Here is a 120,521-nt window from a genome sequence, read left to right on the forward strand (position 1 = left end):
TTCTGTCCCCAGAAAAGAAGCCCGTGACGTCCTGCCCCGGGGGTGAGCAGCCTTCCTACCTGGGCCTCGTGCCAATGCCTGGAAAGCCAGGCGCGTTCCACTCTGTCTTTTTTTTCCTTCTGACTTTTGCTGCCTTACCAGTGGGGCCCTACTGTGCAAGGGTAGAGAATGACAATGCCCTTCTTCTTCGGTTTGTGGCAATTATCTTTTTTTTATCCCCCCCCCCCCCCCCAAACACCCTGGACTTCCTGCCCGGCCTCTCAAGCCAGGACAGGGTGGCAGTTTCTGGTGATATCTCTCAGGCATCTTTGGGATGAACACCAGCCCAGCCCTCCTCTGCTTTCCCGTCCTGCCTCAGGCAGAGCCTGGAAGTGGGCTGACCATGGTTACCAGCATCTCAGCAGACAGAGTAACAGCCTGGAAACAGACATGGATATTGTCCATTTCACAAAGGCATCCAAAAGCTTTCTCCCTGGATTGCAAAACAACCCCCACTGACCAAACTCCCAAGTCACTGTTTTATTCAGCTGTCATTAAACCACCACATAAATACATAGAATAAATACAAAACTAGCAAGGATTACTTTTAAGCCTTTGGTATGGAGAGCTTTTCTCCTCTTCTTATTTCCCTCTTTCGCTGCGGTTCTAAGCCCCTTTCCTCAGGTTCACATGATGCCTTTGGACACCAGAGCAGTCCAGAAGTAAACCAGGTGCTGGGGGGTGGCGAGGTGGGCCTTGAATCCATCAGTGGGCAGGCTAGGTCCTTGCAGCCTCTTGCGGGGAGGGCATTCCAGACCCTGGGGGGTGTCTCCCCCCTTCCCCGGGGGGACTCACACATATTCCTTCAGCCTGATGATGCTGGTGCAGTATCACCTGGTGCAGTAAACTGGTGCACGTGGGTCTTGAATCCATCAGTGGGCAGGCTAGGTCCTCGCAGCCTCTAGTGCGGTGGGGAGGGGGGGCGCTCCAGATGACGGTGGGTGGGGAGACAGGCCCCCCCCCAGGGCGGGATTCACACACAGTCCTTCAGCCTGATGCCTTTGGACAGGAAAGCAGTCCAGAAGTAAACCTGGTGCACGTGGGCCTTGAATCCATCGGTGGGCAGGCTCGGTCCTCGCAGCCTCTCGGGGGTTGCGGGGCGCGCTCCGGGCGACGGAGGGTGGGGTTCAGGGGGAGGACAGGCCACCCCCAACCCCCAGCTGGGGGGACTCACACATAGTCGTTCAGCCTATACCCGCTGTGCGAGGCCGAGATGGCCGAGGGGGCCCGATTGTCCTTGTAGGCGTCGGGGGGCCGGTAGGCAGGCGCGGGGGCCCCGGCGCGGTTCGCGGCGGCCCGAGGCGGGGCCCGGGTGGGCGCCTCCTCCTGGCAGGCCAGGCAGAGTAGCGTGCCGCCGATGAGCGACAGGGCCGAGGCGATGAAGCCGAGGTAGAGGGCCTGCCCGATCTCGAACTTCATGCCGCTGGGCAGCAGCGGGTTGTAGAAGTTCTGCACCACGTCGTGGGTGGTCCAGGAGACGGCCACCAGGCAGAGCAGGCCGGCCAGCAGGAAGAGCGCGCCGCCCAGCGCGGCGCACGCCGTCTTGGCCGGGGTGCCCTTGGCGCAGCGCGTGCACTGCATGCCCACCACGGCGCTGGCGCACGCGGCACCCGACAGCAGGCAGGACACCACCATGAGCGCGCGCGCCGCCTGCAGGTCGCGGGGCAGCGCCAGCAGCGAGCGGTAGATCTGGCACTGGTAGATGCCCGTGCTGTGCCACACGCACTCCATCCACAGCCCCTTCAGGTAGGACACGGCCGTCAGGATGTTGGTGCCCACGTGCGCCGTGCGGCGCCAGTGCGGCAGGACGGTGGTGATGAGCGTGCCCGCCAGGCCCAGGAAGCAGAGGAGGAAGCCCAGGAGCTGCACCGCGGTGTTGGCCATGGCCTCGCCGGCGGCTGCCCGCTCGCTCGGGCTCCGGCTGCAGTCCTAATGAAGCCGGGAGGCGGGGCGGGGAGACAGGAAACGGGTTAAAGATTATCTCCAGGCATGCCATTTCTGCCCCCGAAGGCCAGATTTCCATAGGCCGTTGGTACCACGATTAACATATTTAAAAAAACAAATAGCTTCTGAGACTTGATTGGGTGCAAGAAGAGCTGCTTCGTCTAAGCTTCCCTGGAAGGCCAGAGCGAGAAGGAGCGAGGGTCCTCTGGCCGGCCTGCGCTTTCCAAGGACCCCAGGGCCCCTACTTGTCTCAATGCTTACGAACTGCACGTGGGAAGTTCTGTCTTATGTCTACCCTCAGACTAGGCTGCTGCAGACTCACACTTTGTTCTGTTTGATCAGTGATCCACTAAGGTTGTTAGGGATACCCTGGGGGCTCAGAGGGTAAAGAAACTGCCCGCAGTGCAGGAGACGTGGGTTCGATCCCTGGGTCAGGAAGATCCCCTGGAGGAGGGCATGGCCACCCACTCCAGTGTTCCTGTTTGCAGCATGCCATGAACAGAGGAGCCTGGTGGGCTACAGTCCACGGGGTCACAAAGAGTCAGACATGACTGAGCGACACTCACGTACTTATTCGAGGTTGCTAAATCAACAAGTGGATGGATCATTGTTACCAAATGGACTCGTAAGCCTGTGCTGCCTATGACTTAGAAAATAGCTTAGACTGCCTGTTAGGATGAAACATTTTTTCTGAAAGTGGGAGGCTTCCCTGTGTGCTTGGGAAGGGAAGGGGTTAGCACTCTGGGCGGGTCAGATGCTGCCTTCCAGAATCCCAAGCATGACCTTAGAGATCATCCCCTGACGCCAGGGGACAGGAACAACCAAGGCATCAGCTTCTTAGCTGCTGCAGCCAAGACCATAAACCAATGACCTTCCGCTCCAGGCAGGGTGCCTCTCCTGACACCACTCTGAAGAGGGGTAGGCTTGTTACAGACAGAGGCTGCAACCTGGCTTTCAGATGCGGGGTGGGGGCATGCAGAGCCATTTCATCTTCACTCGGAAATCAATTTTCATTAAATTAATTCCTTGTCTTGCCAAATGCTCAATCCCTTAGTTTCCTTCTGTTTTCACTTTAAGACCATTCCTAGAACTGCCTGTTAGAGGGTTTGCATCTGGGACACTTCTGCGTGTGTGCATGCATGCATGCTAAGTCGCTTCAGTCGTGTCTGACTCTTTGTGACCTCAGGGACTGTAGCCCACCAGGCTCCTCTGTCCATGGGATTCTCCAGGCAAGAAAACTGGAGTGGGTTGTTAAGCTCTTTTCCAGGGGACTGTCCCCACCCGGGGATTGAAATGGAGCCTCTATGTCTCCTGCATTGGCAGGTGGTTTTTTTTTTTTTTTTTTTTTTTTTACCACTAGTGTCACCTGGGAAGCCCCCAAAATGTGCTAACCACAGCAAAATCTCAAACCTTTCTTGGGGGCAAGGACCCAGCACGTGTGTAGTATGCAGTGGCAGGCATGTAGAGGATACTCAGGAAATACTGGGAGGGAAGAAGGAGAGAGAGGGGCCAGGGGAGGGAGAAGAGAGAGTGGAAGGGAGGAGGGAAGAAGGAAGGAAGGGAAGGAGAGCAAAACCACCCAAGTGGACACCCCAGCTCCTCTCTCCTGCCGGGAGCAGCGTCAGGACAAAAGAGAATCAGGAGTCCTGCACGCAGGGCCACCCCCACCCTCTGGGTGACTAGGGGCCTGTCTTTAAAAAGAGGGAGCTGCTGTGACAACCTCAAGGGCTGGGAGTGGGTCGGGGGGTGGGAGGGAGGTTCAAAAGGGAGGGGACATATGTATACCTGTTGCTGATTCACACTGATTATGGCAGAAACCAACACAACGTTGCAAAAGCAATTATCCTCCAATTAAAAATAAATAAAACAAATAAACCATTAAAAAAAAAAACCCCAGCAACGAGGGACTGGACTTCATGGCCCCAAAGTGTCTTCTGATTCTGAAGGGAGGAAAAGGGAAGGGTCTCAGCTGGTGTCAAGTCACTTCAGCAACCCAAACTGGTGAGAATTCAGAAGGCATCCCCCCTCCGCAACCATCTTCCTTCTTTCTCAGGGCAGTTTTCTGCAATTAAGTGCAGAAAGGAAGCAGGGAGCAAAAATGGGCTGACAGCAAGTCTCCCAGGGCCATTCCTCCTGCAAGCTGTCTTTGGGGTCCCCCAGGGCCTCTTGGCTTTAATCCTGGGTCTGTCGTAAAGAAATCCTCCCACTAAATCATGATTCAGGATTGGGTTAGTAACAGGTGATGCTTCCTCTGGGGACCTCGACGATAATCTTGCTGGATTTAAAAATCTATGCCTAGAGGTGGGAGGAACTGGGAGATGGGGCTGGACACATATACTCTATTTTTAGTATGTATAAAACAGAAAATAATGAGGACATACTGTATAACACAGGGAACTCTGCTTAATGCACTGTGCTGATCTAAATGGGAAGGAAATCCACAAAGAGAGGGGATATATGTATATGTAAAGCTGGTTCATTTTGCTGTCCAGTAGAAACTAACATAACATTGTAAAGACACTATACTCCAGTAAAAATTAATTTTAAAAAAGCTATGCCTACATGTCTTAGCATTGTTGGAAGTAATCTTAGGTCTGTCCTGGAGGGGTGGGGGTGCAGGAACAAGGCTGGGGGTTTTGCTGATGTTAAAAATGACTATTTGCAATAAATGCTGGAGAGGGTGTGGAGAGAAGGAAGCCCTCCTACACAGTCGATGGGATGTAAATCAGTACAGCCACTATGAAGATGTTCCTTAAAGAATTACAAATAGAGCTACCGTAAGACCTTGCAATCCCACTCCTGGGCATATATCCAGAGAAAAACATGATCCCAAAGGATACATGCAATGTTGATTGCAGTGCTTTTTACAATAGTCAAGACAGGAAAGTAGCCTAAATGTTCATGGACAGAGGAATGGATAGAAAAGATGTAGTGTATATAATGGAATATTAGTCAGCCGTTAAAAAGAATGAAATAATGCAGCTTGCAGCAACTTGGATGGACCTAGAGACTCATACTGAAAAAAGTCAGACAGAGGAGAAATATCATATGACAGCCCTTATATATAGAATCTAAAAAGGAATGATATAAATGAACTTTTTTCACAAAACAGAATCAGACTCACAGAATTAGAGAACAAATGCACGTTTCCAGAGGGAAGGATTGGGGGAAGGGATAGTTAGGGAGCTTTCTGATTGACATGTGCACATGTTGTACTGAAAATGGATAACCAACAAGGTCCTACACTGTAGCAGGGAGCTCTGCTCCGTGTTATATGGCAGCCGGGATGGGAGGGGAGTTTGGGGGAGCATGGATACATGTCTATGTACGGCTGAGTCCCTTCCTGTCTACCTGAAACTACCAGAACATTTGTCTGTTAATCAGCTACCCCCAAATACAAAAGAAAAAATTTTTTTAATAAAATGAAAATAAATGACTGCTTGCCCAGGACCCTCCTGTTCTTCACTCACGCCTTGAGCTGATCGACCACATCCATCTGGTTATGGGGCTGGCTTTCCTTCGGAATCCTTCTTCCCTCCATTCGGCAACTGCCCGCTCTGTGCAGGTGCTGGGCTTGCAGTGGTGGGATGGGGGGTGGGGGAGACCCCCCCAGTTCTGCTGCCCAGGGAAGCGTGGGGGCCAGCTGACCCGGGGGTCACTGCCAGGGAGGTGGCAGGGCCCGAAGAGGGGGCCGCTCTGATACGGGGGGGCCAGAGCCGATGAGCGGAACAGCAGCTGTTCTCTGCCCTGTTTTCCACTCGGGGGGCCTGGGTGAAGGAGCGAAAGTTCATTTTCTGGCCTGGCTAGAATTTTCCCTGGTTTACTTCCTCCCTTTTGAATTCAGCAAGACTGAAGTGAGCGTGAGCGTTAGCAGTGGTGTTATGAGGATGTCCTCGGTAGCTGACTCTCTCCGCCCCTGTCCGAAGACATCTTTCTACAGTGGTTAAGGTGGCCAGGGTCGGGGGACTTTCAGTGCTGAAATTGGGACAGTCCCAGGCAAACCCAGATGATCAATTCCTCTAGGGAGTCTGGAGGCTGGGGACTTCTCCAAATGACCTCAGAGATCCTCCCAGTAACCCCCAGAGGCCACCTCCAGCCTGGTGGCTGCACTGTCTGTCCCTGATCCCGAACCTTCTGAGGCTCCTCTGGGCTGTTGCTTGTCAAGGTCAATCACTCAGTATCCAGAGCTTAAAGAATGTGGCATGAAAGCTAAGCCTGCTGACCCCACTGGTCGAGGGAGGGGGACCGGGAGTTTATTGGACTTCTAAATATTTATGGAGAGCAAGGACTGCTAACTTTAGAAACCATTAGGTTGCTATATTTAAACTCCTGGAGCAGGAGTTGCTAATTTAAGAAGTGAGTGTTAATGAGCCCCCAACTCCCAGACCCCAGCTCTCCACCCACTTCCCCGGAGTTACCAGCAGCTGCTACTGGTCTTAGCTCATAATTCAACTTCCCAGCCCAGCCACTTTTCACTGTGGGGCCCCTGGATGGAAAAACAACCTCAAGTGAATGAATCTCCTTGGAAACCACTCATCTTGGAGCTTCAGAAGGGAGCTTGCCCGAGCATGGCCTCCCAGGCATGCGGGTGTGTAGAGAGGTCAGCTGGCCTGTAGTCGGCTTCACCCAGAGACTACCCTTTTCCTGCAGATGTGTGCGTGCTCACAGAGAGATGTGCGTTCGGGACAAATACGGTTCTAAAGATCAGGTTCTGAACAGCCCTTGACCAGCTGGATGGGTGGGGCTGCATGTAACAAGAGGACACCTTCCAGGAAGAAACACTGGGCCCTGGGTTGGGGTTCACAGCCCTCGAAGCACCCTCCTGGCCGAGCAGTGTGTGGCTTTAGTGACACATGTGAGCAGGATTTAGGGCCAAGCTTCCTAGCAGCTGCTTCTTGAAGTGCTGCGTTGGCAGGATGTCTCATGGAAGACATAAATGCCAGGTGTTGTTCAGTCACTAAGTCGTGTCGGACTCTTTGCCACCCCATGGACTGCAGCCCACCAGGCTTCCCTGTCCTTCACCATCTCCCAGAGCTTGCTCAAACTCATGTCCATGGAGTCGGTGATGCCATCCAACCATCTCATCCTCTGTCATCCCGTTCTCCTTCTCTCCATCTTTCCCAGCATCAGGGTCTTTTCCAATGAGTCAGCTCTTGGCATCAGGTGGCCAAAGGACTGGAGCTTCAGCTTCAGCATCAGTTTTTCCAGTGAATATTCAGGGTTGATCTCCTTTAGGATGGACTGGTTGGATCTCCTTGCAGTCCAACGGACTCTCAAGAGTCTTCTCCAACACCACAGTTCAAAAGCATCAGTTCTTTGGTGCTCAGCCTTCTTTATGGTCCAACTCTCACATCAAACCTGACTACTGGGAAAACCATGGTTTTGACAGGTCTATTGGAGAAAACTGGGTAATGGTGGACCTCTCATTGCTGGCCATGCGCAAACATACTTTTGGAATCTCCCAGAAAAGTCTCTTGCGTGGCATTTCCCAAGTTTATTTGACTGGAGACATCCTCCCCCCAATTTTGCCAAAGGACAGCTTAAAGTCAGATCACTTCGGCAAGTGAACTTAGAGGGTGGAAGTCTGTTGAAAGTTTAACGGAGCAATGATGACAGAGGGTTGATTTTTTAAAAGGATAATTTTGATGTTGGGAGAGTTGAGTGAGCACAAACAGGAGGGCCAGCAAGATGTGCTGATGTGCCCCCGGAGAGTCTCAGGGAAACCCAGGGCTGTAAACTGATGTAAAAGTCTGCAAAGGGCAGCTGTGAAATGCAGCAGAATGACTGTGGCCTCTTACACTGGATCTGGTTTTATGAGCACCGCATCTGAAAGGCGAGGGTTTTTTTTTTTTTTTTTCATATAAACTTTTATGTTGTCTCCTTCCTCTTGTCTGTGAGCTACATTTTTTTTTTTTAAAGGAAGGAATTAAAAAAAAAAAACAAAAACAACAAGACAGGCGGCCAGAGCACACGGTGGGTTTCCTCCCCGCCCGCCTGGACCCCAGCTGTGTCAACTTTGGTGCTGGCCTCTGAATTAGGTCATCTCAACAGCCCTGGCCAATGGGGGAGCTTCACCGGGACGAGGGATGTGTGGGTTGTTTGCCCGGCCCCTGATTCTGCTTCTTTACTGCCCCAGCTCCTTCGGCCCCTTTTGTGAAGAGCTCTGCGGCAGACACATGTATCCTTTGTCCTTTCCCCCCGCACTGCTGAACAGCATGTTAGTCCTGGAGCAGAGGCCATGCAGGTTATACCTGGGATGCCGGGGGCGAGGCAGGTATGTGCAAGGTTTTACACCCCAGAACCACTGGGGCCTTCCTGCCTTGGCGAAGAGCTGGGTGACTTGAGTTCTTGCACCTCATTTCAGCTTCTGACCGCCCTGCAGTCACAGCGGGTCCACAGCCAGTTGAGAACAGGCCACCCCCTAGAGGACTGCTCCACGGGCTCCTGACACGTGTCGGATCCCCTGAGACAGGTTGGACTTTGTTTCCTAGAGCTGTATCAGAAAAATGAAGAGCTGCCTTTCAAGCACAATGGTTGCTGGACTCTGAAAGAATGCTGAGTTGCCCCAGCTCTGATGTTCAGAATTAAAGAAGTCTGGTTCAACCAACTGCAGCGTTGGGAGGGGTAGATTGGGAGTTTGGGATCAACATGCATGCACTGCTATATTTAAAATGGGTTACCAACAAGATGATTGCTTCTTGGCAGGAGAGCGATGACAAACCTAGACAGTGTATTGAAAAGCAGAGACATTACTCTGCCGACAAAGGTCCGTATAGTCAAGACTATGGTCTTCTCAGGGGTCACGTAACAGTTGTGAAACCTGGACCACAAGGAAGGCAGAATGCCAAAGAATTGATGCCTCTGAACTGTGGTGCTGGAGAAGGCTCCTGAGAGTCCCTTGGACAGCAAGGAGATCAAGCCCGTCAATCTTAAGGGAGGTCAACCTTGAATATTCACTGGAAGGACTGATGCTGAAGCTAAAGCTCTGACAATCTGGTCATCTGATGCGAAGAGCCGACTCATTAGAAAACACCCTGATGCTGGGAAAGATCTCAGGCAGAAGGAAAAGAGGGCGTCAGAGGATGAGATGGCTGGACGGCAACACAGATATAATGGCAAACTCTGGGAGACGGTGAAGGATAGAGACGCCTGGCATGTTGCATTCCAGGGGGTCGCAAAGAGTCCGACAAGACTGGGTGGCTGAGCGACAACCAACAAGGACCTACTGTATGGCACAGGGAACTCTGCTCAATGCTCTGTAATGATAATCTAAGTGGGAAAAGAATCTGAAAAACTGACAGATACATGTATACGTATAACTGAGTCACTCTGCCATATACACCGGAAACTAACACAGTATTTAACAACAGCGACTCTGCACGCACGCTCAGCCCCTGAGTCACGTCCAGCTCTTTTGTGACCCCATGGACTGTAGCCCGCCAGGCTCCTCTGGACTTTTCCAGGCAAGAACACTGGAGCAGGTTGCCATTTCCTACTCCAGGGATCTTTCTGACCCAGAGATCGAAACTGTGTCTCTGGCATCTCCTGCCTTGGCAGGTGGGTTCTTTACCACTGAGTCAACTATACTGCATTATAAAATAAAATTATTTTAAAAAAACTGTAATATCCTTCCTGTCACCCCAATTAGACTTCATTATAGCTTAGATATTTCATAAATGCTAAACCTTGGGAAATAAAAACTCCAGGGAAATTTGGATTCATCTAAATGAGCTACATTAGCCAAACTACCCAACAGGAGAAAAGAAAAAAAAACTTTTATGCACTATCGGCATGAAATAATTCCAACCAGTAATTCTTAAATCACATGCTGGATGCTTGCTACTTCATAATGTGCAGAGGGAGGGGATCTCTTTCCTAGACACTTAGGTATTCTCCAAAGGTGCTATTTTAGTACATCTTTTTGTGCAAATATGTCAGAATCATGACAAAGTGATCAAGCCGTACCTTGGAAAAACCATTCATATTCATTTAGGATGGGCTGGACTGTGGGTTTTTTGGCTCTAAAAATGAAGTTTCCTTCATTAGTATTCCAAGCTTTCTGTAACTTTCCTTGGGTTATTTTTCAGACTGGCAGGCATCTGTATTTTAAGCTTATGAGGACTTTTATGCCATGTACACACTGCGTGGAAGAACTGGAGCCTTTCCATAAGAGGCAGAGACAGAAGAATTATATAATTAACTTCTGACTGCTCGGATGGTTGATATTATTCAGGAAAACCGATGTGAAATATCTTGCTCAAATCATATAGACATGACACTTTATAGATGAAAACTTCCCCTCTGTTTTGGATGAGTAAAGAAAAATCTATTTTTTCATAACAAGAGCTGGTTTTGGGGAAAATCCTGTGTTAATACGAATAAAAGTCATGGGATGTGGTTAAATGCTTGCAGCGGCCATTTTCAACTCAGCGAGGTTGAACAAACTATTGATTTAGTGAAATCTACAAGCTTAAGTTACCATGATCATAAAATCCTAAACCGTTTCCAGGAGGCATTATCTCTCTCATTTCAACTCACCAAATTTCATTAGAATCCATTAAAAATGTAGTAGATCAACATGTTTAAAATGATATGATTGAATTTCATTTAATAAAATACCCTGGTGCCTCTGCGTAGCTTCTTTTTTTCTTTTCCTGATAAGATAGTTGTATAGATCGGCTATGTTGTTTTCATTTTTCAGGGGACAGGTGACTAAAAAATCTGCCATACAAGAAAAATATTAGAAAAGCAAAAACAAAAAAACAAACTAATAGGTTATATGGTTATTTTCAGAAGTGTTAAATGATTAGATAGCTACTAGTGTGAGTGTTCTCTAGGAAAGCCTTGTGTAAGAGATGCAAAGGCTTGCACTGTGTTCCCCACAAAGGTATGTTGACGTCATAACCCCTGTGTATGTTTGCTCAGTCACTTCCGTCATGTCTGACTCGGTGACTGCAGGGACTGTAGCCCGCAGGGTTCCTCTGTCCATGGGATTCCCCAGGCAAGGATACTGGAGTGGGTCGCCATGCCCTCCTCCAGGGGATCTTCCTGTCCCAGGGATGGAGCTTGCATCTCCAGCATCTCCTGCATGGCAGGTGGGTTCTTAACCCACTGAGCCTCCTGGGAAGCCCCATAGCGCCTAACACCTCAGAATGTGACCTGGTTTGGAAATAGGGCCATTACAGATATAACTTTTAGTTGAGATGAGGACCTATGGAGTAGGGTTGATCTTTAAATCAGTAAGACTGGTGTCTTTATGAGAAGATGAAGAAACAGGGATGACACCATCCGAAGACAGAGGCAGAGATTGGAGTGATGCTGCTACAAGCCAAGGACAGCCCAGGATGACCAGCAGCTGTCAGAAAGGAGGAGAGAGGACTGGAACAGATCCTTCCTTGTGGCCTTCAGAAGGGGACAGCTGACTGCTTGATTTTTGGACTTCTGGCCTCTAGAACTATGAGAGAATACATCTGGATTGTTGTAAGCCACTTAGTTTGCAGTGCTTTGTTAAGGCAGCCCTAGGAAACCAATGTGGAGGATCACTGAATGGCAGCCTGGGGAATTACAGGAAAAAAAAAAGAAACTAACACCCACATCTGAATATGAGAAGTGAGTTTCCTTCCAGAGCAGACACTGAGCAGGGTCTAATGGCTTCACATCCCAAAGTGCAGAGGACAGAATCCAGGGAGAGAGAGAACACAGGGCAGGGGGAATTTGGAAGCCCTTCTGTGGTTGTAAAAACTCAAGAGCGAGTGCCAACTACAGTAAGGAACTCAAACGGCAGTCAGATGACTCAGCTTCTCCAGATTGGAAAAGTGCATGAATCCACTGATCCCACAAAGAGTTTGGGGAGCTCAGTGCTTCACTTTTGTGTAATTGGCTGGGCTGCATCCAGAGACATAGCAGACCTTTTCAGCCTGCATGTCTGGTTTTCTTAAGTCAACATGTCTTGGTTTCATAAACCATAAAAACCCAAGTTTGGAGTCCAGGCCAGATTCGGATAAGGCAACTCCTATATTGTCCAGGCTTTCTCTTGGAAATCCAGTAGATCTCAGAGGGACCTCCTTTTAGGACTTACATCAAAACCTCCATGAACAAGATAACTATCTAATGGATTTTGTAAACTTGAGAAAATGATTTATTTGAGCATTGAACGGGGATTCTATAGCAGTAACTAAAAACGTGGTGTTTAATGAAAACATTAAGACTGAGATTTACAAATGCTAAATTAAATACTGCTAAAAAAAAAGATGTTTAGGGCTTTCTTAGTGGCTCAGTGGTAAAGAATCTGCCTGCCAATGCAGGGACACAGGTTCAATCCCTGATCCAAGAAGATCCTCCATGTTGCTGAACAACTAAGCCCATGAGCCACAACTATTGAGCCTATGCTCTAGAGGCCCAGAGTTGCAGCTACTGAAGCCTCTGTGCACTAGAGACCCTACTCTGCAACGAGAGAAGCCACCGCAATGAGAAGCCTGAGCATCACAGCCAGACAGTAGCACCCACTCGGTGCAACTTGAGAAAAGACCCAGCACAGCCAAAAACAAATACGTTTTAAAGAATGATGTTTAATGCACATTCTCTGTAATGTGCACAGGTGCACAGAAGCTGGGAGTTGTTAATGATGAGGGTAAAAACAATCACAGTTCAGTGTTCATGATATTCCAGACATGGGCTACGTGCTTTCACTGGCCTTAACTTAATCTTTCAACAAATCTCCAATGTGTACAGACGGAGAAGATGAGGCTTAGCAAGGTTTAGTAACTTGTCCAAGGTCACACCTGGGCTGAATCAGGGTAACGCATAGGTGAGTCCTGCAATCACCCAGGTAAGAGATGCCAGCAGTGACAAAGGTGGGTGCCGAGAAGAGATATACTTGGAGGTGAGAGTGGCTCCAAGGTCGTGGGCAACAGGAAGGATGGAGCTGCTATTTATTGAAGGTGAAGACGGTGGGGGGTGGGAGGACCTGTGTTTGGAGGGTGAAGGGCAGACAAGGGGAGTCTGGTTTTAGACATGCTGGGTTGAGATGGCTGTCGCCACCTGGCGGGAGAGGGGGACACTATGGCTGGATGTCTAAGTGCAGCGTCCAGGGAGGGCACAAAAGTGGGGAAGTCCACTCGGAGCTCAACAGCAGAGAGCCAGGACCGAGGCACCCCCTAGCGGTCAAGTGGTTAGGACTTGGTGTTTTCGCTGGGGTGGCCTAGGGTCGATCCCTGGTCAAGGAACCAAGATCCTGTAAGCCTCATGGCGTGGGGGGAGAAAAGGCAGGATGGAAAGAAGCCATGAGACTGGGTCAGAGCCCCCAGGCAGTGAGTGTGGGCCAGGAAGCGCAGGTGCCCGATGACTGATCCCAGGAAGCCAACGGGGTGACGAGGAGGAGCCAGCCATGGACCACAGGGAGTCGGGGGAGGAAGCAGGCAACCCAGAGCGAGAATGGTGAGTGAGGAGAGTTTCAAGTCGGAGGGCGTGATCCACTGGGTCAAGTCATCAGATGAAACATGTCATCTGAGCACCGGAAATGATGGTTGGATTGAGCAGCATGAAGGACGTCGGACACCTTGACAAGCTCAGTTTCTGCCAAGTAATGGGTGTGGCTTCAGGATAAGCTAGAGAAGGGGCACAGGACATATCGAGCCAGAGAAATCTTTCCAAGATTTGGACTGTGATGTGAACCAGGAGACGAGGCAACCGTTGCAGGATGGGGGTTCTTAATCTAGGGTCGAGGGCCCATAGAATTCAGGGTATCAGTCAGCTTGGATGGGAAAAACAGTTGCATGGCTTATTTCACCAACTTCTCCTTGAAAAGCATGACCCCTTACAGTGATCTGACCAGGGCCTGTGACTTCATCACCAATGGGAAGCGTGGTTTCACCGGCAGTGCAGGTATCTGGGAAGACCACTTACCATCGTTGCTATTTCAAAACTATGGTAGTTATAAGACTCCTGCTAGGTCTGATAGAGAAGCATAAATTACCACGGACAAAATGATTTTAAAATACTTTGATAGGAACTTTCCTGATGGTCCAGTGGTTAAGAATCTGCTTGCCAGTGCAGGGGACACCATGGTTCGATCCCTGATCCAGGAATTAAGATCCCACATGCCAAAACCACCATATGACCCAGCAATCCCACTCCTAGGCATATACCCTGAGAAAACCAAAATTGAAAAAAGACACATGCACCCCAGTATTCACTGCAGCACTACTTACGATAGCTAGAACATGGAAGCAACCATCTGCCCGTTGACAGATGAATGGATAAATAAGCTGTGGTGCATATATATAATGGCATACTACTCAGCCATAAAAAGGAACACATCTGAGTCAGTTCTAAAGAGGTGGACGAACCTGAAGCCTGTTATACAGAGTGAAGTAAGTCAGAAAGAGAAATATAAATACCGCATACTGACGCATATATATGGAATCTAGAAAGATGGTACTGGTGAATCTATTTCCAGGGCAGCAGTGGAGAAACAGACATAGAGAACAGACCTGTGACACGGGGAGAGGGGAGGAGAGGATGAGCTGTATGGGGAGAGCGACATGGAAACTTACAATATCACGTGTAAAATAGACCGCCAACGGGAATTCGCTGCATGACTCAGGGAACCCATACATGACACAGGGGCTCTGTGACAATCAAGAAGGGTGGGATGGGGAGGGAGATGGGAGGGCGGTTTGGGAGGGAGGGGACGTGGGTGTACCTGTGGCTGATTCATGTTCATGGTTGACAGAAAACTGCAAAATTCTGTAAAGCAATTATCCTTCAAGTAAAAAAATAAGACATTCCCAATTAAAAAAAAAATTCCACATGCTGCCGGGCAACTGAGCTTACACACCACAACTACTGAAGCCTGCAGGCCCTAAAGCCTGCTAAAATCTGCAACAAAAGTTGCTAAAATCTGCAACAAAAGAAGCCAACTCAAGGAGAAGCCTACCTACCACAACTAAAGAAAAGCCTGGGGGAAAGCAACAAAGATCTGAAGTGAAGTGAAGTGAAGTGGCTCAGTCGTGTCCGAAGTCGCTCAGTTGTGTCTGACTCTGCGACCCCATGGACTGTAGCCTACTAGGCTCCTCGGTCTATGGGATTTTCTAGGCAAGAGTACTGGATTGGGTTGCCATTTTCTTCTCCAATTTTGCCATGAAGCTATACATAAAATAACGAAGATCTAGCACAGCCCCAAATAAATAAATAACAAATTTTTAAAAATTGATAACTGAATTTTGATATAAATGGCTTCCTTTACAATCCTGGGTATTGTTTTACACATCTAAAAGTATTATTCGGAGAAACACTGGCTTCACTTCATTGAATCCAAGGCAAAACAACCAGTCCAATAAACAACAACCACGTCAATAACAAAATAAATAAACACAAAACAGTTAAGCCTCTCTGCTGGTGGGATGTGTGGTCAAGAGAGGATGCTTGCTTGGTTGTTGATTTGAAGATGAGAGAACCCAGAGCATGTGTGCCTGCCTTCGGAAGTGACCCCGTAAGAAGCAGATATTGATAATGTTAAAGAGAGGTCCTTGAACAGAGGACATCAGGGACCCTGGCACACGTCTGGAGAGGCCGGCTCAGGCCGGAACGGGAGGGAGAATCAACACGGGGACCCTGGGGGATGTGGGCATGGGCGCTTGGTGATGTTCTCTGAGTGTCCCGGTTTTCTCAGGGGAAGAGGAAGCAAGGAGATGCACTGAGAAGAACAATGGTGGAGATGGTGTTTAAGGCTGGTGTAGGGGACAGGACGGAGGCACTGGTCACCTTGGAGAACGGGAGCTTGATGGACTAAGACAAAGTCAGCTGCAGATGCTCATGTGAAGCCAGGGCGCCTGAGGGTTCTGTGACCATCAGCCGCTGGCCAGCCTCCTCTGGAACAGTCAGTGGGACTACATGGGCGCGGAGTGGGGTAAAGGGCTGGGGATTCTTCTAGGAGAAATGATGAAGGGAGAGAGCAGAACGGAGACTGATGTTTACACAGGCGAGTGAATATAATGGTGGGCTGTGGATGGTGCTGCGGGGAGGGGAGGAAGGACAGGAAGGGATGAGCTGGAAGGACGGGAGGTCGGAGCTGGAGACTGAGACGCAAATCACAGTAACCTTGGTGGGCCACAGCGAGAGGTCGAAGAAGACTGCAGGGATGGGTGGGACCACCGGGGATGGTGGAAGCAAAGGCTGGGGAGGGGACGGGTTCAGGAACTGGTGGGCAGAATCAGCCGTGGATAGGGAACCACCATGAATGACTTAGAACAGTCTGCACGCTGGTGGTTTCAGCGTGGTTTGAGAAGCTGCATCTTCCCTGATTATGGACTTATTCTCTGCCTGTGAAGTTGAGAGAAAGAGACATAGGGCTAGAAAGAGGAACGGCATGCAAGTTGCATGCCTGTTAAGTACCCACTCGGGCACGGTCAAGTCAGTCTTCGCCCAGCTCTTCCTTCTGCCCTTTCAGCCACAGGAGTGCCGTGTGATAAACACCCTGTCCTGGAATTCATTCTTTCATTTTGGTTTTTTCCAAAGCCACCCTCTTTCCTTGTCCCCTGACATCTTCTCTGTAGGACACGGGTAACTGCCGGACAGTAGCTTTGTACTTTGGAAGACCGGCCGTGAGACCCAGAAGGGAGGGATTGTATACGAACCAAGCTGGAAATGCACACACTGCGTACTGCTCTGTGCGACCCCAGACAGCTCGACAAATAAATTGTGGGGCAGATCTCTGCTTCCTGGTGTGCGTGAGAGGTGGCCGGGCCTCCCCCAAGTAGGAGGTTGCTTAGGTTTCGCCCTGTTGCTCACCCAACTCTGAGTATTCCAGCCAAGGAAACTGAATTCAGTAGCTCTCCACTCTCCCAGTGGGTCAGCATCCCTTGGAGAGCTTTAAAAAGCCCCAGCCACTCCAGACAGCATGGTTCATCTACTCATTCACTGATTCATTCAGAAAATATGGAAACTTTTAACTTCCACCCTCTCTCCAGGTGCCTGGGATGTGTAGTCAGGTTTGAGAATCGCTGCCTTAACTCACATGACTTGTAAAGGTTCTATCAGGAGCTTTCAAAGAGTTCTTGCTATATTTAAAATCGATGACCAACAAGGGTATAATGTCTAGCACTGTCAATATTCTGTAATGAATGGGAAGAGAATTTGGAAATGAATGGATCCAAGTGTATGTATAACTGAATCACTGCCAAACTCTCAAAACTAACACAGCATTGTTAATCAATGATAAAGACAAACAACAATGAAAGAAATACAAAGTCAAATTTATCAGAATCCTCCCTCCACCCTTTCCCAAAAAAGAGCTTGAAATTGTTTAGCCAAGAGCCACAGTACCAATGTATATTCTGCTTGCAGGCTCTGCTGGCTGACTCGGGGCCTTCTCTGGGCAGCCCAAGATGGAGACAGTTGTGTTCATCTACCTACAAGCCTTCACCCTCACACCACCTCTGCCATCAGAACCACCTCTCCATCCACAAGTCCTACCTGCATTCGAGTCCCACGGCCATCCTTCACCCTGCACCTCCATCTACCCCCAAGCTGCCTCTTCGATGGCCAAGCATCTTAGAAAGAGGCAGTTTCCCTATTCACCTCTCCACCTTCTGGCTCCTGCCCTCTCAGTATCCCACCCTCCAAACTTGTTCTTACCACCTGGGTCCTTTTTCTGGGATTTCAGTCCTTCTCGGGCACTCAGCCCACCTGCGGTGTTAATAATATGAGCCAAGACATTACCCCCTGGGGCATTTATCTTTTATAGGGTGACCCTTGAAAACAAAACTCTTTCTGGCTCCAAAGACTGATACTTTCAGTGGCAAGAAATGATGGGGTCGATCCTGGAGGGAGGCCAGTGCTAATTTGAGGTATGTGTTTGTAAAACATTTGAGAAGTTTAGAATGAACTGGGCCGAGTCTGAGATTCCAGCTTGCAGAAGTCCACATGAGGAGCTTGCAGGTGAAACAGTGCAAAATGAAAATGAATCCCTTGTTCAGAAATGATTAGGAATTTCAAGATGGCAACTGCAGACCAACAAACCCAGCAAGTGCTCTCCCTAGCACCGGGTCCTGGGCACCATGGAGATGGCAGGCCCACGCCACCCGGGCTTTGAGACGTCCCTCCTTTAAACCAGAGTACATCTAGTTGGAACATTGAAAGGGACAAGAGACAATTTTGTAGTGTTTTGTGGAATGAAAAATATGGTTTCATGTGTTTGCTTTTTTTCTTCATTTAAGTGGAGCCCAGATGCCTCTGTAAATACTTGCCAAGGAGAGGCCTTTTGAAAACAAAGCTATTGCTGGTCCCCTGTGCCCAGGACAGGCCGCCGGTGGAAACAGAGCTGGCATTTTGAATCTCAGCTTTCATGTCTCTCTTGTTCCAGGGAAGCTGTAGGCGTGTGGGTGTGTGCACACGTCCAAGGTCAACGGTGAACCACTTGCCTCTTGGGCCCAGAGATCCTGCTCACAGCCTCCCTGCACCCTAGCAGGGGACCCCAGCCCCAGATGAGGAGTGGGAGTCCCATCTGCTCCCTTCTTGGCTTCAAGGACAATCTCGGGGCACCCTCCCAGCAGATAGCCCCCCTGGAAAATTTCTGCTCATGTTTGCTGCTGGCTGCCCAGCAGAGAGCCTATGGCCCTGGCACCCATTCATCCTGCAAGCAGTAAGGACTCCACCTCGAGTAGGGATTCTGAAGATCAGCCAGAAGGAGGAAGGTTTGAACTGAAAAGTGCCAAGAATCGCCCTTGGACTGGCTGGATTGATGGAATTAAAAAAACAAAAGACATCAGGAGAAGCCTTGAAAAGAGGCTTTTAGACTTCTTGTTCTCTGCGATGCAAGATATTCTCTGAGATAAGCGAGAAAATGATTTTTTAAAACTCCAAATCGATATATTCAATTTTCATGAGCTATAATTAAAAAAAAAAAAAAACAACTAACTGGAAAGCAGGAAATATTCAGGGTAACACTGTGTTCCTGTCTGGGAAATCCCGTGGACAGAGGAGCCTGGAGGGTTACAGTCCATGGGGGTCAAAAAAGAGTGGGACATGACGACTAAACAATAACAAGAACAAAGGAAGAAACTGTCTCTTTTCTTTTTACAAATTTCTCTGCAGATGCTTAAGTAGCATTGGTCCCATTATACAGATGGATAAGTAAAGCACGGTAAACTTTAGAGATTTGCAAAAGACTGAAGCTGAGGCCCCAACACTTTGGCCACCTGATGCAAAGAACTAACTCATTGGAAAAGACCCTGATGCTGGGAAAGATTGAGGGCAGGAGGAGAAAGGAGAGACAGAGGATGAGATGACTGGATGGGATCACGGACTCAATGGACATGAGTTTGAACAAACTGTGGGAGACAGCGAAGGACAGGAAAGCCTGGCGTGCTGCAGTCCGTGGGGTCACAAAGAGTAGGATACGACTTAGCGTCTGACAACAGCAGAGCAGATGGAGCCGATAAGAACAGAGGCTGGCATCTGGTCTAACTGATTTTGGATAAACGGCTGAGTCATACATGACTCACCTGGCTATCTACATCATAACAGCGGCTTCCCAGAGAAGATGCTAAGATAATGTATGTAAAAACCCATAAGCCCTGTGAGGAAGGACACCAGTACAGCTAAGTGTGTGCTGCCGAAGTTCTATCATCGTCACGGAAACATCCAGCAGGACTGCACTGACGCCAGCCCACTGGAGACCCGGGGCTGAGACGCTGGGGTAACTCCACGGTGGGGCTGTGCTCTGGTTTCCCAAGACTTTAAAACGAAACACAGTGATCAAGCGATTTGTGGCCCTGAAAATGGCAGGAATGAAATCTCCCAGTAGGAACCTGCCGCCAAAAGCCAGTGGGCTGAGGGCTTCCCAGGGTCCGGGACCTTCTCAGGACGCTAGTCCCAGATCCCGGTCTCCTTTGTCTGTGGCCACCACCGGGGTGGTGCAGATAGTAAAGAATGTGCCGGCAGTGCAGGAGACCCAGGTTCGACCCCTGGGTCGGGGAAGATCCCCTGGAGAAGGGAATGACAACCCACTCCAATATTCTTGCCTGGAGAATTCCATGGACAGAGGAGCCTGGTGGGCTCCGATCCATGGGGTCGCAAAGAGTCAGACAGGACTGAGCAACCAGTACTCTCTCTCTGAGTAGATGGTGGTCCTCCCTCCCATCCTGGCAGCTGCTGGGGATGTGGGGTTCAAGGCAGTCGAAGGATTAACTCACTGATCAGATTGCATGGATTTCCCCTCTCCGGTACCAAACCTGACCCTCATTAACCAGAGATCCAGCTCTTCCTCTTCCCTTCCCAGGCCCATGTCTGCATGCTGGGTGGGGGGTGGGGGGGAGGATATGTCTCCCGAGTCTGGAGGCCCTCGACGCCCCCACAGTACACGAGGGGCAGTGACAACAAGCGCTGTAAGCTGACACCGACAGATCCAGCCCTCCAGCCCCAGGCTCCGCCGGTGATGAAAGGGTTCTGCTGCCCAAACGCCCAGGAGCCAGACTCTGTCCATCCCTCCTGGCTCGGGAAAAGCCAGGCTGTCTCCACACCTGGGACAGGGTCCCCAGGGTGCCCCCCCCCAGGCCCAGGCACAATGGCCCTTCTGCAGGGGGTGACGTCTCCCGCCCGGAGTGCCTCCTGCCTGCACACAGACCCCAGATGGACCACTGCTGACCCCAAGCTCTCCCACCTCGTCTCCCAGCCCCACACTCACATACAGCGTCCTTGCAGTCCCAGCTGCCTTGCCGGGTCCCCAGCGGCTGTGGGAACTGGCCAGGCCCCAGGTGGCCTGACCCACGGACTCCACTGGACCCTGCCACCCTCCTGCCTCCCTCGGTCACCGACTGGCAGCTTCAAGGCCAGGACATCTGAGCAGCTGGCAGCTAGACAATTACTGTGTCCTTTGGGACAAGCCTACGTGGGCACACATGTCATTTGGTTGGACGGTTAACTGCCCTGTGCACGGAGGAGGCCTCTGGGCCAAGGCAGACTTTCAGGACCAACCAGAAATGCCATCTCTGCCCTTTCAAATAAATGCCCGATATATCAGGGCATCATCATCTCCTCCCTAAAACACTCTCTGGTGACTCTCTGGGGCTGGACAAAGCCTGGACCACCCTGCTGGGCGTCAAAGGTTATCCACAGTCCAGACTGACCCACCTGCCCGCTCTCTGCATCCTCACTTCTCTGCATCTTTATTCATCACCCCAAAGGGGACTGTGCAATTCCTGCCAATGACTGAGACCCGCATGGATACTGTCCTGCTGCCCTGACCACCCAGCCTGCTATAAGCCAATGACCTGGCCATTGCCTTGTTGCTTTGGACTTTTGTTCTGTTGAGCAACACGGAGTTTCTCAACCAGCGGGCTGCTGGGGGCTGCTGGGCACCTGTCAGTGAGTTTTGATCAACATGCAACTGATTCTTGCTTTGTTTTTTCTGGCTATATTTGCAGACATGGGTGGTTCAGGGATGTTGGTGGGGTGTGTGTGTGTTGTAGGCACAGGGCAGATAAAGGGATGGTTGGTGATGAGTTGGAGATGAGTGATCTCACCAAGAAATGACCTTTGAAGGGCGTTCAAGCATGACTGGAGAACCCAATGGGTTCAATATAATCAGTAACAGTCCCCAGATGGTTCTTCTGCAAGTTAGGACTGCAGGAGAGGTTGGCTGAGGGAACTGGGCTGTGCTGGGATTCAGAATGGGCTGAGAACCCCTCGTCACAACTAACTTGTCACACACATCTGTCCCTGCCTCATTAATATCATCATTGAAGTTCCAAGAGCAGTGATTAGGCTCCTGAGTTCTTTCCCCAGCGCTCATCAACCTGCCTGACTCTGGCTGGTGCTTAGGAAGAGACACGGTGAAGGAACTCAGGTGTGGGTGAATGGCCTGGGCATGGACCCGAGCCTGCCCTGTATCCCTGGCAACAGGACTGGGAAGGCAAGGATGGGAGCATCTTGTGTCTGGGGTCTGGAGCAGGGGTTCAGAAGTGTCTGTGAGTTATCACTGATGGAGGATTCACAACCCACATCCACATAGCTTGCTTTATTTATTTATTTTTGTCTCTTCTCCAGACATAACTGTCCCAAACAAGATCATCTTTAGTTCAGGGTCATTCATAAGCCCTGATCCTCTTCTATTAATATTTAGAGATAACTCACTATATTTTATACACTAAAAAATGCACCCATCTTATTTATAATATTATGCTGGGAACATCTTTGAAATTATTTTTGTAATTCTGCCTCTGGGATGATTCGGCTCTATGTGATACATTTCATTCACAACTACCTTTGATTTCTTGACTCTGTTGGTAGAATCTTGATGGTCGAATCTTAGGCAGTCCTGCAGAGAGAGACAGCCTCTAATTGTGATAAAATATCATGACGTTTTTGAGAACACTGCATTCAGTAATGAAAGAAGTGGACACAACGTTAATGTTTTGCAGACTTCTATAAAAACTTGATTTTCCTCTGGAACAAGTCAGTCCTATTCTGGGCTTAAGAGTGAAAGCTCCCAGGCCCGCAGCCCTGGTCTGTGGCTGCTGGTGGATAAAAGGGCCAGAGGGCAAAGTCAGAGGGACTCTCTGTGACTCAATCCAAGTGTAAGAGTATCGATCCTATTTTCATTTGTTGAATATTTCTTGAATTACAGCATGTGTGAGCTTGATGGGAAGACAGACACCGCTGCGTCATCCTCGGACTATGGGGGTCACCGGCACACACAGCCGCTGCACCAGTGACCATTAGGCAAGGAAGCCAGGCTTGGGAAAGCTTGATGGGGAAACAGTGGAAACAGTGGCTGACTTTATTTTGGGGTGGGGGCTCCAAAATCACTGCAGATGGTGACTGCAGCCATGAAACTGAAAGACACTTACTCCTTGGAAGGAAAATTATGACCAACCTAGACAGCATATTAAAAACCAGAGATATTACTTTGCCAACAAAGGTTTGTCTAGTCAAGGCTATGGTTTTTCCAGTGGTCATGTATGGATGTTAGAATTGGGCTATCAAGAAAACTGAGCGCCAAAGAACTGATGTTTTTGAACTGTGGTGTTGGAGAAGACTCTTGAGAGTCCCGTGGACTGCAAGGAGATCCCACCAGTCCATTCTAAAGGAAATCAGTCCTGAATATTCATTGGAAGGACTGATGTTGAAGCTGAAACTCCAATACTTTGTCCACCTGATGTGAAGAGCTGACTCATTTGAAAAGACCTTGATGCTGGGAAAGATTGAAGGTGGGAAGAGAAGGGGATGACAGAGGATGAGATGGTTGGATGGCATCACTGACTTGATGGACATAAGTTTGAGTAAGCTCCAGGAGTTGGTGATGGACAGGGAGGTCTGTTGTGCTGCAGTCCATGGGATCGTAAAGAGTGGGACACAACTAGCAACTGAACTGAACTGAACTAGGCGTGGGGCTCCAGCCCTCCTCTCCCACCCAGGATCCTCATCATCACTCCTCCTCACTGCCATCCAGATCTGCCCTTAGATTTTTTTAAACTCTAAGGTGTAAATGACTAATAGTGGTTTAACATATTGTCCCTCCCAGGAGGTATTTTTAAGTCTAATGGATAAAGATTTAGTAGTGAAATTTCAAGCACCAATCAGGGTGTACAGGAGGATTTGGGAAAGGAGAGTGGTGAGCACTTTTTTTTAACACCTCCAATCACTCCATTAGGGCTTCCCAGGTGGCATAGTGATAAAGAATCTGCTTGCTAATTCAGGAGATGCCAGAGACAGATGAGGGTTTGATCCCTGGCTCAGGAAGATCCCCTGGAGGAGGAAATGACAACTCACTCCAGTATTCCTGCCTGGAGAATCCCATGGACAGAGGAGCCTGGCACAGGCTACAGTCCATGGGGTCTCAAAGAGTCAGACACGACTGAGCACACACGTATAGGCAGTCATTCCATTGAGTTAGGGCAACCTCTGTCCTTATGGATATGATAGAAACCAGTAGATATTTTGGATTAAATGGATGGATGATGGATGAATGGATGGACAGATAGATGACGGATGGGTAGTTAAGTGATAAATGTTGTTGTTGTTTAGCTGCTAAGTCTTGTCTGACTCCTTGTGATCCTGTGAACTGTATTCTGCCGGACTCCTCTGTCCACAGGATTTCCCAGATAAGAGTACTGGAGAAGGGGGCCATTTCCTTCTCCAGGGGATCTTCCTGACCCAGGGATGGAACCCGTGTCTCCTGCAGTGGCAGGCAGATTCTTTACCACTGAGCCATCAGGGAAGTCCATAGGTAGGTGAATAGATAATCTTTATTCTATCTAGACTGGTCGTTGAAGCTTGATTTATTTTATGATTCCTCATATATCCAGGCTAGGGACTAACATACATTAGGAAGTTGGTAGAAGTTGGTAGAATAAATGGATAAGTAAAAAGAATGTTATGACTTTCAGTTACTATAATACTTTGGGTCCCCTTTGAGTGGACTCAGCTATCTTGCTGGGATAGAGGCCACTGTAAAATTTGACCTTGGTCAATTCATTGGCAGTAAATCCTGCCAGACGCACAACACTTCCATGAAATCCTTTCTGAGTGGTTTCATGTTAACTTTGCAGAACTCTGACTTTCCTGGTATTAATAATAACAATGATACTGAACTCATTGTGGGCTACTTATTATTTTAAGCACATCACATATATTCAATAATTTTATCCTAAAAACAGCCTGATGCTTCAGGTATAGTATTAGCCCTTCCCCTAATTTTATGGGGATGGGGAAATGGAGGCTCTGAGAAGTTAAATAACCTGTTCAAGGTCACATTTGAATGCAGGCAGATTGACCTCAGCATCTGAGCTCATATAGCCACATAGTCAGCACTGGGTATCCATGGGTTTGGCATTCACAGATTCAATCAACCATGAGTCAAAAAATATGCGAAAAAAATTTTCTAATATAGATCAATGGAACAAAATAGAAAGCCCAGAGATAAATCCATATACCTACGAACACCTTATCTTTGACAAAGGAGGCAAGGAATATACAATGGAAAAAAGACAACCTCTTTAACAAGTGGTGCTGGGAAAACTGGTCAACCACTTGTAAAAGAATGAAACCAGAACACTTTCTAAAACCATACACAAAAATAAACTAAAAATGGGTTAAAGATCTAAATGTAAGACCAGAAACTATAAAACTCCTAGAGGAGAACATAGGCAAAACACTCTCCGACATAAATCACAGCAAGATCCTCTATGATACACCTCCCAGAATATTGGAAATAAAAGCAAAAATAAACAAATGGGACATAATTAAACTTAAAAGCTTTTGCAACAACAAAGGAAACTATAAGCAAGGTGAAAAGACAGCCTTCAGAATGGGAGAAAATAATAGCAAATGAAGAAACAGACAAAGGATTAATCTCAAAAATATACAAGCAACTCCTGCAGCTCAATTCCAGAAAAAATAAATGACCCAATCAAAAAATGGGGCAAAGATCTAAACAGACATTTCTCCAAAGAAGACATACAGATGGCTAACAAACACATGAAAAGATGCTCAACATCACTCATTATCAGAGAAATGCAAATCAAAACCTCAATGAGGTACCATTACACACCAGTCAGAATGGCTGCTGTCCAACAGTCTACAAGCAATAAATGCTGGAGAGGGTGTGGAGAAAAGGGAACCCTCTTACACTGTTGGTGGGAATGCACACTAGTACAGCCACTATGGAGAACAGTGTGGAGATTCCTTAAAAAACTGGAAATAGAACTGCCATATAACCCAGCAATCCCACTGCTGGGCATACACACCGAGGAAACCAGATCTGAAAGAGACACGTGCACCCCAATGTTCATCGCAGCACTGTTTATAATAGCCAGGACATGGAAGCAACCTAGATGCCCAACAGCAGATGAATGGATAAGGAAGCTGTGGTACATATACACCATGGAATATTACTCAGCCATTAAAAAGAATTCATTTGAATCAGTTCTAATGAGATGGATGAAACTGGAGCCCATTATACAGAGTGAAGTAAGCCAGAAAGAGAAAGACCAATACAGTATACTAATGCATATATATGGAATTTAAAAAGATGGTAACAATAACTCTATATGCAAAACAGAAAAAGAGACACAGATGTACAGAACAGACTTTTAGACTCTGTGGGAGAAGGCAAGGGTGGGATGTTCTGAGAGAATAGCACTGAAACAAGTATACTATCAAGGGTGAAACAGATCACCAGCCCAGGTGGGATGCATGAGACAAGTGCTCAGGGCTGGTGCACTGGGAAGACCCAGAGGGATGGGATGGGGAGGGAGGCGGGAGAGGGGATCGGGATGGGGAACACATGTAAATCCACGGTTGATTCATGTCAATGTATGACAAAAACCACTACAATATTGTAAAGTAATTAGCCTCCAACTAATAAAAATAAATGGAAAAAAAATAAAAATAAAAAGGCATGGAGGGTTATGAAAAATAAAAATTAAAAAGAATTTTTTTTCTAGGAAGTTCCAAAATGCAAAACTTGAGTTTGCCACATGCTGTCAGCTACTTGTGTTGTTGGAAGAGGTATTTGTCATGACCAGTGGGTCCTCTCAGCAAAAGTCTGTTAGCCTTTGCCCTGCTTCATTTTGTACTCCAAGGCCAAATTTGCCTGTTACTCCAGGTATCTCTTGACTTCCTATTTTGCCTTCCAGTCCCTTATAATGAAAAGGACATTTTTTTTTTTTTTTTTTTTTGGTGTTTGTTCTAGAAGGTCTTGTAGGTCTTCATAGAACCGTTCAACTTCAGCTTTTTCTGCATTACTGGTTGGGGCATAGACTTGGATTACTGTGATATTGAATGGTTTGCCTTAGAAACAAACAGAGATCATTCTGTTATTTTTGAGATTGCACCCAAGAACTGCATTTCAGACTCTTTTGTTGATTGTAATGCCTACTCCATTTCTTCTAAGGGAGTCTTGCCCACAGTAGTAGATATAATGGTCATCTGAGTTAAATTCACCCATTCCAGTCCATTTTAGTTCACTGATTCCTAAAATGACAACATTCACTCTTCCCATCTCTTGTTTGACCACTTCCAATTGACCTTTATTCATGGACCTAACATTCCAGGTTCCTGTGTAATATTGCTCTTTACAGCATCGGACTTTGCTTCCATCACCAGTCACATCCACAGCTGGGTATTGTTTTTGCTTTGGCTCCATCTCTTCATTCTTTCTGGAGTTATTTCTCCATTGATCTCCAGTAGCATATCGGGCACCTACCGACCTGGGGAGTTCATCTTTCAGTGTCATACCATTTTACCTTTTCATACTGTTCATCGAATTCTCAAGGTAAGAATTCTGAAGTGGTTTGCCATTCCCTTCTCCAGTGGACCACATTTTGTCAGACCTCTCCACCATGACCCAGCCGTCTTGGGTGGCCCTAAATGGCATGGCTCATAGTTTCATTGAGTTAGACAAGGCTGTGGTCCATGTGATCAGTTTGATTAGTCTCCTGTGATTGTGGCTTTCATTCTGTCTGCCCTCTGATGGATAAGGATAAAAGGCTTATTGAAGCTTCCTGGTGGGACAGACTGACTGTGGGGGAAACTGGGTCTTGTCCTCATGGGCAGGGTCATGCTCAGTAAATCTTTAATCCAATTTTCTGTTGATGGGTGGGGCTATGTTCCCTCCCTGTCCTTTGACCTGAGGCCAAACTATGGTGGAGGTAATGAAGATAATGGTGACCTCTTTCAAAAGGTCCCATGCATGGATTGCCACCCTCAGTGCCCCCGACCCTGCAGCAGGCCACTGCCTACCCATGCCTCCACTGGAGACTCCTGGACATGGGCAAGTCTGGGTCAGTCTCTTGTGGGGTCACTGCTCCTTTCTCCTGGGTCCTGGTGTGCACAAGGTTTTGTTTGTGCCCTCCCAGAGTCTGTTTCCCCAGCCCTGTGTAAGTTCTGGCGGCTCTATGGTGGGGTTAATGGTGCCCTCCTCCAAGAGGGCTTATGCCATGCCCAGGTCTGCTGCACCCAGAGCCCCTGCCCCTGCGGTGTCCACTGCTGACCACACCTCCGCGGGAGACACCAACATTGAAAGGCAGGTCTGGCTCAGTCTCTGTGGAGTCTCCTGGTGTGCACAAGATCTTGTTTGAGCCCTCTGAGCATCTCTGGTGGGGATGGGGTTTGATTCTAAATGCGATTTCACCCCTGCTACTGTCTTGCTGGGGCTTCTCCTTTGCCCATGGATGTGGGGTAATCTTTGAAGTCAAAGATGGAGAAGCTCTATACAATGGATAAAAACAAGACTGGGAGCTGACTGTGGCTCAGATCATGAATTCCTTATTGCCAAATTCAGACTTAAATTGAAGAAAGTAGAGAAAACCATTAGACCATTCAGGTATGACCTAAATCAAATCCCTTATGATTATACAGTGGAAGTGACAAATAGATTCAAGGGATTAAATCTGATAGACAGAGTGCCTGAAGAACTATGGACAGAGGTTCATGACACTGTACAGGAGGCAGGAATCAAGACCATCCCCAAGAAAAAGAAGTGCAAAAAGGCAAAATGGTTGTCTGAGGAGGACTTACAAGTAGCTGAGAAAAGAAGACACTAAAGGCAAAGGAGAAAAGGAAAGATATATCCACTTGAATGCAGAGTTCCACAGAATAGCAAGGAGAGATAAGAATGCCTTCCTCAGTGATCAATGCAAAGCAACAGAGGAAAAGAGTAGAATGGGAAAGATTAGAGATCTCTTCAAGAAAATTAGAGATACCAAGGGAACATTTCATTGCAAAGATGGGTACAATAAAGGACAGAATGGTATGGACCTAACAGAAGCAGAAGATACTAAGAAGAGGTGGCAAGAATACACAGAACTATACAAAAAAGATCTTCATGACCCAGATAACCACGGTGGTATGATAACCCACCTAGAGCTAGACATCCTGGAATGTGAAGTCAAGTGGGCCTTAGGAAGCTCACTACAACCAAAGCCAGTGGAGGTGATGGAATTTCAGTTGAGCTATTTGAAATCCTAAAGATGATGCTGATAAAGTGCTGCACTCAATATGCCAGCAAATTTGGAACTCAGAAGTGGGCACAGGACTGGGAAAGGTCAGTTTTCATTCCAATGCCAAAGAATGTTCAAACTATTGCACAATTGCACTCATCTCATATGCTAGCAAAGTAATACTCAAAATTCTCCAAGCCATTTCAACAGTATGTGAACCGTGAATTTCCAGATGTGCAAGTTGGATTTAGAAAAGGCAGAGGAACCAGAGGTCAAATTGCCAACATCCGTTGGGTCATCGAAAAAACCAGAGAGTTCCAGAAAAACATATCTACTTCTGCTGTATTCACTATGCCAAAGCCTTTGATTGTGTGGATCACAACAAACTGTGGAAAATTCTTCAAGAGATGGGAATACCAGACCACCTGACCTGCTTCCTGAGAAATGTGTATGCAGGTCAAGAAGCAATAGTTGGGACTGGACATGGAACAATGGACTGGAACAATTTCCAAGTTGGGAAAGGAGTATGTCAAGGCTATATATTGTCACCCTGCTTATTTAACTTATACAAAGAGTACATCATGTGAAATGCTGGGCTGGATGAAGCACAAGATGGAATCAAGATTGCCAGGAGAAATATCAATAACCTCAGACATGCAGATGACACCACTCTTATGGCAGAAAGTGAAGAAGAACTAAAGAGCCTCTTGATGAAAGTGAAAGAGGAGAGTGAAAAAGTTGGCTTAAAACTCAACATTCAAAACACGAAGATCATGGCATCTGGTCCCATCACTTCATGGCAAATATACGGGGAAACAATGGAAACAGTGACAGACTTTAATTTCTTGGGCTCCAAAATCACTGCAGATGGTGACTGCAGCCATAAAATTAAAAGACACTTGCTCCTTGGAAGAAAAGTTACGACTAACCTAGATAGCATATTAAAAACCAGAGACATTACTTTGCCAACAAAGGTGCATCTAGACAAGGCTATGGTTTTTCCAGTGGTCATGTATGGATGTGAAAGTTGGGCTATTAAGAAAACTGAGTGCCGAAAAATTGATGCTTTTGAACTGTGGTGTTGGAGAAGACTCTTGAGAGTCCCTTGGACTGCAAGGATATCAAATAAGTCAGTCCTAAAGGAAATCAGTTCTGAATATTCATTGGAAGGACTGATGCTGAAGCTGAAACTCCAATACTTTGGCCACCTCATGCAAAGAGTTGACTCATTTGAAAAGACCCTGATACTGGGAAGGATTGAAGGCAGGCGGAGAAGGGGACACAGAGGATGAGATGGTTGGATGGCATCACCGACTTGATGGACATGAGTTTGAACAAACTTTGGGAGTGGTGATGGACAGGGAAGCCTGGAATGCTTCAGTCCATGGGGTTGCAAAGAGTTGGACACGACGGAGCGACTGAACTGTACTGACTGACCTGTCAGCTATTTATATTATATTAGGTATTATAAGGAACTTGAGATGCTTTAAAGTGTATGGGAGGATGTGCATAAGTTATATACGCAAATACTATGTTGTTTTATACAAAAGACTTGAGCATCCTCAGATTTGGGCTCGGGGGGAGGAGGTTGGAGCAGCTACCTGCAGATACTAAGAGACAAGGGTGTGGGTGACTTGTCCAAAGTTAGCTGGAAGCCGCAAGCTCTCCTCAAACCCCTGCTAGAGCCCGCTCAGCTGAGCATCACCAAGCCATCCGCACTGACAGGTGCATTTGTATTTGACTCAGCTCTGCCTCCATCTCTGCTGGGATCAGGTGGCTGTGGGTGGAGCTCAGTCCCTAGCCAGCTTTGCATCTCATAGACCATGGGCTGTACTGAGAGCACAGAGCCCTCGCTTTCTTTCAAACTATCAACCTGTTTGCGTAGGAACTGACCGGCTGGGCCTTGGGCTGTTCCTGACCCTCTGTCTGGGGTTGCAGGGGCTGTGTCCAGGGAGGTCCAGAGAGCAAAGCTCAAGGCAGCTCCCTCTTCTGAGGCCTTCTGAGGGGTCACACGGTGAAGGACAGGGGGATTCTTCTCTGCTTACAGGTAACTGGAGAGCACAGGTCAGTCTTGGAAAGGGAGTCCCCAGCTTTGGTTGAAAGAACCTGAGCTCACGGTTGGTGAGGATGCAGTTGGATGGGATGATGGATGGATGATGTCCAGTGCAGAGATCGCTGAAGGAGAGGTTTTGTCATCCCTTTGCGGAGAGGGCTGTGGCGGGTGCCCGCAGGCTAAGTGCTGGTTTGGGGGCTGGGACCTTTGGGATCCCAGCACTGATGATGCTGTTATCCAGGGCAGACCCATCTTGGCGGAACGGACTCCTTTCCTGCCTGCCGTTGGCTTAGCTGGGATGAGAAGCTAGGACCAGCCCAGGTGCATACCTGAGTGGACGACAGCATCAGCAACAGACATTTCAACATAATCCTGTGTTTGCTAATTGCTCTTTTGTGCTTCGGACACAGTAAGATTTAACCTTTTGGATGAAATAGATACCAGTAATTTTCCAGCTGAGAAGCCAGGGATCATCTGATCAGTGACAACAAAAAATTACATCTTAAACTATAAAAAGGTTGAAAGAAAGGAATGTGGGTTCTCAGCAGAAATCTGTACAAAAATCTGTATAATCAAAGCTATGGATTTCTTGGTAGTCCTGTACAGAAATGAGAGCTGGACCATGAAGAAGGCTGAGTGCTGAAGAATTGAGGCATTTGAACTGTGGTGCTGGAGAAGACTCTTGAGAGTCCCTTGAGATCAAACCAGTCAATCCTAAAGGAAATCAACCCTGAATATTCATTGAAAGGACTGATGTTGAAGTTCCAATACTTTGGCCACCTGATGAGAAGTGCCAACTCATTGAAATAGATCCTGATGCTGGGAAAGATTGAAGGCGGGAGGAAAAGGGGGTGACAGGAGATGAGATGGTTAGATAGCATCAAGGACTCAATGGGCATGAGTTTAAGCAAGCTCCGGGAGATAGTGAGGGACAAGGAAACCTGTCGTGCTGTGGTCTATGAGGTTGAAAAGGGTAGCACCCAACCTAACAACTGAACAACAACAGCAAATGTTTGCTATTCACAATAGCCAAGAGGTGGCTATTCACAATAACCCAGATGCTCATAGATGGGTAAATGGATAATCAAAGAGTGGGCTCTCCAAACAATGGAATGTTTCTTAGCGTTAAAAAGGAATGGAATTCTGATATATGCTACCACGTGGATGAACCATGAAGGCATTAGGCTAAGTGAAATAATCCAGTCACAAGAGGTCACTGTTGTATGATTCAGCTACCTTATAAGGTCCTAGTAGCACAGTCAGTAAAGAATCTACCTGCAATGCAGGAGGCCTGGGTTTGACCCCTGGGTTGGGAAGACCCCCCGAAGAAGGAAAGGGCAATGCACTCTAGTATTCTTGCCTGGAGAATTCCATGGACAGAGGAGCCTGGCGGGCTACAGTCCATAGGGTTGCCAGAGTTGGTCACAACTTAGCAACTAAACCACCACCAAAGCAGTCAGTCACGCTGGATTCAGCAGCGTCCCTCTTCTAGCTACTTCTGACAAACTAATGCCAAATCCAGATCCTGGCCACCTGGCAGGATGAACCACTCACTCTCAGGGGATTTTCTGCAGCAAATGCTTCCTTCCTCGTGGGCTCACCGTGGTTATGCCACTCTGCCTGAGTAGGCAGGCCTGGCATCGCATGGGGAGGCGGTGTGGAGTGGTGAAGCCGACTGCAGGCTTCTGCGGGCGGGTAGCATCAGGTGGCGCTGGAGAAGGCTGCGAGGCCATCCACCTGCCTATCCGGCCACCCTGGACTCCTCCTAATTGTACCCCTTGACTCACAATAAAGTCCCATGACGCCAGGTGTCTCACCTCGGGGGTGCCTCGCGCCTTGTCATTTACTAAGGGCTCTCGCACAGACTGTTACTGAGTCACGCAGACACCTCTGAGAGGCAGCTGCTATCATCGCCAGGCATCTTGTCCCGCCCTCACAGCCGATCAGAGAAAGAGCCAGGCTCCTGATCTAAGCCCGCAGTTCTCTCCTGCACAAGCTGCCAGCCCGGTGTTGCCAACCCTCCCTCTAGCTATTAGAAAAGCCACTGGTTATGAGCAGCTGGGCTCAAGGTGGCACTCTGCAAGCAAGCCCCAAGCCCACAGCCAAGATTTGCTGAATGAACAAGCGTGGGTCTCAACACAGTTTTGTGAAAAGTCTTTCCTCCACCCTGGAGGCTAGCTTACGTCCATTACAGCTAACAGATCAGGATGACTTGGAGAGGGTCTCACTTGAAACGTCTTCAAAATACCTTGGTTGCCATGAATTTACCCAGGCAGCACACGGATGAGAGTCAGAGGCTCCTGAGATGTGTTCAGATACTATCAGGGCCTTTTCAAAAGGGAGAGGAACCTGAATATTGACCCCGATCATCTGGGAAGATGCTTGTTCACACTGCCCTCCATCTCTGCTTCCTGCCCCATCCTCTCTTGTTTATACACATGCACACACAATGGACACACGGACACACACTGGCCTTCAAGGGCTTCCCCGGTGGCTCACATGGTAAAGAATCTGCCTGCAACGCGGGAGCCCTGGGTTCAATCCCTGGGTTGGGAAGATCCCCTGGAGAAGGGCATGGCAACCCACTGCAGTACTCTTGCCTGGAGAATCCCCATGGACAGAGGAGCCTGGTGGACTATAGTTCATGGGGTCGCAAAGAGGCGGACACGACTGAGCACAGCAGCGCGCACATTCATGCAAACACACAGACCCACACTTTTTCTTAAAGTCAATTTTGGCAGCAGCAAAGAAAAATATTTCCAATCCTCTGTAAATAAGGTTAAAAGGAGGACTTCCCTGGTGGCTCAGGGGTTAAAGAACAAATCCGCCTGCCAATGCAGGAGACACAGGTTCGATGTCTGGTCTGGGAAGATCCCACATGCCTCCGAGCAACTAAGCCCACGCACCACAATGACTGAACCTGTGCTCTTGAACCTGAGAGCCACAACTACTGAGCCCTTGAACCATAACTAATGAAGCCCGCACGTCTGCGTGCCCTAGAGCCCATGCTCCACCACAAGAGAAGCCACTGCAATGAGAAGCCCACTCAGTGCAAGGAAGAATAGCCCCCGCTCACGACAGCTAGAGAAAAGCCTACACAGCAACTAACACCCAGCACAGCCAAAAAGAAATACTTAAAATATCAAAAATAAGGTAAAAAGGAGAACAACTTTGAACCAGAGAAAGAGCTTCCTTCCATCAGGTGAAATGAGGAGGCTGAATGCCCTTCACCACTTTCAGTCCCAGACACTGGTCAATGGCCTCCCCAAGCCTTGATCCCAGCAAATTGACAGGGCCACATGGGGACCGCAGGGCACATTTCCAGTCTGTGAACCAGGGTCCCCCCTCACAGTCTCCTCTCTAAGGCTCACACTCTGAAACAAGTCACTTCCACTGCTCTCCATGGTGTTCCATGATCCAGAATCTCCCTTTGCAGCCAGAGGCCTCTCCTGTAAAGAGGATCACCAGAACCCAGGACCATGAGCTCAAAGCTTGCGAAGGCAGAACAGCGGAGAATGTACTGTTACAGAGAGACCACGAAAATAAAGAAAGGGAGCCCAAGGTCAACTTAAAATGAGGGTTTTTTTTTTTTCCATTTCTAAGTGCTTGGGGGATTTTTGATGTTGGTTTCATGGAAATTTATTTTTGCAGAGGAGACTGTGTTTGCTACAAGATCTCGCTGTGTTCATTTAGCCCAGTAATAAAAACCATCTGCCTGAAGTCCTTTTTGGAAAGAGAAGGAGTATAAACAAATAAGCAAATGGTTATAAAAGACCAGGGGGAGGAGGAGGGCTGTTTCAGAAGGAAGGGGAGGTGAACCCAAAGCAAGTGCGAAAGGCCAGTATTTTCACAGGAGCTCTGACTTCTGAAGGGACATGTCAGGCTGTTATGAAAACATATACTGGGTTCAAGTAAATATGGCATGTTTGGGAGGACGAGTGAGGAGGAGAAGGCACCACTCCCTTCCCAGGCTCTCATTCTGGGCTTGGGGTTTTATCACAGGAGTAAAAACGATATTACGGGGACTTCCCTGGTGATCCAGCGGTTGAGAATCTGCCTTGCAATGCAGGGGACACAGGTTTAATTCCTGGTTGGGGAACTAAGATCCCATCTGTTTGGGGACAAGTAAGTCTGAGCGCTGCAACTCGAGAAGCAAGCCCACAACAACTGCTGAGTCCATGCACCACAACTAGAGAGAAGCCTGCACACCACAGTGAAAGATCCTGCATGCCGCAACTAAAGATGTGACACAGCTAAATAAATATTTTTAAAAAGAACAATGTTAGGAAACATTAACCTAGAAGCCCCAAACTCACATCTACTGAGAACCTCAGGTAGTGGTGGTTTAGTCACTCAGTCTTGTCCAACTCTTTTGCGACCCCATGTACTGTAGCCCGCCAGGCTCCTCTGTCCATGGGGTTACCCAGGCAAGAATACTGGAGTGGGTTGCCATTTCCTTCTCCAGGGGATCTTCCCGACCCAGGGATCAAACCCTGGTCTCCTGCAAAGTTTTTACCAACTGAGCGATCAGGGAAGCCCTAAGAACCTCAGACGTGACCTTATTGGGAAACAGTCTTTGTAGATTTAATTAGTGAAGGTCACACTAGATTGGTAAGATGAGATTGGTCCTAAAGGAGATCAGTCCTGGGTGTTCATTGGAAGGACTGATGTTTAAGCTGAAACTCCAATACTTTGGCCACCTGATGTGAAGAGCTGACTCATTTGAAAAGACCCTGATGCTGGGAAAGATTTAGGGCAGGAGGAGAAGGGGACGACAGAGGATGGGATGCTTGGATGGCATCACCGACTCAATGGACATGGGTTTGGGTGAACTCCGGGAGTTGGTGATGGACAGGGAGGCCTGGTGTGCTGCGGTTCATGGGATCGCAAAGAGACAGACATGACTGAGTGACTGAACTGAACTGATACTAGATTGGAGTGAACCCTAAATCGAATGGCTGTTTTCCTCACAGGAAGAGAAGAGACACACAGAAGAGAAAACGATATGAAGGCGGAGTGGTTGGGATGATGCACCTACAAGCCAAGGGAAGCCAAAGGATGCCAGAAGCCGGCAGAGGCTGGAAGAGGCTGGATGGATTCTCCCCTACAGCCCTCAGAGCCTTCGGGGAGGACCGCCCTGCTGACATCTTGATTTTGGACTTCTGGCTTCTAGAACTGGGAAAGGATAACATTCTGTTGTTTTAAGCTTCCAAGTTTGTGATGAGTTATTATGGAAACTCAGGCAGCCCCCTTTCTGGCTGGGAGCTGCATAGGTTGGGACAGATGGGGCATATTAGGATCAAGAACGTGGCCAAAGGGCTTCCCAGGTGATTCAGTGGCAAAGAATCTGCCTGCCAAGCAAGAGACACGGGTCCGATCTCTGGGTTGGGAAGATCCTCTGGAAAAGGAAATAGCAACCCGCTCCTGTTTTCTTGCCTGGAGAATCCCCATGGACAGAGGAACCTGGCAGGCTACAGTCCATAGGGCCACAAAAGAGTCAAACACAACTTAGTGACTAAACAACAGCCACAACAATGTGGTCAAATTCTCGGCCCCTAAGTCAGGAGTATAGGTCCAGGAGTAGGGCAGAATGGACTTTGAAATAATATGTTGATCTAGATTTTTTTTTTCCTCCCGTTTTGGTTTGTTTTCCTCTCACTGGAAAAGAGAGAGAGACTCTTCTGGGCTCAAGGATTGAGAAGACAACCTCAGAGTGACCCCCAGGGTCACCTCCATGGACAGGTGGGGTCCCCTAAAAGTCCCAGCTGAGTTGGGAGATGGTGAGTAGAGAAGTCCTTCTGGCTTCCTGAGGAGGCAGAACATGGAGAAGTAGCAGGAAGGACTAGGTTTTGGCTTCCGACAGCTAATATAGGTTATGTCTCCAGCAAGACAGTGTTCTTGAAGGCCAAGTATTGGCAAGAGATAATTTTCAAAATTCCTTTAGGTCCTGTGTGTGCGCTCTTGTGTGCTCAATTGTGTCCGACTCTTGGAGGCCCCACGGACTGGAGCCCACGAGGCTCCTCTGTCCATAGGATTTCCCCAGGCAAGAATACTGGAGTGGGTTGCCATTTCTTTCTCCAGCAGATCTGCCCAACCCAGGGATCCAACCCATGTCTCCTGCATCTCCTGAACTGGCAGGAGGACTCTTTGCCACTAGTGCCACCTGGGAAGCCCCCTTTAGCTCATAGTCCCATATAAAGATTCAGACTCAGAGATTTGATTCCTAAGGTTCTTATAATCCAGATCACTCACGAGTTTCTGCCACGAGGGACAGGGGTGGATGAGGAGGGAAGCTGAGGAAGGGGAAGCCAGGGGTCACACGGGTTGCCCCAACTCACCACAAAATGAAGGTTCTGGGTGGGAGCCCAAGGAAGATGGGCTTTTCCTCTGCTCCCTGTTTGGAACCTTGGAGGGCGTGCCCCGATCCCAGTACAGAGGTACGTGGGTGCTGGGGAGCCCAGTGTGGTGGCAGGAAGATGCGGTAAACGTGCTGGACCAGGATTCCTGGGCTCCTTCAACTCCTCTGCAGCGTGGAAGGGACCCAGGGATTCTCTTGGGTGCCCCACATCAGTACAGCAGGTAACCAAGGGTCTGCTGGGAGCCAGTGGCTGTGAGGGACCCAGTTTGGCCAGGGATGAAGCAGAAATCCCACCAGACCTAGGGGATCTCCATGGTGACCTGGTCACACATGACAGCCCCCAAGCACAGACCTTCGGTCCCTAATCTTTAGCAGCGACATCAGGGGGAAGTCCAAAAGGCCGGCCAGCACAGCTGCATGGCAGAGGGGCCCATGCAGGGTCAGGACAAGACCAGGAGACTGTCATTTTCCCACAGGGACCATGAGTTTCTCTGTGCACCAGCTGCTGCCTTGGGTATGAGGGTGGGAAGGAGGGAATAGCACTGATGAGAGTTGAAATCTATCAGCAAATATTCCCTGAAGAAGCCTGTGTCCACTGAAGGTGATTGTTTCAACCAGAGATAGTATTAACGACAAATTACTCCCCTCTCATGCCCATGGGAGACAGTCTCGCGTGGAAGAGAACTATGGAAGGTTCACGGCCCCAGCACACCTGAATGGGGGAGGTGAGTCTGAGTTCTCACCACCTTGGCCTGGAAGGATAATGGTTATGACTGAACAGTGTCCCTCCAAAGATTGCTAAGTTGAAGTCCTAACTCCCAGCACCTCAGAACATGACTGTATTTGGAGATTGGGTCTTTAAAGAAGTGACCAGGGTTAAAAGAGGTCTTATCAGTGGGCCCCAATCCAAGATAACTGTCATCTTAGATACATTCAGAGAGAGGACACCCAGAGGGAAATCATGTGAAGACAGGAAGAGATTGGAGTGATGCTGTCATAAGCCAAAGGACGCTACAGATCATTGGCCATGACCAGAATCGAGAAGAGGCAGGGAGGGACTCTCCTCTAGAGCAGTGGTCCCCAACCTTTTTGGCACCAGGGACCGGTTTTATGGGGCTTCCAAGGTGGCTCAGATGGTAAAGAATAGACTTGCAATGCAGGAGACACGGGTTCAATCCCTGGGTCAGGAAGATACCCTGGAGAAGAGAATGGCTATCCACTCCAGTATTCTTGCCTGGAGAAGTCCATGGACAGAGGAGCCTGGTGGGCTACAGTCCATGGGGTCACAAAGAGTCAGACACGACTAAGCAACTAACACTTTCACTTTTCACCAGTTTCATGGAAGATAATTTTTCCACGGACCAGGGTAGGGGGATAGTTTCAGGGTGACTCAAGTGTGTTACATTTATTGTGCACTTTATTTCTATTATAAATTCTATATAATTACATCAGCATCACCTCAGATCATCAGGCATTAGATCCCAGAGGTTGAGGACCCCTGTCCTAGAGACTTCAGAGAGAGCATGCCCCTGCTGACCTCTTAATTCTGGACTTTCCAGCCTCCAAAACTATGGGACAATACGTTTCAGTTGTTTTAAATCACCTAATTTGTGGTGCTTTGTTACCATTGTCCTAGAAAGCTAAAATACACAACTTTATAGAAATCGAGCTTTCAGAAGGATTGCACTCAATCTAGGTAGAGTTAGAAATCTTCCCCCTGAGGGCAAATTAATTCAGATTTTGACCACGTGGTGACTTGGGGGCACAAGAGGTCACAGGGCACCTCCCTGAGCATGCCTCGCTCTCCCTTCCTGGTTTAAACCATCTGACCTGGAGCCTGAAAAACAAATGCCCCCCACCCGACTCCAGGCCATCAGGGCTCCCTCCCACCCCACCGAGAAGGAAGGAAAAGGGATGGCAGAGAACACAGATTTTCTTAGCTTTCCAACGTGCAGCAGCTCCGAGTCTGTTTTCTTTCCTCTTCCCTTCAAATTGGTATTTCACAGCTCCAATAACTCTTTATCTTTCAGCAAACTCAAGCAGGTCCAGAGCAAGCTGTGAAATTACCAAACTTCAAAAGTTTCACACAAATCATCTTAAAGGCCTGACCTAAGCTCAGGAAAGCCAGAAGGAGGCTGAGAAATCACTCCTTATTTCAGCACTGTGTCACTGAGACATTGTTCCACCTTGCAGGTCACACCTGTCACCTTAACCGGCCCCACCGGGGTCCCAACCACCTCGAGACACCTGCACGATCCACCCTCCAAAGGCTGAGTTACAAGCTGCGCTTCAGGTCTGCTGGCGGCAGCTTGGATGTTATTCCAGAGCAGCGATGACTGGGGCAGCCTCGCCAAGGCTTTGGTTTAATTTCCTTTGCTGCTGTCGGGGTAGTTTTGCAGGAATTGGGTGGAAGTGATGGTTCTTTGTGGCGGTCAATCTTAGTCTCAGCCACTGGTGGTGATGGTGGAAAGTGACATTGTTGACGGGAGAGGTAGGATGCCTTTGTGAGCTGGGAGAAGTGTGAGCAGAGAGAGAAGAGAGAAGGAAAAAAGTAAAATAATGATGGTGATGATGATGATGATGGTAGTGGTGATGGTGCCTTTTCTCCAGTGCTGGAGGGTTAAAATTTGACCTTTCCTTCTCCCTTTATTTTACATCTCTTGTCTGGATTTAGCTATTAAAGACCAATAGAACAACTGATGGGGAAAATACTGTCAGCAGCATTTAAAGTCCTGGGCTTAGGTCAGGACTTTCAGATGATTTGTGCTAAATCTTTGAAGTTTGGTCATTTCACAGCTCGCCCTGGGTCTCTTGGCAGCAGGTTCACTGAGCAAGAGAAGAGGTTTCCAGTCTTGAACTGGATGTTCAGGCGCTCAGTCCTGTCCAGCTCTGCGACTCCACGGACCGCAGCATGCCAGGCTTCCCTGTCCTCCACCATCTCCCAGAGTTCACTCAAGTCCATGTCCATCGAGTTGTTGAATTGGATACATGGCACTTATGTTCAACAGACACCTTGGGAGGATGTGTGATGACTGGGAGCTGTTTTTGGTGATGGAAATGTGAAAATGGATAAGACAGAGAGCAAAGCCTTCCTCCCAACTACCCAGGGAAAGGCGCACACACGGGAATCGGCTGTAAGTATCTGGCAGCCCCTGAAAGATGAGAGCGGCCCCCTAACAGGGTCTTTTAGCTCCATAAAGAGATGATAAAATGAGCCTGGGTCCTGCCCTGGGATCTAGTTGGCAGTGTCTGTCTGGGCAGCGTCAGTCCTGTGCAAACGCGGGCCTTGGGGGAGCTGAATTCCAACCAGGGCTCAGGCAGCTGAGCTGCGTCTCTGCTCCAGGAGGTCATTTTCCTCTACGTGGCTCAGCAGGGACACTTTTTTGCAAGCCAGCCACCCGGACAAAGGTGTGTTTTTGCAGTCCATCCTCCTGGATAAGGCACTTTTTTCCCCCACTTTGCATCATCTCTGGGCATGTAAGCCACCCTGATCTAACAGAAGAGCAGCCTTTGTGTGGCTGCTTGTAGGAAATTTTACAAACGGACGGCGCGAGAGATGACCCCGAGGATGGCAAGCCTCGAGAAGTAAGCGACATAACACACTGGTTTGGGGAGGCCCGTGAAGCCCTTAACTCAATGGGAACTCAGCCGTAGAGTTTTCGTGTGAATGGGGCCATTCTGCCTTCAGCCTTCTCCAATTCTGATTTTATAGGGGAAGTCCAGGACTATAATCTTGTGAGGAAAGGGGGGCCATTGTGTTTTCTCTTTGAAATGACGCAGTGCCTACATGGGAAAACAAGGCCCGGTCTTAATCATTTGGTACACACTTCATAACCAGAAAGAGCCTTTAATTTCTGGAGGTGGCTCAGAAATCTTGTCTAAGCATGTGGCCACGGTGATAACTGTTTAGAAGCCATGTGGAAGAGGGCAGCAGAAGATAACGCCGGAGTGCAGAGCGGGATGGCTGCTGTCTGCCCACTTCCTCCTCTGAAAACACAGCCCCTTGTCTTCCAGGGATGCTGAGGCAAGGAGAGGCAGTGACTCTGGGCTCCCCAGGGCTCCAGCCTGGTCTCAGCTGACCCTGGGCCATCGCCTGGCCATCCTTCACTCCCCAGAGACCTGTCTTCAGCTTCTTTTCTTCCCCAAAGCCCCTGTATTCGTTTCTCAGAGCTGCCTGACAAATAAGAACAAGCGGGCCGGCTGACAACAGAAATGCATCCGCTCACCATTCAGGAGGCTGGAAGTCCAAAATCAAGGTGTGGGTAGGGCTGGTCCCTTCCTGTGGGTTCTGAAGGAGAGTCTGTCTCCGTGCGTCTCTCTAGCTTCTGCTGGTGGCCTGCACTCCAGCCTCTGTGTCTTTTCTCCGCTGAGAAGGACACCAGTCAGAATGATGAAAAGTCCCTTTACTAAGTGTGACCTCATCTTAACGCAGCTGGTTATGTCTGCAGTGGCCCTCTTTCCAGATAAGGTCACATTCTGAGAGCCTAGGGAGTATATGAATTTGGGAGCAACGCATGTTCCACTGAATGGCCTTCCCTACTGTCTTCCTGAGCTCACCGTTCAACCCAGTGCACCTCCATCCTCCATGGACACTGAAATCCATGGAACTTGACCCCTGGGATCCCTCAGAGTTAACCCATAGGTGCTCCCAGCCTCACAGTCCACTGGCTCTCTGACCCTGCCTGTCCTAGCAGCTTTCCTTTCTGTTCCAGAAGAAGCCCTTCTTCTCATATTATGCTCTAAGAAATCCATTTGTCTTTTACCTGTTGGTTGCTGTTGTTCAGTTGCTAGATCGTGTCCAACTCTGTGATCCCCAGGGACTATAGCCCACCAGCCTCCTCTGTCCATGGGATTTTTCCAGGCAAGAATACTGGAGTGGTTTGTCATTTCCTTCTCCAAGGGGGAGCCTCTTTCTGATCCAGGGATCGAACCCAAGTCTCCTACATTGGCAGGTGGATTCTGAGACACCTGTTTAACCAAGTCTAAACTCCCACACCCGGATTTTGAAGCTGTCTCCTCACCTGCATCTCCCTACTGCCGATGTGGCTGCCAGTCACCCCATCTCCCAGGCCTCACCCTTCTCTAGCCCTCCCGACCCTGGTCAGGCTGCTCTCCTGTTTCTCCCCACTTCCTCCTGCCGCCGGCAGGGCCCATCCACCTCCTCCTCATACAGTTTCTGTCCCTCAGGTGATGGAGCCTCAGCCCAGGTTTGCTCCATTGAACGGGGTTCCCTGCTGCCTTCCTGAACTGTCTCAGCCCCTCCCATACCCTATGTTTCCGGTTCCGGGACCGATGCCGGAAGTCGCTCCTTCCCTGAACTGCTCATGGCCTCTCTAGTTTGATGGTGTTTCGGTGATGAGCCATCTCCCCAGCTAGACTTTGGGCTTTCTGAAGGCCAAGATCATGACCCATCTGTGCTTCAGTCCCCCGGCACGACCCAGGACCCCAGAAGGCTCTATCAGTTTTCACTTAGAACTTGCACGCATGGAGCCATTTTGCTTTATGAGCCTGGGTTGCCACGGAGAATTACTTCTTAGGGGTTGAGTCAGTTTGGGATGTTAACACAACAGGATGGGGGATTAGACTTTAATTGTTTTATGGGATGTGTTTAGAGTTTCTAAAGGTGGGCCTTAGGTCTGCCTGTTTCAGAGCCTGCAGGGTCGCTTGTTAAGAGGGAAATTCCAGGCCCCTGACCAAGACCTGCTGATTCAGAATTTTAGGAGGTGAGTCTGGGGAACTGAGCGCTGATGTCATTGCTGGCTCCTGTCCTGGTGATTCTTAGGCGTGGTAAAGTTGAGAGTCACGGATCCAGACACGTGGATGATACATACTGATTCTAGATGTTCTAGCAGAGCTGAAGATAAACAGGAGACTTATTACAGCTCACAGAGCCAGCTCGGCAAATCGAAAAGTGATTCATTGCTTCCTAGGTGACCTATTGCTTTCAAGAGCCAGGGTGTTCTCCTGAGGTCGAGTGACATTCTCACAAAATCAGGGGCCCAGGAGGAGACTCTGGAGGGTCTTCGGAGTGACCTATGGGCACTGCTGAGCCCAGCCGCAAACAGAGTGTACCTGTCTTCCCCTGCTGGTCCCCTTGCCCCCACCCCAGGCGGAGAATTAGAGCATGCTGTTCAGAGCTAATGTTTGCTTTGCTTTTGGAAACACCTCAGGGCAACTCAGGATAGGTTTTCAGAGTGGTGTTTGCCTTGGCTTGGCTGCAAAGTTCCCCCTTTCTAGTCTATTTATTGCAAGTTAGCACTCAGCCCCAGATCCAGGAATCAAACACTGGTTCTAACAGAAATCAGGGGGCAGACGAACGAAATGAAACATGGGGTGGGCTGGAGGGCGCGTCCCCATGCCGGCTTCTTGGCCTGGGGGTAACCTGAGGTCGGGGTGGGAGCCAGCCTTGCAGCCCCTGGCCTGGGCAGCCCCGTGAGGCCTCGGGGCCATGGGATAATAACGGCTGCCCACTGCCCAACGACAGGCTCTGAAGGAATTGTTTCCCAGGAGAGAGATGTGTTCCACTGTTAGCTCTGATTTTGTTTACATGTTTTCTTACCTTTCAAAAGATTCAATTAGCTTTCGACAGCAAATTGCGGGTCCTTCTTGATATTAGCTCTCAGGTTGCAAACAGAGGCCGCCTTACATTTGGATGATAATTGCCAGGGCTGTGCCAGTGAGTCCATTTACATCCGATCCTTTAATCCTCACAAAACTCCATGCAGAGGGTGTTATTAGATCCCACTTAATGATGAAAAAGCAAACTCAGAGAGGTTAAGTGAGTGACCCGAGGTGACCCAGCTGATACCGGGAAGGAGCAGCCCCAGGGATCACCCCATCTGAGTGACAGGGGGCTCGCCACTGGCGATGACCTACTCCCGCCGGAAATGTCTTTCCTTGCCTTAAAGAAGGAACAAAGGTGACACATACATACTGCTGTATATAAAATCAGTAACTAATAAGGACCTATTGCCTAGCACAGGGAACACTGCTCAACGCTCTGTAATAATCTATATGGGAAAATAATCTAAAAAAAGAGTGGGTATATAAATATGTACATGTGTAACTGATTCACTTTGCTGTACCTGAAACCAAACACAACTTCTTAAATCAACTATACTTCAATAAAGAGTTTTTTACAAGTGGAGGGACGAACAATGGTTTACTGAGGCCTGAAAGATTTCACCTAAGTTTAGCTCCTGTTTGCATTAAGTGTATCAGCCCATTTTATATTAGCAAAATGAAAACTGAGGAAAGGTATGGGTTTCACATGACATGCCTGCAGGGCATTAAAATACACTATTAAGGGGAACTTCTGGCCATATCACATTTCTATTTCACAAAAGTGAAAAGCATGATTGAGATTCACTAGTGTGCGTGGTAGAAAGTGAAAGTGAAGTTGCTCAGTCTTGTCCAACTCTTTGTGTCCCCATGAACTATACAGTCCATGGAATTCTCCAGGCCAGAATACTGGAGTGGGTAGCCTTTCCCTTCTCCAGGGGATCTTCCCAACCCAGGGATCAAACCCAGGTCTCCCGCATTGCAGGCAGATTCTTTACCAGCTGGGTCACAAGGGTAGAAAGAATTTAAAATCCAACTGGAACATAAGCAAGACTCTTGGGATGTGGCCGCCACCCTCTGATCCAGGGTGGGTTGCAATCAAAGGCGTGCTGGATGGAATCTGGGACAATAGGGGCTGGGTGAAACTAAACCAGAAGTTGTGGGCTTTAGGGAACAGATCCACACCTCCCAAATTTCCTACCTGAAGACCTCTTTCTCACTCTTCTGTTCCATAGTTTCTATGGCAGAGACATGGACACAGCTCTCCTGTCCCAAACCCACAAGGTCACTTTGATCATTGGAGACTTATCTTTCTTACCAGCAGCCAGTTCATGGACCCATGATTCTCCCTACATTCAAGGATAGGAAAAAAGAATACTGTGAATTAAAAATCCCCAGTTACTGATTGAATCTAAGGAAACCCAAAGAGGCTAAGATATTATTTAGACATGGATCTCAGTTCCCAGAGGCTGGATGAAGTGGGCTGGAAGGGGTTAATGGTATTATGCTGCTTGACTGTTGTGGAAAACATCATCTTTTGACTTACTGCCATGAGCTAAAAGCAGTTAAGAAGAAACCACCGTGAACAATAGTAATTGCTATTCTAATCTGTTATTCTAATATCTGCAAAAACTGAAGTTGGTGTTATTACCCTAGGTTTACATATTAGGGAACAAGAGATTTGATGAGTTTGGTAATTTGTACAAGATTATAAAGCAAGCAATTGGTAGGGTCCAGAAAAAATGGAAACAGTGACAGATTTTATTTTCCTGGGTTTCAAAATCACTGTTGATGGCGACTGCAGCTATGAAATTAAAAGACCCCTGCTTCCTGGAAGGAGAACTATGCCAAACCTAGACAACACATTAAGAAGCAGAGAGGTCACTTTGCCGATGAGGGTCCATATAATCAAAGCTATGATTTTTCCAGTAGCCATGTACAGATGTGAGAGCTGGACCATAAAGAGGTCTGAGCACCGAAGAATTGATGTTTTCGAATTGTGGTGCTGGAGAAGACTCTTGAGAGTCCCTTGGACAGCAAGGAGATCAAACCAGTCAATCCTAAAGGAAATCAATCCTGACTATTCATTGGAGGGACTGATGCTGAGGCTGAGGTTCCAATAGTTTGGCCACCTGAGGTGGCCTCATTGGAAAAGACCCTGATGCTGGGAAAGACTGAGGGCAAAATGAGAAGGGTGTGGCAGAGGATGAGATGGTTTAGATGGCATCACTGACTCAATGGACATGAATTTGAACAAACTCCAGGAGATGATGAAGGGCAGGGAAGCCTTATGTGCTACTGTCCATGGAGTTGCACAGAGCCAGACACAGCAACAGGGCCCAGAAATGAACTCGGTCCTTTCTTCTCTAAGCAGTCTCCCATGAAACACAGTTCTCATCTCGGCTGTGGCCTGATGGAGTATCACATTCTACTACTGCATCAGCCAGAAGGTCAAGAGCAGTTATGCCTTCCCGGTAGTATGCTTCAGAGTCGGTCCTGGAATTAGCAGAGTTCATTCTCAGTCAAGAAAAAGAGTATTCCAAGGAAATGATATCTTAAGATATTTTTTTCCTTAGTTGGTAGAAATTCCTTGAGAGGGTTATGGTGTATTAAAGATATATTACTGTGACGTCTTGTAAAAATTTTATAGCTACTGTTTTACACTTACTCAGCATTCCTGATCTCATTGTGGTATTCACTCCAAATAATACTGTGTTAGTCAGTGTGTAAGAATCAAATGCAAGTTGTACATTATTTAATGATATCCTAAATGATGATATCTCTAGGAATGAATTTTTCTTAAATATCATGGCTGTAGCATTGTCCATTATTGCTTTAAAATTCAAGTTTCTTGGCATTCATAATTATGATAGTTATAAGAAATGAGTTGTTTACTATTAAACAAAATACCTAATATTTCTCAACTATTAAAAAATGTATATAATCTCAAAAGCATCTGACTTAAGGAAGAAATTCTCAGCCCAGCCTGCACGTTAGAATTTAAAAGCTTTGGAAGCTTTTACAAGCTCCTATTGTGTGGGCTTCACCCTTAGAGCAGTTAGATAAGATCTCTGAGAAATGTTGTTTGGCTAGTTATAGTTTAGAGAGTTCTGCAGGTAATTCTAAATGCAGCCAGAATTAAGAACTACTGGGCCTAAGCAATAATGGATTTTTAAATTCATGGTATTAGGCCTGACTAATATCAGTGTGTTAATGTATCATAAAGGGGAAAGATCTGCATTATGCATTACAAGTAGGAGTTTTGAATATAATGTAATTAAAATATATGTAGTGAATACAATACATATAAAGTCAATAAATAACAGATATAAAATGGATGCTCAATAATATTACTGAGAAAATTACTGAATGATCATCCTACAAAGTTTCATATGAAAAATCATATTTTGACAAAACTTATAAATTGTTAAGGCAAAGTATCACTGAGAAAGAAAAAGAATTTAATTAAACTATGATGTGCCATATATTAGAAGCCACAACTCCGTTTCAAAAATGCTTAAAATGAGAAAAAAGATCTGAGTCTTAGAATTAATGAAATACAGTACAATGTTAAAAAATTATTGTCAATTTTATTGCATCTATGCCACCTGTTATACCACTAATGTCCACTAGATGCCACTGTGATCTGCTACTTCAGATTCCAAAACGAAATCTGAAAACCAATTTTCTCAGTATTTAAAATTTAAACAGTAAGCCACTTTTAAAGACAAAGGACTTTTAAATCTCATATTTTGAGATTGTTGCTCATACTTTTTTTCTCTTAAGATCCATCTTAAGTATCTCACAAAGTGTAAAATTATTTAAAAAGTGAATTGAAAAGTTCTAAAGACTTGATAGAAGTGATTATCACCTCCCTTTTCTCCACATCCTCAGATTTCACATTCTGTCTTGTCTGCAGTGTTATAGAGAAGGGGAAGTAATACTGATAGGAAAATGTCTGACGTAAATCAAATTAAAAGTAAAACATGAACCAAAGAATATGATGTCTTTTGGTTGGTAGACAGCAGATGATGGAATCTTGCACACATGAATTACTGCTTCCCACACAGGAAAAGCTGGGGGGAGGGGAGGGGACTAGGGTCAGTGGGAGAGCCCTGAGCTTAGACCCAAGTGTAATCTTAACCCTGGGGATTGGCCCGGGGCCTCCACGCTGAAAACTGGGATAATTTCTCTTATTGGATGAGAATCCGTCTTCCAGTAAAATGATAAGAGGACTTAGAAGCCCCAAGAAGCTTCTGGAGACCAACTTCAAGCAGTGTGACTCAAACTATTCCCCATCTCCAATAAGATGAGAGCAGAAATTGGGAGGAAGCATTTCAAAACACGTTTATAGTAAAATAGCAAAGTAATACTAGGTATGTTAAGCATAAGAAAAAAAAATCAGGTTTGTATTTTGTATGTCTTTATTTTTTATGTCACTCTTCTCATAATTCAATTTTTTTTTTTTTAGTATTTTGCAAAAGTATCAATCCATAACAGATTGGAAATTTAAAATAAAAAGAGTACAGTCGTCCTTCACCTCAGATAGCTTGGGAAGCACTCAGAAACCCACCCTAAGCTGCCAAGGGAAGAGATCCCAGAAGCATGACCTTATTAACCCCCTTAGTAATTTTCCAGTGGACAAGACAGGTAGTAAAGGGCTGAAGAACAGGGGCACTTGGATTGTGAAGGATAGGATGACCACAGAAGTGAAAAGAAATCCTAAAATAGCACATCTTGGCTGGGGGGGGGGGGGGGGCAGCCTCTGAGCCTGCAGTTGGCAGCTCACCCCAGAATCCATATCCATGTAGCTCTACAAAGGCTCAGAGACCCCCAAGTCATCACCCTGAGCTGGTCCCCTTGCCCAGTGAACACACAGCAATTGGCCCTGGGACTCAGGGACTGCAAGGAAAACACAAAACCACTCAGAATAGCCCAAACCTTATATATTTAGCTTCAGAAGAGAAGCATGGAGAGAAGTCCATAACTCAGTTGCTTTCTGGCTTAATCCAGCCCAAATCAGCTGGCTTTGATGGAAGGGAAACTTAATGCACTCTTAATGTCCATTTACAGATGACTGAATTGGCCATTTTGCTTCTCTAGAAACTGCCCTGTTGCATTATCATACTGTCAGTATCTTTTTTGGAAAGTAATTTGGTTATAATTATCAACATGTAAATTGTGACTACTCTTTAACCCAGCTGTAGAAATTCATCTTATAGTTAAACTCTTAAAGCAAGCAAAGACACGCAATACAATACCCAATACTCATTGACGCTTTGTCAGAGGGAAAAAAAGAAAAACTAGATAAAAGCCAAATGTCGTCAATAAGAGATTAGCTAACTGACAGCACCCATAAACCAAAGTAGGACACCCCCAGTGAAAGATTAAATGCTTCTCAAAGTTCTAATGTGCAAAGAGTTCCAAGACATGACTGTAAGCGAAGGAAGGAAGCTGAAATCCAGTGGGTCCAATATGATCCTATTTGTGTAGAAAACCAGCACATGCACCCTTGATCATGCAGAAAAGCCTCTCAAGCCTGTATCTGTCCACAGGGGTCACCTCTGGGAAGTGGAGCTAAGGGTGGAGACTTGCAAGAAGCATTTCACTTCTAACAGCATGCTCTTCTATGTGATTTTTTAAGTAAAAATAAGTATTAATGTGGAACAAAATGCCTACTGCAAAATAAAAAGAGCTATATGAAATGGCAGCAAACATCTCAGCCAAAGATATATGCATAAAGTAGTCACACCCTAAAGGTCAAGAGAAATTGACCTACATTTACAAAGAAGAAACCACAACTCCTAGATGGCGGTCACCCATGGCTGGTGAATATTTTTAGTGCTGGGCAATATAAAACCCAGAGGACCACGCAGCAGTGAGCCAAGGCTCTCAGGCATGATGGCCACCACCAGGTGACAAAATCCAGAGATAACCGCTTGATTACTTAATAACTGTGTGGAAATGGAAAGGGATTGGGGTCTTTAAAAAAATTCCTACAAAAACAAACAAACAAAAAATGATTGCGTGGTTCCACTTCACAGAGGAGTGTCTCAGCTACCAGCAATGTTGTTACTATTGCAGATGGGACACACACATTTCTTGTTAATTCCACTCCACATGATGCTGATTCATTCTGATAACCCTGGTCTCAGAAATAATTACCTTAAAGGTTACATGTATTTACTACACTCTCCCATGCCCCCCACCACAATCTGCACTCTCAGGATGAGAGCTGTGAGGGAAGCCCATGCCCCCTTCCGGGCCTTCGGCTCAGCAGACTGCTTGATACACGACTCCTGGCTAATGAGTCTTTTCAGAGCTTTTCCGAATTGAGTGTGTGCTGAAAAGCACACTGCTTATTCTGCTTTGGGCTTTCTTTCTACCACTTATTTCATGTTCCAGCCATAGTTTTGAGTAAAAGGTGTTCGGACTTGCCTCAAAGGACAAAAGACTAGTACGCTGGATGTCAGAAAGTCAGTTTGCAGGCAGCTCAAGTTGCCCTCATGGAAATGGTGGAGGAAGCAGAGGGTGAATGAAGGTCAGCAAGCCCCCGGGGACAGAAGTCCTCTGGAACTGTAATCAGCACCACAAGCAGCCCTGTGGGCCCAGAAGAAATGACCAAGGGCATGTGAGGGGCCTGTCGAAGCAGAAGCCAGAATTAAACTTCTAAAGGCCCAAAGAGCTATCCTTCCTGACTTCTGTGTGCATGCCCATGTCATGGCTTATCCCACATATGCTGGGGGGTCTGGGTTGCCAGGAGTGGGGGGCAAGGGGCAGGCAGACACAGAGCCACCTCTTACAGACACATCAGAGTACTCAGGCCTTCCCATATTCTTCGAAGGAAACTTCCTTTCCTTTCAGTCAGGGTGGGCTGGCCCTACAGCTGCAGCATCACTGAAAACAGTAGCAACACAGAGGGACAATAGTCGTCCAGATCTGCCTTTAGGGGAAATGGTGGGGTGCGAGAGGGAAGGATCGCATAAACAGGGCGTGGAATGAGGGTTCTGAGGAGCCTGAGCGGGACAGTGTCTTCTGAGATAGGTGGGTGCCCTTAACCGTGAGGCTTCTGTTTTGCCAACAGAGGGGGCAGGTGCTGCAAATTTGGGGCCAGAAATGAATTTCCTGGCAGTGGGGGGACAGGCTGAAGCTCCCTCCTGAAGACTTCTTCTCCAATAGGGCCCTTCCTTTATTTATTTAGAGGACTCAGCCTTTCCTCTAAGTAAATATTGAACAGATCTTTTCAAACCACCCAGTTAAACAGTGGCAAATTGTTATCTTGTCTCCTCCTGGCCCTGTGCACGGCTACTTTACTTCCTGTTTTAGGCCCTAACTTCGTTGGCGGAGCAGGCGGAGCCCCTGTTCTGTGGGTGAAGGCACTTCCGGTGTCGGCCATCTTGTGAGGCGGCTGTGCTCAGACCGGAAGTCCATGGGGCGAGAGGTCGGAGGTGTTCCTTTGTTTGGTCTTGTTAGACGTTTAGGGGTGGTGTTTGCCACTTCGAAGCAGGAGTGGGAATGGGGTGGATTTATTTAGATCCAGAAAAAGGGAGTCATGCTGAGCAGGCTGAGGTCCATTGAGGGTCTCCCATGAAAAAGATAGAATGGTCGGGGCCGAGTCGCTGTGGAGGGGAGGGTTGCCCTACCATGCAGGACTTTTCTCCATAGAACAACTTCAACGGTCCAGAGTTTCGTCTCTTGAGGAAAGCAGTAGTCGCTACCTCAGAGGTACTGCTTTTAGATTAACCCCTCAGAAACCAAAAATCTCTTTACAATGGCGTATACAACCTGTCCATCCCCAAAGAACATGAAGACACGGAGCCCTACTGTAGGCATACGGCATCTGGGTCACACGAGGGGTGTCCAGCCTTTGCTAGAGCCAACGGTCTGAACAAGCAAAGCCCAGGTGGGTTCAGGGCACAGTTGAATTCTTGGCCTCCTCATCCTCAAACATGGCGAACACAGCTCCAGGCTCAGACCCAGCAAACACTGAACTTCCCAGGACATTCTCCCACCGGTCAGACTGGAAATACCAGAAAAGCAAAAGTAGCTGCCCTCAGAGGTAGGGCTGGTATTTTCTTTCCTTTTGGCCAGTTTGGTTTTAACTAGAAACTGGAATACTAATTATAATGATACATGTTTACAGATTTTAACTAATTAATCCCTTGGAGTCCTCTTTTGGGGGGAAAGCATTCTACCCACCTCATACATCAGGAAAACAGAGCCATGTGGGCTGGCGGGGCTGGGTGGTCGCCTGTGTCAGTACAAGCGTGGAGGCCTGGACTTCAGCAGTTCTTGACTTCTTGGCCTGGGTCCAGATTGCTGGGCCTCGCAGCCCCTAGAAAGGTAACACATGAGAAATTGAAGCGGACCAGACCATAAACCATGAGGGGCAGTTGGCTCCAGTTAGGAGGGTGGGCCCAGTGGCCCTGCCTATGCCTGTTTCTCTTAGAAAGACAGGTTTGGAGAGGAGGAAAACCCATTTCTCCAGGACTGTTTTGCCCACCTTTAATTACCAGTTAAAACAAAACATTCTGTAGAGGAAAAACTCCCCTTGAAAGAAAACCCAAGTTGCTGTGAAGGTTTCATCTTTCCCTTACGAATCCCAGGGTCTGCAGTCATGTAATCCAGTGTTGGCCTGAAAAAAATATTTGACTAGAGAAACACCCACAAGGGTGTCAGGGACCCAAGTGCCTGGGCATAGGGGTGCAGCCTGCAGGGTGCCCCTCAGCCAAACCCCCCCAATCAGGCTCTGACCTACTTATTAGGAATCCTCTGAATCCCTTTTAACAAGGGGTATCTAGGTTTTCTCCTGATTCTGTCTTCTCTATCTGCCAGCAACATTTTTCTCAACAAATTAGGATGAGATAGGAGGTGTGGGCAAAGAGAAAAGGGTAGAAAGGTCTTCAGTGGCTATGGCTATTTCAAGGTAAGGGAAGTGATAGGAATACAGAGGGAAGCAGGGTGGGAACCTTTCTATGTCAACAACGGAAGACATATACAGGCATTCAGGTTGGCAAAGAAATCCAGGCTGGGTCCCCAGAGAAAATTGCTTTTTTAAAGAGTGAGCAGGCATGGTCAAGCACGATACTCTCAGTGTATCCAGGCAGATTACCAGCTCTGTTTGGAAGCAGAGCCTTGCTATCCCTCCAAACCCAAATAGGCATTTATTTAGTCTCAATCCCATATATTAACTTGTGTTATTGTCCAGTTTCATATGTGGATGCTGTCTTTCCCCAATTCAATTGTAGACTTCTTAGTGGTAGAGATCAGAGTTTTCATAATCAATAGTAATTAAAATGACTGATCCAAAAGTTTCCCCTTGTGTGTTATCAACTGAGGGACGTAAACTAATTTCAGTCTCATTTCCATTGCTTGATTTCCTTTCATTGTTCCAGATTTCCTGTTAAGGTCCAAATTTTGAGAGTGCTCCCCAATGCAAGAGCACATCTGGGAGACATGTGTTTCTCTTCTTTGCTTCTTCACAGTGGTAATTTTTCCGGCTACTACAGGAAGCTGGGCAGATTCAGAAGTACGGGAGCCCCACCAAAGTCTGAGATGATATTCATTGACGCTATCAGCATGTCTGAATGCCAACATCTGCTTCAAGAGTGATTGCTCAGAGAGGTTCATCCAGTCTCAAATTTGGTTGGTCTGTTTTGAGGTGATAGCCTCATATTGAAGTAATTTCTCCCCACCAAAGGGTCTAGAATAGGTTCAGTTGTAACCAATTTTATGTAGTTGTGACTGCCTCAAGAAACCTGGAAAAGGTTATTAAGAGTGTATGTCTAGGCATATGGATAACTGCTCCAGCCCAACTGTCTGTGAACACCATTAGTAGCCCTTGAAACAGTTCTCCAGGAAGTGCGGGCTGTTAATAACTCTGCCCCAGTGCTCCTATGTGAGCCAAATGTTGCAAGGAGCCCAAGTGCTCTGAATTGGCAACCTGCTGGGGAGACTACAACGAACCCAGGAAACATTGCCGAAGGAAAGTGGAAAACTATCAACTCTCCCTGGCCAGTAGATGGACTTGTCACCATCGATAGACAAAAAAGTGACAAGCCGATAGATTATAGAGCCGTGTCCCTTCTACTCACTCTGAAAAAGCCTCCACCTCAAACAGTCAGAAGTACTAAAACATCTCTTGTGTGGCAAGAGAAAGAATCTTCCCATCAGTAACTATTAGTTGGCTTTCACTTTGTAGGAAAATACTGTATCAAGTGCTTGGAGATAGAAAGGAAAATATGCCTTCAGGATGTTTACAGTCTAGCTAGGGGTATAAGACACAAGATTGAAAACCTAGTTAAAATGCAAAGCAGTGGAATATCCACTCTATGGGATAATATTCTCCCACTGAAGTGAATGCAGTAAATCTGTAAGTACTGAATGCTAAGTGGAAAATGGCCAGCAACTGAACAAAATACCATCTATGTAAAAATTAAAGCAAAGTGCCTAAGTATGTATGACCATCCATATGTATGCAAATGCATAAAGGAAACAGGAAGAGGACACACCAAAATAGAGACAGTTTCCTTCTCAGGAGGAAAGTGAGACTAGGGAAGGCTGTAAAGGACACTTTCCATATTTTTACTCAATGCACTTCTGTATTGAATAAATTATTCAGAACAAAAATAAATCTGTGTATTTCTTACATAAAAAAGGGGAAAAAGTGAAAAATACAAAGCAAGTTCATGATAGATAGGTGATTACACCAAAGGTAATCCACTGTGGTCCCATCCCTCTGCAGTGATTCCTTGGGCTTAATCATGTGATATAATCATGGCCAATGGGAGGCTGCTGGGTAAAGCTTCCTTGCTCTTAAAGGGAGGAATGAAGAAGAGAAAGCACATCTTCTCCTTTCTGGTGTATATCATAGTGTCCTGGATGAGAAGCCTGGTGGTGCAGCAGCCATTCTGTGCCTTGAGGAGCTACCCTGTGGACCAAGGTAACCTCTGAGAATGTGGCTAGAAAGATGGAAACACTGGGGTCTTTGAAGACCTCATGGAGCCACTGAATGAACATACCCCAGAGCTGCTCTACTTCTGGACCTCTGCTTAGTGAGAGGGCACACTGTTCTTTTTGTTGAGGTGGGATTATCTGTTACTTGCAGCCCAATGCATCCTCACTGACATAGCAGTCAGCAGGAACCCTGTCTGCTTATGAGGTCTCAAGCTCCTTGCGACCTGGGGCATCTTTGAGTCCTAGGACTATGGAATATTTTCCAGAATGGAGAACCGGTCAGGAGCCTGATGGCTGGAAGGAGAGAGGGAGGTTTGGGGAGGCAGGAAACTCCTCCCAAGACAGGGTCACTCATTCTTCTGGCATCCTGGCAGCAAATGGGGCTGCAGGCGTGGGGCAGGAGGTTATGAGACCAATGACCCCTCAGTCTGGCCCTTGGGCACTTGATCTAAGCCCCTAACAGAGGCAGAGGCTGCACTTGGGAGGTCAAAAGAGCCAGCATGACACTGGGCTATTTGGAGGGAATGTTTCCTTCCCTTGGAGTGCGAAGCTCCAGCTTCTACACATCAGTAGCCTCCTTAGGGCTGAAGCCAGTGTGTGCTGGCCAGCGCCGCGGGGAGCACAGCTTCAACCTTGCAGAGCTGAGCATGGGCTGCGGGGGCTGAGACCCGCAGAGTCCGGGCCGGGTGGCAATGGTTTGGAGGTGGCTCCCTGCTGCCTCGCAGTGGGGAAGAGGTGAGAAAGCCCTGGAGATGGCCCTCCACGGGGTCCCAGGATCCACCACGAATTTCCCCAGAAGTGGTGACGGTTTTGACTGGTTTGTAGAGAGGTCTAGCTGAATTAAACTCCGGTGATTCCCAACATGCTGTTGATTTAAAATGTTTTAAACTGGAGTTTAAACACTGCTGTGTGGGAGCTGAGTCTCGGAAGGCAGAGCAGGGAAATAAGTCTGATTTATTGTGGTTGCCTGTGTGCGTAGGAGGGCAAGAGACAGAAAGAGACACAGAGAGAGACAGAGAGGAAGATAAGAGACAGAGGGAGAGAGATAGAGACAAAGAGAGACAAAGACAGAGAAGCAAACAGAGAGACTTAGGGAGCGAGATCGGGAAGAGAGAGCGAGAGGGACCAAGTGATTTCTCGCTTAACCTGAGCCTGAAGAGGTGGGTGACTGGTTTTCACTTGAGCTGTGAACTCCAGCCTTCGCTTGGAGATCTGTTTCGTTTCCTGGTCTCACCTCCAAGCTTGAAATCAATCATCCCACTCAATTCTTGGGGTGAAGTCAAGGAGGGTTGACTCTTAAATCACAAACTCTGAAAGAGGGTCAAAAAAAGACAAACCCAGCATTGGCCTTTGAACTAATCTGTGGAACCTGAAGTGACGTGAAAGGGCTTCAGGGGCTGCACGTGTACAAGTCTCATTTAAACACTTCCCTGAGTCACGTGGGAAACAAACAAGACAAAAACAAAAGACAGGAAGCAAGTGTTGATGGGAATGTGGAGAAATTGGAACGCTTGGGCATGGCTGGTGGAAATGTAAAATAGTGTAGTCTCTGTGGAGAATAGTATGGAGATACCTCAAAAAAATTAAACACAAGACCTAACAATTCCACACTTGGACATATTAATATATCCCAAAGAATTGAAAGCACAGACTGAAACAGATACAAACAGCTATGTTTTGGGCAGCATTATTCACAATAGCCAAAAGGTGGAAATGAGCCAAGTGTCCACCGATAGATGAGTGGATAAACACAATGTGCTCTATCCATATAATGGAACGTTATTCGGGCTTAAAAAGGAATAAAGTTCTGATACACACAACCATATGGATGAACCTTGAAAACATAATACTAAGTGAAGTAAAGCCAGTCACAAAAGGACAAATACGATTCCATGTGTATAAGGTACCCAGAATTGTCAAATTCACAGAGATATAAAGTAGGGTCATGATTGCCAAGGGCTGGAGGGAGGGAGGAATAGGAGGCTAGTGTTTCGTGGGTGCAGAGTTTCTGTTTGGGATGATGAAAAAGTCTGGATATGGATAGTGGTGATGGTTACACAGTATGAATGTACTTAATGTCACTGAATTCCACACTTAAAAATGGTTAAAGTGCTAAGTTTTATGTTACATATGTTTTACCACAATTGAAAAAATATTTACAAAACTCTAACTGCTAAAAAAAAAACTATAATGGAAACGTCATAAACTTCCAGATAGTCAAATATACACGAATTGTGCAGACCTTAGAGAACACCTGTGTGTTAAATTGGGCTTCCTTTAAGCTCTCCTGGGAATCAAGCTTCTTCCAGCATTTCTCTGGGGGATTTGCATTTATTGCAAATGTGTCAGGGGCTACGATCTTTTACAAATTCAGACTTGCCTTTATCCAGTTACATAAAATTATGGGAGCATAGCTATGACCTGCTTGTCACAGCCATAGGAGCCCGTTGTATAAAAACACCTGTGACATGCCCAACCACGAGATTACATCTGTCATTTATTTGAAGCTTTTGACGCTTCTTGTCTAACTTTTATATTTATGAATAAGAATATAAACCACCATTAGATATCATCAGGGGTTCCGCTTTGAAACAGAAACTTCCCTCTCTCCTTTTTCAAGCATCTGGACAGTTTAATCAAAGAGCATCTTGACACAGCCATCTGGAATTCCCCCTTGATTTTTGTATCCATCAAAATATACAAATAGTATCTATTTGAACTCAAAAAATAAAATTTTACTAATAGCATACTACATTTGTTTCAAACACTGGGGTTTCTCTAAGATTCAAACTCCAAAAAGTTTCTCCTGATAAAAATGAAGTTTGAAAAGCACTGTTTTTGATCAATTTCTGTTTCATTCAATTCAATGGACATTTTTTGAAGTCTTCATTCAATTATTAGCTGAACACACTGAGTTCATGGGAGATAAAAGTGAGAGTTACATTCAGACAGCCTGCAAGCTAAGAATGGTTTTCACATTTTAAATGGTTGGGGAAAAGTCAAGATAAGAATAATATTTCATGACACATGAAAAGTTATATTCAAATCATGTCCATAAGTAAAATTTTATAGAAACATGGCCACATTCATATATATTGTTCATGACTGCTTTTGCTGTACGAGTGCAGAGTTGAGTAGTTCTGATGAAGACCATGTAGTCCCAAGGCCTAAAAGAGCTGCTATCTGGTCCTTTACAGAAAAAATTCACCAATTCCTGGATTAGACAACAGCTGTATCCACGTGAGGTCTGAACATCAAGAACTGAGAAGCCTGCCATTCATCTTGATGCTGCCAACATTTCTGCAACATTATTGCATCAGTTCAGTTCAGTTCAGTTGCTCAGTCGTGTCTGATTCTTTGTGACCCCATGAATCGCAGCACGCCAGGCCTCCCTGTCCATCACAAACTCCCGGAGTTTACTCAAACTCATGCCCATCGAGTCAGTGATGCCATCCAGCCATCTCATCCTCTGTCGTCCCCTTCTCCTCCTGCCCCCAATCCCTCCCAGCATCAGGATCTTTTCCAATGAGTCAACTCTTCGCATGAGGTGGCCAAAGTATTGGAGTTTCAGCTTCAGCATCAGTCCTTCCAATGAACACCCAGGACTTATCTCCTTCAGGATGGACTGGTTGGATCTCTTGCAGTCCAAGGGACTCTCAAGAGTCTTCTCCAACACCAAAGTTCAAAAGCATCTATTTTTCAGTGTTCAGCTTTCTTCACAGTTCAACTCTCACATCCATACATGACCACTGGAAAAACCATAGCCTTGACAAGATGGACCTTTGTTGGCAATGTCTCTGCTTTTTAATATGCTATCTAGGTTGGTCATAACTTTCCTTCCAAGGTTAAGCATCTTTTAATTTCATGGCTGCAGTCACCATCTGCAGTGATTTTGGAGCCCGAAAAAAAAGTCTGACACTGTTTCCACTGTCTCCCCATCTATTTCCCATGAGGTGATGGGACCAGATGCCATGATCTTAGTTTTCTGAATGTTGAGCTTTAAGCCAACTTTTCCACTCTCCCCTTTCACTTTCATCAAGAGGCTTTTTAGTTCCTCTTCACTTTCTGCCATAAGGGTGGTGTCATCTGCATGTCTGAGGTTATTGATATTTCTCCCGGCAATCTTGATTCCAGCTTGTGCTTCTTCTAGCCCAGCGTTTCTCATGATGTACTCTGCATATAAGTTAAATAAGCAGGGTGACAATATACAGCCTTGACGTACTCCTTTTCCTATTTGGAACCAGTCTGTTGTTCCATGTGCATAAGCCCATCTAAATCAGTGTCCTCCAGCCTGGACAGGAGACATCCTGAGGGGATGTTAGCAATGCGTGGGCACAACTTTGGTTGTTACCATTTGGGGACATCATGGGTGTGAGTGGACAGGGACTAGGGCTGCCAAACATCCCACAATGGCTGGAGCACCCCTGCACAGTGGAGAACTGTTCTGCTCCAAATATCAATGGCACAGCCATTGAGAAACAGTAAGCAGAGGGATGGAATGGGAGGGAGGTGGGAGGGGGGTTCAGGATGGGGAACACATGTAAATTCATGGCTGAATCATGTCAATGTATGGCAAAAACCACTACAATATTGTAAAGTAATTAGCCTCCAACTAACAAAAATAAATTAAAAAAAGAGAGAGAAACAGTAAGCAGATAATTATAGCGATGATTAACTTTATGTATTGACTTGATTGGGCCATGGAACCCAGAAAACTGGTCAAAGGTTCCTCACGATGTGTCTGTGGGGGTTGTATTTTGGATGAAATGAACATCGAAATCGGTGGACTTTGAGTAAAGCAGATTGCTCTGCATAGTGGGAGGGTGGGCCCAATCAGTGGAAGGACCAAGACTGCCCTCTCCGAGCAAGAAGGAAATTTTGCCAGCAGATGGCCTTTGGATTTGAACACCAAATCCTCCCTGAGTCTCCAGCCTTTGGCCTAGCCTTCAGATATGGGACTTGCCAAGCCTCCAATCATGTGAGCCAAGCAATTCCTTAAAATAAATCTCTCTCTGTTCATGTGTACACACACACACACACACACACACACACACACACACACACACACAGATGTACAACCTGTGGGTTCTGTTTCTGATGAATGCAATTACCCCAATTTTCCAGTTTTGGGTCTGAAAGTGGTATTCAGTCTATCTAGTCCTATGCCTTTCAAATTTCACCTCTTTCTCAAATTTCAAAATTTCAAAAAATTTTAACAATGGGATGAAATTGCCCTGAGCCTGCATGCACACCCTCCAGCATGACCTCATCTCAATCATATCTTCAAAGACCCTGTTGCCACACAAGGTCACAGGGATGAAGATGTGAGCATCTCTTGGAGAGGCAGGGACACAATTCAGCTCTCAACAGGAGACTCCACACGTCCTAACAATCCCCCAGAAGCCACAACGACCCCAAGTAAAACATCTCTTTCCAAGGTCTTTTCAGCCCACGTGGTGCCATCCCAGGAGGCCTCTTGTGGCACCCAGACAGGGAATGGAAAACAACGTGTGTGTTTTCCTTAGACGTTTGGCAGGAGGAAGCTGGTATGTCTCTCAGAATACTGCCCCATTTTTAGTTCTCTCCGTGGACAAGGCTCACAGCTTTGCAGAGTGACTCTCTCGGGATCGTGGACCGTCAGACGCTGTGACCTAGCAGCTGCTCACTTCAATTTCCAAGCTGCGCTGAGCCGAAGGCCCAAAATGGCAGTGGTTTGGGGGAAGGCCAGACTTTCTCAAAAAGCTGTCATTTCAAAAAGAAAGGAAAAAAAAAAATTCCACCATTTGGGAGGCTAGGCGCTGAGTAGCAAAGATTTAAAAACTTGGCTGTGACCACGGAATGTCTGAAAGTGGAGGCTGCTTTGTAAAGATCAGCTTCTCCTTAAACCACCAGGCCATCGACTGGGTTCCGGGCAGCATTTAAGCCACTGCGTGGGAGAAGCTGAGGTTTCATACGTCCCCTTCTGGTACCCACTTGGTGAAGGATGGAGAAGAAGGATGGAAGAAGGAAGGGAGAAAGAGAATGAAGGGAGAATGGGTGGGAACCTTTTTCTAAAGGTGGTTTCCGTCTTTTCCCAGCTCACGGGTACACAGGAGACGAGAGCGCGGTGGCCTGCCAAATATCTATTTCAGGCAGGACTATAGTTTCAGATGTTTTCCAGGTGACTCAGTGGTAAAGAATCCACCTGCCAATGCAGGAGATGTGGGTTCAATCCCTGAGTCGGGAAGATGCCCTTGGAGAAGGAAATGGCAACCTGCTCCAGCATTCTTGCCTGTGAAATCCCACGGACAGAGGAGTCTGGCGGGGCTATGGTCCGTGGCGTTGCGAAAGAGTCGGACACGACTTAGCAACCAAACAACAACATAGCTTCAGACATACCATCTTGTAACCAGAGCCACACAAACCTCGACTTCTGAACATTCCCATGGCCAAGACACAGACTTTCACAACATTCCGAGAAAATCCTGAAATCGAGTCCTGTAGATAGCTTGGAATTTGGGGGTGGGGGGCGAGGAAACAATCCTCCACGCATCAGAGGTGCATCTGTGTGGGCAGATGTCTTGCGAGCAACTCAGTGAGGCCCAGAGCTGGCGGTCAGTGCCGGAGGGGAAATCTGGCGGGGGCTGGAATGCAGGCTGGAGAGAGTGTTTCGGTCCTGATGCCTTGAGCGCTGGGCTGGGGCCTCAGGGGGGTTGATGGGGGTAGTGGGGCGGGGTGGGGGGGCACTGTGGCATGCATCTGTCATCCCTGTTCCCGGCCCCTCACTTCTCCGGGAACTGGCAACACTGTCATGATTTCTCTGCTAAAAAAAAGCATGCTGGGTGTATTCAGTTAAGCTAAAACTGCATTCCAGGGCACAGTAGGTACAGACAAGTACTGCCTGACTCCACTTAAATGAGGTACCTAGAACGGTCAGATTCACAGTCAGAAAGACATTGAGGATGCCAGGGGCGGGGCTGGGGGGCTGGGGAGGGGGAATGAGGACTTAAGTGTTTAATGGGGGCAGTTGCAGTTTAGGAAGGGGACAAGGTCGGGAGACGGATGACGGTGAGAGTTGCACAGCCACATGAATGCCCTTAATGCCTCTGAGCCATACAGTTAAATAGGGTGTGAACAGTATGTTTTATATTATGTGACTTTTACCACAATTAAAAAAACATTTTAAAAAATCATGCTGGAGAATATTTAGTGTTTTATTAAAGCTCTTAGGCTTCAGGATGCTCTATCAATGGCAAAATGTCAGCTAAAAATATCCCCATCAAGTTACTTGGATTCTTTCGGATTCCTAGTCGCTCAGTCGTGTCTGACTCTCTGCCACCCTATGGACTGTAACTTGCCAGGCTCCTCTGTCCATGGGGATTCTCCAGGCAAGAATACTGGAGTGGGTTACCATCCCCTTCTCCGGGGGATCTTCCTGACCCAGGGATCGAACCCGGGTCTCCTGCATTGTGGGCAGATTCTTTACCTCTGAGTCATCAGGGAAGCATCAAGTTATTATAGAAAATGTATTCATGACTTAAGGTTAAAAATAAAGACCACACCTCCCAGCAGGATCTCCACGTTTCTCTTGTGGATAAATGAGTCCGAAACTAAGACTCGCTGGCACCTATGCTCATTATAAGTCATCTTCTTTTCACGTCCAATATAGTCAAGGAAACCACACCCCAAGCTCAACCTGCCTGGCCTTCCTTTCCCAGTTTCAGACCCCACACCATACCAGGATATGTGTGATTGCTCTGGTGGGTGAGGAGCCTGTCTTGAAATAAAGCTAATCAGGACTACATCGGAGTGACTCAAACCAAATGGTGCACCCTGGCTTGGCACATGAACGCTTCCTGGCCTCACTTATTAGCTCTGGGAGACACCAAGAGCTCCCCAGGATGGGGTGGGGGGCGGTCTGCGAACATCCCTGCCCCAAGGCCAGCAAAGCCCAGGACTCCCCCTGCCCCCACCCCAGCCCTGCGGCCCGGATTTCAGCAGCTCTGGGTGATGGCATCCGGAGGACTCTGTGATGTATGGTCCCTTCCAGAGGACAGGATGCAGACGCTCGGGGAGGGGGCAGGGGAGGGTAACCCGAGAACAGTGCTGCGAGGATGCTTCTGTGCCCGGGGTTCGACGTGTAAATTACAAACCACAGCTCCCAGGGTGAGGGGGGGGGGGGGGGGAAGGCGAGTATTGACGTTTCTGTCTTTGGCAAACTTCGACTTCTTTGTGCTCAAGGTAAGTCTGAGAGGAGTGTAGCTTTGACTCCGAGGTGATGTCCACTCCCCCCCATTCTGTTTCAATCACCTGCTGCGTCCCCGACATACATTGTGTCCAGCTTGGTGACTAAGCTCATGAGCAGCGAGGACCTTGCCTCGACAGCCCCGGCACCGCTGGCCACACACCCCTGGTGTCCCTGTGTGATCTTTCCTGGGAGCAGAGGCGTTTGGTAAGGGGGAGGGCGAGATGACATGTGTCACACGTGACACGATGTGGGCAGACCCCATGTCAGCTGCAGACCCAGCCTGAGACCAACCAGGGTGCTCGGTGTGGACAGTCGTCCTCCGCTCCCCCGATCTGTCCGGAGTCACTCACGGTCCTGGGTGCACCTTCTCCTCACACGAGGCTTCCACCCTCCCAGCTCCAGGGAGCAAGGCACGCACCTAAGCAGACCCGGTGTGCTCCCCACAGGAGGGCGACCATCTCTGCCACCCCCCATGTTTCTTTCCCTTGCCTTTGTACAGAGCAAACAGGCAGCTTCAAATGATAGGTTGGTTTCCTGCAAGATGTGCAGCTTTTAGAAACCAGTTTTTAGAGATCACAGATCCATCTCCTGAAACCTCATCTGGGCACAGAACGTTGGTGTGGGTTGATATGTGTGTGTGCGCACCAAAAGGAACATTCTTAAGCTACACTGTTCAGAATCAGTGGTCCCTGAAATTTTTGGCACCAGGGACCGATTTTGTGGAAGACAAATTTTTCCATGGGGTGGGGGATAGTTTGGGGATGATTCAAGCTCATTGCATATATTGGTCACTTTATTTCTAATCTAACACTGCCATTGATCTGATGGGAGATATCCATCCGTGGCCCGGAGGTTGGAGACCCCTGGTTTAGATGGTCTGTGTTAACCAAACTTTTGCAAACAAAGAATTGCACTCAGGACTGAAACTTCAATGATTTAATCTAGAGATGTCCCTCGCAGTCCAGCGGTTAGGACTTCTCACTTCCACTGCAGAGGGCTTAGGTTCAATCCCTGGTCAGGTCGTTTAGTTGCTAAGTCTGACCAACTCTTTGCAACCCTATGGACTGCACCCAGCTGGGCTCCTCTGTCTGTGGCAAGAACACTGGAGTGGGTTGCCATTTCCTTCATCGGACCTTCCTGACCCAGGGATCGAACCCGCATCTCCTGCATTGGCAGGGGGATTCTTTACCACTGAGCCGCCACTAAGATCCTGCAAACCTCATGGCATGGCCAAAACAAAAAACAAAAAAGAAAGAAAAGAATCTAGAAAGTTTCCCAGTTTGGTGGAAAGTGGATTAAGCACCCTTTCACACGATAAAGAGTAAGGGCCGTCCCCACCGCTTAACCGCCTGCTCTGAGATGCTCCAAACCCTCTGTCTCCCAGAAGACTCCAGGGAGCAGCAACAGGACAGACGGGGAGGCACACGACCTCAACACTGGGGCCTGACTGCCCTCCATGAGCATAAGGAACCTCCCGTCACTCCATCCCACCCCTCCCAGCACTGCAAGCTGAAAGCAGCACACCTCTGCCTTAAATTTCTACCTGCACGAGGGAAACAGGGGAGCCGGTGACAGTGAGAACTATATGCCCCCTCCCTCTGGGCAAGGCATCACCTGACCACGGCGGAGGCCCAGAAGCCAGAGGCACGGTCTGCCCAGTGCCATGTGATAGCTGGGATCACATACCTAGAATCTGCTGGACCTGGGCCCACTGGGGCGAATGCAGGCGCTTGATGTTCAAGTTGTCACATTCACACACGGTCACTAGCCACTTTCCAGCGGGGCGGGTAGGCACTTGGTAGGACGGGAAACAGGACCTGTGTGGAGACACCTGATCAGGCCATGACGCGTGGGAGAGGTAGGACTGGGACCTGGTGGCGGGGGCTGTCCAGAGACATCCTTCTTTTCTCAGGTCACCCCCGCGCATGCTGAGGACGCAAGGCACAGATGCAGGGTGCTTTCTGCTTTGGCTCTCCCTGGGCTGCTGGGCGGCCCTGACTCACGCCCTTGGAGTTCTGGGCCCTTTGAGAGCCTTCTTGACCTCCTGCTGCCCTTGGAAGCTGCTTTGTGGACCTTACACAGCTGAGCAGACCCCCTGCCGACATGCATGAGCTCAGTGCAATATGCCAGTTGATCAGTTATCTCCCAAGGAGAGTAGACGGCATGACCCTCCTCAGCAGGGCTGCCCAAACCGATTGAGAATCAATGAAGCACTGACTCTTATCAAGGTCCGATCTGGTGACCTCAAGAGAAACAGGACACAGAAATCCTGACGTCAAGGGCATGTGGTTGTGCATAGAGATGGAACCGAAGGGCACAGACCCAGTAGCTGCTGGTCTGAAATATGCTAGAGGAGTTGGGAAGGGGGCAGGAGAGAGTGGTAGGCTTCCTGGAGGAGATGAACGCTGAGCTGAGCCTTGAGGGATGAAGACCTCAAAGCTAAGGGTGGGGAGAAAGGAGGTTCTGGGGCTGGGAGAGCAGCACAGTGGTTGGGGTGGGGGTGCTGGGGTGGTCAGAGGATGGAGTGAGGAACCCCCGACCAAACCAGGGGGAAAAAGGTGATAATAGAGGAGCTGGCAGGAGGCTAGACTAAGGGGGTTTTGGAAACTTGGCAGAGGCTTTGAAGGGTGACTTCCTAAGTAGGCGAGTCACAGTCTGGGAAGGGTGGGGAGCATGTGGCGGCCACATGTGGGGTGCCCGGAGCACAGCAGAAGAGAGCAGATACCCTTGGGGTGGAATCAGGCCCTGCTGGGTAAGTGCCACCTACAAGGTCCCCAGCATGACCCCCTGCCACCCACTGTCCTGAGTGCAGAGGAGCAGGTCTTTGGGACATGTGGGGAGCCCCTGGCATCATCCATTGCCTTATTGGGAACTGGCTTCCCTGGTGGCTTAGATGGTAGAGACTGCCTGTCATGCTGGAGACCCAGGTTTGATCCCTGGGTCGGGAAGAAACCCTGGAGAAGGAAATGGAAATGGCAACCCACTCTGCACTCTTGCCTGGAGAATTCCATGGACAGAGGAGATTGGCAGGCTACAGTCCATGGGGTCTCAAAGAGTTGGACACGACTGAGTAACACTAAAGGGTTGTCATATCTTTAAAGTATGAGCTGGGGCCCTTCTCTGATCCCCCCCCCACACACACACACATTTCCACTCTGGGCCCCCAAAGCCTGGCCTCTGGGCCAAAGCAACATCACAAGGGAAAAGAAACATTTATTTCGCCCCATTCAGCCTCCCCTTCTGACCTTTCCTCTCCTCTGTGCTGTCCCTTCCACTCAGTACCCACAGGTGTCCTATTCTTTCCTTCTTCCCAGAATCATAGAGTTCAGGATTGGAAGGAACCTCTATGGGCATCACCTGGTCAGGAGCCTACAAACTCTTACTGTAACAGGCAAGATGGTACATACTTTAGGCTTTGCTGGCCGTACAGCCTCTATTACAATTGCTTGACTCTGCCCTTGCAGTGTGAAAGCAGCCGTGACTGCCCAGGAGTGAAGGGCATGGCTGTATTTCAATAAAACTTTATTGACAAAAACAAGTGGAGGGCCGGGTCTGGCCCACAGGTCCTAGCCTGCTGCTCCCTATCTAATGTTCACTCTCAGTTCACTGATGATGAAGCTGAGCCCTGGAGAAATGAACTGACTTGGCTAAAGACTCAGAGATTTGAAAGTCCACGGGGACCCATTGGGATGTTTGTGTTGTCACTGGGGTAGAAAAAATAAAAACAGAGGAAGGACTTTATTATTATTTTTTTAGGTGTGCTCATTCATATCCACTTGAAGTCCAGCCAGGCAACTATAGTCATGAGATTGATTGAGCAGTCATACCTGAGACAGAATTCACTCCAGTGTGATGATAACTAACCTCTCCTCTAGGCTTTACCATCACCTACTAAGTGGTACAATCCATCTGACTACTGCAGTCAGAAGCAGTCAGGCTGCTTCTGTGCTTGGTGGGGACAAAACACTGACCTCCGGAGACACGGGACATTGATGGACGGAACCTTGGCTCTGGGGATCACTGGAAAAGCACTGGGTTTCCCCAAAGTTTTGGTTATGCTCCCTACTAAGAGCTTTTTATCATTGTCACTGACACCTGTAGGGACTGTGCACCCCAAATAAAAGGAAAGCGAACACTTGAAAAGGAGAAACTTGAGTATCCATGTTCAATGGTCAATGCATAGGTAGCCCAGCATATGACACCGAACTGCTCTTCTTTTTGGACGTGATAATTCCATCTATTCAGACCACCCTGTTAGCGTGTCAGATGTAAAATATTACACGTGAAATCATGAAAAATTGCCAACATCTCACCACCATCTTTTGATTAATGGGTAGCTCCTCAGAGATTGATCAGTTTGTTTGATTTTGTTACTTGGAGTGACTGATGGCTACTTTAAAAAATACTTAGCTTTAGAGTTGCCCAACCTGAGATAATTCTCATAGGCCTTGTGCAGCCCCGTCCAGAATAATTGGACTTTATTGCCTCTCTGCCATGCATGAACTGACGTTCCCTGGAGAAGCAAAACAGATTCAGACTTTGTTGCTTTAATATTTCCACGTAGGTCAGCTGCTGGATTCATAGAGAAGCTCTGACCAGATGGCCAGCCAGCCTTGTAGTGACATTTCCCATTTCCCGTCTATTACTCACTGATGGAAAATAATGTGACGTGAATTCCCCATTTTGGGTAATATGCGGTTAGATCCTTGTCGTACCTGCACTGAAGATAAATGACTTATCATGCAATAATTTCGTCCCTCTCTAGGGAGAAAATAGGAGAAACAACAGTTCCCCGTGTTTGGCAGGCATAAGGAATCGTCACCATCCAGGCATTCATCAGGACATCTCGATTTAATTTCCTAATTTCTTTTTTTCCCCTCATTGCTTACTTTCCTGTTACTGGGTGGGGACGGGAACTTATTTCTGCTGCTTAAAACAATTAAGCTCAGGTTTTAGCAGGCGTCCTCAGATGCCTGGATTTGGTCACAATACTGGGACGTCTCTTTTCTAAACGCCGGTCTGATGCAGTGCTGAGATAGCAAAAATTAGTGGTGTTGGTAGTTTAGTCGCCAAGTCGTGTCCAGTACTTTGTGACCCCATGGACTGTAGCCTACCAGGCTCCTCAGTCCATGGAATTTCCCACACAAGGATACTGGAGTGGGTTGCCATTTCCTTCTCCAGGGGATCTTCCAGACCCAGGGAACAAACCTGGGTCTTCTGCATTGCAGGTGATTCTTTACCGACTGAGCCACCTGGGAAAAATTAGTGGAAAAAAAGTCCAACTTTATCATCTAGACTGACTCAAATGTGTCAGCAAATTTTTTTTTTTTTTTTTTTTTTTTGCTTTTTAAAGTATCAGTTATTACTCTTCACTGTTTGACACAATGTTGTCAATATTGTAAGATCAGCCTTTGGTTTTCAATTTCTCTCACCTCACCCTAGGAGGTAAATTTATTTTAGTTATCACGCCTTCTAATTATTGCTAAAGATGAGTAAGTAATAATGGCAGACTTGTCAATAAAGAATGTATAATTAAAGGTAATGTTTCTTCCATCTTTAATATGTGCCAAGCAGTGTGGTAAGAGAATTCTACACTTTAGTCATATAATCGTCACTATTGTCCTTTGGGGCAAGCACTATTATTACAATCATTTTCCAATTAAAGCAGGGAGGCTGGAAAGGAAACTAATCTGCCTGGGTCCACAGCTGAGTGGGATTTGAACCCACAAAAATGACTTCAGACTTTTAACCTCTGCGCATTGGTGAAGCCAAGTGCTAGGCGACTCTTCCTTAAATAGGCGAGACAGCAAAAGAGACACAGATGTAAAGAACAGGCTTTTGGACTCTGTGGGAGAAGGCGAGGGTGGGATGATTTGGGAGAATAGCATTGAAAGGTGTATATTATCATATGTGAAACAGAGCACCAGGCCAGGTTGGATGCATGAGACAAGTGCTCAGGGCTGGTGCACGGGGATGACCCAGAGGGATGGGATGGGGAGGGAGGGTCAGGATGGGGACACATGTACATCCCTGGCTGATTCATGTCAATGTATGCCAAAAACCCCTACAATATTGTAAAGTAATTAGCCTCCAACTGAAATTAATTAATTTTAAAAAAGAAAGAAAGAAGGTAACCTAGTTACTTCTGAGTTTCTGTTCTTCCCACTGGTCTACAAAACAAGTTTCATCTTGGCTGGTTCTCACTGGTGTGTGTGTGTGTGTGTGCGTGTATGTGTGTGTGTCTGCATGCTCAGCTGTGTCCAACTCTCTGTGACCCCATGAACTGCAGCCCACCAGGCTCCTCTGTCCATGAGATCTGCCAGGCAAGAATCCTGGAGTGGGTTGCCATGCCCTCCTCCAGGGGATCTTCTGACCCAGGGATCAAACCCGGGTCTCCCGCATTGCACATCCTTTACCACTAGCGCCACCTGAGACGAAGGAGCTAGCCTGGAATTCGTTTCCCTTCCATTGATCCTAAAGAATGCGGGTCCCCCGCGCTGCCCATCCATGCGGGGAGCATCTGTCCCTGCCCTGTCCCAGAGATGTGTGATTCATCCTGGGATCCAGGTTGGCTGCTGGCAACGCGATTTTGCTCAGTGAAATAATCGCATGTTGGAGATGGTGGAAGGTTCTGGAAGTGGCAGAAGGGTCTGTAAGGGGCAGAAGGTTCTGGAAGCGGCTTCTGCTCTCCTCCTCTCCCTCATCTCTACCACAGGCAGAATCTGCTCTGGAGTGAGCCTCACCTGGCCGTAGCCCTCCATCCACCGTGGCCAAAGAGAACGTAAGCCAGGCAGTGGCTGAGAACAGCCTTCAGCAAGAGAGCTCAAACGAAGAAGGTCACCTGCCCGGAGTTTATACCCCATGAGTAACTCAAGCCTTTTACCAGCTCATCTGTATTCATCCAGACGGCTGTTTTGGCTAGAAAGAAATGCTTCCCCCCTCACTAGAATTAGAAATAATTTGAGCAGAAAGCTCCAGGCAAGACACACTAATCATGTTTGAAAGGATGTATCTTCTCATACAAAGGGTTTTCTTAAATGGAAAAAGAAAAAAGAAAAAACTCCCCAATCTGTACTTCTATTAAGTGGTTCCTAACTCAGAATGCACAGCTTGCTTTGTTTCCTCATCTCATTCCCATCATTTGAAAAATTCAAATCTTATCCCACATATGTGACCCTGTAATCACAGTCTTCCTTGGTAACTTGCAGGAGGTTCTGAAGAATAAACAACTATGGGGATTTTTAAACAGATTTCCCCTTACCTTTTATTTGCATTGGTTGATGTAAAAAATGGCATTCATCTGCCATATGAGTTCTAGACATTTTCCCATACTATTTCTCTCATTTCTTATTGATACTTGTTAGTCTAAAAAATTAGCACTACCTGACTTCCTGGGTGGCTCAGTGGTACAGAATCCTCCTGCAATGCAGGAGATGTGGATATGATCCCTGGGTGGGGAAGATCCGCTGGAGAAGGGAATGGCAACCCCCTCCAGTATTCTTGCCTGGGAAATCCCATGGACGGAGGAGCCTGGTGGACTACAGTACATGGGGTCGCAAAGAGTTGGACATGACTTGAGCATGCACAGGCATAGAAGTCACGGATGTTTGACATGCTTTATGCAGAGCAAATACTGCTGTGCACTCTGATATTATGTTGGTGTCACAGAAATGCCGCTGATGGTACCCTTCCCACGGACCCAGCCACTTAGGTACCGGAGGGCACAAGTTCCAGGGAGATGGGTTTTGATAGGAAGATTTAAAAGATCAGCACCACCACTATTAGTTTATGCAGCACCTCGCATTTCAGTTAAAGAACTGAAAGTCTTGCAGGGTTTGACAAACCTAGGCAGCATATTAAAAAGCAGAGACAAAGGACTTTGCTGACAAAGGTCCATCTAGTCAAAGCCATGGTTTTTCCAGTAGTCATGTATGCATGTGAGAGTTGGACCATAAAGAAAGCTGAGCACAGAAGAATTGATGCTTTTGAACTGTGGTGTTGGAGAAGACTCTTGAGAGTCCCTTGGAAATCCAACAAGTCCATCCCAAAGGAAATCAGTCCTGAATACTCATTGGAAGGACTGATGCTGAAGCTGAGGCTCCAATACTCTGGCCACCTGATGCGAAGAGCCGACTCACTGGAAAAGACTCTGATGCTAGGAAAGATTGAAGGCAGGAGGAGAAGGGAATAACAGAGGATGGCATCACTGACTCAACGGACATGAGTTTGGGCAAACTGCAGGAGATGGTGATGGACAGGGAAGCCAGGCATGCTGTAGTCTATGGGGTCGCAGAGTCAGACACAACGGAGTGACCGAACAGCAACAATCAAGTTTTCGCTCAAAGGCAGGTTTGGGAGGGATGTGGAATATATATATTTTTATTAAAAACAAACAAACCAACTCTCATAGATAAGAGTGGGGTTTATTTTGAACAGGAGCAGAAGCGCCATGGAAACTGGTTTGTGGATTCCATTTCAGCCACAGATTGTTCTGCAAGTGAAGAAGCAGCCTCGAGTCTCCCTAATGAGAGACAGTGGGGGCCTCTGAGGGGACCATCCCCACTCAGGGAGAGGTCTGCGGCAACCTCGCCTTCTCCCTTCCTCGACTGATGAGGCAATCTCTGCCCACAAGCTCACGCGCTCCACCTCGGGCAGGCCAGCCCACCTTTGTCAGCACCTACTGTGTGCCACAGGGTTTCCTGGGTGGCTCAGTGGTAAAGAACCCACCTGCCAATGCAGGAGACATAAGAGACGGAGGTTCCACCCCTGGGTCGGGAAGATCCCCTGGGGGAGAGCACGGCAACCCACTCCAGTGTTCTTGCCTAGAAAATCCCCTGGACAGAGGAGCCTGGCGGTCTACAGTCCATGGGATCGCAGAGTCGGACGCGACTTAGCAACGAAACAGCAACTGTGTGCCAGACCTTGGACACGAGTGCAAGGATCATAGACATACATGTCCTCCTAGTCTTCACAGAGGTACTTTGGTGAAGGAGACAGCACAGAAATAAATACTGATTTGGTTAAGGTTTGTGTGCAAACCCAAAGTCACCTCAGTGTGTCCAACTCTCTGTGACCGTACGGACTGCAGCCTACCAGGCTCCCCTGTCCAAGGGATAGGCTTCCCTGGTAGCTCAGTGGTAAAGAATCTGCCTGCAAGGCAGGAGACCCGGGTTCGATCCCTGGGTCGGGAAGATCCCCTGGAGAAGGGAATGGCTACCCACTCCAGTATTCTTGCCTGGAGAATCCCATGGACAGAGGAGCCTCAAGGGTGATAATCCACGGGGTCGCCAAGAGTCAGAGGGTTAGGGTTAGGTTAATTATGTTCATAATTAAGGGAAGTCGCGTGATGATAAAAACATAAGTAAGCAAAATCCAAGTGTAGGTATAGATAACAAAGTGTAGGTGACAGAAAGAGGGAGGGAGTGAGGAATTTTGACAGGCGAATGGACAGGGAGAGTCCCCAGCATGGCTGACAGGGCTTATGAAGAATGAACAGGTAGACAGGAGGCGCTCTTTCAAACAGTGGGAGGAGGTTTTGTTTTTTAAGATTTTTTTTTTTTGATGTAGACCATTTTTAAGTCTTTATTTAATTTTGTTACAACATTGTTTCTTCTTTTTTTTAAAATTAATTTTAAAAATTTATTTTTGGCTGCGCTGGTTTTTGGGTGCTGCATGACTTTTCTGAAATTGCGATCAGTGGGGCTGCTCTTCACTGGGGTCCATGAGCGTCTCGTTGCAGGGCCTTCTCTTGTTGCCGAGCACCGGCTCTAGGGCGCTGGGGCTTCAGCAGCTGTGGCATGCGGGCTCAGCTGTTGCGGCTCCGGGGCTTAGTTGCTCCGTGGGATCTTTCTGGATCAGGGATCAAACCCGGGTCTCCTGCATTGCTAGGTGGATTCCTTATCAAGCCACCAGGGAAGCCCCTACAGTATTGTTTCTGCTTTATGTTTTGGTTTTTTGGCCACAAGGCATGTGAAATCTTAGCTCTCTGACCAGGGATCTGACCCCCACCCCAACTGGCAGGTAAAGTCTTAACCACTGGACCAGCAGAGAAGTCCCTATGTTTTCTTAGATGCTCCCAATGGAATCAAGGAAGACAGTCTGGAGGAGGGGAGATGGGAAACCAGAGCAAACCTTCCAACAACCCAAATAAAGAAATTAGGGCTAAATTAATTCAAATGAACATGGATCCCTAAGACAGACTGTTGAGTGAAAAACCAAGATGTGAAACAAGTTACATAAAAAAGAAACGCTAAAAACAATACTATATGTATTGTATGTCTGTAAATGCATTTTTCAAAGATCTCTATTATGTGTGCATCCCAAACCAATAACAGTCTCTAGGAGGAGCAGGAAGGAATTAGGATTAGGGGTGAGGGAGTCTGAATAGATTGCAGTTTTCTTCTGTATTGCTTGTTTTCTTTGTAATTAGGAGACTGTATTCTGTATTACCTACATAATTAGAATATATTTTAAAAATTAAATCAATAATCTATTTACTTTTCATTATAACACAAGGCACTTAAGGATATTAAGGATATTACACTATGTCCATCTATGCTAGGTATTTCTAAATGGATTCTAAAAAAAAAACAAAACAGAATTCCTGATCCTTAAAAGGTATAGAGTTCACAGAGTCTAATTCCCTTCTTTTACAAATGAGGAAATGTGGGTTTCTTGGGGTCTCTTTATTTATAAGCACAGGAAGAAGTATGTAAAACAATTCATGGGAAAGTCATTGTTGCCTTTAGGTTTTCCAGGCAGCTAGGAAAACTACATTAAAATGCTATTTTTTCCACCAAAATTCATTTGCTCAGCCACAAGAGCCATTTTCTCTGAAAAGGGACGCTCAGTTACAAAGCTTGAATGTTAATATATTCTTGGGTTGGGCATGGAACAGGTTAACTTCTGCCCAGAAACCAGCGCACGACCTCGACATAAGCTAACCTCAGTGTTCCTATTCCTGCACCCTCAGAAAATATTATTACTCCACTAACAAGATTGCGTTGGCGGGGCGGGGGTGGGGGCGACTTTTATCTGTGAGCTAGAACGTTAGCCTTAAAAATATGTGCTTCAAACTGATTTCAAAAGTGAGCATCTAATCTAAGCCTTGCAATTGGTGGGGTTGAAAAACACAAGGGCTTCTCTAGAGATTTTGGAGAGAAAGAGAAGTCGGTATTCAGACTAAAGAAAATATTTAAGTTATGATCAGAAATATATTTGTCTAGAAATAAAAAGGGGTTCTCCCCCCTTTAAATAGTCACAGCTGGCTCTCTGACCATATCAAGTTACCAGGCTGTTCCATGATTCAACTGTCCCATCTGCGTTGGTGATTGACACAATGTATTCAGGGCTAGGGAACCCGGAGTCAGGACACCTCTGTTTGATGAAGGTTTATTTTACCAGCACCCAGAGACTCACACAGTTAACATCTGTGCCGCTGCTCCTGAAATTCCGAGCCATAAAACAAGTAAATTCAGCGTGGTCTAAAATTCCTGGGCATAGCAACCAACTGTCCAGAGAACACTTTGAGAGGGTTGCTTGGTAATGGAGCGGGGTTTATCTCAAGCAGGACTGGACATCTGGCGGCATCTTTGCCAAGCAAGTGTGGGAAGAAGGAAGCTGGGACTCCCGAGGCCAGCTGGACAGAGGTACGGGGAGGGGTCTGCTCTGGGCCCTGCGGTCAGGACACTCCCAGTGATGCTCACCTTTTAGGCTCCAGGCTGTTGAGATGGGGAACGCCACACTCAACCCCAGGAATCAAGGCTGTCTTTGAAGACGCTCACAGCTTACAACTGTGGGCTCAGCTCTGAGTCCAACCTGTGGGGGAGAGTTCAGTAAGGCCCGCCTGTCTCTGGAGTACCACAGAGTCTTTAAAAATGATGGCTCCATAGACGTTGAGCCATCATGGGAAAATACTGACCTGGAGACAAAGAGCACAAGAAACCAGGGAAGCACTGATATACGGTAATAAATTAGTGAGACCTGACATGCAGCCCAGGACCAGAGGTGAACGCAGAGAAAGAGGGGTCATTCCACTTATTGGGGTGCAGTGTTCCTTTTCAAAAGCTTTTCTATTACTGGAAAAGCATCATTTAGTTATAGTATATGATTGGAAGCTATAGAGATGAAAATGCATCCTCTAAAGACACGGTCGCTTCTTTTTAGGAATCCTGGAGGAGGCATGGGAGTGATGTAGGAATACGACACCAGGGCAGCCGCTGAAGCGGGTTATGAGAGAAACACAGGGCAACCCCTCGGGGGAGCCAGAGCGAGAACCACGAACTTGAAAGCGCTCTGACAGTACAGGATGATGAAAACATATGCCCTCCGGACAGTGCACAGGACCACATCTTCCGGTGTGATGCCCGCAGATCTTTGAGGTCACCCTCACATCTGAACACACACTGTGCGTTAAGTGCACATGTGTTAGAGAGAGACGGGGGTGACGGAATCACAGTGCTCTCCCAGCAAGACGACCCCCGGCCTCCTTTCCGGCCACGTGCAGGCCCGGCCACACCTACCCCAAGCACCCCCACCAGAAGCAGGCAGCCTCTGATTTACCTGCCATCGCCAGCCCCAGTGTCCCTTCTTCACGATGCCTCCGGCTCTGGGTCCCTTCACGCTACAGCCCATGTCCTTGCCCGCCCCTCAACACTTACATGGCAGTAACGGGACGCGACTGCAGACGCACTGGCCGCATCTCGCCCAGTCCCAGCGAGAGGGAAGGCCGATATTTTCCACCCCACCCCCCACGACAGCAGAACGGAACCATCCGAAGCCAGGAAGCGTAGCAGGAAGCCATGATCTTACTATGTAATTAGAGCCACAGAAGTGTGATTTATGTAGGATGAAAAGGAGGGGTGAAACTATAGACTATCCAAAAACAGAGCAGCAGTTAATTAAATGGAAGGACATCCATTCAATGGAAAATCACTTATCTACCGTATTTGTAAAAAACGCATCTGTAACGACAATATGGTAATGGAAAAGGGCACATTGGCACAAAATTAAGAGAGAAATCTGTGTACAAAATTGAATATAAGTTATGATTGGAAATATACAGATTCTCTTTAAAGGCTTTAAAGGAATACAAATATAGATGTGCTTACACATAAACACTGAAATATAAATATACGTATAATCACAAGTTGTATTGTCAAAGGGAATTAACAGGTGCAGTGACAGAGAGCAGAGGGTCTTTCTCTGAGCAGACTGATTATTCAGAAGTGGCAGAATCATGGGGGATTTTTTTCTCTATTGAACCCAATTTTTATGACGTCATATATAACACATAATTGCAAAATTGTCCTCTGAGAGAGCACGCATTTTGTTTTCTGGCAGACTACGTTCCAAAGTTCAAACAGACAAACTAAATCACACAGTTCACTCATCCTGGTAGCCTGCCTGGAGGCAAAGGCAGGATGGCCCCAAGGGACCCAGACTTCCCATCCTCACTGTTACACCTTCTCTAAACATTTTCCTGGGGAGGGAGGGAAGCAGCACAGCTGTGCTGTTCAGAGTTCTGGTTTGACACTCATGCAGAAAGAAAAAAATACATATCAGAAAATCTTGACAGAGGTTGTAAAGTCAGCCTCGGCCATCTCCGGGCACAGGTGGTCAGATGCAGGGGGCTGTCTTTCCTGGGGAACCCACAGCTTGGCTTTCAGCTTCACCCCAGAGAGCCAGCCTGGCACTTGCTTGGTGTCTGTCCTCGGGGTCCAGCTGGGATCAAGCATCCAGCCAAGACCCGCCTGTTCCTGAGGACATATCCCGGGGCGGCCAGCGGAGAACGTGGGGGACCGAGGACAAGAGGCAGGGCCGGGCAGCCCACCCACCCCCAAGGCCTGACAGCTCTCTCCTTGTATCAGGTTAGATGCCCAAGTCAACTTACTTAAAAAATGACTTGGGGGGCGGGCCTTTTTTTTCACAGGTGCAGAATTCGCCTGCCAATGCAGGAGACATGGATTCGATCCCTGATGGGGGAAGATCCCACAAGCGCAGAGCAACCAAGTCCATTGCTGCTGCTGCTGCTAAGTCACTTCAGTCGTGCCCAACTCTGTGCAACCCCATAGATGGCAGCCCACCGGGCTCCTCTGTCCCTGGGATCCTCCAGGCAAGAACACTGGAGTGGGTTGCCATTTCCTTCTCCAATGCATGCATGTATGCTAAGTTGCTTCAGTCATGTCCGACTCTGGGCGACCCTGTGGATGACAGCCCACTAGGCTCCTCCATCCATGGGATTCTCCAGGCAAGAACACTGGAGCGGGTTGCCATTTCCTTCTCTGACGAAGCCCTTGTGCCACAACCACTGAGTCTGTGCCCCAGGGCCCGTGCTCGGTAGCCAGAGAAGCCTCCACAATGAGAAGCCCATGTACCACAACCGGAGGATAGCCCTGCGCGTCACAACGAGAAACCACGTGCGGCAACGAAGACCCAGCACAGCCAAAAATAAATAAAATTATTATTATTTTTTAAATGACTTGGGACTTCCCCAGCAGTCCAGTGGTTAAGAATGTAAGCTCCTGATGCAACGGGCACAGGTTTGATCCCTGGTTGGGACACTAAGATCCCACTCAGTGCAGCCATAAAAAAAAAAGAAAAATGACTTCACTGCATTACATTTCAATGTTATGTCCCTGACAGTGACCTTCTGTAGAAGCAGCTCCATGAAGAATGTTCCTGAATCATTTTATGAAGCTGTTAAAGAAGCTTTTCATTACTTTGCTGATGTCATTATTCCTAAGGATCTATGAGGCAGATTATTTTTTATCAATGAATGTAAGACTGTTTCCTGAGGATGATTTTTTAATTTTTTTTTTTTTCATTTGCGCTTTGGCAGCTCTAAACCCGAAGTTAAATCTCACGTCTCATCACACTAACAACACTAATATACATTTATGATGTATTTGCTCCCTCCTTCCTCTCCACCATCTTTCTACATGTTAAAAACATTTTCTCTTTTATTCAACAGACTATTTCATTGTAAATGGCCTTAAATTATTTCTAAGAAGAGACCGTTTATAAATAAACCTGCATAGAACCGTATCTTGAGGAAATTGTCTACTGGCAGAGGTCCAGCTTGATACATTAAACAAGGTTGTGAACATTGCTTAAGCAAAAACAAATCCACAGCCAGGACAAATCCAGAACATGGCTTTCTATACAATCACTAGACCGGGCATTTCAAAAATCAAAGCCATAAAAAAAGAGGCTAAGAGACTGCTCTAGACTGAGAGACAAAGACGCACAGCACCAATATGCTGACCTTTGCTTGGATCCTGGTTCAAGAGAAAACCACACAGCTATAAAAGACATTTTTGATGCAACTGGATAGTTGTTGTTATTCAGTCACCCAGTCGTGTCCCACTCTTTGTGACCCCATGAATTACAGCACTCCAGGCTCCTCTGTCCTTCGCCATCTCCTGGAATCTGCTCAAACCCATGTCCATCGAGTCGATGATGCCATCCAACCATCTCATCCTCTGTCATCCCCTTCTCCTCCTGCCTTCAATCCTTCCCGGCATCAAGGTCTTTTGCAATGAGTCGGCTCTTCACATCAGGTGGCCACAGACTTGGGTAGTAGATGATGTTAATTTTTACAGGTGTGCTAATGGTATAGTGGATATATAGGAGAAAATTTTTAAAAGAGTGAGATATTTATTGTGAAGTGTCATGACTGTTTACAATTCACTTTTAAATAAGAAAATGAAACAAAAACGTGTGTGTGTCTGTGTGTGTGTATTACTCAGAGAGAGAACAAATACGGGAAAATGAAAACAACTGCTAGATCCAGGCAGACAGTTGTTCATTGTACTCATTCCCAGATCTTTACTGTGTGTTTGAAATTTTTCACAGTAGGTTGGGTAGAGGTGTGCCGAAGTCCACTTCCAGATCAATCAAAGATGTTTTAAACCTGATGACAAATCATTTTCTAGAACCCTGAGTGTACCCCAAACATAAACAATTAGGGCAAACATTAACAGGGTTCAAGGAACAGTCATGAACATAGCAAGAGAAAAGGAAAACAGCCACCACCACAATTTCACCATTGTCACAGCTGGGAGGACAGGTCGTGGGATGCTTGGGTGGTTCAACAAGACACGAGCATCAGAGTCAGGATGCTACAATTCCAAACAAGTCACTTCTATTAAAACCTATTTATCTCCATAGTCTGCATGGACAGATTTATTCCACATATGCAACCCAGCCAGTAGCAAGACATTCATGGACCTCTGCCTAGAATTATGGAGATCATTCAAACCCAAATATGGGCAGTTACAGAAGCAGGAGGAAGCCCCTGTCACCTGACCACCAGCACTGCTTCCAAGGCTGCAAGAGTCTCAGTTGTGTCCCTTCCATTTGCACCACCCCCCCTCCACGGGGAGGATGCTGACCCATGAAACTCTCTGACCTGAGCTTTTAACCACGGATTCAGAGCTGACATCTTACACTGACCCCACTCCAAACTGTCGACTGGAGAGGCTCTGCTGCTAGCCACATGAGTTTAAGCAATGCTGAGAATGAGCTCTGAACCATGCGTTCATGTGTTCAAGAGCATCTGCTTGGTACCTACTACATGCCAGACACTGTGCCAGATGAGAACATGCCCTTGTGAATAAATCAGATGAGGTTCTTGTATTCACAGTGTCTAAGATCTAGGGAGGAACATAAGCCATGAAACAAGCAAGTGAATGTGTGTTTATATGTATACATAAAAATACATTGTTGTTTAGTCGCTCAGTCGTGTCCAACTCTTTTGAGATCCCATGGACTGCAGCCCTCCCGGCTCCTCTGTCCGTGGGGTTTCGTGAGCAAGAATCCTGGAGTGGGTTGCCATTTCTTTCTCCAGGGGATCTTCCTGAGGGAGGGAGTGAACCCGCATCTCCTGCACTGCAGGCAGATTCTTTACCACTGAGCCACCAGGAACCTTCTGGATGCTTACACATATACATAAAAATGTATCTGAATACAAATTGATTTGTCCTCCAAAGGGGACATGGGGTCCAGTTGAATGATGGCATTTACCTTTCCCACTGACATCAGACATTGGGTGGCCTCACCCCTGAAATCTTGTCCCTTTCTGCCATGAATGAGGGGGCAGTGGGAGATGGAGAGGGGCAGGTCCAAGAAGGTATCTCTGAGGAAGCGACTTGAAGTCAAGTCCTAGAGGAGGGCAGGAGGGACTCAGTGCTGGTGAGAGCTGGGGGAGGAGGGTACCAGATGCGGAAGGCGCGTGAGATGGGCCAGGTTGGGTGGAGGCGAATGACCCAAGATGCACCTGGAGAGATGACATCAGGTCAGCCTTTGTAGGTGGTTATAAACAGCTCTGCATTTACTCGAAGGGGATGCTGGGCCATTGAATCATTCGAATCGGTGGATGGACATGATGTGACTTAGATTTTAAAACGCTATCCTGCGGCAAGTTGACTGCAAGGGGGCAAGAGAGTAAGCTATTGCTGTGGTTCAGGTGAGACACGCATTCTAAAGACTGTCCACTAGGACAGTGGAGTGGGAGAGAAGTGGGTAGAACTGACAAGCTTTGCTAATGGGCTGCGAAAAGAAGGGACACAGGGTGGCTTCTAGATTTCTGGTTCAATCCTAGTGCCAGTTAAGGACAGAGAGACAGCTAAGAGTGAATAAACTGGTGTAAAGAACATAAGCGAACAGTTTAGACAGGATTTTTCATCTTCTAAAGAATACCTCCTCTCTTGTGGCCAGTCAGTTAATCAGTCTGGTACTTGTGAAGGGTTCGCCATGCCTCCAGCTCTTCACATTTACCTTGACCATCTACTTTTTCAAAGATGATTTGACAGGACATTCATTAAAAGTCATAGGTACAAAAAAAACTATTGAAAAGGGACGTGAATGTATGTGCACATGCGTGTCTGTGTGTCAGTAGAAGAACCAAATAACAAAAGGGTGGAAATAAGGGTATGTGTGTGCTCAATTGCTCAATTAATCTGACTCTTTGTGACCCCCATGGACTGTAGCCTGCCAGGCTCCTCTGTCAATGGAATTTCTCAGGCAAGAATACTGGAATGGGTTGCCATTTCCTAGTCCAGGAGAATCTTCCTGACCCAGGGATCAAACCCACATCTGAGTCTTAATTCTAAAAGAAGCTGTAATGCTTGCAAGCACAAAACTTAGCTCTGAGCTTCCCAGCAGCCAAAGGAAAAAGGGAAAGGTGAGTTTTGTAGTTATCATTGTCTAATAACAGGAAGCATGTTGGTTTAGGTGGAGAAATAAAGCTATGCATACTCTCTACTTTGAAAGCATGTTTTATTACAACATAGCTTGTCTAGGGGCCAGTGATCAATATGGCAAAAGGTTTTGTCAATAACAGAATAATACAAAAGACTTCTATATAAAACCTAAAAAAGACAGCCCAAATGCAGAATGGACCCATAGGAGGCACTGGTCAAGGGCACAGGTCCTAGGTTTTGTTTTTAATAGTCATTGTGATCTTGGTATCCACTGATTTAACTACAGCTTCTTTTATCTTAGGATGTGGGTCTTTTCTGAGTCTCTCTTTCTCTGAAGGTGTGTGTATGTGCGTGGACCTTTTGAGAGTTAGTTGTAGACTTTCTAAGACTCTTTGAAACAAACTTGACTTGGCGTTGCTGGATCTTGGTTGCTGCCCAAGAAGAAACCAACTAGAAACTTGGTTTCTCTAGCTGTGGTGGGTGGGGGAGACTCTAGTTGCCCTGAACAGGCTTCTCACTGGGGTGGTTTCTCTGGTTGCAGAGCACCCGCTCTAGAGTTCAGGGCTTCAGCAGTTGCTGCCAACCAGCGGCTTAGCTGCTCCCAGGCATGTGGAATCTTCCCAGACCAGGGATTGAACCGGTGCTCTCTGCACTGGCAGGCAAGTTCTTGAACCACTGGACCGGCCAGGGAAGTCCCTCTAAGACGTTTTGACAAACATCCCAAGCTCCCAGCTGCCCCCTCGCCCCCTCCCCAACTCTGGCCAGGAAAATTCTGCCTTGACTTGCTTTGGGAGAGCAAGCATCAGATAACAGTTTCCAGACCTCGTCCGTGTCACCCGGGAAATAAACACGCCTGAACTCCCTTTCTGTCCTCTGCTCAGCTGATGCCCCTGAGACAGCCAGGGAGCCCCCTCTTACATCAAGGCTTTCTTCTCAGGGGACCCTGGGGCCCTGTGAGCTCCTTGGGGCCAGCCTGAACCAGAGTCCGCTCTCAATGTCCTGAGGCCGGGAGAGAGAGACACCCACTCCCCACACCCACACCCACACCCCGGCTGAATGCCCACCCCGGCACCGCGAACTCACCCTTCCCCGGGGGGCTTCACCTCGGCTCATGGCCCTTCAGGGGTCTGCAGCTGGGTCCAGGGCGCCCCGTTCCCTCCTGGGAAGTGACCCTGAGTCCCGGCAGCCCCAGAGCGAGGGCCCCCAGTGGCCCGCGGGCGGCCCTGCACGCGGGCGTTGCAGGATGAATAATTGACTAATGCAGGCAGCGGAGTGGAATTACCGCCGCGGTCCTTCCAGCGCAGCCCACGCGCCCGGCCTGCGCTGCCGCCACCTCCGGAGCACGGCTGCCTTCCCAAGACGCCCTTGCCAGCTCGGCAAGTGCACGGCCTTTTACTGGGAACAATTTGCATACTGCATCTCAGGTTCAAAGGTGTGCGCATAGCTCAGAGGATTAATAAACACAACTTGGAGGGGGCGGGGATGCGGGGGTGAAAACGCACCCCCCATCCCAAGGGAGGGCGGAGGGACTGGGGCTGCCCTCTGGGGTGGAGGGAGCCCCAGCTTCCAAACTGAGGCGCTCAGAGAGCCCCCAGCTGCCATCCCCCACCCCCTCCCCAACAGATACTTCACTGAGCATCTCCTAGGCGCCAGGGCTGCGTTGGGAGTCGGGGGGAGGATACAGCCCAGAACAAAACAAGTCGCTGCTTTCATGGAGCCCGCATTTGGTGGGGAGGGGAGACAGACAGACAATAAACAAATAACACAGTTGGTGGAGGCGGGGTCGGGAGGGGGTGGGGCATGGGAAGAGCAATTACCCAGAAAGGGCAAGGAGAGTGATGGGAAGTTATTCAAGAGTGCTGAAAAGATGCTTCTCTGTGGCTGTTCTTAGATTCACACTGTCATTTAACAACGGAATTATTCTGTGCTAATAGGACTTACTACATTATGATAAGTGCTTTAGCGTTTTTGCTTTATGTAATTGTCACATCAGCTTGATGACACGGATCTTTCTGTGCCCCTTTTACAAAAGAGGAAATTGAGGCAGTGCATCCCAAGGCCACTTAATAACTAGTGGGTGGTCAAACCTTGAACCCAGACTGTTGTCTTTAGGGCCCCACTCTGACATGCTGCGCCGAAGTTTATATATATGTTTCCCATTCCTTCCCAGATGTATGAGGAGGCCAAAAATAACCTAACATGCATGAAAGCATTTTGGAAAGTAAAGCCCCCCTCCCCCACATTACATGATATTTCTCTTGCTCTTGATTTCTATTGGATTCTTAAAGAGGGCAAGAAAACACATGATAATTGGGACCCAAATCGCCCAAGGGTCCCCAAGCTGCCAGCAGACAGGTGGCCAGTGTCTCCAATCCTGCCTGTTCTACCGAGCCGTGGCTGTGATGCCAGCAGCCAGGGCACCCAGTGGGTGACACTCGAGAAGACGGCGGTCACATGAGCTCCTGGCTCCTGCCAACCGAGCTTGCATTGCAAGGGTGCTTCCTGCCAGCCTAGTGGGTGGTAGGTGCCCTCCAGGAACCAGTGGGAGACGGGCAGGACCACTCCCCGGATCAGATCCTCGCCCTGGGTCCCTCTTGCCGCTATCCACCCCTATTCATGAGACAGGCAGCACCACGGTCAATGGCCTTTCCCTGAGTCAGGGGAGCCAGGGAATCAAGCCCCTGAGTCCAGAACCAGGATCAGCCAAGACTCCCAAGCACCACGGCCCATCCACAGGGCAGCTAAGGCTGGATTCTGGGCAGAATCAGTCCTCGATGTTAGAACAAAGTACTTCCCTGCTGGCTCAGACGGTAAAGCATCCGCCTACAATGGAGGAGACCCAGGTTCAATCCCTGGGTCGGGAAGATCTCCTGGAGAAGGAAATGGCAACCCACTACAGTATTCTTGCCTGGAAAATCCCATGGACGGAGGAGCCTGGTGGGCTACAGTCCATGGGGTCACAAAGAGTAGGACATGACTGAACGACTTCATTTCTTTCTTTCTCCCAGGGCCCAGGAAGTCACCCCTGCCCCCACCATCCTAAGGATTCCACTGGAGGATTAAGAGGGACGGAGAGTTGCGATTTAGAAAGAGTAACAAATTTGAAGCTGGGGAGACTTTGGACATTCCTGTTCATTCACTGGGGCTTCCCCGTGGCTCAGACAGTAAAGAGTCTGCCCACAATGTGGAAGACCTGGGTTCGATCCCCGGGCGGGGAAGATCCCCTGGAGGAGGACATGGCTACCCACTCCAGTATTCTTGCCTGGAAATTCTCACGGACAGAGGAGCCTGGTGGGCCACAGTCCATGTGGGTCTCAGAGTCTGACACGACTGACCTACTGAGCACGAAGGCCCAAGCATCAGCTACAGACAGCCATTCCCTCCCCAGCCCCTCCGCCCAGGAGTGCAGTCGCAGACATCCATTAAGCCAAAACAAAATTTCTCCGGGTTTTATCCACATATGCCGTGGACTTTGGAATGAACTCCTACTCCTCCTTCCCTGTGACCCGACTGCAAATCAGCTTTTGATGGGATTGGACAGTTTGCGGAGATGGGTAGTGATCACATTGAAATATGATGACAGGGGCAAGATTGTAAGGACATCCTCGAAATAAGACATGTGGGGTGGAGCAGCCATGTGAAAACAATTAGGACAATAAATTTACTAATTGCTGAGAGTAACTTAATAACAAAACCACAATGCTCTCCACTATTAATCCTGGCTACCGGGGCGGGTACCAATTGCATTTTGCTTGCTGGAAGGATTGTAAATATCGGGCCAGAGACACGGTGTTTGCGGATATCAAATGAAAAGGCTTGTGTGGCTTTTTGTAATTGAAAAGTAAATGATTCTGCAACCTCAAACCCATTCAGGGGGCCCTAGGGGTTTGAGGTATTTCTTAAACCTATGCAGAGAGAGAAAGGTAGGAGACGGGCCTGGCTATGACACATTCTCCTTCTTCAGCACCTTTTGCACTTTTTCCATGTAAACTCAAGTGATGGGAGTTGCTTCAGGTTTTGGAGGCTTGGTGATTGATTTCTAACAAGTGGAGATTCAAATGCCATATTTTAAAGAGGCTTGGAGTCTTAAGGTTGAATGGATAGATTCAAGGTAACAGCTAGATTCGGGGAACCATTCTTGGATTAGGTAAAGAGCCTTCAGTCTTTGGGTCCCCAAGTCTTTTGGGGGCGGCTTGTTGCTGATCATTCCTCATCAGAAATTAGGTTTTGTTCCCTGGCATGAGGAGTAAGGGGTTTCCCTGGTGGCTCAGATGGTAAAGAATCTTGTCTGCAATGCAGGAGACCCGGGTTCATTCCCTGGGTCAGGAAGATCCCCTGGAGAAGAAAATGGCAACCCACTCCAGTATTCTTGCCTGGAGAATTCTATGGACAGAGGAGCCTCGACTACAGTCAATGGTGAAAGTCCATGGACTCGCAGAGTCAGACACGACTGAGTGACCAACACTTTAACTTTCACATCATGAGTAAATGCAGTGTGTTTGGACCAGAGAAGGACCCTTACCTCACAGAAGATCAAAGACAACCGTTAAATATATCACCTTCAATAATTCAGCAAAATGCAAAGGACGGCAAGTTCCCTAAATAGATGGGTTCTTTGACTAGCATTTATGGCTCAGACAGTAAAGCATCTGCCTGCAGTGCAGAAGACCCGGGGTTGGGAAGATCCCCTGGAGAAGGAAATGCCAACCCACTCCAGTGCTCTTGCCTGGAAAATCCTGTGGATGGAGGAGCCTGGTAGGCTACAGTCCATGTGGTGGCAAAGAGTCAGACATGACTGAGCGACTTCACTTTCACTTTGAGCCTACAGTTCTCTTAAGGTTTGCCCAAGTCTTCAAGGATTTTGGATCATTCAAGCTTCATTTTTTTCTCTCTGAAATATTCAGAAAAAATAGACTGAAGTATTTAAAAAAAAAACTTTTCACTGGAGTATAATTGATTTAAAATATTGTGTTCATTTCTGTTGTAGAGCAAAGTGACTCAGTTATACATACTCATATATCTACACTTTTTTAGAGTCTTTTCCCATAGAGGCCATTAAAGAGTATTGTGACGAGTTCCTTGTGCTATAGAGTAGGTCCTTGTTGGTCATCTATTTTACATATAGTAGTGTGTATATATCAATTCCCAGTCTCCCAGCTTGCCTCCTTTGTGTCCATAAGTTTGTTTTCTGCATCTGTGCCTCTGTTTCTGTTTTGTAAATAGAGCTACTATATGATCCTGCAACCCCACTCCTGGGCATATGTCTGGAGGAAATCATAATTCAACAAGATACATGCATCCCAATGTTCACTGCAGTGCTATTTACAATTACCAGGACCTGGAAGCAATCTAGATATTCACTGATGGAGGAATAGATAAAGAAGATTTCATATATGTATACAATGGAATATTACTCAGCCATGAAAAAATGAAATAATGTCATTTGTAGCAACATGCCTGGATGTAGAGATTGTCATAGTGAGTGAAGTAAGTCAGACAAAGACAGATATCATATGACAGCATTTACACCTGGAATTGAAAAAAAATAGCACAAAGTATTTTTTTTTAAATACACTTTCTTCTACCTCTCTTCTGTATTTGACCGTATCTCAAGGGGAAGTTGCATTTACAAAAGTTGGAGGTTCTGTTGGTAGTTCATTGTGATGTTCCTATCACTGCAATGAGCAGGTTTACATGATAATAACGTGAAGTTTTAGAGTTTGAAAGACCAAGCATGTTTTTCCTGGACCATCCCCGGGAGATATCTGATGGCTATTGGGAAGCTGAGTGGAGGAGAGGTGAGTGGGGTCACCTCAAGCTCTCTGACATGTCCCACTTCCCTGAGGATGATCAGTTTTACCAAGCCCTTAAACCCTGCCTCCAGCTGCAAGATGGGGGGCCGGTGGTGCCTAAGTGAGAACCCCTGACCAGCTGCCTTCTGGGAAAGTCAGGGGTTATTACCTTGGACTTACTAAGAGTTTGGAGAAAAATAGTATTTCTGAGGCCATCCAACTTTTAGTTCCTCTTGAAGTTTACTTTTGGCTTAATTCCAGTCTTCAGAGACCTGTATACATTGTTTTCATTCCTTTCAGAATTACTTTTACTGAATCCCACATGAGTCTTATCTCATTGGCCCACTTCTAAAGTAGTAAGAAAACAAATTCTCAGATCCCATCCCGCAGTCTGATGGAGTGTTTCCAGGGGTGCTCGAGAAAAGCTGCGTGTCTGCTGACTCTTTGAGGCAGCGCCATTGTCCCCTAACAATTTTTGCTGGTTTGGTTGTTAGCAAGAGTTGTGCTTCTTCTGAGAAACTGGTGTATTTTTTTTCATCCCTCAACTCTGAAGTTTCTAACTGATCACGTTATATCTTGGGGTTGACTGCATGACTTCCAGATTCAAGTGGACAAGCTCTTACTTAAGACATTGTGCTTTATGTTCATTTTCTAACTTCTGTCTTTGTCTCTCCTCTTTCCTTAAAATATGCACTTAACCATTTTTATTATGAAACGTTTCAAACACACAGGAACAGCAAGTATACTATAATGAACTCTCATATATCCATCACCAGGCTTCACCAATTTTCAATTTAGAGTCAATCTTTAATATCTGATTTTACTCTTACTGGGGTTTGGAATCTCTTGAAAGTTCCTCAAATCCTAGGTGGAGAGTACATTCTAAATCATCACAGTACGTCAGTGATTCTTCTATGGAGGTGATTTTTGCCCCTCCATCCCCTCCCCCTGCCCACTTCGAGAACATTTGGAAATATCTGGGGACATTTTTGATTGTCACGACTGGGTGGTCAGTGTCACAACTGGGCTAGTGACATCAACATGTAGCGTTGGGGATGAACAGGATGGCACCCAAGGCAGAGTGATCCAGCCAATACTACTGAGGTTGAGAAACTTTACCCTAAATGATAAGTATTTTTCAAGCTAGAATATTCCTAGGAAGTTGAGCTTGAGTAAAGCACAAACTGCATTTTCAAGTTGATGAGTACCATAGGGTTTGGTGGCTTATGCCAAATTCATGGTCCATATGCTAGAACACCAGTGGGAAACTGGTTCGCAGTGGTTGTGTCTGGGGAGTTGGGGAGCTGGGTGCATAGGGAATGGAGCAGGATAAAGATTTGCTTTGCTTTTTTTTTTTTTTACTTTACTAATAGAACTGTAAGCTTTTTTCTTTTTTTTTTTTCAGTCATGCCACACAGTTTTCCGGATCTCAGTTCCCCAGCAAGGAACTGAACCCAGGCCATGGCAGTGGCCAGGTACAGGAGGTGGTAACCAAAACCATTCCCAAGAAAAAGAAATGCAAGAAGGCACAGTGGTTGTCTGAGGAGGCCTTACAAACAGCTGAGAAAAGAAGAGAAGTGAAAGGCAAAGGAGAAAAAGAAAGACAGACCCATTTGAATGCAGAGTTCCAGAGAATAGCAAGGAGAGATAAGAAAGCCTTCTTAAGTGAGCAACGCAAAGAAATGGAGGAAAACAATAGAATGGGAAAGACTAGAGATCTCTTCAAGAAAATTGGAGATACCAAGGGAACACTTCATGCAAAGATGGGCTCAATAAAGGACAAAACCAGCAAGGACCTAACAGAAGCAGAAGGGATTAAGAAGAGGTGGCAAAAACACACAACTGTACAAAAAAAGCTCTTAATGACCTAATGGTGTGGTCACTCACCTAGAGCCAGACATCCTAGAGTGTGAAGTCAAGTGGGCCTTAGGAAGCGTTACTACAAACAAAGCTAGTGGAGGTGATGGAATACCAGCTGAGTCATTTCAAATCCTAAAAGATGATGCTGTGAAAGCGCTGCACTCAATATGCCAGCAAATTTGGAAAACTCAGCAGTGGCCACAGAACTGGAAAAAGTTAGTTTTTATTCCAGCCCTGAAGAAAGGCAATGCCAAAGAATGTTCAAACTACCATGCAGTTGCACTCATTTCACGTGCTAGCAAGATTATGCTCAAAATCCTTCAAGCTAGGCTTCAGCAGTACCTGAACCGTGAACTCCCAGATGTTCAAGCTGGATTTAGAAAAGGCAGAGGAATGAGAGATCAAATTGCCAACATCTGTTGGATCATAGAAAAAGCAAGGGAATTTAAAAAAAAATGTACTTCTGCTTCATTGACTACACTAAAGCCTTTGACTATGTCAAATTTTCCACCACAAACTGGAAAATTCTTAAAGAGATGGGAATATCCAGACCCACCTTACCTGCTTCCTGAGAAACCTGTTTGGAGGACAACAAGCAACCGTTAGAACTGGACACAGAACAATGGACTGGTTCAAAACTGAGGAAGGAAAACTGTCAAGGCTGTATATTGTCACTCTGCTTATCTCACTTATACGCAGAGTACATTCATACGAAATGCTGGGCTGGATGACTCACAAGCTGGAATCAAGATTGTTGGGAGAAATATCAACAACCTCACATGTGCAGATGATACCACTTTAATGGCAGAAAGTGAAGAGGAACTAAAGAGCCTCTTGATGAAGGTGAAAGAAGAGAGTGAAAAAGCTGGCTTAAAACTCAGCATTCAAAAAATGAAGATTATGGCATCCAGTCCCATCATTTCATACAAATAGATGGGGAATCAATGGAAACGGTGTTGCATTTCATTTTCTTGGGCTCCAAAATCACTGCAGATGGTGTCTGCAGTCACAAAATTAAGATGCTTGCTCCTTGGAAGAAAAGCTATGACAAACCTAGATAGTCTATTAAAAAGCAGAGACATCACTTTGCCAACAAAGGTGTATATAGCCAAATCTATGGTTTTTCTAGTAGTCATATATAGATATGAGAGTTGGACCATAAAGAAGGCTGGGTGCCGAAGAATTCATGCTTTTGAACTGTGGTGTTGGAGAAGACTCTTGAGAGTCCCTTGGACTGCAAAGAGATCCAACCAGTTGATCATAAAGGAAATCAATACTGAACATTCATTGGAAGGACTGATGCTGAAGCTGAAGCTTCAATACTTTGACCTCCTGATGCGAAGAGCTGACTCATTTGAAAAGACCCTGAAGCTGGGAAAGATTAAGGGCAGGAGGAGAAGGGGACCACAGAGGATGAGATGGTTGGATGACATCACCAACTCAATGGACATGAGCTTGGGCAAACTCCGGGAGATGGTGAAGGACAGGGAAGCCTGGCGTGCTGCAGCCCATGGGGTCGTGAAGAGTCGGACATGACTTAGTGATGAAGAACAATACGGTAGCCCTGGGTCCTACCACCTGGCTCCACCAGACCTTTCAAGCTTTTTTAAAAATTGAAGTAGAGCTGATTTGCATTTCAGATATAGGACAAAGTAACTCAGTTATATATACCAGATTCTTTTCCATTATAGGTTATTGGTTTGGTGGTGGTTTAGCTGCTCAGTTGTGTTAGACTCTTCATGACTCCATGGACGGTAGCCCGCCAGGGTCCTCTGTCCATGGGATTTCCCAGGCAAGAATCCTGGAGGGGGTTGTCATTTCCTTCTCCAACTATAGGTTATTACGATATATTGAATATAGTTCCGTGTGCTATGCTGTAGGTCCTTGTTTGTTTGTTTAATCTTTTTTTTAGCAGTGTGTATCTGTTAATTCCAAACTCCCAATTTATCCCTCCCTCCCGCCTTTCCCCTTTGGTGCCTCTAAGTTTGTTCTCTCTAAGGCTTGCTTTTTCCTGTGTGCCTGTTCGTGGTTTTTCTACTTTATACTGAATGTAGTCTTACCTATTTGAAGTAGTTATGTTTGCATAATGTGGGCTCCCTGACTGTTTTTAAAGGATCAGAAAACACAAAATTCTTATTGAAAAAAAGAAACTGTTAAAATGGTTGCATAAGGAGACCGGAAGGAACCTTCTGAAAGGGCTTTCCAGAGAACCATGATCCTGTCAGACCCCGAGGACGGCTCGGCAGAGGCCTGGGCCATTAAGTGAATCAGAAACATGTGGAAGGGGTGGCCGTCTGGGCCCCGCATGATGGATCAATTGCAGGGGAGTGAAGTTAAACGAGATGGTCCCCATGCCAAGCCTTTGACACTAATGAGCTCTCAACTCAGGGAACGGGTCCCTGGCAGGCAGGGAGGGGTGGGGGTGCCCTGCAGCCTTGCCTGGCAGCGGTGTAGGCAGAGAGCAACCTCAAGCCCTGAAGATGAGTCCCTGCCACTGCTGGCTCATGGCCACGTGCCCCTGGGGAGTCCCCTTCCCTTGCCCAGATCTTCCGGAGGACACGCCTGCAATGAGCTGTAAGTGGTGATGGGAGTGAGGTGAGCTCCTTGCTCCTTTCAAAGAGAGCAGCTCTCCAGCAGTTTCAGCGAGCAGCTGTGCTCAGGGGTGGAGGGGATGGCAGGCCCTCCCATCTCTCCATCCTCCTATTCCTCCAGGCTCCGGCATTCTGTTCCAGCTCCCAAGGCCTGTGTGGGTCCCTCATATTTGGCAAGCTCCTCTCCACCGAGAGGCCTTTGCACATGCTGTTCCTTCTCCCAGACACACTGTTCCTGTCCCCACCCCAGTGAATGTCTACTCATGTTCACCTCCTCCAGGAAGCCCTCCTTGACTCCCCTAGCAGGTCAGATTCCCTTCTTATAGGATGTCTAGTCTCTCTCTCCCAGCACTTGGAGAGATGCTTCTTCAGACTGTGCAATGATGTGGTAGATGTCTGTCTCCTGGCTGGTCTGTAAGCACCGTGGAGGCAGAGTCTGGGTCTGGATCCCAGCTCAGCACCTGGCACATGCTTGAGACTCAAGTACCTGTTCATCAAGGGACCCAGTGAGTAACAGAAATGGTGTTGCCTCAGGGTGTGACCACCAAGAACTTGTCAAGCCACTCCTGGAAGAGCAGGTAAGCTGGGAGGACTGGAAGTGCCTCCCAGCTGTGGGAGAAGGGGCTCGTGTCGTGGAGTGGCTTCACTAGGGGTGGGGGCCTGGGCGTGGTGAGGTCAGGTCTTGGCCAGAGAGCACACCTGGATTGCTGCCTGACCACAAGTCAATGTCTTCTGTTTCTCTTCTTTCCCACCTGGTGCCGATGGAGTGAGGCCTCGTGATGCTCAAGTGGTGAATTAGTGACCCTCTCAGGTTGGTCCATAGACAGGGAAGCCCAGGGCAGGAAGAGCTAAGAGATTCTTCAGGATGACCTGGAGGAAATGAGAGACCCCCTTTCTAGTGGACCCTTGGAGAGGGGCAAAGCGGTTCTGCCCTTCCTGGCTATGGTGACCTCAGACTATGTTGAAGGCCACTTCTCTGGGTTCCCATGATGCCCTGGGCCTATTCCAGTTGCTTAGCAACGGTGATGGAGACCTTTGTGTCTGGTGCCAAACATGGTTGGAAGCCCTTGAGACTCAGACTGCAGGTTTATTTTTTCTCCTTCCTTTCAGTCCTCAAATCATGCACAATGCCTCAGTGACTCAGGTGCTCGGTGAATGTCTACAGAATGGGCTTCACATATTGTCACATGTCATCATGCCTAGAGGCCCAACTTTTGATGACTTTTTAGAAAGAAACTTGTCCATCCTGCCACCATTTCTACCGGCAGAAGAAGTGAAGACTGATAAAAGGGGGTTTGCTTCAAGCAAGACTATTCTATTCCTTCAGGTGTTCATTAAACACACACACACACATGCACGCATGCACACACTCTCAGCTACCAAGAATTCTTGTTGAAGCCAAGAGTGGTAGACATGTAAGAAAATGCTGTAAAGTGAGAAAGATGTATTTGGTGTTGAAAAGTGAATTGATGGGGAGAAGTACCGTGTGGGTTCCCGGGGTAAGATGAGCTGCCTGGCAGACACGGAGGCCCCGCAACAGGTGTGCGGGCCTCCTTAGGAGACCCCTGCAGAGGCCCTGGAGGACATTCTGCCATCACCCGCTTCCGACAGAGACAGAACCTCCTCTGGGCTGTTTCCCAGAGGAGAAGGGCAGGCGGACAGGAATTGCATCTGGGAGTTGTACCAGACACGGGCTGGGCAGAGGTCAGAGAGACTATCCTCAGAGATTTTGGTCAACCATGCAGATGCTTTTAAATGTGGACTCTAGGCTCCTGTGGCAGTTGGAGGAACTCACCTGTGCCAGGGAAAGATGCAGAAGCCAAGCTTCCCACAGCCTCACTGCACACACAGTCCCCCCCCTGCCATGTTTAATTGTTCCCCTGAACACAGATGCCCCCCTACAAAGCCCACGTTGCTAATTTTCTCACAACTCCCTCCCTCCAGAACTGTACTATGAGACGCTAACCTGAACTGCTCATGGCTCTGTCTCCAGCATCCAGAACATTGCTGGGCAGGTGTGAACGCGTTGTCTATGGAATGGGCAAGAGAATGAATGAAGTTTACCTTAATAACAATGAGCCTGTATTCTGACTCACTTAAAAATATTGCCTTCCTAGAAGCCCCCAAAGCACCAGGCGGTCTCAACCTATATTTACATTTTAGCAACTTAAAAGTACTTTTCTTTTGAGAATATATTGAGTGTTTTTACAAGTGATCCCAAGATAGCTGGGGGGGGGGGGGGGCTTGGCCATCGTCATGGCAACAACAACAGCCTAATATCTGTTACTGAGACCCAAAATGTTGAATAAAATTTTCATTGGTGTAGATCCTCTGTAAACTTCGATTTCTAGCCGGTCTATGTCAAATCACTTCAGGGCGGACTTTTAGCAATTACAAGCTGAGGGAAAAGTGAGTGATTTGCTGAGAGTCATCCTGTCAAGAGAGATCTAGGTAGGTGACCAGGCTTTTTCTCTTGGCTGGGGTTTCTCACATGGTATCTGAGAGTTGGGTTCTTGGCATTTGGGTGCCCATTCCTCGTCCATGTCCGCCTTTTACACACAGCTGGCCCCATCTCCCCATCTCGTCTCCACCTAGGGTCCCGGACCATCGGCGCCCACGTCCCTGGTCCTTCCTGACTCCATCCTACCGGCCTTGGTCCTCACCGCTGGCCTCCTCTGGTCCTAGTGACCTGACTGCTCTCTCTCTGCCTCCTCCTTACGCCAGCAGTGGCTCCGGTGCTAGATGAGATGGGTGTACCCCCAGCATCACTCCCTGTGGAGACCACGGAGGGCTGGGCAGGGACCCCTGTGATGAGAAAACAGCTTCTCTGAGTTGCTCCCTGGACGCTTCACAGCATGCCAGCTCACCCGAGGCTGCACATTTGGATCAGGACCTGAGGTTAGGAGTCTCAGCCCCAGTTCCCGCTCACGCTGCTTCTCCCGGGGCACCTTTTAAAATGACCACTCAGGGAAGCTGCTGTATAGAGCACGGAGCTCGGCCTGGTGCTCTGTGATGACTTACGGGGTGGGGTGGGGGACGAGAGGTGGAGGGAGGCTCAGAAGGGAGAGGAGGTATGTTGCTTATAGCTGATTCACTTCACTGTACAGCAGAGACTGACTCAGCATTGTAAAGCAATTACACGTCAATAAAAATGCACAATCAACAAAAATGATCAACGTTCAAAAATTAAGATCATGGCATCTGGTCCCATCACTTCACGGCAAATAGAAGGGGGAAAAGTAGAAGCAGTGACAGATTTTCTTTTCTTGGGCTCCAAAATCACTCTGGACAGTGACTGTAGCCATAAAATTGTATGTAAGGTGCTTGCTTCTTGGAAGGAAAGTTATGACGAACCTAGACGGCATATTAAAAAGCAAAGACATCACTTTGCCAACAAAGGTCCGTATAGCCAAAGCTATGGTTTTTCCAGTAGTCACGTATGGATGTGAGAGTTGGACCACACAGAAGACTGAGCACCAAAGAATTTAAACTTTTTGAACTGTGGTGTTGGAGAAGACTCTCAAGAGTCCCCTGGACAGCAACGAGATCCAACCAGTCCATCCTAAAGGGAATAAGCCCTGAATATTCATTGGAAGGACTGATGCTGAGGGTGAGCTCCAATACTCTGGCCACCTGATGCAAAGAACTGACTCATTGGAAAAGACCCTGATGCTGGGAAAGATTGAAGGTGGGAGGAGCAGGGGACAACAGAGGATGAGATGGTTGGATGGCATCACTGACTCAGTGAACATGAGTTTGAGCAAGCTCAGGGAGTTGGTGATAGACGGGGAAGCCTGGCATGCTGTAGTCCATGGGGTCGCAAAGAGTTGGACATGACTTAGCGACTGAAAAACAACAACAACAAATTAGTGAATACAGTAACCTCTCAGGGCTCAGCCTGAGGAAACTGGACGACCTCCGCCCCAAGCACCTGAGAGGCCATCGGTGCCTGCTGTCCTGCTGTCCATCCCCCACCCGCCGTGGCCTGGGAGGGTCGGTGGCCCTTCCTGCGACTCTCTGCACGCCTCCTTTGCTGGAATCTGTAAGTGACATGTCTTGTTACTTTATTTCCTCTGTATGAATGCACTGCAACCGCACCTTGAATCTAAATCACCGGTATCTTCACCTCCCCAGGGCTGGAGCTCAGATGCTGACGGAGTGGCCTGCGGACACTGGGCAGGTGGCTTGTGTGGCCTCGGTCAGCAGGTCGTCATCTGCATGTTCTCAACTTAGTACACCAGCTCTGGCCTCCCAACTCCAGCCCCCAACGTTCACGTCCACCCAGAGCCCCAGAATGTGACCTTCTGTGAAAATTCGTGTCTCTGCAGATACACTTCGTTAAGATGAGGTCATACCGGATTCGGATGGGCCCCTAATCCCACGGGACTGATGTCCTTAGGAGAGGGCTGTGTAGAGACGCAGGGAGACGCAGGCACTCGGAGGGGAGAAGGCCACGGGAAGATGGGGACAGAGATGGGATCAATGCATCTACAGGCCGAAGCCAAGGGTCACGGCGGCCCCCAGGAGCTCCTGGAGAGTTCGTCACAGCCTCCAGAAGCAACCAACCCTGCTGACACTGTGATCTCAGATCTCCAGCCTCCAGATCTGTCAGACAGTAACTTCATGTGGTTTAAGCTGCCCAGTCTGTCGTACTTGTTTGCAGTGGCTCCCGGAAACTGACCCAGAGAGCCGATCGCCTGGCCGACCTCCCCGTGGACTTTCCCACCAAGAGGAGGGTGTGGACCTCAGGAGACGTCCAGGCAGACACTCTGCTTACCCTCAGACAGACTTTGTCCCCCCAGCCTCAGCCTCGCGACAGCTGACCCCTGAAACTCTATCCCGACCCACCTTTGCCCTAGCGCTCCTTCTGAGGGTCCACTTTTCTCATCTGATTTCTCTCTGTGGCCCACAAGCTGGCTCCGGGCTCCGGGCAGGGTGCCTGGCACGGACTAGGATATCACAAATAGCTCTTGGACTATAGCTATGAGTTTCAGGGAGGAGGTGGTCATTGCCGTCAGGAAAGCTCCTTCTGATCTGGGTCTGCGACACAACCTAGGTTGTGGGGCAGGGAGTACCCCTGAGCCAACTCTGTCATAACCGGCTCTCCTGGAGACCTGGGATGAGCCAGGTGGGACCACACACCAGGAGGAACACGCATTCTCATGAAAAGAGCAGACTCCCCCGTGCTGTTGGAGATCGCTGAAACAGACAGCGGCTCCCATCAACCACCAGGCCTGTGCTGTTGACCTAGATGAGCATTCAGCCTGACCCCATCAGTCCCGCCTTCCTGGCCACAGACAAGCCGTCCTTCTTGGCTGATACTTTCAGCATTTTTAGAGGACTGTTGGGGGCAGGGGGTGGGGGGGAGAAGGGAAGGAGGTGGCCTCGTGTGAAATTTCTAGTTTGCTCACAGTGAAAAATGGGAGAAGTGATAAAGTTACCGCACGCATCAGTCATCCACCCCGAAACATTTGCAACTGATTACATTCCTGGGAGTTGGCATTGAGTCATGAGGGATTCTGGGAAGTGGCCTGCTGGCATGAGCCAAAATGCGGGAAAATGAGAAGGCCCCTCTGAAACACACTCAGAAGGAAAGTCTTCCCAAGTCATAAAAAAGATTTGGAGACCAGTAGTTGCCTTTCTGAGCACCAAAGCATCCCGTGTTACCTTAATAATAATAAAAATTGGAATGACTTTGGCAAGGGTCTCATTTGAAAAGACCCTGATTCTGGGAAAGATTGAGGGCAGGAGGAGAAGAGGACGACAGAGGGTGAGATGGCTGGATGGCATCACTGACTCAATGGGCATGAGTTTGAGTAAGCTCCGGGAGTTGGTGATGGACAGGGAGGCCTGGCGTGCTGCAGTCCATGGGGTCACAAAGAGTCAGACACGACTGAACGACTGAACTAAACTGAACTGAACTGGCAAGTGTAAAGATGCAGGCGTGCTAGCCGCCTCAGATGAACTTTCTGAGTCCCTGTCATCATTGAGAGAGGTCCCACGGGGAAAAGGGAGATGACAGTATGTCAACCTGGTCTTGTGGGCACCCGGGGCTCTGGGTCGCATCCATGGCCACACCCAGTTGACCTGCTGCAGAATCCAGCCTCCTGAAAGGATCACGAATGACATCTGCTGGAAACCAATGCCCCAGTGACCCTTGCTCTGGCCTGCTAGAAATGGCCATGATCGAATTGGATGAAGACTCATGCCTGAGCCAAAAAAAAAATAAACCCTACTTTTGGCTGAACTAGTCTTTATTGATTTAGAGAGTAAATTCGAATCACAGAAGGAGACAGAAACAAAGATCCTTCCCGACCCAGAAAGGCCCCTGGCGTCTCCTGAAGTGCCTATACCGGGATGCCCGCCATCCTGGGAGCAGCATCCTGAAGCCGTGGTCTTCCCCCTAGAAGGCAGTCTTCTTGCTCCCCCTCTCCACTCTGAGCTGGACCGCCTCCCACTGCGGGGGTTTCTGACTGGTTCTGGGACTGATGCTCTTCCAGAGGCATGTCCTTTTTACCTCCTGGGCTTTGGGGGGCGCAGAGGCCCACCTGTCCTGTCTCAGCTCTAAGCAGAATCACTCGGTTGTCTTGCTGCCTCGGGGCCGGTTGACACGAGACCCGCCAAGCCTGGGCCAGGGCCTGTGGACCAGCGGAGTGCTTCCCGCAGAGCCGGATGGGCACATGCTCAGCTGTGTTGACAGGGAGACGTTGCATTGTCTCAAGCTCATGTGGCCCTTCCAGCTGACCTGTGGGGACCGGCAGCACCCGCTGTGGTCTCACATCTTCCTTCCCTGGCCTCCTGCTTTCCTGAAGAAACTCAGGGGTGACAGGAAGCCAAGGGTGAAAATGCCAAGGTGCTGCGTTCCAGCGTGGCGGGGGCTGGCAGCTCCTGAAAGCCGGGGTCCCCTCCAGTGGGACAGACACCCCGCGGGTCTGCAGCTTAGCCCTGCTCCGGGGCGCATGCAGGGGGCATCTTCCAGCGCTTTTCTGCTCGGAAGCATCCCCAGGGCCAACACTGGGGGAACCCCGAGAGCCTAGCCCAGCATCCCAGAGCCTCTTCTCCTTATTCCTGTACCACCTTCCCCAGAATCCTGGTGACGCCTTAGGAGAAGCCAGGCTTGGGGCACCTGTGAGTGATGACACCGCTTCCCTTGCGGTCAGTCAACCTCCCCCCACCATGGGGCGGGGGGACACGCTGGTCTCACTGGCCAACCCCTGCAGAAGCTGGCTATAGCCAATAGCACTTGGAGGAATGTATTCTTACCCCCGTCCTGTTAAGGCTATTATGTCTGAAAGCAGCGTGTAAACGTGGCCAGACACACCTTTCCTGCCAAAACCCTCTTGGCTCCAAACCTGAAACCACCTGTCTCTCCTCCTCCTACCGTAAAGACCAACCTCCCTTCGGCGAAGACTGATTGCTTCCAAGGCAGGCCTGGTGTCTGCCCTCCTCCCACACAGACCCTGCCTCCCGAGGCCAACGTGGGCACGTCGAATGGCATTGCAGAGCTAGAGGTGCCTTGGGCTCCCCCGGTGGTTCAGACGGTAAAGACTGCCTGCAGTGCCAAAGAGCTGCGTTTGATCCCTGGGTTGGGAAGATTCCCCTGGAGGAGGGCATGGCAACCCACTCCAGTGTTCTTGCCTGGAGAATCTCATGGACAGAGGAGGCTGGCGGGCTACAGCCCATGGGGTCACAGAGTCGGACCTGACTGAGGGACTAACACTGGGGCAAAGAGGGGTGCAGATAAAGGGCCACCGTAATCACATTAGGATAAACGGCTGTGTAGAGTAAGTGCTTGGAGTGACCCGGGCCTGCCTGTTTCTGAGTGTTCCACTCACTTACTTCTCACAACATTCACGGGAGAGAGGTCTGGGTGTTCTTACCATTCCACACATGGGAAGCACAGAGAAGTCAAGAAACTTGCCCAAAGTCACACAGCTGAGACCTGAGGTGAGAACCGGCCTTCCGGGCTTTTACTCGCCCAATTCTGGTATTTCCAGCAGGACAGGCGGACGATGTCTGGCCGCCTCAACGATCTATTAAGTTCCTTGAGGGCAGTGGAGCCACTTTCCCTCACAGGATCTCTTTTCACCGAGGAAGCACTTAATAAATCCTGACTCTATGCTGCCCCGGCTTTCACAGGACTGAGTGCCTGCAGCAGCCGGGGGGGGATCTGCCTCTCCCATTGGTGGTGGTGTTCAGTCACTCAGTCGTGTCTGACTCTTCGGGACCCCATGGACTGCAGCACTCCAGGCCTCCCTGTCCATCACCATCTCCCAGCCCCCCATAACCTCCTCTGACGGGGAGCCTACCCCAAGTCACAGACACAAATGCCTTCCCGAAGCTCCTTGATGTGCATAGGATTGTTTCCATGTTTGCTGGGCATTGCAGCTCACTGTGGGTGCCTTGAGAGCAAAGGTCAGCCTCTCTTACCACCCCCGGGGCTCCCCAAGCCAGCCAGGGGCCTGGCAGGCTGTGAACCATCAGCAGACATTGGTCAAGTGAATGAAGGAACCTCTCCAGCTCTGCCCGACTCTGTGATTCTAACAGGATCGCTTTTCTAGAACACCCATCCCAACTCCGCCTAACGGAGAGAAGGCTGCTTTCCTAGCGTTTGGAATATATTAGGAGGGGGTTCGAATAAATTGCCAAGACACAACAGGCTCAGACCACTGCGGCTTTGCCAAAATTCACTGGAGAATTCAAGTCAGAGGAGGTGGGGGGGGCCGATGACCCTCGAGAACACCGCTCGGAGGATTCTGTCAAGGAGAGAGGGCTCGGGAGAGCCCAGTCCGGGATGGGGGAGTTGCACTCTTGGGCTTCCAAACAGAACTTATCAACGATTTAGTCTCATTAAGTTGTAAGAAAACAGGCAACGTGTTCCAAGGTCGTAAGTTTTCTCCAGCGTTCAAACGTTTCCAATGTTTTCTAAAACCAGAGCAGGGCGGGAGCCCGCTGGGGCTGGCTGGGGTGATGGATATATGTGCAGTTTGTGAGGAACTGTTCCAGCCGCCTTCAAAGCCAGCTCATTACCGTTCCACGGGCTCCAGGCGGTTTCTCTTAGTCCCCGAGCGAAGGCTGCTCAGCTGGTGTGTGTGACGATCTCCAAAGACCTCTAGGGCCCTCCTGGCATTTTCAGCTTTAACAGAAGCTTCTGAGGCTGCCAGTGTGGACACACACAGCCGGGTTTCCCTTGCTTTTCTGCAGGTTGGGGGGGGTGTGTGCACATGTGCACACACGCACACTCACAGGTCACTTTGCACAGCAGAACTGAGGTTGGCGGCTCTGCCCTAGGATAAGGAATTCAAAGAAATTTCTCTTTGATCAGGTCCTATCCCTCATCTCTAGATTCATCCTCCAGAGAAGTTATCCTGCAAACGTCAGCCTCACGTCGCCGAGTTCCTCCGGGGGCATGTTACAGGGCTCTGAGCTGCCCGATCAGTGGAGAGTAATTTCATCACTTCACTTCCTGATGCCGCGCGGTCGCCTGGTTTATCAACTTGCGGGTGCGGGCTGCTTACCTTGGGGAACCCTCTCATCCTCTACCTTGCAGCTCTGAGAGCAAAGGGGCTCAGTGATTGCTTCTCTGGAGCCCTCAATTGGCAAGCTGTGTTCTCCAGGATATTCTAATTAAAACACCCTACATTCCAAGTAGGAAAATCTTCCCTTTGAATCAGACTCACCTCCTAGGTCATAAGAGGCGAGGTCTACACAGCCACAGAGGGTGCTTGCTGGGCAAACCGTGGGCCCTGCAATCTGCACCATCCAATCCCTTTGCTTGAGGTCTCATGGTCATCGGATGACGGGGCGATCAGCTGTCCGGGTTGGAAGTCTAGCACTGTCCTTTCTGGGTGTGAGATGTTTGGTAAGTTCCAACTCAAGTCTCTGTGGGCTATTCCTTCTGTGTGGAGAGATGTTGGCCTCAGAAGATGGCTGTCTGCCTGAAACCAAATGCCCGATCCTCAGGTGGAATTAGTGGTAAAGAACCTGCCTGCCAATGCAGGAGATATAAGAGACACAGGTTCGGTCCCTGGGTTGGGAGGATCCCCTGCAGGAGGGCATGGCAGCCCACTCCAGTGCTCTTGCCTGGAGAATCCCATGGATGGAGGAGCCTGGTGGGCTACAGTCCATGGGGTCGCAAAGAGTCGGGCATGACTGAAGCAACTTAGCATGTAAATAACCAAAGAAAAGCACTTAGAACAACATCGTGTGATGAGAGGTACCAGCTACTAAGAATTCTCTTTACCCAGCATCCTCCTGAAAAAAAAAAAAGGCTCAGTAAATGATATTGCACTCTCATTGGCTTACACAGATTTTCACCAAACATCTTCTTTGTTTCCAGTTGATTTTTAGTTGAAGAGGCTCTTCCTCTGTATGTACGTGCAATCTTTCCCTCACCCCTGGGAGAATTAAGTTAATTATCCTTCATATACTACTTGTATTGGCCTCCCCGGTGGTTCAGTGGTAAAGAATCCACTTGCCAGTGCAGGAGACATGGGTTTGATCTCTGGGTCGAGAAGAATCCCCTGGAGAAGGAAATGGCAACCCACTCCGGTCTTCTTCCCTGGGAAACCCCACAGACAGAGGAACCTGGTGGGCTATAGTTCATGGGGTCACAAAGCGTCAAACACAACTTAGTGACTAAACCACAACAATGGTACCACTTGTGGGTGTTAGGGGAAGTCACATTTTAAGGGAATTTTAAGGTGGGTAGATCTATGTGAAAGTAGAACATTCTTGAAGTTCAAGAACATTGCTCTGGAGCAGACAGCTCTGGTAAAATGTGGGGTTCTCTGTAAGGTCTCTAGCTTCAGACATTTGTCTTTAAGGTGATCCCCACTGATAAGGCCAGGACCGCGATCATGGCACCCTGGGATGTAAGCTTCCTGAACCCAGAACTGGGTTTGATCTATAAAGCTGTACTTTGCAGGGACATCAGATGGTACTCGGACATTCTCCTCCAACTGGGCTGGCTCTCACATCGTCAAAGCCAAACTTGGCAGCCTGTCTGTCTCAGAGCCCCACCCTCTTTCCCTCTTAGGATGCACCCCTTGGGGGGTTCACGAACCCTGGGGGTAGGGAATGCTCTCCAGGAGGACAAAGACACCAGGACCTTCCCCCGAGGCACCCTGCAGCTGGGTTCTGTGTCAGAGCCACATGTCCTGGGGCCAAAAGGAAGCCCAGAGAGATGCAGTGGGGGTGAAAATGGGAAGGTATTCATTCTCATTACAATTCAGACCAGCAGGAAACTTCGCCGGGGTGCTGCTTAATTCCCCCCCCCCACCCCCAAATGAATCTGATCTTCCTCAACACGTCTCTATTCACTGGATTGAAGGGAAAAAATACTGTCCGTCCCATCCATCATTCACTGCCTCTCTAACTATGTGTGGTAAGGGGACCCTTTAATGGGTTGTTTTTAACTTCCAACAAGTTGCAGATCCTTTCATAACATCTAATAGAAATGGATGACTGGAAAATAAGATTTAAGAAGATACACAAAGTACAAGCCAAATTTTTTTGTGTGATTGACTTCTGTAAACATAAAATTATCCTCTCAAGTGGCTACCAGCAACTTCTGAACGTCTACCCTCCATTTCAACGCTTTTATCATCCCATGCTGGCAGTCAACAGCTTTGCGAATCCACTCCAGTCCGAAGGCCCACTCTGAGTGGCTCTAATTTAAACAATGTCCGAAGATGTGATTTGATTTGTTTGATTTCATCCTCACCTGCTACCTCCTTCCAGGTGGCTCAGTGGTAGAGAATGCTCCTGCAATTCAGAAGACACAGTCCGATCCCTAGATCGAGAAGATCCCCTGGAGAAGGAAATGGCAACCCACTCCAGTATTCTTGCTTTCATGAGAATCTCTTGGACAGAGGAGCCTGGCGGGCTACAGTCCATAGGGTCCAAGGAATCGGACATGACTGAAGCAATGTGGCATGCACACACACATCCCTCAGCTAAATTCTAAATTTATTCCCACTCTCTGGTCTAAACACATAACAAAACTTCTTCTGGGAGCATTCCTATGGAAAATGACCCATTTTTCCTCCCTATCATAAGCCTCACCAGTTCTCCATAATGGATAGCTTCCAACCCCCGTGTCACCTTGTGTTTTAAATTTATTCATCAGTTTTGCTTTTAAAAAACTAATTTTCAGTAACCTCTAAAGAAATGCTTTCTCTCTTATCTCCAAATATTCAAATGACGGACTGCCCGTTCTTCTCGCATGAACAAATTACACCTGGCTTCTTTCCACCTGGTAAGTAAACAGGAATCGTGTAGGATGGAGAGTTGGCTTCTCCTCCGTACGGTGTCTATCTGTCAAGCAGTGTAGTTTTGTGGTGAGCCCACTGGCCTGGGAATGCTAATAACCCTGGCTTCACGGGTAATTTGGGGTGAGGTATTCATTCTGTTCTTCATTTAGCTACTCTGCAAAATGGGACAAATAACAACACTGCGTGATCTGGAGGCCATAACAAGATGATGGGAATCAAAGTGGTCACCTCCATCTAGCCATGAACTAGAGGGCTGCTCAAATGCGGAATGAAATGTTATCATTCTTCAGGGGAGCTGGATTTCATGAAGAGCTCTGTGTTTTACTCACTTTTTTTTTTTTAATAAGAGAAGTAAAGAAAAAAAAAAATGATTGCAGCCTAGGATACGTGGGTTGCATTCTCTGTTGCTTGTTAGAGCCAGTAAAAGGCCACACTGATTTGAAAAGTTAATCGCAGGGCGTGTTTGAAGGGTTTTATCAGGTTCGGTTGCACATACAATAGGAAAAATGTTGTGTGTCTTCAGGCATTATTTGCATTTTAATTTTTTGTATTTATTTTTAATTTATTTTTAAATTGAAGTATAGCTGATTTATAATGTTGTAGGTATACAGCAAAGTGATTCAGTTATTTTTGTTCATGTTCTTTTCCATTGTAGGTTATTACAACAAATTTAATATGGAATATAGTTCCCTCTGCCACACAGTAGGACCTTGTTATTTATCTACTTATATATAGCAATGTGTATCTGTTAATCCCAAATTCCTAATTTTTTTTCCTGCCCCTTCGGTAACCATTAAGTTTATTTTCTATGTCTATGTGGATTTTAAATTCTAAATCACTGCATGAAATATATGGTCTGGTTTAGACTACCCAACCAGACATCTTGGCCTGGTTTCCTTGCTCTAGAGCTCTCTCCTAATAACCAAACAGGAAAAAAAAAAAAAAAGCAGGGCTTTTTTTCAAAGTTGCTAGTCAATGTGCTGTAAACATGGGTCTGAGGTTAGAATATTGAATTCCATGAATATCAACAATCTGTCTTACCCCATTAATCAGAGATTTACAATCTCTGCAGGCGCAGCAGCCATGGGGCCGTCACTGATAATTCTCTGTCAAAGAGAAATGGAATCATCTAGACGTGTGCTTGAAGAGGAATTTTTCCCCTTGTTGATTTTATGTAGGAAATGATTATTAAAAAAAATGTTGGCTCACAGGGTGTCTTGGGGGCTTGGAGAGGAGGCCTCATGCTGGGGAGGGAGGAGACCTGGGCGACACACGCCCTGTTGGCGGGGCTCTGTGGACCCAAAGAGGGTCAGCAATTCGTCGGGCTGAGTCTCCTTGGAGACCTCTTTCAGAGCAGTGATACTGTGTGCGTGCATACTAAGTGACTTCAGTCGTGTCCGACTCTCTGCGACCCCATGAACTGTAGCCCGCCAGGCTCCTCTGTCCGTGGGACTCTCCAGGCAAGAACACTGGAGTGGGGTGCCATGCCCTCCTCCGACCTTCCAGAGGATCTGCCAGACCCCGGGATCGAACCTGATCTCTTGGTCTCTTTACCTCTAGTGCCACTTGGGAAGCCCAGCAGTGACACTAATCACCCTCAAATCCACGCCCCCTCCCCTGCGCTAATATACCACACTTGAGTTGTTTTATCCAGAGGCAGACATTGGCTCGGTTCAGATTCCCTAAACTCCAAGGACATGTCCCTCTTCCCAGTGGGAAAGCATGCCTGATGAACTGAAAGCTGTGTTTCTTAAGTCTGGTCTCCCTCCTCCCCAGCTAGCTCCACCCTGCTCTTTGGGATCCTTGGAAATGCTGAAGACTAAGCAGGCTGGACACTGCCTCCGTGAGACTCCAGGTCCATGTTCAAGTGCCCCAAGGTCAACACAGTTAATTCCTGCATTCATATATGAGTCGTCCATGATGCAGTTCATGCCATATGTCAAGAAGTATGCTTGATTCTCCAGGTTAGCGGTACTTGCTCTGAGTGGGGCTTTAACACATGAGCAAGGGCGGAGGAGTCAGAGAACTTCAGGTGTACCCACGCCAAGCACAAGAAACTAGAGACATGGTTTAAAGGAGTTTGGATAGCGTAATTATTTGGAGAAAGAGAATACCACCACCTCTGATTTTTGTCCCTAAGACTACAGGACTTCCAGAAAAATCCATCCCCAGTCTCTAGGGCTGATGTAGTTTCACCCTGAATTTCCTTGGCCATCACTGAGGAGGCAGGCTGGGGTGGAGTGACTTTGGTTTAGGTCCTTCCCCCCAAAGATATAATCATAAGTCACTTCCAATCACTGTTTCAATGAAGACTTGGGTGGCATGTGTTGCTATGACAGGCAAAATTATTTCCCACCAAACATGTCCTTATCCTAGTTTCCAGGATCTGTGAATATGTTATATCACATGGCAAGGGGCAGTTAAGGCTGCTAACAAGCTGAACTTAAAACAAGATTAGTGTGGATTATCTGGGTGGACACAATGTAATCACAAGAGTCCTTAAATGTAGAAGACAGAGGCAGAGGGTCAATGTCAGAAGGATGTGACGTGTCAGAGACTACTGGCCATTGCCCGCTTTGACGTTGAAAGAAGGGACCATGAGCTAAGAATGGAGGCAGAAAGAAAGTCAGAGGCTGGAAAAGGCAAGGAAATGGATTCTCCCTTAGAGCCTTCAGAAGGGAGAACAGGCTTGCTGATACCTGGATTTTAGCCCAACCAGACTCATCTCTGACCTCCAGCACCATAATAAATTGTGTCTCATTTTAAGCCACTGTCTGGTAATTTGCTACAGTAGCAATAGCAAGTGAACACAGTTGCCTCAATGTTTTCCTCTAGTTGACAAAAATCGCAAAAGAACTAATTTTGTTCTCAGAACGGTGGCAAGTCAAGTGGGATCAGAGGTTTAGAGCAGCGGCTGGTGCATAAAAACAGGTAAGGATGGACTTGGGAGAACAGGCGGGTGGCGTTTGTTCTCTCTGCCCGCCTCTTGTGAGGACAGGCACGAGCTTGCCAGACTCTCCCTGATTCTTTTGGAAGGTGGTCGTCCAGAATACCAGGGGTGTCGGTTCTTCAGAAGCCACCCTGCCATCTCCTTAGAGTATCATGGTTTCCATTTTTCCCAACACCTCCTCCCCTAAAAAAAATTATTCTTTTCGTAGGTAACCCTGCTTTGTCGGAAAGATGTTAAGTTTCAGACTTCCTTCCCTGGTGGTGTGCTTGCTGGTCAGCTGGTTCTAGGGGCAGCCAGCAGGTCTGCTTTGCCAATTTCCATGGTGTAAATGTTTCCACCAGGGCTGACGTCAAGCTACCAACTTAAAATGCAGAGGTGGGAAGAGACATTTCCAGTCTGGTTTGGGCAGGCTCCAGCGTACCCCAAGGAGTGTCTGAAGCGCCCCCAGGGGGCTGTTGACATGCAGGAGCTCTGGGTTTTCAGAAAGCATAGCACACTTTAACAGCAGTTTGACTCTTCCTATAAATAGCACTGCGGAACCTTTCAAAGCAGTTGTGCCTCATTTTACAGCTGATTCTGGAACTAAAGGCCCTCACCCCCAGGCTGAAGCTGCTCAGGACCGAAGGGAATTCTGGAGACCCAAAGAGCTGAGTCATAAGCTGACAGGAGTTGATTAAAAACCCCAGTCACCGTGGGCAAGCCCCATTTGAACTCTGGAGTGTGCTTTCTAGAATTCTTCTTTCCTTTTTAGTTTTTCTTCAGTCTAGTGTGACTTTACAAGGTTATTTGAAAACCACTGAAAGCTGAAACCATAGGTCTCAGGGAAATTATTAGGAGAGCTTTCATCAAATTAGTATGTCTCATTTTATAGCCATCATGCCTGAACGTACCAGTCAGTCTCATTTCTATTGCTGACCAGACCAGGTGTACTAGTTAGTAATTTGGTATGAGACACTTAAACCAGTTTGTTGGAGGAAGTTTAATGCACACGGAGGAGATATCACATGTGCTTCATGATATGACCGTTGACTTTCAGGCAGGAATATGAGCAAGGGAATAATGATACCAGCTGCAGATTGTTAGAAAGGGGATGCGAGTTAATATTTGTTAAGCATTTAGACTCATCCTAGGTGCTTTAGAAGTGTTTGCCCCATAGAGAAAGGATTTGTGAACATGAGCGGAGTGAAGGAGAGGATAGGACAAATTGATAGAGTAGCATGTGTGGGTGCCCAGTCACTTCATTTGTGTCTGACTCTTTGTGAACCCATGGGCTGTAGCCCGCCAGGTTCTTCCTGTCCACGGGATTCTCTAGGCAAGAATACTGGAGTGGGCTGCCGTGCCCTCCTCCAGGGAATCTTCTCGACCCAGGGCTCAAACCCGTGTCTCCTGCATTACAGGCGCATTTTTTACCTCTGAGCCACCAGGGAAGCCCAAGAGAATAGCATTGATTTGTGTGTGTGTATATATATATATGCTATCCTGTGTAAAACAGCAAGCAGGAAGCTGCTGCATAGCACAATGAGCTCAGCTGGGTGCTCTGGGATGACCTAGAGGGATGGGAAGGGGGTGGAGTGGGCGAGAGGCTTAGGAGGAAGGGGTTACATGTGTACATACAGCTAATTCGCTTCCTGGTACAGCAGAAATGAACACAACATTGTAAAGCTATTATACTCCAATTTAAAGAAATCGAAAAAATAATGTGCTTGCTCTTTGTCAAGGAAATCAATATGACTTTAAATTATTGAGAACTTAAGAAGCCTTTGACTTGGGACTTATCACTCAATGCTATAAACACAAATCACAGCATAACCAGTTTCTCCCTTGCAGTCTTTTACAGAAGTTTTATCCCCCCCTCCCCCTATTTCATTGAAACTGGACACTCACAGTGACTCTGCCTTCCCAGTTGAGCTCCTGGGACTGCACAGTCTCAGCAGCCCGTCAGAATAAGCTCTGACCATTACAGTGGGTGAGAGCTCCATGCAGCCGCTCTCCACATCATTTAGATGGCCTTGGTGACTTCCCTTCCAAATGTGCGCACCAGCAGGCTGCCACGTACAAGAGCACTTTCTTATTCACCCAACCACACAGCCCCAGCTTGAATGAGGTACCCCTTCCCTACCGGCTCTGTGTTCCCCCTCCTGATTCATTCCAAAGGCCAGGTGATGGCCTGGCCTCTGCGGGCCCTGTTTGCTGAGGGTTCAGGGCTATAAATCAGGGTGCTCCGGCTGATGGGTGTGGAGGCCGGAAGACATCTGTCTGCCAGCAGGGAGAAGGAGGTGCTTGCAGCCACTGGGCTGACTACAAACTCTTAGGCTCCCCGGAGTGGGAAGGCTGGGATGAAAGGAAAGGCGGACATTAAGGATGCTGGACCTACATTTTCCAGAGCACATCTTCATCCCATCGTGAATTGATCTGCAGCCCTGGATTTCATCAATGGCATAAAACCTCAAAATCAGCCCGGAGGGACAGCCTGCCATTTTGTACTCACCGACAACTAGGAGGCCGGTCTGAGAGGCCTGCCCTGCCTCAAGTTGGGACTGTGGAGGGTGTGTGCATCATACGGACGCATGCAGAAAAAGTCTTTGCCTGGAAATTGAATCCAGTTCCTTTTTCCTGTGTTTGTTTTGCAATCCACCCTTGGAAGGGAAAGTTGCGTAGGAAGGCAATAATTCTCCAAGGCACACCACTTCAATTAAGAGATAGAGAAGCCCAGAGGAGCCCAGGGGTTTCAGGAGGAGCCAACCGCAGATTAATGGATGTCGAAGAATGCCGCATTTGCAGCTGATTTATGCCTATTCGTGTATTCCGAAGTATTTAACTCATGGGCATTCCTTAATCATAGCACGATCCCGCGCCCACTTTCATTTGGGGGGATGGGGATGACAGGGTCTTGTTTATTTGGCTGAGCTTTATTTAATAACTTAGCTCTTTCTTACAGTGCTCTTGCACAAAGCATTTTTGTAAACTGAGAACAGGGTCCATCCAGTCCCCTCTGTGTCTCCCTTCTCTAGTCCCACATGATCCTTGGCTTTTTCTTTTTCCCTTGGCCATGCCATGAGGCATGATCTTAGCTCCCCGACCAGGGATTGAACCAGCAACCCCTCCCTGGAAGCCTGGACTCTTAACTACTAGACTGCCAAGGAAGTCTCTCCTTGGCTATTCTTAATACAGTAATTATTTTCTTCTCCAGAACCAGAAATTGTCCAGACTCCATTCACCCCAATCCCAGGTGTCTCATATTTAGGGTGGTTTGAGCAAAATCAGCTCAGCCATTTCATTTGTGGAAGAGGGATGGAGGGAAATCCATGTGCTTCCTAGGATAAGCCTAAGCCATTCCCTTTTTTTTTTTAATTCATTTTGTCTTACTTGGAGGACATTCACTTAGTATCTACTACATGAGGGTTCCATGCCAGGCAGGAAAGATTCCGAAAGAAAAAAGACTTTACACTTCCCACTTCCCACTGTGAGTCTAGTAGGGGAGGCAGATGAGAAAACCTGTAATTACAGTAAAGTGAGACACTTTGGGGGAAGGCTTCTAAGACTAGAGGACTGTGAAGCTGAGTACTGAGGGCAAGTGGGAGTTGGCTGGGTCTAGAGATGAACCCACTTGGACCCGAGAGGGAGTTTGTCCTCTTCAAGGAAGTGCAGGCAGCCTGCGCTGAATGGACCATGGGGTGGTGGGGGCAAGGCTGTGAGGTAATGAAGGGTCTTCCATGGAACAGGGCTGTGAGGTAGGTGAAGGGTCTTCCATGGAACAGGGCTGTGAGGTGGATGAAGGGTCTTCCTTGCAACAGAGCTGTGAGGTAATGAAGGGTCTTCCATGGAACAGGGCTGTGAGGTAGGTGAAGGGTCTTCCATGGAACAGAGCTGTGAGGTAATGAAGGGTCTTCCATGGAACAGGGCTGTGAGGTAGGTGAAGGGTCTTCCATGGAACAGGGCTGTGAGGTGGATGAAGGGTCTTCCATGGAACAGGGTTGTGAGATAATGAAGGGTCTTCCATGGAATAGAGCTGTGAGATAATGAAGGGTCTTCCATGCATGTATGTGATGCGGGATGAGCTACTCTGAGCCCCTTTAAGAAAGACCTCACTGCCCGACCTTTCAAGACAAGAGGGGTCCCCCCAGCCAATGGCTGAGCAAGACGATCCCTTGTGACTCCTCCAATGGGCAGTCTATGCTCTGGACTCCCCTAGGGTCCCTGGCACGGGTAGGGGGAGTTTGAACACAGTGGCCACCCTAGATGCTTTTGACTGATGATAACGCAGAACTTCAAAATCCCAATACATGAGACAATGGGGGATGAATCCATTTCTCTACATCCCCTTTCTTCCTCTCACAAACACACCCTCCCTATTATTCCTTTATGGACACTAGGACTGTGACACTATGATGCTACTAGACAAAGCATGTGATGGAACTGTGCCATTTGTATCTAAGAAAGTGATTAACTTAATCGGGTAATCAGTTTGACACTTTTTATTGCTGAATTGAGTGGTTTTGAATTTACCAGTGATTTTCTATCTGATATCAATAAGACTGAAATTATATCAATATTATAAAGCCACATATATCAGTAATCTACAAATAACATGGTATTTACAATATAAGGCCAGTGACTTATTTTAAGTATGTACTCAGTTGCTCAGTCATGTCTGACGCCTTGTGACCCCATAGATTGTGGCCCCCCAGGCCCCTCTGTCCATGGAATTCTCCAGGCAAGGATACTGGAGTGGATTGCCATTTCCTTCTCCAGGGGAACTTCCTGACCCAGGGATCAAGCCCACATCTCTTGTGTCTCCTACACTGGCAGGCAGATTCTTTACCTTTGCACCACCTGGGAGGTTCCAGATATTACGCTGACTTACTCTAAAAATTGGTAACAAAAGCAAAGTACATCAGGGTTATATGCTAGACTTGATTTTGAGGGAAACTGTTCATTATGAGAGGATGCAGCTAATAAATACCAAATAAGTGATCAAACTAGAAAATCACCATTTTGTAACCTTGAATGAAATAATTGTTCAGTCAAGGATCCTTGATGGATGCTAGAAGGATTCAGGGAAGAGTGATTGAGAAATCCTCTGATGATCTGAGATGACTTACTTGTCTTAAGAGTGAACAGATAACTTTATAGCGGAGACAGAGATTTATAGGCACCCTCTTAACACAAACATGATCTTCACGTCCCTAGGAATGGGGTGACCTGGCACTGACGTGACACAGTAGGAAGTACACAGCTCCAACAGAGAAGGTGTCTTGGCAAAAAAAGTGTTTAACATGAAATTAACCAATTCTTAAGATCTAATTGCCAGTGTACCAGGAAATAACAGGGGCTAATGGACACCCAGGGAAGACAGAAAGCACAATACAGGCTATGCAGGAATATATTCTTATTCTTTAGAGGCTTACTAACTTACATGCTAATGTAGTGTCATTACTTTGCTATCCTAGTAGTGTCTGCCATTTATTTTGAATTTCAGCAAAAACACAACAGATTGCCATATATATGGCACAATATTAACAACTGTTAAATCTGGATGGTGAGTATATAGTAATTCATCATCCTACAGTCTCTTCTTTTTCTCTATGTTTGAAATGTTTAACAATATAAAGTAGAAAAGGGAGATGCTAGAAGACAAAACATTTTAAGATGAAAGCTTCTAGAGAATGTACCTAGTTTTCACCATGTATTTTAATGGCTCTGTGCAGAAAGTGGCATATTCTCAGGGGTTTTGTGAAAGCAATGCTAGTTCAGAAACAATTCAAGTTGGAAAAACACGCCATCCAGAAACAAAAATGCATAGTATACCCCCTGTAACACCATACTGCAGGATAGTAAAGAAAGTAATTATGTCCTGTGGTTAATACTATGCAAAGGAGTGTAATTAAAGTGCTTTTAAAAACCTCTCCCTGCACATACCATGGAGAGCTTATTCAATGTTGTTGTTCAGTCACTTAGCTGTGCCCGACTCTGCGATCCCATGGACTGCAGCTCACCAGGCTCCTCTGTCCCTCATTATCTCCCGTGGTTTGTTCAGACTCACGTCCATTGAGTCCGTGCTGCTATCTAACCATCTCATCCCCTTCTCCTTTCGCCTTCAATCTTTCCCAGCCTCAACAACATCAGTTTCTCTGTTCTGCCCTTTGCCCATGATATAGTCAGTGGTGTTCAGAGTGGCATAAGACATCCCAAGAGCCTATGTCCTTCAAAGTCAAAGACAAGCTGTATCATTCTCACTCCACCTTGAAGGCTATGGACCCCAGGATTCAGAGCAGGCAGGGTTGGCAGGATTCCAGTGGGGAAGGAGTGAACTTCACACCCAACCGCAGACTGAAAAGATGGAGATTCTTAGACTGGAATGCCTTTGGAGCTGAAGGGCGTACCATTATGTCTAGGTGCCCTGAATTGATGTGGAAAGACCCTGCCAAATTCCCTTCTCCAGACTGGAAATTCCAGGATAGTGCAGGTACCCATGAGTGACATTTTCTTGGACTGTCCCCAGGAGTCATAAACTACTCTGCCCACCTCTACATGCCTAAGGTATGAAGGGTGAAGATCATCATATAGACATTTAAATTATCTTAAACTTCACATTGAATTGACCTGGGAAGAATGTACAGAGGGTGGATGGAGTCTGACTGAATCGTCTCAAGCCCGTTTCTCAAGGGCTCCCTCCTCCCTCAGTGAAATCAGATACAGCAGGGGGATTGCCAAGTTGAGACTGCGCTGAAACACAACAGGCTTTGTTTTACAAGCGTCTCTTTATGATTCTGTAATCGGCCGAGTCCAGGGGAGCCCTATGCAGTCAGGAGACGATGCGCTCTGGGATTGTTATCCCAGGCTTTTACTGCCCGTGGTTGGGCTTGTTTTGTTTTGTTTGGGGGTCACTATGTAATTCCAGCCCTGGCGTCATCTGCATCTATGCAGGGGGCTCGTGTGGGTTCTGTGCTTGTGAACTGGATGTGCTCCCCAAAGGGCAGGGAGCACCCCAGGGGTGCATCACGCAGCCTTCTGACTCAGGTTGATGTGGCCCATGTATATGGCACCGTGGGCGACCTGCCCTCTGCAGAGGCTGGGCTTCTGCTTCCTGGGCATTAAAAACAATTTTTTTGGCCAAGCCACAGGGCATCACTGACCAGGGATCGAACCTGCAACCCCCACGGTGGAAGCTCAGAGTCCTAACCATTGGATAGTCAGAGAAGGCCCTGGGTTTGTGCTTTCTCTACAGCAATAGCCCCCGTGGTGACCAGGGATGGGAGAGGGGATATTGTGACAAAGAATATCTATCTATATATTTGAATCCCTTTACTGTACAGCAAAAATTAACACTACATTGTTAATCAACTATATTTCAATAAAACTATATTTCAACTAAAGTCAACTATATTTCATTTTGAAAGTGAAAAAAGTTTAAAAATTAAAAATAAAAAAGAGGAGATTCTTGGTCTTCCTAGCACCTCACTTAGATGACACAGGAGATTTGTTACCATCCCTCAGCCCTTACATGGCAATAAGTGAGAACTGGTATCATTTCATATCAGCTTAAGAATTTCAAAGCCTAGCTAAATTCCTTTTTTCTATCCCCAGTGAATATAGGAACTAGGGCTGCTTTTAAACAGATGTTTGGGAAGAAGTTGATCAAAACTCTTGGCTCTGAAGTCAAGAACTTTAATTCAGCCTTGATTCTGCTACTTTTCACTGTGTAACCTGGCAAACAACTGAATATAAGCCTCGGTTACCTCATCTGTAAAATAGGTCTAAGGATGATTCAGATTTCACAAGGCCCTTGAGAGGAATGAAGGAAGTGATGTATGCAAACTGCATAGCTCAGCTCCTGATAAACAGTCAACGTTCCCTAAATGACAACAATTTTCATTTCTAATCTTGCTCCTTCCTGCCCTCTGCCAAAACTAAGGATGTGGCTTATCAAACGACAAGGGAGGGTGTTTAAAAACAGTGACCCCTAGGTAATACAGTGACCCCTATAGGTAATACACTGTGAAAATTGGAGAAATGGATGACAGCACTAGGTATTAACGCTGCAGTCACTGCAATTAGAAAGATGTGAATGATAGTTACAGTTACACCCATCTACATCTGGGTGTTATTTAGAAGCTTGACCACATGGTTTTGAAATTCTGCACCTGATATGAAAGCTTTGTTTTATGAACTTTTCCTCTGTACACACAATCCTCAGCAAAACCACCAGAGCAATACAACCTTTAGAAGAAAAGACTTATTAATAGAGGGTCAAAATAATAACACCTAAATTTCTTATTTACTCTCCAATAAGTCTTAAATTATTTATTTTATATTGAGAACACCCCAAGGATCTAAAATAATTGCTAGAATTACATGAACTGAGCAAAGTCATGACATACAAATTTGATACAAGAAAAATCAGTTATATTTCTATATGCCTACACTTGAAAATTAGATTCAAAAAAAATCACTTCCATTTATAATGGCATTCCAAACTTCAACTACCTAGAAATGAATCTACTGAAAGATGTTTAAGACCTATATGTAAAAACTGTAAAGCATTTCTAAGAAAAATGAAAGAGATCCAAATAAATGGAATATATTCATGTTCATTGACTGGGAGACTCAATACTATTAAGATGTCTGTTTTCCCTAAAATTATATATTTGTTCAACACAATCACTACAAAAAATTCTAGGAAGTTTTTTGTTTTTTTTTTTTAAAGAAATAAATGAGCTGATTCCAAAAGGATCTAGAATACCCAAAATGACGTTGAAAAAGAAATACAAACTTGCAGGACTTATACTATGTGATTTCAAGATGCATAATACAGCCACAGTAGTCAAGGCAGTAAGTAGGGTATTGGCATAAAGATATACACACAAATCAGTTGAATGAAACTGAGAGTCAGTCAATGGACTGACACATAGACAGTCAGTTGTCCACAAAGATGCCAAAGTAATTCTATGAAGAAAACAAGTCCTTTAATAAATAGTGCTACAACTGAATGTGCCATAATTATACCATGAAATACTATTGGACAATAAAAAAGAATGAACTATTGATACACCCAACAACATGGATGATTCTCAAATACAGTATTTCGAGCAAAAGAAGTCAAACCCAAAAGTGTACATACACATTGATTCCATTCATAGGAAATCTAAATAAAGACAAAATTAATCTCTTTATATAATCTGTTAAAAAGTCAGAAAGTGAGGAGGAGAGATTATCGGAGAGCTTGAGGGAAATTGTAGGTATGATTAAAAAAAAAAAGTACTACACCTTGTTTTGAGTGGTGATTACTAAAGTCTACTCATTCTCAAAGCTTGTTGAACCAAATACCTAGTATCTGTACATTTAATTTACATGAATTATACCTAAATAAAAAATTTTAAAACAAGAATGAAAAATTTTTAGGGCAGAAATTATTTAAGTAAGGAATTGTTCTCATATTATATGTGTTCTACATTTCTCTATTTGTTATTACAAAGATCACTCATATTATGATGGTATGGATCATGTGGTATGATTTCTTAAATTATAGCCCTATTTGAACTTTTAGAATTCTTATCACATGAAGTTGTTTCAAGTAATGAAAGCACATTAGAATACTTTACACTGTTTGTGGTGCAACCATTTCTAACACAAAGACATTCATTTTTCCACTTAACTTAGATGACAAGGATTCGATTCAATTTTTTACATTCTTGTTAAATTTCCCAAAGACACAGAAGATGAAAGTCTTTAAGGCCAGTTCCCAGTGCTTTCTTCCTTCCCCTCTATCATTCTCCCCCATGCCCTCATCTTTATTTACTGGTGATGACAGTTTTAAGAAATAAAGTCATATTTAGCGAAAAAAGAAAAAAAAAACAAACTGAAAAATAGACATCCTTGTCTCTCCCTAAGAATAAAAATGGGTAGAACATGTCATCATATTACCTTCTTATGGAATTCTCTATACCAAATTCTCTGACTATGGAATTGAAGTTTCTACTTATGCAAAGGAATCAAGATTACTAATGCTGGTTATGCTGCTTGGCTGTTGTCTCTCTTGCCATCAAGCAAGGTGCAGGGGCCCCCTTGGGTCGACCCCCGACTCCTCTCTTGGGGTGACAAGCTTTCACTGACCCTGATGCTTAGCGACATCAAACTGTGATCATCAGCCAAGCATAACTCATCCATGAGTGAAGTCAGGCAAATGGGGCTTCCCAGGTGGCTGAGTGGTAAAGAATCTGCCTGCCAGTGCAGCAGATGCGGGAGACACGAGTTTGATCCCTGGGTGGGGAAGATCCCCTGGAGGAGGAAATGGCAACCCACTCCAGTATTCTTGCTTGCAGAATCCCATGGACAGAGGAGCCTGGCAGGCTCCAGTCCGTGGGGTCACAAAGGGTTAGACAGGATTGAGCATGCACGCATGCTACTTACGACAAATATGCCAGGAGTGACTTATATTAATAATCTCCACATACTGCATCTGAGGTAGGACTATCATGAATCCTATCCCATGAAGCACAGAAATGTTACATAACTTACATCTAATAAGTAACCGAGCTGGAGTCTGACTCCAGGTGATTTGGCCCCAGAGTCCATGTTCTTAGCCAGCATCTCACGCAACCTAATGCTTTAGCAAAAGGGAACAAATGAAGCAGAAGCATGTGATGCCGCTGTGCGTGGTGTTTGATGATGGAGACAGTCTCGGGAGCGGGTACGTTGTTCACAGGAAGCACAAACAAGATTTATTGGCATAGACGGACATTCCTAAACACGACTCTCGTGATTCCGTAGATGTTAATGGTCTTGAGTTGTATAACCTTGCAGCTGTTGATGAAGTGCCTCTGGATTTATACCTGGTTTCACTTACTCCCTAGAAGGAGCCATCTTGCTTTCAGAACATAAAAAGCGTCACCACCTTTCTGGTGAAATGAGCTCGTCGACCCTGAGAACAATTCTCCCCGGGATTCTGTAATGGAGATGCAATGACGCTTCTGCAGTTGCCCTCCTGGAGACGCCTGTGGAGTCCAGAAATGTGCTGGAGTTTCTTTCCTTTGGAAACTGATCTTGCCATTAATCAACATGAACACTAAGTCTGTGTATCCCCAGATTCCTATCCCATGTGCTCAGTGATTAAAAGGCAGACAAACCATCCCTTCTCACCAGAGGAAGGTAAAAACAAGGATATGTTTTGCTGACATCCTTAGAGTCCATGCTAAGTTGCTTCTGTCGTGTCTGACTCTTTGTGACCCTGTGGACTGTAGCCCGCCAGGCTCATCTGTCCATGGGGATTCTCCAGGCAAGAATACTGGAGTGGGTTGCCATTTCATCCTGCGGGTAATCTTCCCAACCCAGGGACTGAACGCAGGTCTCTATGTCTCCTGCATTGGCAGGTGGGTTCTTTACCACTAACGCCAGGAATATATATATATATATATATGAACCACTTAATAAAACAAGTTGATGAATAACTCAACAATCATCTAATCTACTCATACAGAATTTTCTCTCCTTGTCTTCCTTCCATCTTTCCTTTTTTCCCCCATACACAGGGGGACATTCATTTATTCATTCATTTGATAAATATATACAAAATGCCCATGTATGGGGCACTGTTCTAGGTGCTGCTTATACAGTAGCAAATGACCCAAATGACACAAAATCCTGGCAGCCATGATGCTTACAGTCTCTGGGAATCAGATAACAAACAAGATTAAAAAAAAAAAAAAAGACTGTCAAATGTGGTGGGCAGAGTAATGCCTCTCCAAAGAGGCCCGAATCCTAATTACAGGAAGCTGTGAATGTGTTGCCTTACACAGCAAGAGATTTGACAAGTGTGATTAAGTTACCATCTTTCCTTTTTAAACCTCCTTGCCCATCCTGGTCCCAGCTCGCCTGCCTGCTCTGATTATTTTCACCTTCCATGGCGGGGACTCCAACCTCAAGATAAAATTAGGCAGAGATGTAATTGACAAGCTAGAGTGCAACTCACCGCATTGGTGTGTCCCCAGCCTGGGCGAGGTCTACATCTGAAGGCTCCTCCAGGCACCTCTTGAGCATCTTATCTGGCCTCTTTCCCAGGCGTCCCAGCTCCGCACTTTCACTTGGCTGGATCCCCAGGCATCCTCTTGGTGGCTTCCCCCAGCTTGATCCCTCCACCAACCAGAGCCTCCTGGCCTCGGGTCAGGCTGCACTTTGCTCGTCCTACCTGGAGATGCTGACCTCTCAGCGGGTGTCGGCTGGCTCCTGGAAGGATGTCTCTCTGACCTCCCAGGCACCCAGGCCTGTGGCACGCACAGTTTCAGCTCTCAAAACTACCCTTTGGTTACCTGCCATTCCAACTCTGTCCACTCTGAAAAGGGGCCAGTGTCTCTCTGGCTCAGCTTAAATTTAGAGTCACTCTTCTCTCAACAAAAGGCCAATCAAGTGCTAAGACGGTTTCACTGACGTCTCTCCCAGCTCAGATGACCTGTTTTCTTAGGCTTCATTGTTACCAGTCACGGCTGGTGCCTCTTGTTGCTTAAGTTCAGAAGAAAACCCAGGCTAAGAGTGGTGTTAGGAAACAGGAAGAGATCTTTAGGAAAAGTGAGCAGGTGAGGGGGGCTATGAAAGAAAATTACTGCAGAAAGGCAGAACTGAGTCCCAGAGAGGAGGGAAGAGGTAGCCTGTGGGTGAAGTCCACCCAGAAGGGGAGGGAAAATACACATGGGAAATGATTTCTTAAGGAAAGGTGAGGCCAAGAAAGGACAAGAAAACCATTAAGAAAGAAAGAAAGGAATGGAGGGAGACAGGAAGAAAGAAACTTCATGATCAGGATTAAAGCTGTTTTGTTGTCTGGGAAAGATAAAGGGGAAGGAACTTCTTCCCTCTGTGTGTGGAGATCCAATCAGTCCATCCTAAAGGAAATCTACCCTGAATAGTCATTGGAAGGACTGATGCTGAAGTTGAAGCTTCAATACTTTGGCCACCTAATGCGAATAGCCAACTCACTGAAAAAGACTCTGATGTTGGGAAAGATTAAAGGCAAAAGGAGAAGGGGGGGAGGAGAGAATGGGATGGTTGGATGGCATCACCGACTCAAAAGACATGAGTTTGAGTGAACTCCAGGAGATGGTGAAGGACAGGGAAGCCTGGGAGAGCTGCAGTCCATGGGGTCGCAAAGAGTTGGACACAACTTCAAGGCTGAACAACAACAACCAACTTTTCAAAGCAGGTTCACTTCCATTTTTCCATAAGGACTTCATCCCAATGACCAAAGTCAGGCAGACAGCCCAGCTTCCCAGAGGTTGCGGGTGGAAAGTTTCAACCCTCTGAGTGAATGAAGTCGCTCAGTCGTGTCTGACTCTTTGCGACCCCACGGACTGTAGCCCACCAGGCTCCTCCGTCCATGGGATTTTCCAGGCAAGGGTACTGGAGTGGGTTGCCACTTCCTTCTCCAGAGGATCTTCCCAACCCAGGGATCGAACCCGGGTCTCCCACATTGCAGGCAGACGCTTTACAGTCTGAGCCACCAGGAAGGCTTTCACTAGGTCTTTCTGGTCACCAGCCCATCCTGGGGTCCCGCCCTAAGTCATCACTAGCACAAGCTCAACAGGGAGTTCTTAGGAATGACAAAGCAGACTTCCATGCCTCAGGAGTTCCCAGGGTATGAGGAACTCTGTGCCAGGTCTGGGACAAAGACCAAATATATTCCTTATAACTAGAGTGTCCGTGCTGTGTGACATAGCAGATCTTCCCAACCAAATTCAGAGTTGATTTCTTCATCCTTGGGTCTTGTTTTACCAGGTGCCTTGC

The 120,521-nt window shown here is 47.5% G+C and overlaps 1 protein-coding gene across 13 annotated transcripts; it reads right to left on the reverse strand.

Moving 5' to 3' along the window:
- Positions 1-504: 504 nt before the first annotated feature.
- Positions 505-82,645, reverse strand: CLDN14 (claudin 14). 13 transcript variants are annotated; one of them, XR_011487424.1, is made up of 7 exons: positions 82,367-82,645; positions 74,786-74,897; positions 64,767-64,897; positions 52,097-52,232; positions 45,099-45,246; positions 43,896-44,051; positions 41,168-41,702 (listed from the first exon to the last, which is right to left on the reverse strand). XR_011487424.1 is itself a non-coding variant. In XM_070466957.1 (5 exons), the coding sequence occupies exons 4-5, from the start codon at positions 52,103-52,105 to the stop codon at positions 1,210-1,212; spliced, it is 768 nt and encodes a 255-aa protein (XP_070323058.1). In that variant the 5' UTR covers positions 52,106-52,232; positions 64,767-64,897; positions 74,786-74,897; positions 82,367-82,642; the 3' UTR covers positions 505-1,209. The 13 variants fall into 13 exon arrangements, 7 of the variants coding, with proteins under 7 accessions (XP_070323058.1, XP_070323059.1, XP_070323060.1 ...); XR_011487423.1 differs by having other exon boundaries at positions 43,896-44,080; XR_011487422.1 differs by having other exon boundaries at positions 41,168-41,355; positions 41,563-41,702; positions 43,896-45,246.
- Positions 82,646-120,521: the final 37,876 nt, after the last annotated feature.

Source organism: Odocoileus virginianus, chromosome 4 (assembly GCF_023699985.2).
Source record: "Odocoileus virginianus isolate 20LAN1187 ecotype Illinois chromosome 4, Ovbor_1.2, whole genome shotgun sequence".
In the NCBI taxonomy this organism is placed as follows: domain Eukaryota; kingdom Metazoa; phylum Chordata; class Mammalia; order Artiodactyla; family Cervidae; genus Odocoileus; species Odocoileus virginianus.